The sequence below is a fragment of the Coccinella septempunctata genome, chromosome X (genome assembly GCF_907165205.1).
Source record: "Coccinella septempunctata chromosome X, icCocSept1.1, whole genome shotgun sequence".
In the NCBI taxonomy this organism is placed as follows: Eukaryota; Metazoa; Arthropoda; class Insecta; order Coleoptera; family Coccinellidae; genus Coccinella; species Coccinella septempunctata.
This window is the reverse complement of record NC_058198.1, coordinates 2,256,356-2,397,480: the sequence shown is the minus strand read 5'-3', so window position 1 is coordinate 2,397,480 and position 141,125 is coordinate 2,256,356. Positions and strand designations below refer to the sequence as shown.

General features: G+C 36.6%; 17 protein-coding genes and 1 long non-coding RNA gene across 28 annotated transcripts in view; 12 read left to right on the top strand and 6 right to left on the bottom strand.

The window, feature by feature from the left end:
- LOC123322189 overlaps nt 1–2,638 on the top strand; it is a 4,162-nt gene extending 1,524 nt beyond the window's left edge. Inside the window, exons 2-5 of one of the 2 annotated variants that reach the window (XM_044910058.1) lie at nt 1–239; nt 416–575; nt 632–994; nt 1,082–2,638. The exon at nt 1–239 is cut by the window's left edge and continues 25 nt beyond it. In XM_044910058.1, the coding sequence (XP_044765993.1) occupies nt 1–239; nt 416–575; nt 632–994; nt 1,082–2,332 (2,013 nt within the window). In that variant the 3' untranslated portion in view covers nt 2,333–2,638. The remainder of the gene's footprint in view (nt 240–415; nt 576–631; nt 995–1,081) is intronic. The other variant, XM_044910059.1, reaches the window with a different exon arrangement.
- A 493-nt stretch (nt 2,639–3,131) lies between these two features.
- LOC123322188 (membrane-associated guanylate kinase, WW and PDZ domain-containing protein 1) lies at nt 3,132–7,257 on the bottom strand. The gene is made up of 5 exons (XM_044910057.1): nt 6,677–7,257; nt 6,305–6,571; nt 4,893–6,252; nt 4,411–4,789; nt 3,132–4,332 (listed from the first exon to the last, which is right to left on the bottom strand). Exons 1-5 carry the CDS (start codon nt 6,877–6,879, stop codon nt 4,157–4,159), a joined length of 2,385 nt encoding a protein of 794 aa, XP_044765992.1. The 5' UTR covers nt 6,880–7,257; the 3' UTR covers nt 3,132–4,156.
- A 2,252-nt stretch (nt 7,258–9,509) lies between these two features.
- On the top strand, nt 9,510–13,831 carry LOC123322197 (proclotting enzyme-like). Its single transcript, XM_044910070.1, has 6 exons — nt 9,510–9,712; nt 11,656–12,148; nt 12,235–12,572; nt 12,651–12,843; nt 13,029–13,446; nt 13,521–13,831. The coding sequence occupies exons 1-6, from the start codon at nt 9,676–9,678 to the stop codon at nt 13,683–13,685; spliced, it is 1,644 nt and encodes a 547-aa protein (XP_044766005.1). The 5' UTR covers nt 9,510–9,675; the 3' UTR covers nt 13,686–13,831.
- A 1,364-nt stretch (nt 13,832–15,195) lies between these two features.
- On the top strand, nt 15,196–28,570 carry LOC123322193 (homeobox protein HMX3). The gene is made up of 3 exons (XM_044910065.1): nt 15,196–15,876; nt 17,639–17,886; nt 27,071–28,570. The coding sequence occupies exons 1-3, from the start codon at nt 15,468–15,470 to the stop codon at nt 27,422–27,424; spliced, it is 1,011 nt and encodes a 336-aa protein (XP_044766000.1). The 5' UTR covers nt 15,196–15,467; the 3' UTR covers nt 27,425–28,570.
- Nucleotides 28,571–28,716: 146 nt separating this feature from the next.
- Nucleotides 28,717–32,433, bottom strand: LOC123322191 (rab11 family-interacting protein 2). Of its 2 annotated transcripts, none has more exons than XM_044910062.1 (8): nt 32,229–32,433; nt 32,032–32,176; nt 31,431–31,594; nt 30,862–31,247; nt 30,629–30,803; nt 30,319–30,513; nt 29,951–30,039; nt 28,717–29,647 (listed from the first exon to the last, which is right to left on the bottom strand). In XM_044910062.1, exons 1-8 carry the CDS (start codon nt 32,257–32,259, stop codon nt 29,474–29,476), a joined length of 1,359 nt encoding a protein of 452 aa, XP_044765997.1. In that variant the 5' UTR covers nt 32,260–32,433; the 3' UTR covers nt 28,717–29,473. The 2 variants fall into 2 exon arrangements, with proteins under 2 accessions (XP_044765997.1, XP_044765996.1); XM_044910061.1 differs by having other exon boundaries at nt 29,951–30,102; nt 32,229–32,432.
- Nucleotides 32,434–33,858: 1,425 nt separating this feature from the next.
- Nucleotides 33,859–45,360, top strand: LOC123321635 (zinc finger protein 184). Its single transcript, XM_044909349.1, has 2 exons — nt 33,859–34,970; nt 39,891–45,360. The coding sequence occupies exon 2, from the start codon at nt 39,932–39,934 to the stop codon at nt 43,001–43,003; it is 3,072 nt and encodes a 1,023-aa protein (XP_044765284.1). The 5' UTR covers nt 33,859–34,970; nt 39,891–39,931; the 3' UTR covers nt 43,004–45,360.
- A 3,032-nt stretch (nt 45,361–48,392) lies between these two features.
- LOC123321468 (voltage-dependent calcium channel subunit alpha-2/delta-3) lies at nt 48,393–59,523 on the bottom strand. Its single transcript, XM_044909091.1, has 25 exons — nt 58,242–59,523; nt 56,948–57,029; nt 56,779–56,889; nt 56,412–56,634; nt 56,221–56,352; nt 55,788–56,080; nt 55,595–55,705; nt 55,349–55,541; nt 55,155–55,291; nt 55,019–55,099; nt 54,831–54,911; nt 54,702–54,776; nt 54,521–54,640; nt 54,306–54,377; nt 54,104–54,245; nt 53,921–53,966; nt 53,673–53,860; nt 53,510–53,606; nt 52,460–52,564; nt 52,152–52,404; nt 51,836–52,084; nt 51,679–51,787; nt 51,337–51,619; nt 51,078–51,276; nt 48,393–50,982 (listed from the first exon to the last, which is right to left on the bottom strand). Exons 1-25 carry the CDS (start codon nt 58,358–58,360, stop codon nt 50,884–50,886), a joined length of 3,600 nt encoding a protein of 1,199 aa, XP_044765026.1. The 5' UTR covers nt 58,361–59,523; the 3' UTR covers nt 48,393–50,883.
- A 631-nt stretch (nt 59,524–60,154) lies between these two features.
- LOC123321469 (GTP:AMP phosphotransferase AK3, mitochondrial) lies at nt 60,155–61,350 on the top strand. The gene is made up of 4 exons (XM_044909092.1): nt 60,155–60,427; nt 60,477–60,596; nt 60,663–60,835; nt 60,899–61,350. Exons 1-4 carry the CDS (start codon nt 60,292–60,294, stop codon nt 61,115–61,117), a joined length of 648 nt encoding a protein of 215 aa, XP_044765027.1. The 5' UTR covers nt 60,155–60,291; the 3' UTR covers nt 61,118–61,350.
- Nucleotides 61,351–61,438: 88 nt separating this feature from the next.
- On the bottom strand, nt 61,439–64,441 carry LOC123321467 (cysteine protease ATG4D). Of its 2 annotated transcripts, none has more exons than XM_044909090.1 (8): nt 64,294–64,441; nt 63,943–64,044; nt 63,642–63,787; nt 62,956–63,148; nt 62,568–62,849; nt 62,295–62,498; nt 62,045–62,241; nt 61,439–61,963 (listed from the first exon to the last, which is right to left on the bottom strand). In XM_044909090.1, exons 1-8 carry the CDS (start codon nt 64,304–64,306, stop codon nt 61,787–61,789), a joined length of 1,314 nt encoding a protein of 437 aa, XP_044765025.1. In that variant the 5' UTR covers nt 64,307–64,441; the 3' UTR covers nt 61,439–61,786. The 2 variants fall into 2 exon arrangements, with proteins under 2 accessions (XP_044765025.1, XP_044765024.1); XM_044909089.1 differs by lacking the exon at nt 64,294–64,441 and adding an exon at nt 64,243–64,285.
- Nucleotides 64,442–65,112: 671 nt separating this feature from the next.
- LOC123321501 (CTTNBP2 N-terminal-like protein) lies at nt 65,113–70,506 on the top strand. Of its 3 annotated transcripts, XM_044909146.1 has the most exons (10): nt 65,113–65,328; nt 65,413–65,634; nt 65,696–65,797; nt 65,878–66,126; nt 66,183–66,467; nt 66,519–66,679; nt 66,855–67,042; nt 67,319–67,398; nt 67,469–67,721; nt 67,848–70,506. In XM_044909146.1, exons 2-10 carry the CDS (start codon nt 65,452–65,454, stop codon nt 67,886–67,888), a joined length of 1,542 nt encoding a protein of 513 aa, XP_044765081.1. In that variant the 5' UTR covers nt 65,113–65,328; nt 65,413–65,451; the 3' UTR covers nt 67,889–70,506. The 3 variants fall into 3 exon arrangements, with proteins under 3 accessions (XP_044765081.1, XP_044765080.1, XP_044765082.1); XM_044909145.1 differs by having other exon boundaries at nt 65,113–65,634; XM_044909147.1 differs by having other exon boundaries at nt 65,114–65,634; nt 66,855–67,018.
- A 324-nt stretch (nt 70,507–70,830) lies between these two features.
- On the top strand, nt 70,831–73,330 carry LOC123321572 (glycine receptor subunit alpha-4). The gene is made up of 8 exons (XM_044909242.1): nt 70,831–71,019; nt 71,240–71,417; nt 71,512–71,738; nt 71,899–71,981; nt 72,037–72,171; nt 72,285–72,461; nt 72,772–72,977; nt 73,057–73,330. Exons 1-8 carry the CDS (start codon nt 70,961–70,963, stop codon nt 73,213–73,215), a joined length of 1,224 nt encoding a protein of 407 aa, XP_044765177.1. The 5' UTR covers nt 70,831–70,960; the 3' UTR covers nt 73,216–73,330.
- Nucleotides 73,331–74,210: 880 nt separating this feature from the next.
- LOC123321430 (nuclear factor 1 C-type) lies at nt 74,211–84,087 on the top strand. Of its 6 annotated transcripts, none has more exons than XM_044909018.1 (10): nt 74,211–74,479; nt 74,931–75,144; nt 78,039–78,194; nt 78,277–78,652; nt 79,117–79,182; nt 79,667–79,768; nt 79,824–79,973; nt 80,111–80,301; nt 80,367–80,705; nt 81,411–84,087. In XM_044909018.1, the coding sequence occupies exons 2-10, from the start codon at nt 75,064–75,066 to the stop codon at nt 81,774–81,776; spliced, it is 1,827 nt and encodes a 608-aa protein (XP_044764953.1). In that variant the 5' UTR covers nt 74,211–74,479; nt 74,931–75,063; the 3' UTR covers nt 81,777–84,087. The 6 variants fall into 6 exon arrangements, with proteins under 6 accessions (XP_044764953.1, XP_044764954.1, XP_044764952.1 ...); XM_044909019.1 differs by having other exon boundaries at nt 78,036–78,194; nt 79,673–79,768; XM_044909017.1 differs by having other exon boundaries at nt 78,036–78,194.
- Nucleotides 84,088–84,525: 438 nt separating this feature from the next.
- On the top strand, nt 84,526–85,564 carry LOC123321558 (COMM domain-containing protein 4). The gene is made up of 5 exons (XM_044909220.1): nt 84,526–84,659; nt 84,709–84,849; nt 84,903–84,942; nt 84,996–85,199; nt 85,258–85,564. Exons 1-5 carry the CDS (start codon nt 84,657–84,659, stop codon nt 85,452–85,454), a joined length of 585 nt encoding a protein of 194 aa, XP_044765155.1. The 5' UTR covers nt 84,526–84,656; the 3' UTR covers nt 85,455–85,564.
- Nucleotides 85,565–98,945: 13,381 nt separating this feature from the next.
- On the top strand, nt 98,946–125,768 carry LOC123322090 (homeobox protein Nkx-6.2). The gene is made up of 3 exons (XM_044909936.1): nt 98,946–99,852; nt 112,694–112,875; nt 124,728–125,768. Exons 1-3 carry the CDS (start codon nt 99,213–99,215, stop codon nt 124,890–124,892), a joined length of 987 nt encoding a protein of 328 aa, XP_044765871.1. The 5' UTR covers nt 98,946–99,212; the 3' UTR covers nt 124,893–125,768.
- On the bottom strand, nt 107,038–107,984 carry LOC123322110. Its single transcript, XR_006539047.1, has 3 exons — nt 107,794–107,984; nt 107,614–107,699; nt 107,038–107,503 (listed from the first exon to the last, which is right to left on the bottom strand). It is a non-coding gene; the product is annotated as an uncharacterized LOC123322110 (long non-coding RNA).
- Nucleotides 125,769–134,120: 8,352 nt separating the features above from the next.
- Nucleotides 134,121–136,500, top strand: LOC123322081 (protein phosphatase 1M). Its single transcript, XM_044909921.1, has 5 exons — nt 134,121–134,679; nt 134,811–134,930; nt 135,318–135,540; nt 135,594–135,751; nt 135,811–136,500. Exons 1-5 carry the CDS (start codon nt 134,263–134,265, stop codon nt 136,231–136,233), a joined length of 1,341 nt encoding a protein of 446 aa, XP_044765856.1. The 5' UTR covers nt 134,121–134,262; the 3' UTR covers nt 136,234–136,500.
- A 446-nt stretch (nt 136,501–136,946) lies between these two features.
- LOC123322092 (Golgi phosphoprotein 3 homolog sauron) lies at nt 136,947–140,229 on the bottom strand. Its single transcript, XM_044909938.1, has 4 exons — nt 139,746–140,229; nt 139,441–139,687; nt 139,211–139,386; nt 136,947–139,150 (listed from the first exon to the last, which is right to left on the bottom strand). The coding sequence occupies exons 1-4, from the start codon at nt 139,929–139,931 to the stop codon at nt 138,902–138,904; spliced, it is 858 nt and encodes a 285-aa protein (XP_044765873.1). The 5' UTR covers nt 139,932–140,229; the 3' UTR covers nt 136,947–138,901.
- A 268-nt stretch (nt 140,230–140,497) lies between these two features.
- Nucleotides 140,498–141,125, top strand: part of LOC123322079 (potential E3 ubiquitin-protein ligase ariadne-2) — a 2,359-nt gene continuing 1,731 nt past the window's right edge. The window contains exon 1 of the mRNA XM_044909919.1: nt 140,498–141,125. This exon is cut by the window's right edge and continues 54 nt beyond it. Coding sequence (XP_044765854.1) covers nt 140,682–141,125 — 444 coding nt within the window. The 5' untranslated portion in view covers nt 140,498–140,681.

The window sequence follows — 141,125 nt, the reverse complement described above, 5'->3', positions numbered from 1 at the left end:
GATGGATATGAAACAGGGGCCGATATGTTGTTATCCAACGGTGTTGGGAATCTTGTGAAATGCGAAAAACTAGAAGATCCATACAGCTTCATAGATGATGATCCCATACCGATGCTTCCATCTGTCCAACATCACGGTCCGCCCCCTTCCAGCATGATGGGACCTATGCCTGTTTTAAACAACCAACTAATTGCACAACCAAAGAAACGCGGTAGAAAGAAAAAGGTCAAATTAGAAGAGTGAGTACTTTACTGTTTGTTTTGAACTTTAACATTATTTTATTTCTGCCAGTTGACGGAAAAAACCTGACTTTGACGTCGGGTTTTTCTCACTAAACTGGCACCTTTGTTTTTCGCTATGTTCTTATTATTTTTTACATTGATTTTTGCAGAAACTGATTTTTTCTTTAATAAAGAATTTTCGGTAGGCCCGATTTTGGTCAAGAATTAAATGGAGGTTTACCGCGGCCTATTAAGGAACGTAAAAAACACGACAGGTTTAATGGAATGCCAGAAGAAGAGGTATCGAAGAGAACACTTCCAGATCACATAACTGACAATCTAGACATCATTATTGTGAGTGTTCTGTACTTGAAATTTTGGGCAGAATTTTATTGAGTGAAATTTTTCAGATTGGAATCAATCCTGGACTGTTTGCTGCTTACAAAGGACATCATTATGCTGGTCCAGGCAATCATTTTTGGAAATGCCTATATCTAGCAGGGCTCACTAGTCAACAGATGTCTGCTGATGAAGATTATAAGCTACTTCAAGTTGGTATTGGTTTTACTAACATGGTTCAGAGGGCTACTAAAGGAAGCGCCGATTTAACAAGAAAAGAAATCAAAGAAGGCTGTCAGATACTTCTTGAAAAATTGAGGAAATTTCGTCCTAAGATCGCTGTTTTCAATGGCAAATTGATATATGAGGTGTTTTCTGGAAAGAAGGATTTCAAATTCGGTCGACAACCAGAGCTTGTTGATGGAACCAATACTGTGAGTAACTAAATAAATTTAACCTTTCAATGATCAAGAATAGTTTTCAAAGATGAGAAGAACAACTGACAGAGTATTATTTTTCAGCATGTATGGGTGATGCCTTCTTCAAGCGCCAGATGCGCGCAGTTGCCAAGAGCAGCAGATAAGGTACCGTTTTATGCAGCATTGAAAAAGTTTCGAGATTACTTGAACGGTGTCATTACGGAAATCGACGAATCTGAAATGGTATTTTCTGAGCCGAGAGTCAAGTCTTTCTATGAAGCAGAACCGAAATTAGATATTTTCTCCCCAGAACTGACAGATATCAGTAACGAAATGATGAAGAATGGTGACGGAATTATAATGCCCTGTAAAAAGAAGCGGGGACGGCCTAAAAAAATTAAAGTGGAAGGAGAAGCTCCTCCAGTTAAACCAGCACGAAAACCACCTGTTCATAACAATAACTGTGATTTTCCAAAGAAGAAACGAGGAAGGCCTAAAAAAGTAAAAGTTGAAAGTATGGAAATGACTTCAATAGAAAACGTATCAAACAATATGTCTCAGTGTTACCCCAACTCGTCACCACTACAGTCGCCAACGAATTTTTATCCAGTTGGTCCAGCACCAACTCCACCTAGTAATATGAACTCATTATACACGCCTCAGTCCCAGATGCCCTATTCACAAAGTCCTCGTCCTCACTTTAGTCAATCCCCGAGACCTCGATCACAACCCTTTACCCACTCAGATTTGAGCTCAGAGATAAGCGCTGCCATAAGTTCAGAACATTTAGGTTCGCCAGGATCGCCAAGTTTAGGACCGCCAGACTTCGAACCACCAACAAATATGACTCAGGAAGAAGTAGAAGGTCGCTTGAGCAGTCCTGCGCCATCGACAAATAGTGAACAACAACCTCATTGTTCCTATAACACATTCAACGTTGAGCAGCAGTCAGATAACCACTACATTGCACCTCGTCAACAAGACATTGCATCCAAAAGTCTGTCTGGTTTAGAATCTTTAGTAGATCAAATTCCTAGCATAACTGAAGGAGAATCTCAAATAGGCCAAGAAGCTTCAGATCAATACTCTAACCAGTTTGATAATTACAGTGTTGCTTCTCGAGGAAGTCCTGCACCTTACGAATATCCATCTAGCAGTGGTTACCCAATATATCCTACTCCCACTTGGGGAAGTCATTATGATCCTGTTCCTCTACCATATCCTCATGTACCATACCCTCAAACATACACCCCAAGTTTTCACATGGCAAGTCCAAATTATCCATATTATGGTTACCCTCAACCCACCCCTGCACATCCTCCAGGCTACCCTCCCTATCTGGGAGGCTTCTGATCGGTTTCCTTCAATGTATTTTCATGTTGTGTACCTGTACCATATGTTCAGCTAGTACCTAGCAAGTCTGTCAGCTTGCGTACAGTTGGTCATTTGCAATTTGACAACAACAGAGACTTGCACAGGGTAAATGGTGATATTTTTTTGTCATAAGTATTTTCTCTAAAACTTTTTAATGTTAGGTAGGCCAAGGGTTTTGTGCATTATTCTACATTGAGATCTCAAGTATGAATGTATTTTGAATGTGTGATTTTATTGTTATAGTTGTAGCTCATGTCATTCATTCAAGTAAAACATTTGTTATAACTTGCATTATATCTTACTACCTTTACAACTCAAGTCATAACTAATGCTAACAGCATATGCTATATCTCAAGCTTTCTTCTCGCTGAAGATATTCACAGTGAAACAAAATATGAAAAGAAATTCCCAACTACAAAATGAGTAGAACAGTCGGTAATAATTATGAGTTTTAGTGGAATGAATAATGTGGTATTGTCAGAAACGCAAAGAAACAATCTACCAACAGAATAAGATATTCACCAATTCCCCATTTTTATTGGTTCATTATTTCCATTAATGAAATATAAAATCTAGCAGGAAAAAACTATAATTATAATTTTTTCATTACTGGATTTCAAAATATTGTGAATAATGAACCGTACTGAATTACTTTTACCCCTTATTTTGGGAATTGAAATGTAGAGACGAAAATACTTCTCATACACGCGCGTTCCTCGTAAATATTGGCGCAGATCACTTTAATCAACATTTGGAGGATGGGAAAGGAAAACGCAACTTTAAAATTCACAATTTAATACATAATGGAATTTAAATATCTAAAATCTGCTGTTTGTGAAATGCTGAAATTGAATCAGGGGCTCTTCGTTGCCTTGGAATAATAATTGAGTCGTCTGTCTTTTGGTAGTCGCTGCCTTATTCGAAATATAAATAAGAGTATATAACAATGTATCAGAATACCACATCTGATTATCAATGGACATAACCCAAGCAACCAATAAATAATGTTATATATTGATTCCTTAAAATAGATATAAAAATCGCGTAAAAAAAGAAGCAGTTTGTAATAAAAATATAAACAAATTTTCATGGTACTACGTTATTTTTTTATCATAATATAAAGATGTTAGTACTGAAAGAAACGTACGTTAAATTCGATTCTTCATTGGGTTAGTAAATTCGAGATCTACTACATGATTTCAGTCATACAATAAACAGTAAAAATATAATGTCCCAGCACTATTTGATCAATGCTCAAAAACTATTTCACACAGAAAATTGTTTAATTTGAATGTTATGATTCATTCATCTAGCAAACAAAAGTGTAAGATGAAGAGAAATATCAACAATAATGAATATTGAAAGTTGCCCTTCATAATTATTTTGAATCTCCTTGAATTAATTCAATATTATCTTGAGTCATCAAGTCTTCAGGCAATGGTGATGAAATTTAACCCAGTTACTTGCATTTTGAAGCCATAATAGTTTTATGATAACTGATATAAATTTTCTTTGGCTTCTTAGGTGTGGATTAGGAAAAAGGCTAATACTGATAAAATATATTAGGGTGTATGATAACATATTGTGGCTTCAAATACTGAAAGAAAAAATCAAGGTGTTTGTTTATCAATCAAACATTCTGGAACCATATCAACGACGATGGAACTAAAAAAAATTTATAAGGTCACTTTTTCAGAATAACCCATTAGTCAAAAATCAGTTTGATTCAACTAGGATGATTCTGTTCTACTTAACAATTGTTCATTAAACATGATTTGTTTGTTGCTCCAGACTATTTATAGATCACAATACATGATTTGCAGCTATTGTAAGAGTGACGGACAACCCTGATTCTTTGATGAGATTGACAATATCTCCATGACTCATGTGCATGATATCAATATGGTTTACAGCAAGAATATAGTCACCGACACGGAGCTTACCGCATCTTTCTGCTGGACTATCATCAATCAAACGACCTAAACAATTGAAATCAGATTTAAATATACCCATTTCTCCATTATAATGAATGAACTTAATGTAAATCTTATACTCACCGATAGTTGAACCAATTTTGTTGACAGAAGAGATAATAACAAAGCCAAAACCTTCATTTTCGTTTCGTCTGACAGTGACATTGTAAGTTTCTGTTAGCAGTGGAGCAACTGGAGGAAGCTGTGATATGGAAGGCATGGGTTGTTCATTAAGCCAAGGCATACCACCATAAGGTGTCATTAAAGGTGGACCCACATACATTCTTCTTCGTAATATGAGGGATACTTGACCTCTGGTTGCTGCTGCATTCACTAGCTGCACCACCTGACGGTGAGATGCTTTGAGAACAGAATAACCATCTACACGCACTATTTCATCTCCTGTTTGTATCCTTCCATCTAAATCTGCAGCACCACCAGGTACAATGTGACCTACAGCTACCTGAGAAATTCATGGTCAATTAGTAGACAGAAAAAAATATTATAGATATATGTCCAATAATTTCTTCAAGCCTAAGGTAATACAATATGATGTGAACATTCACCTGTGATTTGTCCTCAATACCTCCAACAATTCGGAACCCAAAACCAGTTTCTTGCCGATTCAAAGTGACAGCCATTGTATTATATTCCATGCTTGGGCTTCTAGGCATTGATTGCCACATATCAAAGTTTGAAGGTTTCTTCATTCCATTACCATCATACAGATCACATGTTTCTAAACTATTTTTTTGGCTATTACAACTATAACAACTGCAATCATATCGATGAGGAGTAGGCATATATAAACCAAATTTTGGATCAACTAATGTTGATGGATATTCCAAAGATTGTTTGCTCTGGGAACTATTTTCAGGAATATCTATATCTATATCCTCATCTGGATTATCTATAAGGGACAACCTCAGTTGTGATTGGTCTTGATTGAACCCGTCATTACCAAAGTTTTGTTTCAAGAAGTCTTGATTATTGTAGTTTAGATCCTTGACAGGAGTCTTAGAAAGACCCCTCGTATCTATCAATGGAGTTTTCGGCCTACTTGGAAGAACTTCTCGAGGTTGAGTATTGTATATATCAGCTGTCGGAGTTTTACTTCTGTACGTACTTACAATATCTTTGTTTCCAAAGCGATTTTCCAATTTTCTTGGCTTATTTCTCGAACCTAAGGGTTTATTCAAACAGTCTCTTTGCACAACAATTTGAGCTTCATTATTAAATGGACAATTTTTGAGTACTTGCACAACCTCATCATGAGACATATTCACCAAAGAAGTATTATTGATTTCAACAAGAATATCTCCTTCCAGTAAATTTTTACATCTTTGCCGATCTAAAATTTTTTTAACGCGTTGTCCGCAGGCACTATCTGCTATTGTGAATCCAAAACCCAAATTTCCCTTCACTATACCTACACGCACTTCAGTTTTGCCAATGCCACGATTATTTATACCCTTGAGCAAATTATCAATTTCATCAGTAGTACCCAAAGTACTCTCATCTTCTCTAGATAAATCATCATTCTCTAAGAAGTTAAAGTTTGTATCCAACATTCTCTTATCATTTTGTATTTGCTGCAGATGAGAATCAACAGCAATTGTTGTTACAACTTCTGTATTAGGATCATTTGGATCAAACGGAAGTGGATATCCCCTACAAACCTCAAGCTGTACGGTGGAGCCTACATTTATCGACTGAAAAAGCCTAACAATTTGATTATGGGTATAGCCAAGGACACAAGTGTCATTGACATATACAATGACATCCCCTGTCTGCAACTGCCCATCTAACCATGCTGGCCCATTGGGAACAACAGATTTTATCTGAAGAAATTCCTCAACTGTATCATCACCTCCTACAATAGTGAATCCTAAACCTCTTGAGGATTTTACTAATGACGTTTGAAATCTACAAGAAATCATAATTAAAGATAATATTTTTACTGAGATAACTTGAATACCTTTGACCACACAACTCAGCAGGGTCCTTGGTGAAAGAAGTCTGAGTAACAACAGCCGATGCCTGCGAAGCTGCACGTTTTGCCTGGATCACAGGATTTTCATACTGGGTACGCCTATTTACATGATCAATAAAATAAGTTCCATAATGTGGATCACTTATTTTTTCCCATCCATAAGGAAGTTCATCGTCAAGACAATCTTCAAGAGATTTCTTTTGAAATTTCGATAAACGAGGGTCGAGCCAATGTGAAGTACCAGTTGAATGACTGCAATTATAAATCAGACTAAAAAAACCATAAGACACTTAAGTCTCATCATGAAACTTAATGGAATTGTTGTGAATATAAAAGGATAACTCAATTTTCACTCACTCGATGAAATATACTTCACCACTTTCTGTATAAGCCTTTTCCCATTTAGGGGGGAGAGGACCTAAGGAATCAGCATCCTCATTCGTTTGACTAAAACTTCCCTTCTCTTCGAAATAGCTCGAATTATCACCATTTACATTATTATCAGTTTCAACTCTCAAAGGTTCTGAAAGAGGATTAATTGTGTCACTACTGTGACTCATTTTCTTTCCAAAATATCAGTCACTCAATCTCGATCTCGTCCATCATAGAACCCACGTTCACTAAATCACAGTAAGTTTTTCCACAAAAAGTGATCATACGTAAGTATCTTCACAACACAACAAACAAATCACAACGAAAGTAGTAAACAAAAATACAACAAACAAAACCTCAATTGCATATTCCACAATATTCGTTAATTGTTCTCATAAAGACCTGTTTAAGTTATGAGTTCACGATGACTAATCATTTGTCCAAAGATCTTGGTTACCAAGATCTTTAATTTATCTCTGAAATATTAATTTTCAATTGAAGAGATGCTGCTTATGTGTGTAACAATTTTTAGTTTTTTTTTCACCATTCTGAACACAGATTTCGAATATAGATCATGTGCATAATCTATGATCAGACATTGTGCACTGAGACCACAGACCATCGTACTTTTATCTCAACAATGTCCTTTACAATGCTCTGTTATTATTTTACTTTTTGCTGGACAGTCTTAAAAAGCGTCAGAACTGTGCTTGAATATAGAGACTAGAGCCAGAGCTGTGCTTGAATGTAGATGCAAGAGCCAGAACTGTTCTTGAACGTAAAGACTAGAGCCAGAAATCTGTGCTTGAATATGAAGACTAGAGCAAGAAATTCTTGCTTGAATATAGAGAATAGAGTGCTTGAATCTAGAGAGTGGAGCCTGAACTGCGATAGAATATAGAGAATAGAGTCAGAGCTGTGCTTGAATATAGAGAGTGGAGCCTGAACTGCGATAGAATATAGAGAATAGAGTCAGAGCTGTGCTTGAATTTAGAGACTAGAGCAAGAGCTGTGTTTGAACCTACACACTAGAGCCAGGAAGCTGTTCTTGAACGTAGAGACTTGAGTCTGAACTGTGCTTGAATATAGAGAATATAGTCAGAACTGTGCTTGAATGTAGACTAGAGCAAGAGCTGTGCTTGAACCTACATACTAGAGCCAGAAAGCTGTTTTTGAACGTAGAGACTAGAGCTTGAACTGTGCTTGAATATAGAGAATAGAGTCAGAGCTGTGCTTGAATGTAGAATGAAGCGAGAGCTCTGCTTGAACCTACATACTAGAGCCAGAAAGCTGTTCTTGAACGTAGAGACTGGAGCCTGAAATGTGCTTGAATATAGAGAAAAGCGTCAGAACTGTGCTTGAATGTAGAGACTAGAGCTTGAGATGTGCTTGAATATAGAGAATAGAGTCACAGCTGTGCTTGAATGTAGAGACTATAACAAGAGCTATGCTTGAATCTACAGACTAGAGCCAGAAAGCTGTTCTTGAACGAAGAGAGTGGAGTCAGCCGTAGATACAGAGTAAGAAATATGTAGAACGTAGTAAGAAAGCTTTGCTTGAACGTAGAGACTACAGCCAAGGCTATGATTGAACGTAGAGACTACAGCCAAGGCTATTCTTAAACGTAGAGACTACAGCCAAGGCTGTATATTCACATATGATAGTACAAGTTAAGCAGTATGTTTGCACATAATATAAACCTCAAAATTCCATAGCTACTTGACAAAGTTTTTCGGACGCTCGATATTATTTTCAATCTACCGGATGGGAAGGGGATTTGGGAAAACAAACTATCGAATAACAAATAATCAAAGATAAGAATTGATGAATTAAATAAACGAAAGTTTACAAGTTTCATATAAAATAGAGCAGCACCGAAGAGAATCAACAGTAGTAATAGCTGTTTGTGGCAGGGGCGTAGCTACCGCGGTATCAGCGGTATCAGTGATACGGGGCCCCCTGGCTTTAAGGGCCCCTGAATGTCTGTAAGCAAAAAATTCCTAAAAATGTTATCCAAAACCTCTTACAGGTTTTACAATAGCATTTTCGAGAATAACACCGAAGTGATCATTTAGATAGATACCAATACTTAAAATCTGATATTCAGAAAATTCTTGCCATCAAAGATCTTTGAGAATTACATAGTCCTGATGAAATTCAATATCCTTGCATCCAGTTTTCCGGACGTTATTACTGCATGCCTTTTATTTTTGACCCTTCCGGTTACAACTGCAACCGCTGAAAGGAGTTTTTCAAAATTAAAACTCATAAAAATTATTTGAGGACTTCTATGGGACAGGAACGGCTTTCAGACATGTCATTATTGTCAATAGAAGTGAAATCGTCATCAGATATGGCTGATTTGATAAATAGATTTGCTGAAATAAAGGCTAGAAAAAATCTTTAATTTTTTGTATTGTTTGTTTATTATTTGTTTGCATATTATTTTATATTGTTTGTATGTTATTTGTTTGTATATTATAATATTTCGCTCCCAGCACCAAGTATAAGTTAGAACTTTTAATTATAAGTAAATATAATCATTTCCATACTAATCGAACATTTTTTGCTACTTTTATTTTTACTTCACCCTTCCTTAGGGCCCCTCAACACATTTTGATACAGGGCCCCTCTAAGGCAAGCTACGCCACTGGTTTGTGGTATAACATTTTCTAGGAGAAAAAATGTACAGAGACAACGACTACTTCTCAAGTGAAAGAGCATGATTGTTTATCATTACGAAAATTTAGTGCAACATTATTATTCTAAGGGGTGTAGGTATGTGAAAAGGATTACGTATACGGATTCATGTAGCCATTCAACTGAACCGTCCTATCTCTCAATGAAAGTAAAAACCAACTTACTAGTGGGAGAAATTCAAGAAAGGTTATATGGCCATCACTTTCTTCAAGACTAGTGGATTCAGGTCATAGTTTGAATACAGTAAATGTTAACGAATGTTGTGCTGAGTGTGGTTGGCTATTATGCACTCGAGTAGATTAATTCGGATAACATTCAGCGGTAAGTTTAACATAAAGTTATTAATCATGCGTTAATTAATCCACAATGAAAATTGAATGGTACATAGGAACTTTACTTGTTTCTTATATACCACTAGAAACTCTGGTGTTTGGCCATAATTGGCGTATTAAAAAAATATATATGTTCAGCATTGAAATTATTTCGTTTTGTAGTTTACCGGCTAGTAAAATAAAAGCGATGTAAATATTGTTTGATACACATTTATCTACTGACTAAACCTCCACAATAATTCATTCCATATAATTCGGAAAGTTTCAAATCTCTTTCATCCAGAAAGAATTCAGAAGCAAATAAGAAGATTTTTTCATCTCGCCGTTTTTTCATACTGAATTCTTTCGAAACAATTAATATTGTTATAAGAATATAAATACTGAGGGTTGAAGATAAATATAAATTTGTGATGAAGACACTCATGTTGATAGTTTTTCCAATTTAATAAGGGGAATTGCACATAAAGAGTTTCCCCTCAATTAAGACATGGTAGAAAACAAATGCCTGATTTGGAAACTGACTCAGTGGGGCTATGAAAGCAGCCCAAAGGTAGAAGGAAAAAGAATTGGCCCTATGAGAAAATTTCCCTAACGGAAAAGTTGAAGAAGGCATCGACATTTCCTTTAAAATTTTTCTTCAACAGAAGTCTAGTAGGTATTTCATGCTCATTAAAAAAATGTCATCAGGTATTTTACAATAATTTTCACTAAACCAGGATTCGAATGAAAATGATTTCTCCGAAAACTATTGAATCGATTTCCTAGTATCGAGACGCAATTGACGCGTAGCCCGAGGAGATATTTATTGTTCGTTTTTAGTGTCCGTGGATGCATCATAACACATAACAATGTCAAAGTCGCGTTCACTTTCACCGTCCAACTCTCTTCGAACATATCCGTTTTGATGTAATCGGAGATCCCAGTTTTTCGTAAGACGTGATTCACCATCAACTCTGAGCAGGACATTGAATAACCGTGGCCAGCAGGACCAGAAAGGTGCATGCGAAGGTCAATCTAATAGATGAAGACTGATGATGATGATAGGAATACCATTATAATAAATTTCCGAAATCTTTGGAATTGCTTTCAATAATTTAAAATAAAACTGCAATGGATGCTTCTATTAGAAAAAAATAAATATTTTTACGCGAGCGCGGCGTCAGCTACAGCACGATTACCGTCAAGTCAAGGTGTTATAGTTATTTGGTTAGGTTTTGAAATATAGTTGTAATTTCTATTACAAAATAAGTTTAGCAGCTCTCTAAGATAAACAAGTATTATTATAACAATAGATATTTCAAGTTTCTTGAATATTAACATCAACAGTTTCGAAAATATCGAAATTCATTTTTAGTTAATTTTTTTCTGATGAAAGTCTTTTCGGAATCGAGCACTGAAAAAAAACTCTGAAAATTCCACACAAAGATTTATTATTCCTAGGATCCTCGAAATATTCCGACAGGGTTCTACAGGCATATCCAGGCCCTACCCGTGCATCAAAATTCTACCCGCGCACCTGGAATAATCCAGAAGAAACCCGCGCATCCAGATTCTACCCGCGCATCCAGATTCTACCTGTGCATCAGGATTCTACCCGCGTATCTAGATTTTACCCACGCATCCATATTCCGCCCACGCATTCATATTCCATCCACGCATCTATATTCTACCCACACGCATCCATATTCCACCCACGCATCCATAGTCCACCCTCGCATCCATAGTCGACCCACGCATCCATAGTCCACCCACGCATCCATAGTCCACCCACGCATCCATATTCCACCGACGCATGCAGCTTCAACCCGCGCATCAGGATTCTACCTGCGCATCTAGATTCTAACCACGCATCCATATTCCACCCACGCATCCATATTCCATCCATGGTGATATTATATGTATATTCACAATATAAGAAAATAATTTTTGCAGAGATAATATTCATTCTATGCTGGTTCTGTCATTCTACAACTGAAGGAACTTATCAAGATATCATAGAATACCATGAACCATGGCAGGAGAGTGGTCACATAAGACGTTGGGTTAAATTAGCCGAACCAAGACATGTGATAACACGTAGACACGAAACATCTCAAGATGTTGAAACAACTAGACATTTCGATCCTGACACCTTGCATAAAATTACCGAGACCTTAGGAGCTATCAATACTGTAGGTAGATACATAGTTAATATGACAATAGGTGATGATGATAGCACCAAAATATCGAACGAAGTACCAAGTGCCATATACACCATAAGTAAAAATGTTCTGGGAAGAAACGTAACAGACACCATTGCCCCCTATGTTAGAGAGGCATTACCTAGTGCTATTAACATTAAAGATGAGAAATTGATAGAAAGAGACGACTATGAGGATGGAGAAGACAAAAAAAGCAGCTGCACCACACCTGGAGGAACAATAGGGTAAATTCTTGTAATATAAACCATTTTCGCTTATGAATTCTGACATCAAGCGAAACGTAACGCTTTCTGTATGCATCAATTTTCAGATCTTGCAAAGATCTAAGTGACTGCCCCCAGCTCCTGTTGAACCTAGGAACCCTCAGACAATCCCTCTGTTTCAAGAGTCTCTTCGTTCCTGGAGTCTGCTGCCCCGTAATCCAAGGAACCAAATTACAACCTGTACAGTCCTCCTACACATCTACCACTCGAAAACCAATAACGACAACCACAACGACTACCAAGCCGATCAAACTGAGTACTAGGCCATCGTCTAGTAGCAATACGATAAGACCACCGATTAAAATAACAAGTTCTCCTAATAGGCCGAATCCATCGCATTTCCCAAATGTTCCGCAAGTTGAATCGAATTACGTGGACACTGGTGGTGAGTCAAACTAACATTCTGCAACTGCTAGTATGCTTCAAATTCTCCCTTGATATAATAGCTATTGTCAATTGGTAGAATGTGGTCAACCTGAATCAGCCAAGTTCCGAGTAGTGGGAGGCGAGGAAGCTCTGCCAGGGCGATGGCCATGGATGGCAGCCATATTTTTGCATGGTTCCAAGAGGACCGAATTCTGGTGTGGTGGATCTCTCATTACAGCAAGGCATATTTTAACTGCTGCTCATTGTACGAGAGACTCCAGACAACGACCGTAAGTAGAGTCAAAAAGTTAATATAGGGCGATTGACGTAGACCGTCCACTAGAAGATTAGGGAGAAATAGCTCCAATATTGAACTGCAAATTTGGATCGAGGGGTTTTGGACCCTGATCTATTCGTTCTACGTCAATCACCCAGTATCGTTCAACTGTTTGATACACCCTCGTTGCCTTTGCAGGTTCTCTGCGAAACAGTTCACCGTCAGGTTGGGCGATATAGATTTAAAAAGAAACGACGAACCTTCAGCCCCCGTAACATTCAAAGTAACAGATGTAAGAGTGCATCCGCAATTCAGCCGAGTCGGTTTCTACAACGACATAGCCATTCTTCTGCTGGATCGTCCGGCCAGAAAGTCCAAATATGTGATACCCATCTGTCTCCCGCCTCCCAATTTGTGGAGAGATTCCTTCGCTGGGAAAAGATCAACGGTCGTAGGCTGGGGAACGACCTACTATGGAGGCAAGGAGAGTACGGTACAGAGGCAGGCTGTGCTGCCCGTGTGGAGAAATGAAGATTGCAACGAGGCCTATTTTCAGCCTATCACTTCAGATTTTATTTGTGCTGGATATTCAGAAGGGGGCACAGATGCATGTCAGGTATAAGATTGAAAATTTCCTTTAATTGTTGACTAAGATAGGATTCAGCGATAAGCTTTCCATGATTTTTGCAGGGTGATTCGGGAGGACCCTTAATGGCATTTTGGGATACACGATGGATTCAAGTTGGAGTTGTTTCATTCGGGAATAAATGTGGAGAACCAGGGTATCCTGGTGTTTATACGAGAGTCACTAGTTATATCAATTGGATAAGGGAAAACACCCGCGAGAAACTGTGAATATTATGAAGAAACCAGTGATAATTATTTTTATACAAAACATTTTAACCTGTAATTTATTGTGCAATCTGTGAAGTGAGATTTATCAGAATAACTTTGGTTGGTTTGTGTCAGATCTGCAGATTCAATATATTTTCCAACCCCTACTGAAATTATATTATATCATGAGATTCCAATATTATAATAGGTTCTGGAGAAAACAAGAAGGTCTGTATTAATGAAAAGAGTAATTTCTGAATTTTAAATAATTCTAATCTTCTCCAATGTGCCGATAAAGTATGGATGTTGAATTAAATACATCTGGAAGCGAAGATTATACCGAACAAATTGATCTTCATCGAGCGGAGCCCTTTGAATGCTCAGAGAGATTAATAGGACTTGTATTGCTATGGGGAATATTTCGCAGGAATCAGTGTTAAAGCTCTGGCAATTACTGTAGGTAGCATATTAGGGAAGGTCCATTTGATAGCAGAGGAGGCATGAGTGCTTGCGCGCTGATCAATTGTGCGCTTAAACGATTCACTTACAACTCTCCTGGCCGACAGTGTAACGAGCCTCCTGCTGAAACGATAACGATGAAGGGATGAATCAATCTGTCAATTGTTCGATGAAATTTAGAGTCAATAAAGTATCATACAGAAATGTAATTTCACGCAGGGCCGGTGCGCCCTTTCCACGTTATTAAGATAACATCCCCCCCTGACTTTGCAGTTTGGTGATTCCCCAGGCGCCTCTTCAATAGAGATAATATTCTTAACTATTTCAAGGATTGAATTTTTCGATCTTTATTTAGCGTTAAATACAAGTAATTACACTTAGAGGTATATACCGCATATGAACCATTCAGCAAAACGGCTTCAGTGACTATTTCTTGTTCGTTTTTGGAAAGCACGTGGATAAATAACGCCAATTTAATGGTGAGACAGTAAGAAATTAATCTGTCATCAATATCTCCGATACGTAACGCATCATATTCCACCATGAGAAACTCTAAAGCAGATTGAGTTTGTTCAACTCAATTTGTACAGAGGATTTTCCTTTTCGGATTGGTTTTTTTTCAGTTTCTTCATCTCACAATGACGCATATGTTGTGTGGAGGAATTTGATTAATTTCTATCCCAATGGAATATGTTGGTCACTGAGAATGATGTTTCAGAGCAAAAAATTATTTGTTTCTAGTATTTCCGTTCTGATTTCTAAGGCCCAGTAGCAGGAACTGCAAATTTTTGAAGTGTTTAATGGAGGATTACATTTTTAATGGAGCATTAAATCTTAATGGACGTTCCTGCAGCTGGGCATTAGTTGTTACGGTGTAAGAATGATGCATTTGATTCAACCAAAGATTATATTGACTGATATTATCAGGAAATGGCTGTATATAAAGGACTATGTGTGTAGGTATATATTCGATTATGACGATTAAATGGGGAAATAGGGAGCCGCGTTACGCTCTGAGCAGGCTGCGTAAGTTTCAGTATAGTTTCAGTATTGTTCGCAGGATCGTTGAGCTTTCGTTTCGTGGACCATATTCGAGTGGAGCTTTCGCGTCCTGCGTTTAACATGGCGTTGAACGTCCATTTGTACGCGTGGTCCTGCGAGAGGAGCACGCGTTCGCTCCCGGTCGTCACCCTTCGGAATAGACACGAGCCAGACACGCGGTTTTTCTTCCTTATTAAACAACAACATTGTTAATTTGAATGTCGCTCCTTGCCGGCGTTTTACCACTGAAACAGTGGCCATTCTGAGACGCGGAAGTGATCTTTTTCTTTATGAAAATCTAAAATGATTTCAGAGGAACAAGAAAGTGACAATTTGACTGTCCAGAACCACTTTCCCCAGCCTTTCAACAATCCTCTCTCCCCCAAACAAAACAGTGAAAGTGTCAGTGTTGAAAATGAGCATTCCGAGGACCAAAAGGAAGATAACAATGCAATTATGACATTCTCTTGGCACGAACATGTTTATAGAAGACTGACATCAAAACCAACCCCCCATTATATTGAGAATATTTTGGGTTTACAATGTGACAAGCCCTTAAATTCTGTTGATTCAGAAATGGAAAATATGTGCCTGATATCGGGAGTTTCTAAAGACAATTTAGCGAAAGTACAATCAAATGTTACGGACATTAATGAACCTCTTAATTTATCCATTAGAAGTAGCATCAAAGTGAAGACGAAAGTTTCTAAAGGTAAGCCAGAATCAAACAACCATCAGTTGAAATCTGGATAAAAGGGAAATGAAATGTATAGAAAACGAGGAAAATTGCTCGTAATGGACAATTCCCGTAAACTTTGAACCTTTCACTCATGGTAATTTTGATAATACCTATATTTTTGAACAACATATCTAGCCCAAATTCAAATAAATTATACCTATTTCCAATTTCATCAATTCAGTTCTGTTTTAATTTACCCAAATATTTTCTTTCATTGTACCAGAAAAATTAAACTATATCAAAGTATTGAAGAACCCATCAAACCCTACAAATTTTTCCCATGAATTTTGGCCAACATGCTGAATTATTGAATCCCTAGTGATTTATGATGTAAAAATTTATAAATTGTGCCATTATACTTCAAAATTTCGCAACTATCGCGACGTATCACACTTCGACATTTTTTCACCAGAATTCGGACGACAAAATAATACGCTACTTGAGGAAAAATATGTTTTTGTAATTGACCATTTTGTGGAAAACATGAAAAGTATTTCCCCAGAACAGCACCGGCGGTTTTGAAACTCGGAAAAAGTACAAACATCCGAATAATAGAATCTAACAACGTTTAATACAAGAATGAGGGATAGAACAAATAATTAATGGACAAGTGTAGTGTAATAGAGGTCAATTTATGATGCGAAATACGAAAATGACTGCCAAAAATTATTGTTAACGTAATACTGAGATCGTATATGGCCTGTGCTAGCTCAGCCCTTTCTAGGATTGCTACAATGCTATTTTCCCTCCTGGGAACATGAATAAATCTGTATCTATATTTACAGAAATACATTAATTGAGCTTTCGACGCTCTACAATTTTCAAAAGAAGAATAAGATGACGAGCTCAGAAGGAAATAATTGACGAAACTTCCTTAATTGGTTGGACGAGTTTCATAAACCACCTAACCACCACAATATGTCACAGGTGGGTGAAAGTAAAACTGTGGTGAAGATGAGATGAGATGGTTAGATGTGACTGGGATGTCGAGAACTTGTAGTGGTTTATGAAATTCGCAGTGAACAATCTCATATGTCGTGATTTTAAGTTGACTTTACATTTATCTCGAATCAGCGAATTGAAATAATTGACAGCAGAGATCGGCGGAATTATAAGACTGGACTTTTTTGAATGATGAAATATGCCCTTATAATATTCATTTGGAATGCAGTGAAACGTATATTTGTTCTTCATTATAGAACATGGGGATCGTGTGAATCTCTCTTGTCGCATGGGCGTTTTGACTAGTACTTGGCTGCGTTCTCTACTGAATTTTCCCATGGGTAACGATGTTTCAAAACATAAAAACAGTCTATGAATTAAACTGGAATCATCATAATTATTCTTGATAAGAAAATTAATTATTTCAAAGCCAATAAAGCCATGAAATGACGATAAAGTAGCCACATAAAGTGTTTATATAATTGGGTATCATTTCTTGGAACGAAGAACAACACTTTGTGGGAAAAACAGGATATTATTGGTTTTGTGGTTTCATTATTTTTTGACAGAATTCTGATATGAGATAGGTATTCTCTCTCAAGTCGATAACTAGTCTGTGATAGCACAGAAAACGAAACTCTCACAGCAACTTATCCTACGTTTCGGTTTTTCTTTTCAATTCCATTGATATTTATCTGTTTCTGACTAAAAAAAAACTAAACTCTAATCTAGAAGGATCAGATAATGCATCCTGATTTGCCTTCTTGTCTGTTTTAATCCAAAATTGTTTCAGAACCCAATAAAAAGAGGAAAAAAGGCAGAGAAAAAGGACCACTAGACTTGAAGCTGTCCAACTTCACTGGAAACCATATAGATACAGCAGGAGAAGACTCAGATGCCAAGAACAAAAAGAAAAAGGCGAGAACTACTTTCACTGGTAGACAAATCTTTGAATTAGAGAAACAATTTGAACTCAAAAAATACCTGAGCAGTAGTGAGAGATCAGAGATGGCTAAATTACTGAACGTAACAGAAACACAGGTAAGTCTTAGCAGTAATTTAAATTTTAGGAACGCAGAAAATATATATTGACGATTCAAATTTTCATTTCAAATGTATACAAATCACTTTGTTGAGAATACCATGGAAATGAAACATTAAGGGTTGATACATAAACAATTTTCCAAAATGGAAGCATTGGTAGACTTGAGTATTGGGGCAGTTTTAACAGATTTCGATCTGACAATTCAAAATTTCGTATGAAAGAATACTCCTCTCTAGAGATTTTCATTTTATTGTATGAATTTTCTTGATAGGTGTTTCGTAATGTACCAGATTTCAACTTCATCATTCTATAACTGCTGCTTTTGTAGGCAGAGAAAAGCTCTGAGGAAATTTCGTCGACAGATATAGATTTACAATAATTATTGAACAAGCAATAACCGCTAATTGGTTTCTACAATTTACAGGATTGAAATTAAGTTAGTCAAGATCAAGAGATAACCAATAAATCAATTGAAAATGGTCATAAATTAATGTGACTTGCCAAATTAGTCTTTTCGATCCAGTAGGATATTTTAACATTTTACCAACAAAAAGCAATAAGCAATATAAATTTGTCTTGGATATTTCCCATAAATTTAACGAGCTACTAAGTGACGAAATGCTTTGAAATGATGCTTTAAATACTCCTAACAACTGTTTTGTAGGCGTGAGGCGACTGTTAAAGAGAAGTTAATGAGCTTCTATTTACATTTGCTTTTAGGTTCGGATGCACTACAGTTCATCTCTATTAGCTGGCAGATCTTTTACATTATCGTGGTTATAACTTCACCTCTATTGTATGAAGTCGATTTAAAGGATTGTCGGAGGGTTCAAACGGATCCTTGAGTGGGCAATACATGACATTTTGACAGTTCAACTATTATGCTAATTGAAATATCTCGTAGTTTTCCACGTAGTTAAACATGTTTTTCATGCTGTATCTTCATCTTAAACAAATAACTGAATGGAATTTCTAAATAATCAACAATCCGATTCATCTACCACTGCCGGTGCGAGGCATAACGTGCAGTCCGACCTTTAGGTTTTCCCGCGTATGAATTATTATGCTAGGAAGTTAAACCTCCAAAAGCAAATGGATTGGCGAAAGACTGCAACTGGCAATTACTGGGTAAATTGTTGCTGAAGGTGAAGATACAGTTGCAGCTCCATTACAGGAATGTCAAAATGTAAAAGATACTGATCCATCGCATTTCCGATAAAGAGGTTTATCTACCATGTTAATTGAAACGTCAAAAGCAAACGTTTATTTTTTATTTTATGTGACGTTGTCATACGCTCGCGAATGAAAAAAAGACACAAGGAAAAAGTGTAGGTACTGAAAAGCCACGATTGTTCTTCGATATTGAAACACGTGTTTCGAATACCAAATACGATCATGTTAGTTCGGTTTTTGATTCTAAATTTCAAAAAAAACTCTCGACATCGTGATAATTTACTTGGAGAATTATTATAAATTCTTCCCGGCACTATATTTTGGTTTGGTGGATTGAATGAGCTAGACAATCATTTGAATATCATTATTATTATATTAATAATAATGTATATCTACGACTCGACAAAATTAACAGGAGATAACAATAAATACATCAAGGAATTTTGAAATAGAAACACCCTGGATTCGGGACAACTCTGTTATGGTTGATCCAACTCAATAATAGATTGTTCTCTTTGCCAAGACAAGCAGCCATGAGAACAAAAACCCATTTTTTCGTTGAAAAATCACAATTGAAGGACCAAGTCAAGAACCTGGGAGGTAAACTTGACCACTACCAGAGTTCAAAACCAAAAAACATGCCTAGATGACTTCTGGCAGTGTCGAGCAGGCTTGGGATCCCCATGAGGCTTGAACTTTAAAGCGGTGGTTTGGCTGTATGAGGCTATCATTCTGCCCATGGTTACATAAAGATCCTCGAAAGATTGGCCTAGGACCCTACTAGAGTTCAAAAGTAGCGCATCCAGGCCTGCTGCCCGAAGGGTGACAAGCTGGCGAAAGAGGTGTCAATTCCACTCAAACCCTTTCCCGAACACCCCTACTCTTACATTCGGTCATTATCTAGTTAGACCAATGGATTGGGCTGGGTCCTCAAGTTTAATGCTTCGTATTCTGCAATGAACGGTACGCATATCAAAGAACATGCTGTTCCGAACAGTCTTGTGGGTGAGATGTAATACCTCAGAGCCAAAAGTTATGTGGTCCTGCGGCGATATCCTGTAGTATTTGCTCCTGTTGTTTGGTCTTCCCGGAACCATGTTGGATAATCACCCATTACACTATTCAGAGTTCTGTTCGTTCTAGTGGCAATTTCCCCTGAAGACAAACGGGCTACCGTGAAAGCCACTGTTCAACCTCTATGAAACTCGCCGAGTTAATGGTAATTTGTCCGTCCTCTCGCATAATGAACAGCTCAAACAGATTTTCTAACAAAGCACGCTGTGACAATAAATGGTCTCGCCGACAAAAATTCCCTTAACCTTCCATGGTTATTTTACAAAAGGAGTAACATATACCGATATAGCACAAAAATTAATCATTTAATCATCTTTCAGTATGCAAAATGCGTACTGAACTAATTGAAATTTATTACTGGGTGTGCATATTTCAAAGTCACTCAGTGTATTTGGGCATCAGTTCCTTTCCCTTGAACGTTCCGAGTATATTTTTATATCATCCATGCAATATTTCCCGAGCTGTAAACGAGCTGTTAGTTATATTAGAGTGTACGGCTTTTAAAGCTGCGGCAACAGACTATAAACATTGGGCACACGTCTTTAGTGTCAGTTGAGTGGCTCACGTCAAAAGTAATTAGTAGTTTCCGGTCGGCTCGTTCAGAACGTTTGAAATTCAAATATCCTGCCTTATTTTGGTTGGCCATCTACTAACATCCTTCATCCCAATGATTTGTCGCAGCTGTTTCATGGGGAAGGATCAAGTTGCCTGGTTTACGCCTGATCCGTTTGTTATTCATCGATTACCTCCGATTAATCTGATGATAAATTAACGTGCTTTTAACTCCCCCTTTCTCCTTTCAGCCTGCGCGTTCCATTTATGATTTCCATGAAGGAATCCTCCTTTATAACATCCGAAACTCCCTGTGTGATACTGAATTTTGTCCCTCTTAACCTGGCCATTCAATTCAATTATTCGAATACTACATTTTGGAAAATTCAGATTAATCGATTAAAAAATCGATGGGTATAGAATCTGGGATGATAATGTTTCTCCGAGAAATTGAACATTTTGGAAGCCTCGATGGGTACTTGTTATAGAAAATATAGTTTCGTATTTAAGGAATAAAGTAGGAGGTAAAATGAGCATCCGACGGTTAATTGGCGTAAAGCGATATAGAAAGTATAAAGGAATATGTTCGTGCTGTTTCAAAGATTAGTGGTCTTATCCCAGCTCGGGGAATGCGAAAATGTTCGACTTGAATCCGGATTTATCGCTCGACATTAAAACGCAGAGTTCATCATAAAATTAAGCTCAAGTGGTCGAATAAAGTGACAGGGTGAATTTGTGAAGGGTTCTCCGGAGAGCAGGAGCTTGTTTGACAATCCACAACAAATCACAAATGCCGGTCTTCCCCAGTCTAACGACCGATCAATACTCATTGTAATGCCAAACGCCCTGCTAATTGTGCAGCACACATATCTCTATCAATATTCATTATGAGGTACCTACCCTAAGCTGGCCAACAGTTATTGTTCGGTCAATTATTCGGGACCAGTCTGAATGCGGACCGACATGAAAATCATCTCCGATCATACGGAAACAATATCTCGAATACAATGACTAAATAAAACACAAAATAAACATCGAATTATTGACGAACCGGTTAGCTCATTCTGAATCGGGACTGGAGAATCTGATTTTTAATTTACATTGGGAAGATTATGAATAGGGACACCACTTCAGAATACGTCCTCATGAAATAATTCATTCCTTTAATTGCCAATTAAAGGCCAATAAAAAATTATGAAATCAGACAGAAGAATATTTGGTCAACTGAATAGGAAATCAATCCTAACTGAACCTTTTTTTGGCGACATTGCCCGACCCTCCAAAGGACACTTGAAGATATGGAGAAAAAAATTGGTCGGCGGTTTTTATACCCAAAAACCTCCCTTAAATGAACCGAAAATTTTCGAGTGTGATTCTCGTAATTGAATCAATTGCGAATTTGTGTTGTACATATTTTATAAGGTATGACAGCAAATTCGGTATACGTGATCATTTTATAGATAATAAAACCAGCAAATGCAATGATACAATGAACTTCGTTATCATAAATAAGTGTTAGTTTTCCACGGGAATAATTATGCATAGACGTGATGTAATAACAGATTGAATGAAAACAATTTAAATTCATAGAATTCAGGAAGCTTGAACGTGTAATATAATACAGCAAATTGCTTTGAAGCAAGTCTTACAAAAATACCAATAGATAGTTCTTCTGGAGGAAAGTGACACTAGAAGATATTGCAACCTTGTTCTATGAACAGAAAGGACGATCAGCAATATTTCTCTACGCCCTCATACGAAGGATGTTTACGTTTAGTTTCAACAATTTAAGTTATACTTCTTGAAAGAAAATTTTTCGGTTTTATTATGGAATTTTCAGTTTTGTTTCTCTATACTCTTATTAGACTTATTTGCTGTAGTACGAAAGCATTAGGACATGCAAAAATCGAAAATGGTTTCACTTCCCCTCAACTTTTGCTGAAACTGCGAATATTGTAGAGAAATGGAACGTAAAAATATGTGATCAACCTTCTTCGCGGACGACATTACATAGACACATAATATCTTCCGATATATTAGACACTCGCAAGCAGCAAAAAGAAAATAGCAGAGATAGGAATATAAAGTAAATTGGGCTTCACCAATCGTTCCAATCTGACTGAAGTTATTTCCGACAAAGTGTATTCGTTGAAGCGTGAGAGGGAGGAAAGCCGAATACTGAAGTATAAAACGAAAAGGCGAATTGAAGCGAAAAGAAAAACGATCACTGATGCTTTTTAGTGACAATTTCCAGATGAAACTCGAACGTTCATTAGTAATCTTCATCGTCTTCCACGGTCATATACATATGTACATTAAAAATCTCCGTAAACTCAAACAGAAATTATTATTTAAATAGGAGAAGTCAAGATTCACTTAAATAAATTGAAGTGAACGGCATTAAAACTATAACTCAAGTACGAAGAGATATTCCGTGCCATCAATATGAATCAGATGTTGAATTAAATATGAAACTCCTTGCGTTAATCAATGGATAATTCAATAACAGGATTGTGGATATCATCATATACAGCCTATTCGTCCATTGTAACATGAAATGACCCGATGTTAAGCTTTGATGTATTCTAGTATACTACAGTGCTACCCTGCTTCACTCCCCTATGAACTTGACTTTTGATTCAAGATGATCCTACAGGATATCCTACGGCCAAGTTGATTTTTCGATCCCTACACTTGACGAGTGTGGTGTGTGTGGGGTGTGTGTTTGTGTATGTGTGTGGTGTGTGTGTGCGTGTTTCGTGTGACGAGTGTCGTATGTCGTATGTCGAGTGTCGAGTGTCAAGTGTCAAGTGTCGAGTGTCGAGTGTCGAGTGTCAAGTGTCGAGTGTCGAGTGTCAAGTGTCGAGTGTCGAGTGTCAAGTGTCGAGTGTCAAGTGTCGAGTGTCGAGTGTCAAGTGTCGAGTGTCAAGTGTCGAGTGTCAAGTGTCAAGTGTCGAGTGTCAAGTGTCGAGTGTCGAGTGCGCACGTGTGCGTGCGTGTGTGTATGTGTGTGGTGTGTGTGGGGTGTGTGTGTGTGTGTGTGTGTGTGTGCGCGTGTGCGTGTGCGTGCGTGTGCGTGTGTATGAGTGTGGTGTGTGTGGGGTGTGTATGTGTGTGGTGTGTGTTGGGGGTGTGTGTGGGGTGTGTATGTGTGTGGTGTGTTGGGGGTGTGTGTGTGTGTGTGTGTGTGTGTGTGTGTGTGTGTGTGTGTATGTGTGTATGTGTGTGTGTGTATGTGTGTGCGTGTTTCGTGTGACGAGTGTCGAGTGTCAAGTGTCGAGTGTCAAGTGTCGAGTGTCAAGTGTCGAGTGTCGAGTGTCAAGTGTCGAGTGTCAAGTGTCAAGTGTCGAGTGTCAAGTGTCGAGTGTCAAGTGTCGAGTGTCAAGTGTCGAGTGTCGAGTGCGCGCGTGTGCGTGCGTGTGTGTATGTGTGTGGTGTGTGTGGGGTGTGTGTGTGTGTGTGTGTGTGTGTGTGTGTGTGTGCGTGCGCGCGTGTGTGTGTATGAGTGTGGTGTGTGTGGGGTGTGTATGTGTGTGGGGTGTGTGTGTGTGTATGTGTGTGCGTGTTTCGTGTGACGAGTGTCGTGTGTCGAGTGTCAAGTGTCAGGACATATACGTGCTATGGATGGTGTCTAAGTGCCGATGCACATTTGCTGTAAAAGTTATAGAAACGGTAAGTTATCCTCAATCCGATAAGAAGAAATACACACCAACTAATCAACTGATTCACACGGGACGAAGATCGGTACCTATCTGAAGCCGGCATTTCTCCTGATAGTTATAGTGTGCATTTAAAGCCCGATAAAACGCAGATTGAAACGACGTATCGTCCTGATAGATTCGGAATCGATGTGCACCGGCACTAAAGCAAATAAATTTCATATTGGGTAGTTAAAGAGCGTAATTCCCGATCGGATTATGAGAAAGATACAACCGATTCTAACGAGACGCCGATAACTGTTACGGCGCCTAATTTGACAATTTATAGTGGCCGAAAGCATTTTTTGTCTTTGAAGGGGTGCCAAATTGCAATAGTGTATTATCTCATTTACTTATTAAAAAAATCTGAGCTCATAATTTTGGAATCTTACGGATATAACTCAAGCAAGAAAAAATGGACAAAATTAGTTCATTCCACATGCAGATGTTACTCTACTAATTCGACCCCATCAGACGAGTGAAGAAATACCTCAATTAGAACCTACTTTCAGTAAAATATAGCTCCCTTCACCATGATGAGTTAATTGGGCGGTCTCCGAAAATATACTCAGTGACTTTAAGTACTACACCCTCTCATACCGAATTAATAATCAAATCAATGATAATTAAGTGGTACTTGCTTGCAATAATCTTTTCAACTACTTTAAATATTGAATTTATGTGGCCGATATACTTGATGAAAATTTATAAACTGATTCGCCCGATTTTCACTATGAGTTTTTTTAACCCCTACACCCCTATAACGACGGCGACAATTGGAAAATGAATTTATCCTATCAAAGAAATTATTCGCTGGTAATTATACAAACGTTATTAAGCGTCAACAATGAAAAGGGCATAACAAAACTATCAAGATCAGTCAAAGCGTCGGAAAATTATAAAAACTACCTAACTCGATAAATATCAGGCGGAATAAAAAGGAAAAGGACCATTAACGATGATCCTGAAAACGTGAGGTGGGCAAGGATCGCATCCTAGTAAATTATTGAGCGGTAAATCGTGCACTCTGACGGCTATAAGACTAACTAACCACTTCGACACGATTCTAACTTCTAGTGAACATTTTCATATTATGTATTGTGTGATGAAGATACGGAATGGATTACTAAGGATCAGAAAAATTAAACCATAATAGAGAAGTAAAGTAATATTTTCCAGATTTAAATATACTCCGAAATTTACGTAGGGGCGTAGGTGCCTCTATCGAATTTTGAAATTTCACCATTAAAATCGACCAGTTTACGTAGCAATTGTTGATTCAATGGTACGTAAGCAAGCATTGTCGAATCATGCAATTAGTTTATGTTTGAGTTACAAAGGATAAGTTCTGTTCAATTCACTAATTGCTATCAATGAAATATTTAATGGTAATTAGGAATGGGGCTGCATTCATCAATAACACAACAGAATAGTCCCTGTCCAGCTCCACCGCCCTTTTGGCTTTCAACAATTTGCCCGTTTAAATATATGACCCTACAGTAGACTATTTTTGTTAATCATTTTTCTTTTAATTTTGAATCATCATTCGTTCTAGGGGTAATTCACCTATCCTATATCAGATAGTAAACAAGTTAACGGATTGATTAATTCAATATTACCGCAGTTCATGCTATGTTTCGGTAAATACCAACACCCGTTATCATATTAGCTATCAGTCTATTCTCACAGCATGTGCATCGATCCCAGTTATAGTTATAATTTCAACATTATTCGGTAAATTCCATCAAGAAATATGGTGGAATACAGTTCATTGAATAATGATACATTAACAGTGTTGAAAAAACCATTTGATCTCACTCAGTAGCATACCAAACACGAAACCGTAGTAATGAGTTTAGAAGATAATAATTGAAGGGAATATGATTGTATCAAGGGGAGGGGGTTTGTAATTGATCAATAGCGCATCACATCAAGGGTTGGAACGCAGTACCGTATCGAGAATTATCTCATCTAGAAATACCTTCTGTTTCAGAACAGGAAATGTTGGGAAAGCTCATTTTGTCCTAACAAATCCTTCATAAATGATATATTACCTATACAGTAACAGTAAATTCAATAAATACATATTATTAAATAGTACGAACTGACAAAAATACATCTTTCGATTATATCACATATAGTTCTTTCGGGTTATTTCAAGAATTTTGAGCACAGACTACTAAATGTTATCGAGATGATCAATTTCAAGGATATAATCCTAATGAAATAATAACTGGATACGTAGAGGCGAAAAATAAAAACAGATGGTGAATAGAGGAGACAAATAGAATTCAAATTCTCGAATATGATGATGAAATAAAGGGAAAGTGGCATATCATTAAGTTTCAATCTTTTTTTTCTCGTCTTTCGATAGATAAAATATATTATCGAAAGCTCGAACTATAAAAAAAGGCTGAATCTAAATGAATAGCTGCTTTCCCATTATTTGATCACCATACACAGAAAATAAAAAATAAATAAATTTAATAATCTTTATTCAACTTAATGGTACATACAAACTTGAACCATTATGGCATAAACGAATTAATAGGAATCAATACGTTCAACTACAACAGAATACTGCCCATGTAGACTCGTCCCTTCCATTTATCTCGTGATATGCAATTCGTGCATAACCTGCGGCATTTGCCTATTGATTTTAATTTCCGTCAATTTGTTACAGGTGAAGATTTGGTTCCAAAACAGACGGACGAAATGGAAAAAGATCGACAATATTTCTAACGCAGAGGCTGCGGGGCACAAAAATCACGCTATATCAAAGGATGGTTCGAAAAATAGTGATGAAAAAGGATTGTTCTCGAAAACAATTAGTCAGAGTTCGAATTCGAGCTTGGAAAGTGATTCGAAAAGTTCAGCTACTTCTACTGTTACAGACTCATCTTTACCGCATAAAACATTCAAGGATATCTTAAAAACGAACGGTCTCTCAGTGAAAGATGCGATCTTCGAGAACAAGACGGAGTCTGCCAAAGATATACTATTGAATTTGACTTTTAAAGCAGACAAAAACTCATAAAACTTGCATTGGTGTTAAATATTTTTGTTTGTCCATGACCGATGTCGTTTAAGGTTGAAAAAAAATTGTAACTTTAGTTTCACCTACGTCGTCTGCATTTTTGAAAATGAAAACAAAATTTTTTCTGTTGTAGCCGAGGTAATCACTCCTATTCGGAAAATTCTCTCTTACAGGGTACAAAGAACGAATGATATATCAAATATTGATTGGTGAGGTCTAGAAGCCATCTGACGTTCTAAAATGAATTGCATCTGATATTGGCAACAGATGGCGACACATGATGATCCACAAGATGTATATTTTCTGTTTATAAACATACAAGGGAGATTATAAAAAGATTATAGCTCCATCAAATTATGTTAGCGTAGCCAATTTCGTACCGGGTTCTTCAATATACATCATCTGCCCCACCTAAAAATATGAATCAAATTATTTTTGCTGATAAACTAGAAATTGTACACCCACCGTTTTATCTATTGGCTATAAGTGACCTAGACTGAAATGCAAACATATTATTAAAAAAATCAAATTCAACAATTGAGGTAGTTCGACGATTCATTATTATTGAACAACAAAGGCAATTTTGATTTGTATACTATGTGTACGATTCAACTTCACATTTATTGTCGGTACACGTAGAATTAATTTTTCAACATGATCCAAATAAAGTAGTAACAGATTGCGTTGAATTTTAGGCCCATCACAACTGGCGATGTACCGGCAGTAAATTCAGGAGTTATATTCGTACTTAATCATATAACACAATAGATCTTATTGAGAATTCAAACAAGAAAATATAGATTTCGTTCCAATTAAATTTTTTACTTCGGACACTGGAAATTTACGCAGCATAGATGTAACAAACAATGTTTGAAGACTTTGAAATGTGATAAAATTTCTAAATAGTTATAGATGTTCCCCTGATGTAAATGAAATGTTCTTGAAAATTGCCAAATGAATGAAAACTGGTAAACTTCATGAGGCAACACAAATTTTGAAATCCCCCATGAAAATGAGTACAATTTCTTTATTTGCATATAAATTAGAAAGATATTTTTAATAACTATTTATTTTAGATGTGTATCATGATCAACCTGATTATATGAGTGCCATTTGGTTTATAACTTAATGTAATGATAAAAAGAAGGAATTGAGTTTGATTTAAAAAATTCCATCAAACTTCGAAATGATTCAAGACCAATTTCAGTTTTTCTTGAAATAACCAGATATCACAAGCTCCAACTCTCGAAAAGTCCTGCAACTGTAACAGTATGGAAATGAATTAGAGAATATTCAATTTTCAGTTTATTCAACAAACCCCCCTCACAAATTTTAGTAATATCAAATAAATATTATAGAATGAATAAAAAAATAAGAATATATCTGAATAAATAATATCGAAAGATTATAACAGTGATGTAAAAGTCAACACAATTCTTTTGTAACTCAATACAAAATAACCTGTCAATTCAACAAAGAATAATCAACATGAAAATTCCTCATAAAACACCAGCTTCGAATTGATGTCGAGTTGTTCAGGCAATACGTCACAACAGTAGTATAAATGGAATAAATACCTAGTAAACAGCATAAAAAAATATATTTGGTTTTTGCTTCAGAATAAATTGTTCAAACACGTTTTTTTTTTCAGAAGTAGTCTTCTGAATCTTTAGAACAATGCCAAATGCAAATTGGGCTAACTTATAAAATAAAACGATTTTCGTCAAATAGTATGTAAAATAACGATAAGAAATTCACAGGGAAATGAAATAATTCTGAAATGAAATTTTCCTTGGGAGTAGTTTTTCATTTTTGCTCAGATAGTCAGTGACCAAGTGCAATTGAAACAAATGTCATCACAACTAAGTAGTTAAACCAAAACATATTTATGTAAAATTTCATACGGGCACAACATCTTACTTCCCTTATTCTCTGGAAAAAGAATAATTTCAATAAGGAACAACAATCATCTTTTATCACCTCTTGATAATAATTAATAAATTAGGCACTGCTGAAGACACACATGGAAGGTAAAAAAATCACATTTCTTCAATATTTCTGTGAAAATTCTACTTTACAATCTACATAAGGATTTTGCAGAATTTTAGGGGTTGTTTCCATCACGCGAAGCAACAAATCATCAATATAATCCTCAAGATCTTTTAATTTTTTTTTCTGAGAATCTACCTCATTCTGGAGGTTCACAGTCATCAATATCAAATCCTGAAAAACAAATTAGAAATGATAGTTTATGAATTTCGTAGTCATAAATCAAACCAATAAATGAAAATAAGCCACACACATATACAGAAGAAAGGAATATGACATAACACAAGAACTTTTGTAACATATAAACTTATGGTCTTGGGAATCCTGGGTTCAAAGCTCAGGTTACCTTATGTATTCTTCAGATTTGAAGAAATGAATGGGAAAAAATCATTGCAGTACACTCTTAACACAAGGAAATAGAAAAGAAAACGGTTCAAGAAGAAGAGGAAAACAGACAGACGACCCAGGTATATTTACCTCTCTCGATTTGTCCTGGTACTTGAGCAGCAATTCACTGGACAATTTGGAGTTGCTAGTTAGAATCACTGGTGATGTATTCTCACCACCTATAATAATACGTTCATTGCAGTTACTAGGTGGCTTTTTAACTTCTGAAATGTCTAGTTTTTCTAAAACAGAAGAGATTGTCACGAATTATATCTTTTTGAAAGTAAGACTCGAGACTTTCAAGCTGTTGTGAATTATGAAGATTAAGCAGAAGAAATTCATCAAGAAAATAGTGATTTTTTATGAAAAACTGATCGGGTTCCAAGAAGATTTGATGCAAGTGAATTTCAGATTGAAGAAAGAAGGCCTAAAACTGCCCTCCATTAAATTATTGCTACCTTTTCTCAAGTGCATCAACTTAGAGAACATTCCAAGTTGATCTTCTTTGGATCTCTCTTCTTTTTCTGGTGTCCTTACGACTTCTTTCGAATTATAATTCAGTTCTAAAGGCTCCTCTTCAATTTGAGTATCCAACTTGGATGCTTCCCATGATCGCCTGTTCAAGGATTCTGTAGTGTTTGGCTTTAATACATCTAAAGAGAATTCATAGTGAAAATAACTCATGTAACCATAAAAACTGAAGCATATGTAGTTTCAGGTATTTAAATAATTGAAACATTATCATGATGGAAACGCTGAACAACTCACTTTTGTTCTTGCCAAGCAGTTTAGTCTCCCATTCGTCATGCTGTTTCTGTTCAACCCTGGCTGGTTTTACTGGAGGTGATGTGTCACTATGAATTGATGAGTCGTTAAGATTTGAAAGTGTATTTAGGTTTTGGCTCAAAGAACTGGCGGAACTTTTATGGGATAATTCATCAAACTTGAAAATATTATATCATCAAAATATAATTCACATACAATTAAACTCCTTCACTTACTGCAAACTCATCTTCATCTTCACTGACAACTCCAGGATCAGCATCTTCTCTAGTCTGTCTACTTTTGAAATTATTCAAACTTAAGTTGCGCCTTTGCAAACTACTAACGCTACCTACTGATGAACTCTCGTCCAGATCACTATCTTTTTTACTCCTCAAATGCATTTTCGACCCTATCGATTTAGCAAATTTTTTAATTCCCTTTCTTTTTTCTCCACTTCCCAGACTCAATAGACTGCCACCAACAGATTGGGCGACATGTGATAACTGACCCATGGATGACTTATGCTTTTCTTTTTTTGTTATATCTGATAGACTGCCAGATTTTACTGTGAATCCAATTTTCACTTCTAATTTTCCACGATCCTTAGCTTTGTTTTCATGGCCTGAAAAAGTAACCAATCCTCCTCAGAAGCAAATCTTGTCTTGACAAAAAAAAGTCATGAGAAACTAAGGATTCCTACTCCAAAAAGTCACGTTACACATCAAATCCCTATTACACATGTAGAGTCACAAACTCCACTGATATTGACAAAGGAAAATAAACAAATAGTTATCTCTAAGCTTACCTGCTTTGCTCTGAAGGGTGTACCACTTATTTTTTGGTCTTTCGTAAACATCCAATTCATTCAATGGTATAACAACTCTACCCAAAAATTCATCAACTCCCATGAAGTTACGATGCAATGTTGTAAGTATTATGTCGGCTTTATTTCCTTGGTCAGGAATTGGTCTATGAAGTAGTATTTCATTGAATTACATCAAACAAAAATACAAAGCTCACTAAGGATAACAGTGGAGATTATTTCTTTATCACCCAACAAAGAGAATAAGTCATGCAATGAAACATGATATTATTGAAATCGTACCGACAATAGTCGACTAATTATGTAGAGGTGTAGTAGGTGTAAGAAAAGGGTAGAGAAATTCTTTGGTCAATGAAAGTTTGATAATTGTTAAACATTTATTTAATATAACAGAGAAAAGCCACATCAACCCAAGTCTTCAAATGATGAAAAATCTGTGTGTTAGAGGTACAGAGTTTTCCAACATTATATACTCAAATGGAAAAGCTTTGACGATAGTCTTGATAAACACAAAAGTATAAATAAATAAGGAATATTTAAATGAGGTTTGGGTCACGTACATACTACAAACAAGCATACTTACAATTCGCATTCTTCATGCCACTCTACGTTTGTAGGTGATTTTTCCTTAACAGATGTCTGATATTTTGTTTTTCCTAAAGCTATAGTTACAAAGCAGTCGTTTGTGTGATTTTTACCTTTAGTCAACAGGCCTGTAGCTCTCTGAACTGAATAATAAAAAAATATCAGATGTGAAACGAAAACAGGTCACTTACCCACCTGTGACCTGGACATGAGTAGGCATCCACATTTTAGAAAAAAAGGTTTATCGAATTTCCAAAACTAACTAAAGCTTTAATAAAACTGAAAATGAATCATTCACCTTTCATTAAAGCTAATCACCAATCACAATCGTATGAGTCAACTAAAAATTTATAATATATTGACAGTTATCATATGCGCAAAATAACCTTTCTTCAAAGCAGAATCAACAGAACAGAAGCAGACAGATTAGAAGTTAGAACCATAGATAAATAGTAACTAGTAACTACACGCAGAAAAAACACTGAACAAAACCGCACATCGTCATCGACAAACTCCGTAGCCGTTCGGTATAAAAAATTTGGCGGAAAATTTGAATGAGAACTGAATTTTCAGAAAATATTGGGGTCTCAGGAAATATACGAACTCGCATTTTCCTCTCGTTATACGGAAATGAAACAACTGGTATCTCACCTACTTGCAAGTTAAATCAAGAGCCTTGGATTCGTAATCAGCACTAGACAAGCTTCAATACTATATCAAAAACTCGAATTTGAAACTCCCGAAATTTTGGGTCAAAATGAGCAAGGGTTTAGACCCCCCTAAAATCACATATTTGCTCTTCTACTGAGAACCAGGGTGTTTCATTACTGTAGTAGGATAAAAATTGCATAGAGGTCGTTTTGTAGATTCCAAAGACACAATTGGTGAATGATTCAATGGAAAATTGCACTCTAGACAGCCTTTCAAAGTGAACTTAAATATGAAAAATGGAAAAACAAAAATTCTTTTTTTTTCTCGAAAATAGTGTCAGAGATCCGAAAGTTTGGTATCAAAATATGGGTTTTCGAATACGCCGAATCGATTGAAAGTGAAAGCGAAGGCCTATCTCTTTTCGTTTAGATTTTCATCGTATATATGGCATTTTTCTAAAATTGCAAATTTCACTTGAGGATTCATCAGGACCGAACGGTGGTACCGAAATGGATTATGTTCTCAGATTTATTACTAGAAGAGTTACTCTTTCAGAATATGCATCACGTTAAGATCTACGATAATTTTCCTGGAAGAAAAACTACTCGCAAGTTGACCTTCGAAAAATTCCCAAAAAGATGGGGTCGGTTAAAAATTCTCCAAGACCGAACGATTGCGCCGAATTGGATGAAGTTCTCAGATTTTTTACCAGAAGAGTTGCTCTTTCAGAATATGTATCACATTTCCATCCACGGTTAGTTTTATCGAGAGACAATCCACTCGAAAGGTGACTATCGAAAAATTTCCAAAAAGATGAAATCAATTAAATAATCGTCAGGACCGAACGGCTGCATCGAACTCGAGAAAATTTTCAGATTTTCAACTAGAAGTGTTGCTCTTTCAGAATATGTATGATATCTCTATCTACGGTTATGTTTATTAACGATTTTCATCGTTTATATGGCATTTTTCTAAAATTGCAAATTTCAATCTGCGATATCTCCTGTTATATTATTTATTCGATCCAATTGTGAGCTCCGAACTCATGATGAACATTGCCTAGACCTCTATATTTAATTGTTTTCAATAAAATAATCAGGATGTTTTTTTAAATTTATTCAGAATTATTTAACTAATCCCAGATAGGGAATTCCATTATGCCTTCATGAAATATCCCTCAAGGATGTCCCCATACTTCCTATTGTAGAAATATAAAAGAGTCCCAACATAACTGCGCTAGGTACACGTTCCACAACATCACACCCGTGGCCTGAGGCACGTGCACCAAAATCAAAATAGGGGATAGGTAGTCACCGTTTCCAATCAGAAATTAATCACTTCAAGTATGAAAAAAAACGCAGTTTCTGGCGATTCAAAGGACTCGAATATATTCGGGACTTAAATGACAGCTGAACGAGTTTCCACAAAAATAAAATTTCGGTTAATCCTACCAAAAGGGTGAAATGTTCGAATATCAACAATAATGACACGGGGCCTATGATCACAAGATAAATCTGTCAATGGCGTTATCAAATAAAATATTTTCTCAAATCCCTTTATAGAATCTGTGCAGCTGCCTCGAAATGGCATCAGAATACCTAATTATTATAAATTGAGGGTTGGATTTTACGTAAAAGGGGAAATTTCAACGAAAGGGTGGACCATTCATTGGGAACATCAATCACAATGATTCAATCTCGTCTTTTATTCAACTTTGAGCAAACCATGGTCGTATGTTCGTTACGCTTAATCCAGATTTTCGATACATACGGCAAATGTTGACAATGTCGAACTGAATTTTATAAGAGGAAACTGACGTCCATACGTTGTTGTTGGAAATATTGAAAATGAGTTTCACTCACGAAAAATCTCGTTTGAAATGAGCATTGTGAAGAGGGTGAATCGCTTCATTCACTTGACTGTTTGAACAAGAAAATGACAAATTTTGGTCTTTTAATTTTGAAAGAGGAAACTTTGCCTTTTCAAAATGTGTCCAGAATATAATGAACGCCCTCGTTTTCTGTTTCCCATGATATGAACAGACCTGATACAATTAATGGCCGAACAATATCGAGTGATGTTAAAAATTTATACAATCTACGATAACTGCGAATCATAAAAATTGACGCATTCCTTTAATAAATGGCGGCTTTTGTCATTTTAATTTCACCGAGTTGCGCACGGCGTCGTTTTCCGACGCTTGCGATAGATTAACAGTGGGTAGAAAGCGCTAGTATAGTCTAGGTGTCCGCAATGACTATTTTGTAAAAATCGGCAGTGGTCCCTGTGAGTATTGCATTTTGTGTGCTTTTTCGCTTAAATGCACGATGAAAACGTACATTTTCTCGTATTTATCATTGTTTCCTCATCAACGTCCTTTATTCGATTCCTATAATTGAATTCTTCAGGTCTGTTTTCTGAAATTTTCATTTATAATTATTTTGACATATACGTTCGTCTATTGTGGCTCTTTCGTACAAGCTGCCCGAATCTATATTACGCTTCTTTTGCTAGATACATAATCATTTTTTCTCTAATCAGTGATCCTGATGCTAGGGATATTCTTTTCAAAACATAAATAATGGAATGAAGAAATAAGCGCTCATAACGCAAACAATCATTGTGCACCAGTGGAAATGCCCCTGCCTGGAAAATTAGTGGGAGCCTCATATACCATTATATATATTTGAAAAAAAATTATATCTTTTTCAAAGGTGCAGAGGTTAAAATGCACGTGCTGGGGATAAATATTCCTTCCTTTTCTACGCCACATTTGCGTAGTAAGTGGTTTGAGCACCGTTTATTTTTCAAACCTAATCATTGAAAATGTTCTCAGTGTCAGGTGAAAAACCGCATCATTTGTTATTGATATGTCAAGAATTTGCAGTTATCAATTATTGAATATTTCATTTGGTAATATTCGAATGTACGATCGAAGACAAATGAAGAAAATTGTTGTCAACAAATACGTCTAGAAATGATATATTTATATTTTATATTAAATATTTTAGAAATGATGAATTATACTAGGCGTGTCACTTGGTATCTTGAAATGAAATAAAACTTGCGCGTCCGGCCGACTTATTTGACCACTGGTCTAGTTGTGTGGGAGATATATTGATCGGCAAGGCACACGCATCTGAACGCACAATATACTCACCCTACTTATACTCCGGTGAGCAGCTATATTTTCATTCGTCATTATACCTCCCTTCATCGGTGTTATTGTTTTTCATCCGATGGATATTTTTGAATCAAAACAGAAATTGTACATCGAGTAGCCTCACTTTTGGATTGCATGAAACATGCACCGTCAATTCCTCATATTTTCATTTATTTTCAAATTCGAGCGCCATTTTATTTCGAGCTTTATGACTGAACGATTGGAAAATCTATGTACGAGTGAAAATTACCTCACAATATAAAGATACGCGTGTATGGCAGGGTATTCATTCGATAACTAAAAAAACAAACTATGAGTATTGCTGCGAAAAGAAAGAATGTTTATATTCTCAAGAAATTCTGATTTCAGTTGGAATTTTATTATATCGTTTTTCAATAAACCATTGTTCGATTTCAATCACAAAAATGCTGATTATTGTCAGATTGTTCCTTTGAAGAATGATATCATTTTGGGGCGATTGTGTTCGAATAACACAAAAGAAAAAATATTTTGTGAAAAGGGTAACGAGCAACGTTATAAAATCAATATATTTTCCAGGTTTGCCATTATTTTTATCTCTATTTACGAACATTTTTACTTTACAGTTGAATATGGAATCAGTCGTAGATTATGCTAGATAAAATTAATAGCAAATCAATAAACGCGATAATGGTATATCAGTTTTATTTTTTCAAATTTAAACCTTATGGTCCTGATATAACTGTTATGAAATAATCCACCATATGGAATTGTGATAACAATAGAGGAACCCCTTTCATAATGAATTATAATAAAAAGTAATAAAATTTTAATGAGATTTCGTGGATACCGGTATAATCTATGATTTAGGTACTCAATGTGGTTCAATAAGTTCCTATATCGGATAATTATGATAGATAATTGTATTTATGTAGCTCAATTGGATCCGGCCCAACATTATTGGGATGAAAACGTTACGAATCTCAAGGATTTTCCAAAAAAAAAATATTTATGGGTGTATATATATTTCAAGATGTCATATCAGATCTCTCCGAAGAGATTCGAAGCGCCTTCGTTTTGATTGCGATGACTCAGTTCCACCCTTTATTATAAATCTATTGATATATTGATTATTTGAGGTTCAACCGACTAGACTTCCATGTCTTCGAAATCAGAAGCGCACAAATTCCTCAAAACCTTTCAAATCGAAAAGTGTCCATGTAACCTTCAGAATAAAATCCTAAACCCCTCAATTTCTTTGTGTTTATCATTGCGAATCGGTCGTGAATGAATATAATTCGAATAAAACGCATTTCAACTCCCGATTTAGCAGTATCGATCGATATCCTCAATTTTCCGAGAAGAGAATGTTTTTTTTTAATCCTCCTTTGTCCTTACGCGTCAAAACAACGTGAGAAAGTCAAAACTGAATACGTAAAAGCACTGTCATCGGAAACCTGCTTTTATTTTTCCACTCTGGATCTAATTGTCATTATGCTGGCGCTTCGTTAAAAATTAATTTCCATTGAGATAGTCCGAAGATTATGGTAGTTGTAACGATATGAATTCGACATTTTCGCATTAAATATACAAATTATTATTATCGTTTCATGGATTATTAGCGAAGGGAAATAGAGTATTCTGTTGTGTCTACTTGATAACATCAATAAACTTTTACGTTTTAATGGGGAAAATGATTGGTCGCCCCTTTAAGTATAGACGAAAGCCCTACAATTTAATAAAAATCGTCGTTCCTTTGTTTAACTTCCATACGACACGAAATTGTATGGAGAAATAAATGAATATTTTTTGAGGTTGCTTCAACGATGTCAAATTGATGTTTTTTCTACTAACATCTACGCGTTTACAGTGTGTCCTGATTCGAATAGAATTCCTATTAAATTATCCTGGATGTATATCTTCATCTGAGTCATTTTAGTCAATATTCTGTACGTTTTGATGGCTGTTACAAATTTATGTATATGGTAGTTCAGAACCGATTTCGAACGGAAAAAGCAAGTGGAAATCAATTTTGAGAAATCCAATAATATTGATCGATGAAGCCATTTCTTTATTATTACAATACTTTTTTAGATTACTTTCCACCTGAGAGTTGGTATGGTCTCGATAGGGTCAAACCAAATGTCTTAATTTTTTTCATTTTCAATTCTGTGCCCTATTCGCCCAAACATAAGTTATTCAAAAAATCCACCAATACAAACGCGTTATCGAATTTTGAAACTCCCAAATTGATGAACCAATTGAGATGCAATCCGAAGAGGGGATAAATTTTGGTGGGGATTCTATTATTGATAACTCTGGACACGCTCCTATTCTACCCTATTCCACGTTATTTTGCGTTCTCGCACTTGGTTTTGTGCACTACTGTTGGCGGTGTGTTATGGACATGTATTATCGATACTACGAAATGTGATGTTTGCCATTCAGTGAATTAGACAGGTTGTGCCTTGAATTCAAGAATATCTTCTTTCGTGTTTTATTGTTTTTTTCATTTTAATGAAATTACGGAGTTATTCCCATGTGATAAGGTAAAATTTACTCATTCTTTTCTTGTCAAACTTATAGCTGAGGTGTTTTTGAAATTTTGTTGTGTTACTACTACTTCATTGTGTTTATTATGTACAAAAGTCCCCTGTGTGAAAAAGAAATTATTAAAATAAATATGACTGCTGTCACACCCCAAATCAAAACCCAAATTTTCGAAACAGGTGGTGATTTTTCTCTGTCTATACAAATAATGAAAAATTATTTTGTCATTCTATCAGTCTTGACAATAATCTTTATGATTTTTTCTGCATGGCTGAGAAAATTGAAAATCGCGTTCGAAAATATTCGGTCTCATTTAGGCTGTGTGGAATTCTAATGAGTTATATTCTGTACTTGAAGGTTGCTTTTAATATGAAAATTTCAGTTACCTTCCACATATGATGAAAATCAAGTTAGCCTCTCGGATTTTCCGAGAATGAGCTAAGAGTTTTTCCTCTTTCACATATAGAGGTTAATGTTATTGAGATGTTCAGTCTGAAAATAATAGAGTGGTGCTAAACACGACACAAAACGTTATTTTAAAAATTCCATAAAGGCCTACTGGATGTCAAATATCTTTGAACGCTCGTTATCTGAACTTTTCCTAATACCATTCCCTTATTTGTGGGTACATTTTCCGTCATTAATACTTTCGTTTCCCTCATACCGAATGAAGTGTTCCTATTTCTGTACGAATCTAGGAAAATATTAAAGGGGAGTATATCAATTGAGGGCACTGGATGATTCATCCCTATTTACTTAAATACAATTCTCTCGTCAACACTTTGTGGCAGAAACTTCGCTTGGTGTCAGGGATAGAGGATATTTGAAATGGCCTTCTATCAGATTTTTTGACATTGATCTTCGAGTATCCATATGAATAAATAATCGGTAATAAAATATAATAATAGTAGTAAATTTCCAGATTCGACTGGTTTTCGAAGTTAAATGGTATAGACACAGATCCCGAAAGGTCAGAAATTGTGTCTACCACCATTTAACATCGAAAACCAGTCGGAGAATTTCTTTTTACTAGAAAAAAAGTTTTTTCTTAAGAACTTTCCATGCCCATGTTCGATAGTTTTGTTCATAGAATATTCGGATATCGCGATATACTGTAATACTGATGGTACACTACCTTTTTCGCAAAATCCACACACACACACCTTTAATTTTCAAATTTTTTATGAAGTAATAATTCAATAATCTACCGCATGAATTTCTTCATTGTTATGTTTAGCAGGGATAGGGTGTGATGGAATTATCACTCACATTTCCGAGCAAATATCTAGATTTTCATTTCTTCTCCGCAAAAAACCCAATTCACTTCAATTCCCGACAATAGGTTCGACAAAACAGATCGTTCTATCTCTTTCTTTCAGTATGAGCAGAGAAATTGCACCATACATGTATATAGGACAAGAGATGTGTTTAACTGCTTGTAGTTAAGAATATCAATATCAACATCAACACGACAAAGCAGGATTTGAACCGATTCCTTGTTTTTTCCTTTCCAGGGGCCTTCAGAACTGTTGCATGTCGTCTTCAAGGCGAAGTCATGACATCCGTCACGTTACCTTCAACTTCTGGTCCTATACATCAGGTCTATTCGTCGGTGTCAGAAGAAATCACAAACAGCGAATCCGACTTCGAGAGCAATCACCCGATCAAGCGATGCCTGAGCACACCGATACCGCCGTATTCCTGCAAGAAGCGTCGTAAACAGTCGACCCCCATCCGGATATCGGCCGCCGACTGGGACGGAGAATCACCGTCAGAAGGTAAGCAATCCGAGACCTCGCCCGAACCAGAACCACTGCAATGTTCCGTGTGCCAACAAAGTTTCGACTACCTAGACCATCTTCAGAGTCATATCGCCTCAGCTCATTCGTCGGCCGAAGTGAAGAAGGAGCCACAGTACCAAAACTTCGATCCGTACGGGACCATGCGCGACCTGAAATATCCGAGAAACGAGTTGCAAATGATGAACGAACTCCAGACCAAAGACTGGATGGCTCGGTCCCTCAACAGCGCCAATTCGATCTTCATGCATTTGCCGCAGTTCCCGCAGTCGGAGGGGATGCAGAGGCAGCCCGTCAAAATATTCAATCCAGATGCCTTCTGCGATCTGTGCAACAAAGAATTCTGCAACAAATATTTCCTGAAGACACACAAAGCGAACAAACACGGCATTTATACCGAGGCCTCGTCGGAATCATCCTTTCCTAATACGATTTCATCTTACGTTCGTTTACCCACAACAGTGCCAAGTGATATGCAACTATCTCAACTCAAAAACGAATCCCAAATCACCTCGAATATGATGAATAATACCATCAGTGATATGTTTCCTAATCCATTTTCCAATAAATTATCTAGGATAAGTCAATTAAACAAAACCAATCCGGACGAGAAGGATAACAATGATAATCTGCAGAATTCAAACGGATCCTCGAACAGCGGAAGCGACAAGGTACCTGCTGAGGCACTAACAAATGGCGAGGCTGCCAGTCCTAAAATTATCGAAAACGAATCTACCTCATACAAAAGTGATCACGAGGGCTCATACTATGTTCCTACTAGCAAAATGTCCCCAGGTCAAATCAGTTTCAACAAAGACACCGACGTATCCAGTCGGTTGAGAAAAATCGGAGTGATGAATCCTAAGGCTTTTTGCGAAATATGTTGTAAAGAATATTGTAATAAATATTTTCTCAGAACTCACAAAATGAAACGACACGGAATCATGATGCCGGACGAGAGGGATAACAAATCCGATATACAAAGTTCATTCCAGTGGAACCAATCGAATATACAAACCAGCCCATTGAATCTCATCAAAACAGAGCAAATTAATACAGAGAGAAAAACCACCTCACCATCAGATATAAGTTGTGATATTTGTGAAATTAAATTTCAAAACGCCAGTTTAGCCCAGCTGCACAATATTAGTGTACATTCGAAACTATATTCCAAAGAAGTAACAGAAACAAACGAATCAACCGGGGAAGAAAACAACAAAATTCAAGAAAAATCACCGGAGAAATCCTCGAATAGCGAAAACATAAGTGAAGATCTGAAGAAACTCCAGACCATGATACTGCAGTTGAACGAACTGAAAGTGGAAAAAATGTCTGTTAGTTGCAACGTATGCAACAAAGAATTCGAAGGTAGATATTTCCTTCAAGCTCACATGATAACCGAACACGGTATAGTGTTGGATGAAGTTGCGGACCTCGAAAGACCGGTGGTAGACCCTGATAACAGTTCAAATAATAATAATATGTGCGATTTGTGTGGTAAGGACGTAGAAAACATTGTACAACTGAAGAAACACTTGGTAGAGTGTCATTCGGGCTTAGAAGCGAATAATATCAAAGAGGAATTCAATGCAGACAAGGCCAACAGGATGTCATCGTCTAATATGCAATTTTCCGAGAGACGTATGTCAGTGAGTCTAACACCAACAAGCAGCTATTGCGAGATATGCAACAAAGAACTTTGCAACAAGTACTTCATGAAAACGCACATGCAAAGGATGCATGGTATAGAAATCGAAAACGGAGCCCAAATTGGCGGTGTCGTTTGCGATATTTGCAACAAGGAACTCTGCAGCAAATATTTCTTGAGAGTGCACAAGCATAATACGCACGGTATCGTCGAATATGGCGCTAGTCTTCTACAACCTAAGAAGACAGAAGGTGAAAACACAACATCCTCAACTTCCGAGTCGGATTCAGCAATTAGACCCAACGATTTGGCCGATCTAAGCCATCGATATTTCACCCACTTCACCGAAGTCTGCAAAATATGTAGTAGGAGATTTCGAAGCACAAAATGGTTGAAAGCTCATCTTTTGAACGATCACGGACAAGCTGGTGCTGAAAAATGGTCTGATATGGAGCAACAGCTCTCCCAGAACCTTGGCCAACATTCGAGAACTCAAATCAAAACCGAGAGCCCCACGCTGAAAATTCCAAACAGTGGGCAGGATTCAGTAACGTCCAATTTAGGTCTGCATAATATTTTGTCACTTTTCGGCGTGGACGAGAACGGATCGAAAATTTATCAGTGTAGCATGTGCACTTTTACGACAACACTCTTACCGCTATTATTTGTTCACGAACGTTCACACTCACAACTTATCGAGACGGGGAAGATGGAGTTCAAATGTCCCGTTTGCGGTCAAATTTTTTACCAGAACGAACTTCTTCAACATCACATATTCAAACAGCATCCCCTGTTTCCCCTGCAAGGTGTATCGAATGGAAGCGAGGCTTCTAGGGAGGCTTCTCAGACGCCGGACGAAGAAGTTAGGGGTGAAGAACTGACACCTTCGGACGTTACAAACTGCCCGAAACAGAAAAAAAAGAAGAAATGGCGTAGGCTGGATTTGACTGCTGACGTGGAACAGTCGCTGAGTGACGTTTCGAAAATAGCACAAATGCCAGTTACATATGCCCTGCCAAAATGTTCGAACGATGAGGACGATTCGAAGTTCGTCATGCAAGCTTTCTTGATGGAGGAGGAGGCAGTCGACCGCCATGTCATTCCTGCAGTTGTTTTTTTGCCGGTATTACAGAAACAACCCGCCCCACTATCGGTAACGTTCACCCTTACCCCGGCCTAATCTCTAATCAGTTCAACACATAGTTTGCATAGATGTGAAGTATTTTTTTAAGCGAACAATCGATGGCGATTTGACGACACCTGTGATTTTTAATATTTTTTTTTTCAATTGATTTATATACTTAATCATAAGTAATAAATAAGCGTATTCCTATATTTGCAAGGGACCTCGTATATTACGAGGAACATATGAGTACATATTTTTATGCAAATACCGGAAAGACTGAGTGAAATACTATATAGTCTGTTGATTTTCATTTAAAAATATCGAGATACTGATGTTTTGTATGATAGAAAGCTTTAGGTGATGTTTAAAGAAGTTCCTATTTTATCTCTCGATATAATATCTAATATTGGTTCACTAGTGTGTATGTCTTTGAGTTGTTTGATGTAGCTTGCTCAACAGTCAGTTAAAACCGCATACCCAGTCCATGCAACTCAGGGTTAGCTGAAACGAGTACAATCATAGTTTATGGCTTGGGCCATAATTTTTCTTCAGTTCCTGAATAGCAGATAAGAGAAAAATATCAGTCTACCTAGTTAAGTGGCCGCTATGATTAACTGCTGCCATTGCATTTAAACTGTTATTCCAAAATGCATTTATTGATCCATATCCGTATTATATCAAGAACCTCCCTTGCTACTAAGCCAGGCATCTACCATTATGATTCTTGATAGAACTAGACGACAATTCTTTACTTTGGACTACAACTGATCAAACTTTTCCATATTTACGTTTCTCTTTTTTCATTCCTAGTCGTAAAATCGATAAAATAATGCAAATAAACAAACTGAACCCGAGTAGAATATCGATATTTTTCCGACAGAGCCGAATTCAGTGAAAAAATCCTCATCAATTCTTCAGTGCTTTAATAAAATCGAATTATATGCAAAAGCGGTAGTCCAACGTAATGATCCATATGAAAGAAATGATTCCGTTTCGCGGATTATACACTAATGATCATCAAAAACTGATTCCATATACATAATTGTGCAAAAATTTATTACTTATACAAAGAATTATACCAACTGTTAGATAAGTTCTATTTTTGAGGCCCTCAATCCCTCATCATGAAACTTTCGTATTTTCAGAGTTGTTTATATAAGTTTAAAAGTTGAAACAATCGTGTTTCAATAAGAACCATAAAAAAACTACATATTATTTAATGTTATCGAAATAGTACAAACTGAAATAAACTTTTGCTAATTACTAATTAAAATACTATAAGCTGTGTGCCTTCAGTAATTGCAAATGACCTGCTATTTCATATTGTAACAACCTGGGTGCTATGAAATAAGTATATTGTTTATGATAAACCTCCACAAGCTATGGGATTACTTGGGCATAAAAACTTTACTCCAATCTAAGTAGGAACTAAAGGGAAAGATATCAAATTATTTCTAGAATATTATTTATCGGTCGAACTCGAAATAATTCAGAAAAACCGTGTAGCTGCCGGATGAAAATGGCACAAATTGCATTCAACGCTCCTGATTAACATGAAACTGTTCTGCATATACAATTTATAAGTCAGTAGAGCTTTTATGTCCAGGTCGGTTCCGTTCCATAGGGGATTTTTTTACACACATTGCTCCTGCTCATATTTAAATTCGACCAATACAAAAGACGACACTCGTTCATGGATCCGAATGGCTTTCACATAAATTTATGGCCTAATGCAAATAATTTCTTATTTCTTTAGAATTTTTGTCCCATTGTGCGTTCCCCATTTCCCGAATTCTGTAAACAGCTGCCCCGCTCGTGCCGTGCACACTCTCTCCCCTCGATTTCTTTCCCGTGTGGGAAATAAAACCCCGAAATTGTATTTTTTCAAATTTATGCATCTGCCGGATCGATATTCTCAATACGGATCTCAACACTTGTTCCAGTGATTTCTATACAATCAATATTTCACTAATTATCATTCAAACAAATATAATTATTGTTTGACCACTAGTTTTGACAATTTGCTTGGATTAGAAGCTTTCGGTTAATCAGTAAACAATAGTTGAATAGAAAGAAATTGAATACCGAATTTAGAACTACTCAAATTTGAGAATATCGAGAAAAATTCAAATTCATTTAAAAATTCACCTCCATCGCATTAGAAATTTCTTTAATTCAGGTCGTCCTACGATAAAGAATCAAGTTCCTATTCCGAATTTAAATGTGAATAAGAGTATACCTCAGAAAAATGTATAATCTGTTTAATTTTGAGAAAAGTTTTATTGAAATGAAAGGAACATAGTCATAGTCGTCTACAAAATTTCTCATGCAGATCTCATTTCCAAGTAGCCTCCACTAAAAATACAACCAACATCCACCCTTACTCGAGACGAGAGAATAGAAAAGTCATTTTATTTAAAATTTCAATATTATTCCAAATAACCAACCATCCTACCAATCCTAAGTGTTGGTCAGGATTTACCCTCAAAAACAATTTGAATTTTCTGATATTTGATCATTCTGATTCGTTCTGGGAAATTTCTAGCAGAGGATTATCCTATTCAGCCAATAATAATTCTTCGATTAATATCTGTTCTCATTATTCACCCCGAATTCGAATAATTCTATATTTTCAGCATCGATTTTTTTTAATGCTTTTAGGTCATGTAGTGAGTCACGAATCACATTAATCTATTCGCTCAATTTCTCTCGAACGTGTATATTATGAACTTTGGTTCTTGGAAATGTGGAGAAGCATGAATTATCCCGTCATATGAAAGAATTGCGATGTATTGAATAGACATTTGCACTTTGTCCGCCATGTACGAAACAGTAGAAAGGGCAACACTAGGTTAAGACTAGTATAAATGAGCAAAAAATCAAAATCGTGGCTCGTATCTTGCAGATATTCCATGTTAATTATAAGTTGTTCGTAGAGAAATGTTCCAGAATTCTCAAGGTACGAAACTCGACAAAACTTCGTTGAATGTTTATAATACGGGTTCTATATTTCGTTAGCTAATCTTCTGTGTTATTATATTTGAAAGACCTACTGATTCCGTTAGAGGAATGTGCTTTTTTTAAGTTATATATAAAAAAAGATGTATGTTATCTGGGTTGAGAAGATGTCTCAAAAGAATTGGTGTTTTGTATTATATATCCAACATTAACCTAAAGCACTTTCAGTTGAAGATATTCGAGGAATACTTTTAAGTATTCATCTCTCAATAATTGTAGGAATTATGTTTTTGAAAAAAAGCTTCATCATTCCTTTTTACTATTTCCCAAATTTATTGGCAATACATTCCATTCCCCCAAATCAGAAGTTTCGGTTAGTTTCTGCTGAAAGTGCCATAGGAGAGCAGGGTAATGTTGAAAATTTCAAGCCATATATAAACAATTCCCAAATACATATTTTTCGTTGAAATCTAAACTTATTATTATACCATGAGCGCATAATGTAACATATACATATATATTTATATAAACATTTCTATATTTTAATATTCATTGATGTAGTGAATTTATTGTAGTCCTTGTACTAGTCACTTTTCGTACTTTTTTCCGTGGAGAGGGTGAATCAAAATACTTGAATTTGTTTTCGTCCCGGATATATTCTCAGTCATACAGTACATTCCGTTATATTTTTCATATTACATCTTTATTTATTTATTAATGAATATGTATAATAAAAAGTTATATAAGAGCATTATTGTTGTATAGTATAGGTATCTCTATCAGTTGATTGGTCACATTTTTCTATAATTTGCCGAATTTTAATCCCAACAGAATTAATGTATCTAATAATGACGCATTGTGATCTCTGGTGATACACATTTAAATTTTTTTCTATTCCTTTTTTCAATTTTTTAAGTTAACATGATGATGACGTTTTTTATAGAGCGGTGTATTGATTCACTCCAATACAGAAAAAAATCTAGTCAGAATATTTTACTTATCAATATCAGTAAATTTGTATTTTATAATTTAGTGAATATATTTCTTCATTTGAGTAAAATAAATTATTCAATTCCCTGTGTTTTTTCTATTTGAACCGATTTCAGGATACAGTTTGAGTGCTTCTTCGATTGAGGGGATAAAAACTCTTTTATTCTTTCGTCCAGTAAGATATCAGAGTTGACGATCAGTAAAGAAAATACCATATATAATTCGGCGTATATATGCACACTGTTCGCGAAAAATGGTTGAATTTGAGCATTTAAATAGGAAATACACACTTTTTTAAAGTATTCACCCGATCAATAAATGTCAGAACATAACTAATCACAAATTCGACGAAAAATAAAACGAGAAATTATAAATAATGAAGATAATGCATTCATAATAACATACACAACACCAAAACTGATTGTAAGCGACGTTAATGATGAAACACTATATCTATAGGTATAGTATTTCATCACAGTATACTGTGAGTTGGAGGAAAACTAACTGATTAGTTGTATAAACATATATTTCGGTTCTACGAGGAAAAAAATGTAGAATATTGAATTTTTGTTTGGAGAAATCGCATTCACAAATTGTCTTTGAAAGGCTCACTTCTCTGACGACAGTCTACTTGATTCTTTTCAGTGGTATTGATCTCCATCAAATTTTTACTGTTGTTACTGAAATAAAATTTCATATTATCGATTAATACATTAAACTGAATTGGGTACTTACGCATAGTCAATAATTATAACCTCAAATCCAGAACGATCGTTTCTACTTATCGATTTTACTGGAGTCTTGGGCTCTAAAAATTTTCTTCCACTTCTTACAGCTGAATTTCAAAAGGAAATTAATAGGGAGAACAGAAAAATTAACAAACTTTTTTGGATGATTTTGTGTGCGGTTTCCATGATGGACATCCAAACAACCAACATAAAGAAGACCATTGTATAATATCTTCAGCGAACTACTTACTTTCTAGCCAAATTAGTTGATACTGCTCTCAGCATGTTGGTTAAAACTAAAAACTTGTAGTATACCATGGCCGATTTTGCACCTTCTATATCATGACCTCATAGACCTATAAAAGTAAAGAAATAAAATGAAAATAAAGTAAAAATGTTGATGAGCGTACTTAAAAGTTGGATGCACAGTTAGTCAAAAGACATACCCCTCACCTCACCATTATGTTTCGACCAAAGATTATAATCTTTGGTTTCGAAGAGTAGTTGTCGATATCAGATGCTCCTCAAATCGTAGTACCAGTCGTTTGAAAAAAAAATAAAAAAATTAGTGAAAAAAAATCAAATAAGGGTTTGAAGAAAATTGGGTTTCGATAAACTAGGCTACATCTCCTATAATTGCAACGCATTCGATAAACCTGTAGCTTTTTATCGTACCAAATTTTTTTGTATCAATAGGATTATCCGAAACTTGGTTGACATTAATGCACTATTTTCACTGAAGACTTCAAAACACATCAAAATGATAACCCCGTGAAAATCGTTGAGACTAATGAGTCAGGGAGAAAGAACAATCGAGTTAACACAAGAAGTTAATTTCTTAGAGATATTGGTATTATTAAAACTATGCAATTTTTATTTAAGATGGGGAAAATTCAGAGTACATTTAAATATAAGACAATCAACATCCGACAAATAATACATAACTGAGTGTTACTATATATTATTGAATATTATTATACCTACACTTTATCTTATTTACATAGATATTGGATATATAATTCCTAATAAGAAAAAGAAAATTGAGAATCTCATCTACGAGTTTTTCCACATATATCTTTGTTCATTCCCAAAACACTAAGTAAAAATTTCAAATTCTTTCATAACCCTCATCCAGAAAAGTTTCTCATCTTTTTAATTGCCTCTATTAGAGATTCCCAATTTCCTTCACGAATTCGCGGAGGTTATAATCATCTTAAAGTTAATTATTTGTTCTAAATGGAAGACTTTGTTAACTTACATGTACCCAATTATTTAAATTTAATAAAAAGTTCCTTGCAACAAAGTTAACAAGAATTAGTTTTCACTTCAATCAGAGAAACAAATAACAAATACACTCTGATTTGAATGATTCAAGATAATCTCTTGAATTATTTTCATTCGATTCTATCATTTCCGTTTAAATCAAGCGAAAAATTCACTTCTTTAAATATATGATGCAAAAAAATTCAAAAGAGTTAAATGAGAAAAGCTTCGCAAGTACTTCAACGTTCATTCCACTTTAAAATAATCACGGAAATCCATGCTCCTCATCTCAAGTTCTTTGCCACTTCCTAAATGCATTACATGATGAATCTGTACACTCAGTATGAGATATGATGTGAAAGTTCTCGAGATAACAACAGGAGTTTCAGCCTTTAAATATATATATAGATACATATATATGTAACAAGCACACCCTTCTTCAGATTAAAACAGTTGAAAAAGATGTATATTGCTCAAGTGTTGTAAATCCTCATCATTTTTTGATCTTTAATTTCGCATATTATGGTTGATAATCATTAACGAAAAAAGAGATGAAAAAGCGCCTATGCTACATAATACTTTCTGTTATTTCCAAAATGTGTCATTTGGTATTATGTCCTAGATAACATCGAAAGTACTATTCAATTTTACTATTCACGTTTCGTATTATCTAGTTTTGTTCGCTTATACATTCAATTAGTGCAATTTTTTCTATTACCGATTCAACAGCTATAGAATTTATATGGCTGTGTGTACAATTGGGGAAATTATGCTGAAAAAAAAGTTTCAAACGTTTATGGCTCAAATATAATCATAAAAATGAAAATAACATCAACAATTTAAGGAATGTGCTCATCGTATGAAATTGATTTCATTCCATTCTATATCTCGGTATTCATGGAAAAAGATGATCTCTCGATTGATTCCATCACAAAAATATCTTAATTATTTCATAGTATTATTATTTAATTCAAAATTTTCAGAAGCCAATTGAAACAAGATCTTTCCCAAAATTTCGGTTTGGCATACCTCCCCCTGGTAGTTTTGAGAAAACAGAAGATGATACTTCATTAATACTTTCAATTATATTTATCTCGAAAAATTAAAATCCATTTGATGGATTTGAGCATTGCGTTATAAATAACTACAATTCTACTAAGTTTTGTATGCTATGATATAAAAAATCATGTATAACCTTCATGGTTATGACAATTAAACACGTGGAGATTTCCGTATGTTGTCCTGGAAATATCTGATTTCATAAAAAAAATTATATTATAATTACATATTTCCTAGATACAAAAATATGTATACATGCCGAGTATTCCGCTCAAAAAATGGAGAATAGAATGACTTTGAGTTCATCTAATAACATGCATATCGATATAACTACGCATGAGAAAATTTGCTATAAGGAAAAATTCGAATTCATATAATACACTTCAAGTTCCAATCTGAAATAACTAGAACTCGCATGGGATACCTACTAACAACTTTTTGATTGGATTTACTTCAAACTGAATTCGATGTATTTCCTGGAAATTATAAAAAAATCTTTGTGATATGGCGGTTAGGATATGTTTGAATATTACCAATATGTACTTGACTATCTAACTTATTTTAAAATCTCTTTCATTCTTCCTTTCATGTATATACAGTAAAACATCAAAATTTCAGCACGCAAAAAGAATGAAGGTTATATATTTCCACAATTTGGAGGAATCAGATAACTATTATTGTCATATTTTTTTACAATTCGCAATTCCAAATGAAAGTCAATCTACGACAATTGAGATATTTACAACTACACAAATAACTTCTAGAACCTAAAACCTTCGAAGCGGAGTTTGATTAGCTTTTATATATTTGAGCTTTTTTATCTTTAAAAAAAATGAGCAATTGTTATAGAATTTCCTGAATATGCTTTTGTTTTACTCTTACGTTACTTAGAACTCATTAAAAAATTTATATACACCATATCCTCCCTGTGACTAATCACGATGAAAATAATCTCAGCAAAACGATAAGGTTTACAACGAAAAAATATGATGCGTGTGTTGATACCGATGATCCGCAGATATGAATTTCTATTTCCTGGAAAATAAGTTTGTTTCATTAAATGTGCACCTCGGTGCATCGATCATCATAATGAGTTTTGCAAATTGCAAACTACAAGTAGTTTACTTTACCTCGGGATGATAGTTGATGCATTTTGTAGGCCTCTTTCTGGGCAAACTATCCTTCTGCTTATGAACGCATCCCCCATTGCCCGAATCATATAAAACTTCTTGTGGTAGTATACTAAGTTGCTTACTGCCACATGGACATGTCGTATCAACCACCAATAAAATCAAATTACTATGTGGAATTTTTTGCACGCTGAAAGGCCTGAAAAATAATTTCCTTGTACATATCTCCCTGATTTTTTATATCCACTTCGATATGTACCTTTCACAACCGGTCACGTGACAATTGGTCAATTTTCCCTTGAGAGGACTACTCTGTCCGCTAAAAGTTAATCTTTCTGGTTGAAGTATATAGAGATCAACTTTCTTGTCGCACGGTCTTATACCAAACTGTGCCATTTCGACTCCATCTAAAGGATCTGACTCGAAGGGAGGTGTAAAAGATGTTGGATTAGACGCGGCTGGAGGGACTGCTATAGGCACGTGGTCCTCCATTCCTTCTTCCCCAGTTGGATAATCATATTCCGAATAAATATTCATCAAATCTGAGGAGAAAAGTGAATCACCACTTAAAGAACCGTTAGACAGAATTTATAAATATTACCATCTCCTGAATAAGATATGGCAGCTCCGTAAGCTTTTCCCAAATTGAGGAAACAAAGCAAGACCATCCTGAGAATCAGGTTGTACACGATGCTGAACGATTTGAAAGGCTGAAAATTTGATTAGTCAGGTGAACGATTATTAACTTTCAACTATACCTTCAAAGTCGAGGAATCTGCACTGAAATAGCCTCTACTGTTAGAACAAACTCCCTGGTAGTCGTAGACGGGAATTTTTTTATAAATCCTGTCTTGCACCAGCGAATCCATTATTGTGCCGTCAATTTGGCCGAAGAATCTTCCCGTATGCTCTGCGTTCTCAGATATAATTATGAAGCCGTTATTGTCCAGAATGTAACAGTCCAATTTGTCGCTTGTACATGTTTTATTGCAAGAATTTCCAGAACACTGTAATCAATGTGTTTCAAAGATCGTTAGCAAACTTGTCCAAAAGTAACAGATCATAATATCTTACCGTTGATGTTATATTGATGAAGTGTCTGGCAAGTGTTGAATGAAGATATTGGACACCAACAACTGCAGCTGGTGCTTTATGCCCTTTATGTTCGACGAACACAGCATGCGTTGCTGTTATCATTGGCGTTCCCGAAGCCCCAACGTCAAATGGTACGGAATATACGAAACTTTCAGGTTCTATCGAATGTTGGTCCACTGCTCTCTTATACCAAGTCTCGTCCATAGCACGAACGTTATTTTCACTAAAATGCCTGAAACGTGCAAAACTAGTTGCAGCTTCATATCTTTCCCTTGCCACCAACTTACGGCTGAGTGGTGAACTCCGGTTTTCCATCATGATCAGTCCATCTCAGGAGTCCACTTCGTGTTGCGACAAAAGATAACGTCAATCCGAAAATCTTGTATCCACCACTGAAAAACGAGAAATGAATTATTGTCGATTCGAAACAGACTCGAATCTCTGGGAGGATTTCCTGGCAAAGCATTGAAGGATTAATCACATAATAAGTTTATAACTATATCCACCCTCAAGTCCCCATCCGACATCCACTGGCATGAGAGATTTCATGAAACCTTTTTGTAGCAGACATTACAGGGTGATCATGGAATGACGATGTTTGCTATGAATTATGGGAGAAAATGGAAAAAATCCTAGGAAAAAACACATAAAATGTAGTACATAAAATGAGATTCGCTTATTCCAAATGACACATAACATATACTTACTAGTCCTCTCGATGCATTTGAATACATTCTTGAGAAATAATAATTTACATAATTTGAAATATATTCAAAAAATCTCTATAAAATATGAATGAAAGATAAAATTATCAAATTTATCCAATCAACAAATTGAGTGCTCAGAGACATAAGAAAGATTATACTTGGAAGGAATAATTTATTCACCTTGATTCTTTGAAGTGGATGTATGCTTGTCCACCGCGTTCACCGGATTCAAATTCCATCGAACATAAGTTGGATATGATCCCATTTTGTGTACATTATAATTTTTTTCAACGTTCGCCTCTATCATATAACAAAAAAATCGCGTGGAAGAAATTATTCCTTCTAAGTTTAGTATAACTTCCTGATATCAATGAGTATAAGCATATAATATATCAGATCGAATATTCCATAATTTGTGTAACTCGACATCAGACTTGCTATCGACCTATGAATACTTCTTGAACAAATATATCGATAAGAATAATGGGCTAAGCTACTTGTTACTTTACCTTTCTAAGTAACTTTGGAAAAGGTTGCCAATAGGACTAATGTGCAAAAAATAAGTGAAGATTAAATAATTATTAGTGCATCACTAAGACGAATATCGTATTTGAAATCGATCGAACTTACTGGTTATCAGTTTCTCTTGAATGTGAATTTCTTTTTTGCATGATTTCCTCCGTTACTTTTGCGTCCAAAACGAGTGATTGCAATAGAGTTTTATCACCTACAACAGAACGATTTCAATGAGCATCCCTTTTTCAATTATCTCTTATTTTTGCGAGATACATACAAAAATAAGCATCTCTGTCGTGCTTCGTCAAAGTATAATGATGCTCTCTCTGTAAAGGCGATCTAGGTCTCACGGACATCCATTTCCACCCAGGACGTCTACTTCGTGACAAAAAATGAAGCACTCTCTCTTCAGCGGTTCTGAACCACTGCTCTCCAGATTCACCATTTGTATATTCACAGTATACCCTGAAATTTTTTTTATTTAAGCATAATTCTAACTTCCGAATTCTGGTGTAATGTTCTTACCAGTCTGGATGCACTCTCCAGTTATTTCCTTTGAAGTAATCAGTGACTGAAAATATGAATAATTGAAAATATGCCTGAAATTCACTATTCCAAACGTATTTCGATATGCCAATAATATTTGTGTATGCGAGGAGAAACCAACAATGATGCGAGTGTGCTTAATAGGTATGAAATGTGTCCTACCATTCTTCTGACTATGTTTGATTTCCTGTTCTGCTAGTAACTCCAGCATACCATAACCTTCTGGTATCGCCAGACCAAGGGAATACGGTGTTCCCTCTATTGGCTTATAAAAATACTTATATCTTCGAGTTGCCACCCGTCTCTATTGGCCAAAACAAGAAAAGTCAAATTTACAATTTTTTTTTGTGGAATATATACTCACCATATTGTCGTAATGGACTTTAACGCCAATTTCAGTTTCTCCCTCTTTCTGTTCGATCATATCATGCCTTAACTGAAATTAAAAAGTTATTAGATCAATCGATATCAATATATATGTATTCTGATTATTTGCAAGTAATTTAAATCAATATCACGGATTGCTCTGAATTGATGGCCCATTTTCACAGTATCTTTACAAAAATAATACATACTTACATCTAGCAAAACAGAGTGATTTTCACGGGGTCCGTTTTCGTTTTCTACCAACTCAACTTCTGTCAAATCAACAGAAACATATTGCGGTCTTAGCGTGTCCTGATACAAATCATTATTGATCTATAAAATAAATTCGTATTTTCATACACTTATTGAAAACCTATTTTTTTTATATTCTCACCAATGGTCTCAAATCTGGGTGATATAAGACGTGACCGTTATTATTAACCATAAAGGAATAACCGTTCACCCCAAGCTGAAAATAATCAATTAATTCTTGTTTATCTGAATAAAAGGCTGAACTGCTCACTTTATAAGCTGGTATCAGTTTCTTGATTTGCTCTATTGAAACATCTGTACCAACAACTCCAAGAACATTAGCTACCCGGACCTGGAATACGAATTAAGACAAGGATAAGATTAGAATCTGGATGCGCGTGTAGAATCTGGATTTGGGAATATACTAAATAATCGAGTAATTAATATAAAGACTCTTACAGTGTGGTTTCTGCGATCGAAAACTGGTGTTGTTACAGTTGTCATAAGTTGTCCTTGCTTTGTACGATCAAAACTATCGGCCTATAACAGGATCAGTTTTAAATTAATGAAGAAGTGTTATCTGGCATCAACTCACCTTGCCACCAACATAGGCAGACGTCCACTGTATGGGATGATCATTTTGATACATGACCATTGGACGAGCCATAACTTCGGTATAATGTAGGACTTTATTTTTAATTTCGTTGATATGTTTTATTCTGGTGAAGAATCCTGGAAATAAAAAAAAATAACCCACAAACATCTTTTCGAATATATCTCAATATATACCTTTATTGGAACAAGCCATCCAATGCATCTCATCGGAATTACTCGCGTCTTTCCCTATAAGATATGTGAAGATTCTCACTGGTCTATGAGGAAAATTGTACTGTTTGAAGATTTCCTTGTAACTAGAAGGTGGTCCATCGGTGATCAACATTATCGCCTGATTGCATTGCGAACCCTGACCAGTTCTGTTGTACTGAAAATAAAATTATGAATACACCAAAGAAACATTTTTTTTCGCCTACTTACCTTGTGAAGTATCTCGAACCCAGTGATGAGGGCGGATGTGAAATTTGCTATATTCTCATATTCGAAGGAAGAAAGAGAATCTTTCAACATTTGAACATTCTCATAATTAGCCTGGAAATAATTAATAAGGTCAGTTTGAAATACTGAACTAAATAAATCAATTGGGATACGAGAGATTTTTAACACTCCTAACCTGAACGAGTAGGTCTTTGGTACAAGGTACACTCTCCTCAGTCGTTGCCGAGAATTTATATAGATTGACAAAATCGTTGTCGGAAAGTGTATCCAAGATGCTCTCCACAGTGGATCTGGCCAGATTGGCCTTTTCCTTATTCATGGAGGCTGAGCTGTCCACTAATATAACAATGTCCTTAGGCGAAGTGGCTGCGTTTATGTACCAAGCAGAAGAACGAAAATCGTATATATTTCTTTCGTTTCTTGGGCGATCCCAGATGGTGGATATGTCTTCTGGTGGCCAGGCTATACCTAATGGAAAACAATCTAGTTTTATCTCTTATTATCGCTGGTCATACTTCGAAAATTATTATATAATTCAGAAAGTTATGATGTAAGTGTGTCCATATTGAAAATACGAAGAAAATAGTGAGCAAATATTGACAAAGTACCTGGATAACGACGTAAGAATCCAGTTGCGCTCCCGAAAAATTGCCAGGAGAGCGATGGATCCCCTTCGTAATTGTTAACAAATAGCGGATCTAAATGCTCGGACCACTGTATAGCATTAAGCACTTCGGAGTCTGAAAAATTTACAAATCGGTGAATCTTCATTTTACTTTCACAATTTTTCCTGAATTACCTTCTTCTTCGACCCCTGGAGGTAGAAGTATTGTGCTCAGACTTGTGTTTACCGGTAAATGGTCGAAATGTGGATTTGGTGTCAAAATCATCTCTCTAGTACCTTCAGCTGGCCTTCCATCTGGAGCGAAAACGTTCAACCTTTGAGCATTATAGTATTTGAAGGCCTGTCCATTGTCGGCTTGAGGTGTTAGAGCCGCTTGTTCAGCCGAGTCCATGATTCGCTGAAAATTGTTTGTGAATTACAAAAAATCGAATAAAAATCCCAAATGTGGGATTTTAGAGTGGCTGTGTTTAGGGGTAGAGTGTGGTACCCCATTTGGAAGGGTTTCTCATCCTCAACCAATGAAATATATTTATTTACTCACCATCACCGCACTCATTTTGAAATCCATCATATTTTTAACTTCTGCTGCCATTTCCCTAATAAGAAGTAATCCATCTTTCCTAGCTACATCTTTATCGACGTCATGATATTTCTATGGAATAAAACTTATCGTTTTGATACAACCAGGCAAAAAAACGACATGGTCTTACCCTTTGTAACTCGTTCATTCTGGTACATGATTTTCCAATATGCCATAAATCTACACCGAATTTTAACGCCCAATTTTTTACACTGAAAAAACTCCATATGTATTTCTCTTCTTCATTTATCACAACCTTAATCTATCCCAAGCAAGGGACCCGCCAAAATTGTTTGAGGGGTATTTGAATTGGAATAAAAATAATTCGATAGGTACTATCAAGGTAGAGTGGTTCATGATGAAAAGAACTGCATTGCATATTCCATATTATCAGTGTTTTATTTCCTTGAATTTTGATACAAATTTTATTTCGAACTTTTAAGTCATCTACTATGCACCAGTTCCTCATGATCAAATAATATTCAATTCGTTCGTTACATTGAAAGATTCATTAAGTCTCTCTAGAATGAAATTCAGAGGCCATATTCTCATAAACCTTCGTTGTCGATGATAATTTATGGTCCAGTTGCTCCTCAAGAGTTGAATAATGAACGATTAGTGTACCTAGTCGTAAAATTCCCACCGCTACCTCAACTAGTCATAATAAACTGACCCAGCCATCATTGAGATTAAGAAGTTGAGAGTTAAGAAATTGTTTTATTGTTGTTTCGAATGGGCTATTCCCTATTTCAATAATTTTGAATTATTCGATTCAAATTTCAGTAAGCATTAGCCAGCCGCCTTTAGGAAATAGGTAGGTCCATCTCAATCGAAGAATTAAGAATTTTAAGTTTAATTTCATTTGGGATGTGATCCGGTTTGACAAAATTCCCTAAAAACGGCTTTCCAAAACCTTGGTCCTATCAAACCAAAATGATGAAAGATCCCAATAAATTTACCGTATTTCAGCTAGTTCGGATACATTAGCATTGAGAGGATACATGGAATAAGTATTATCCGAAATAAATCACGCACCTACATGTTGATTCCAACATGTTGAATCTTTTTGAAGTAATCCATTAATTTTTACATAAATGCTATATTCGATCAGGAAATAAAGATCAGAATGTTTAACCAGAAAGGGATCATAACACCAAACGTACCTAACACAGTTTTGTGATGCACTTTCATAAACATCAGAATTGAAAATTATTCTCTCAAAATTTTCTCTAATTTCGAAAAAAAATCGAAATATTCTACATACAAAAGGACGAAAAATAACCGGTCCCCTCAAAACATATTTGGAGGGCCCCTTTGATATCGAATAAGGTTGCGTTTTCGGCTTCTACTCCAAGCCGGAGGTTCTATTTGTCAGATGGTTAGCTTAGATTTTCCAACTAAAACTTTCATTAGGGCATACTTACTCATTGTGGGGTATATCCTCATCCTGAGCTAATGAAAACGGCAATACGTGGAGGTATAATATGATAGCCACGTAGATTCTGGCCAAAATCCTTTTGGGAACACGATTATCACTCACCATGTCCCTAATGCTCAAATTTTGATAAATCAATTGAAATGTGTAGGTACCATAAGCAGTCCAATGCACTGTTTCACCTATCACGCACCGTTAGGCTTTTTATCATTTTTGTGGATTTAGGTGCCTCAAGCCGGTTTCGTGTACCTTTTCTAATATAATTAAAAGGAAAGCGTGGCAGTTTAGAATCGGAAAATGTATGCTGTAGTACACACCCCGAGTTGGTCTAATGTGTGCGATAGGGGGGTTGCAAGGATTACGCCGACGCGACGTCCAACCCTTGCCAGACGCCGACGCTCTAAAACCACTGTTGCGTAATTATACCACGATTGCCGATATAGAGGTCATTTCACTAGGAGAGTAGAAGAATTTATCGCCTTTAGACAATATAAATTATTCAAGATTAATAAAATGTTTTCCATTTCACTCAAATGGCGAGTAGGTATATAGTAGTGGGGTTGGCAATAGAGTAAAAAAATGCACCGATTGGTTCCGACCCTAAATACTGTCTGATTCTGCGTTTCATACTATCGCAAAATTAGGTTACTAAATTTTTGGGTCACCACATGTAAATAGGCTCTTATACTGTTTCAGACAAAGTTTTATGAATTTTTCCCCATCATTTCCACTGAATCTTTTCCCAGGCAGGTGTAGATAGCAATCATATTACCAGTAGACGTTTTTCGAATTGTTAGATCGTGATTTTATTTCATACAAAGCCTAGCCGAGCGTATCACCTTGTAAAACGCTCTTTTCTTAGAACCTGCCCTCAGAAATATTTAAATGAAATAAACTGCTCCTTGAAAGTAAAGGATACTGGTGTTATAACTTATAACGATAACAGAAACGTCTTTTCATTCTAATTTTTTGTACATGTGTGTTAGAAATACACATTTTAATGATTTTTCCGTTCATTCTTTCGTTTTCAACAAGATTAACCGGTTCTACGCAATTAAAATTCGAATATTTTTCATGCCAAGAAAAGTTTCATCCGATCACGACGCCACTGCATGGATGCATCGGGCTGGTCGAACACAAGTGCAAGTGGCCAATTCATTCAATGTTAGCCAAAGTGCGACGTCACTGCAACTGTTCGTCGACGACCTAGAAGTGCTACAACACTTCTACATAGTAGAAAACCATTTTTCAATCTTTCGATGAGAATACATCTATCTCTCGGCACTTGCAGAATGGCAAAGTATACGAGATGCCACAGGTACTTAAATTGCCCTAAGCACAGTCCACATCTCCATTATCTCTAACATCGAGACGCTTGGTAAGAAGAGTTCTACTCACTCGCGAACACAAGCGTCAAGGATTAGAGTGAGCAATGGAGCGGGTACACTGGCGAGATGGTCGAGTGTGGATATGTACACTCGTACAAAGAAACTCAGGTTGTCAATGAACTCACTATTCCACACAGCTATTGGCGACAACTTCCTACTCTGGATGTTAATGCACTGCTACATAGATCCCACCAAGTGATAAGTGCTAGAGAAAACCAGGGTATTCCACATCTAGCATTACCTCCAAGATCCCCTGACCCAGAGACAAGGGACAAAAGACAAGAGGTTGTCTCTGCCCTGACCTGAATCCAATCAATCAAGCTTTGGACCAATAACAAAGAGCCCTTGATGCCCAATCTCACAGGAGGTGAAACTGGTAAGGGTTTTGGAACGACCTTTCACTCGAAAACCAAATTCGTCCAAATATAATGTCTAAAGTCCAAAATACCAGAAGAAGAGTGCCCCCAGCGAACACATGGATTCGAATAGATGCTCGAAAATCTCCCGAACTGGAGAGATCAAAGGTTATTATCTCTCAACACGTCACAAATAAGGTTAAAGCTAATCAGAAACATACCGATATCAAGCAAGAAACCTCGTAATTAACGACTAGGCGGAAATTCAGTTCGGACTTGTAGTTTTACCAAAACAATGGCATTCAGATCAGTCATACTTGGTGCTCCAGCATCTGGAAAGGGCACCATTTCTTCGCGAATAGTGAAAACTTTCGGTTTAGAACACGTGGCTAGTGGTGATAGATTGAGAATAAATATTACAAAAAATACACGTAAGTCCAAAATGAAAAGATGAACGTTTCATACTAATTCGATTCCCAGCGATAGGAAAAACTGCCAAAAAATATATTGAAGAAGGTTTATTAGTGCCTGATGATTTAATGGTGAATTTTATCTCAGAAGAAATCAGGCAAATCAAGAAAAATATTTGGCTCTTAGATGGTGAGTAAATTTTAAAATTCAAATAATTAATCGATTGTGAAAACCCATACACTAGTGGTTTTTCAGGTTTTCCGCGTACAGTTAGTCAAGCTGAATCTTTATGGAGGGTACAAAAGCTAGATGTTGTTCTAAATCTTGTTGTTCCTTACAATATCATAGTTGATAGGGTCAAAGGCCGTTGGATACATTTACCAAGTGGTCGTGTTTATAATACAGACTTCAATGCACCTAAAGTGCCTGTGAGTTAATTTACAAGTTTTCATTTTAATTTCATACTTTCTATGACATTCCAATTATTCAAGGGAAAAGATGATATAACTGGTGAAGATCTGGTTCAGAGGAAAGATGATAGCCCGGAAATTGTATTGAAAAGGCTGGAACAATACGAGAAAATGACAAGACCTGTAATCAACTTCTATAAGGAGAAGGGGATATTAGAAGAATTTGCAGGAAACACTTCGGATGAGATATGGCCAAAAGTAAAATCAGTATTATTAAATTATTTATCAGAAGTCAAATAACATAAATATAAAATGAATTGTTATCGGCACAATATACCAACATTCTGCAATGTTTCCTTTTGAAATATTGTAGGTAATTATATAGAAATTAAATGAAACAAATTATATATCAGAATATTTTGTAATATATTTTTCAGTGTTGATAATTTAAATATATACAATTAACCCTATGGGTTGTAAGAAATGAAATTATAAAAATGGGTGTATGAATAAAAAATTGAAACATAAGGGTCCCCAAGTGTTTTAATGAACGATTCAAACAACTTGACTTGGCTCAAAGCCACTGTATTCGCTGGAGGAGGATAGGGTAATCATTCACTATTTCTTTTGTGTAATATTTATATTCAACATAAAAATCACAAAAATTCCAGTTCCATAATTATTTCGAAGAATCAAAATTAGAGAAATTTTATTCATTGAACTTGCAATTAATAAATATTATCAGTTGGTAAATGTATGTTTCATTGAGAATGTAAAAAAATCATTCTACAGAATAACCCCAAACAAGGATTATAAATCACAATTTAAAACAAAAGCTTCAAATTCTTTACTTTTGAATGCTGCTGAGCAGATCAAATGATCTGATGAATCATCTGCATTTGTCCTGCAAACAGTGGATTTCTCTTTCTGCCCAATGCAGAAAAATCCAAATTTTTTATATATTTCCGATTAAATCAAATTGAAATGTTCTTCAATATCTATATCACTGCTGCTAATCGAATATTCGAAGTCTTTGGGAGGTAACCTTTGTGGAGAAAAAGATGAATCTCGACTAAATCCTCTATCGAATATGAAAAGTGGATATTCATTTCCTAGAGTATTTGATTTCCCTGAAGGAACAATAAGCTGCAAAAAATTTTTCATCGTAAGTGATGACTAAATTCACTGATGTATCTGCCGATACTTGTGCTTGTTAGTATTACTTACTGATTGAACAGTATCAATGAGATTGAAAAAGTCCTCTTTACTAGAACAATAGAAACCTATACAACACGATGGGTCCATCTTGCTGATATGCAATTTTCTAGGAGATCTACAATGGAAACTGCCAAGTGGAAAGTCGGGAGCCCAGACATCTACCATTTCTTGGCAATAGTGAGGGTCCAAATGAATCAATTTATCATCTAAAATAAATGTTTCGATAAAATAATGCTATGTTGCTTTGACTTATCGCCACCTTGAAATCCGATGAAGTACATAGAGTGCTTTGGTCTTCCACCTATAATACCTATTCCTTGCTTCAAACTGAATAATGCTGTCAAAGAAGGTGCATAAACTGAGTTGAATTTCTCCAATCCTAAACGAACAGGAACCAAAAGTATCAGAGGTTTCCACTTTCCTTCAGCATCTTCGCTATCTTGAAGGACATCTCCAATATAGACTAAAATTGGAAAGAGACAAACAAAAAACTTCTATGCAGTTTAGTATGACGTTGAAGAGCTTGAGGTACCTGTACAATTTTCTGCAACAAAAACATTGAGGCAATCAAACTCATAATTTTCTTCTGAAGCTAATTTCACGGCCTTTTTCAACAAATGAGCAACGAATCCAGGTCCATACCAATCACCCGCTTTTTTTCCAGATTCTTCACCCAAAGTGACTAGAGTATGGATAGATAATGGACTGTTTTTTGATGGTTTATCCCCAAACCATTTGATTATTTTTCGGTGATTCACAGATTCAATAAATTCTTCACGATTGCCTGGAGTGCCATCAGGATCCCACCTCCAAGCTAGAAATTATATCCTCATCAAGCCGAGATAGCAAATCCCAAAAAAAAGACATGAAGAGAAAACACTACTCAATATTAACTTTAAAAATAATTTTGACCTACATACTTCTTCCTAAAAAATGACAAACTAAAGCTTGAGCCATAAGCATTTGACCACTTCTCAGCATGCAACCCCAGCCACAGTCGCTACTTAAATTGGAACCATTCAGAATGGGAAATTCTCTACGATATGTGAGCCATAATCTACTAAAAAAGTCTTTCTTGAAAGCTTCAAAATTTTCATCATCACCAGTAACAAGCTGAAAATGATCAGATAAAAATCAATAATTGCAATGGATTATACAACATGTATTTAATAGCTTTTGCGTTTATTCGATCGATTTCTAGGTGGCATAGGAAACCACTGTATAATTAGCATTCCTCACAATGAAATATAGATTTTGGAATACACTTGGAATTCTGTTAAGACTTGCGATTCTAATCCCTGTTGTAGAATGAAATAAATTAGTTCATGTGACACCAGATGGAATATCAATGCTTGAAAACCTATCATGCTAAATTTGAATGTTGCAATCTGATCAATTTCACGATTTTTCCATATGTATCGTAAAATGAATGGATTCATAGTTATCTAGGAAAAATTAGAAATTAATTTTCCGAACCCTGCACAGGTCACTACGAGTCCTCACTAATTCAGGAGCAGAAAAACTTGACTGTTAAATTAGCTGACAAAAGTGGTTGACAAATCTTCATTTAAATGCCAAAAGATCCAACTTCAACAGGTAAACTCACATCTCCTTGACTATGAAAGGCAGCCACGTCTGTTCCTAATTCTGTGATATCCGACGAAGGGCTTTCAACCCTTCTATAACACTTTCCTAGTAACCAAACTGGAGATTCTTTGGAGAAATTGCTACGTAGTTTCATACCTGAAAAGTCTAGGGGAATGTTGTTAGATTTATGATCTAGCAGATGCCAGAAAGGAAAGAGAAGACGACAAATTAATGTGAATGTACATGAATCAGAAACAACTAATAAATTTTTTTCTGTTCAAAAAACAATCAGATGTAGGGTTCTAAATTAATAAAGTTACCATATTTAACGTTATTCCACATAGACAGTAATTTATTTTTAACTTTTCCCTCTGCCTCAATATAATTTCCATCTTCTTTGGAATCATTCTCAGGATTGGAACCTACGAATAAAACAAAAGATCCTTAGGACAGACCAGGGTATTAAAATCCGAGGACTAATTAATATATCATGAGAGAATCCTGAGCCTTCATAAAAATATTGGAACCATTTTTCTGAATATTGAAAAATGTTTCAAGGAATTCCTGAAAAACCTCCACTGTGCTGGTTTTTAGATTCACTTATTTCACACCATCCTCACCCAGGATAATAGGTTTTTTTGGATACATCTTAATATATAAAATGTACTAACCCATTCCATTCATTCAAAATTACTTGACATGAATTTTGTATTTATATACATATATATACACACTTATTTATATATATATATATAAAAAGGTAGATAAGCCAAAAAGGCAAGGAACAACGAATCACAGATTACAAAAGATACCCCTAAAGAGATCACAGAACCATTAAAAAGAACTCAGACAGTGGCGTAGCACAAGATTTGGGCCCCTCCCCATGCCACCAATCTGGGGCCCCTTCATAGATCTAGGTAATTGTACTTTACGTCATATTCTGAAAGAAATTTGAGGCTAAGAGAAGAATTCATTCAAATCCTCAACCAGAAATTTGGAATTCAAATGAATTCAAAGGAGTCAAATTAGTATTCAGATATAAATATCAACAAATGCTCCGATTTGAATCGAACTAGCCACACACCATAATACAGGGCGCCAACGGAAAGACCGTCCCATTGAAGACGAGTAGATGCTGACATAGTTTTGGCTATCAGCCCCCATACAAGCAACATAATTCGGATGAAAACAGATAGAAACCATATTAAATTAACACTTGTCAACATTGACTATACTAGAATATAGTCAGGCTCAGGCAATTTCGTATCTGCTCTAATTACTGAAGTCTAGAGTTGTGTCAGTTGCTGTGATGATGTCTTCATAAACAAAAAAATTAACACATAGGAAAGTATGACAGAATAAGAATATCTGAGGCCCTTTTTTACTCGAAGGCCCCTATAGCGCAGGTTCCTTTTTTCATCAGGGGCCCCTATAGTGCAAGGGCCTACCGCACCGCGAGGGGCCTCTCCTACGCCACTGAACGCAGAGCATGAAGAGTAAATTAGCAGCATACACTGATTTATTTTACTCTTTGGCATAAGTAACATTGTAGAGAGAAGCTTTGCTACCTATGTCCACCGTCATACGATTTCCCATTTGTTCGACTTGTCATTTGAATGTTTACTTCAAGTAGAAATCAAACTCCCCAACTTGGATAATCCCTAAAATGAGAATGCCGATTTCCTAAATGAATCGATTTTTAGCAGGTAACCTAGAAATGTTATAAAGTATCAGTCAAATGTTATTTCATCCACATTATTGAATGGAGAATGCATAACACCATTCTACAGTTATGTTTCAAAACGCGTTCGTTTTGAAGTGACTTGTTGATGAACAAAGGGCTCCATAAAAATTTACTCAATATGGCCACTAACAACAATCAGAATGGATGGATAAGCGGGCTTAATTATTGTGCCCCCTTATCTACTGTTCAGGAACAGCAAACAGGAACATCAGAGATTAATCAGTATGAACAACTAGACAGACCAAATACTGGATGCAACACATTGAAGGTGAATATTTGCAAGTCACTAGCATAGCATCTTGTTTTGATTAATATGTACATAATTGCAGAGAAATCCCAAGATGGAACTTTCGAAGACAGATTTATTGAAACTTGTCACATATTTCGAGGGTGAAATTCAAGCTCGTGATATTGTAATTGCTGCTTTGAAAGTAAGTTAGACAGTGCACGCTCACAAACATTTCAATTTGAAAAAAAAAGGTGGGTTTCTTATTGAACTAATTGTTTTCAGTCTGAAAAATTGAAGCAGATTGTGAACTTGGGACGTTATAAACCTGCTGTTATGAATGATCCTTATACAGCATTATTGAGGGACAGTATTGCCGATGGACCCAATGCTAAAGCACCAGTAAGTGAAAGGGATATGACTGCTGCGGCAGAGCAACAACTGCAAGCCCTTGAGCAGCTGGCTCTTCAACAAAGAAGAGCCCACCAGCACATGATTAATATTCTGAAAGAAGCTGAAGCTAAGCATAAAAAAGTGAGATAAAATTAAGATGATACGGTTCAGTTTTCACCGATCATTCTCTTTGTTAGGTTATTCAAGAACTAGAGGAAGAGAAATGTAAGCATGAACATGATACTGCACAAGGCGACGATATAACTTATGGTTTAGAAATGGAAAGAACAAGGCTGAGACAGGAACTAGAACTGGAGAGAAATGGACGAAAAAAATTAGAGAAAGAGCTTAAAAGGCAGCTTGAAATGGCAGATGAAGAGAGGGCTAGGCAGAAACAAATAGTTTTGCTTTTATTGGCAGAAAGAAAAAAAATTATAGTAAAATATATTGAAGAAAGAAAACGAAGTGAAGATTTGGCACAAGTGAGTGATTAATACTGAGTTTTTAACATTAGATTATGCATTCTTTTTTAGATATTATCAGAAGAAAAGTCAAGAAATGATACCATGGCTGAAGGTTTAGAAGAAGAAAGTAAGAAATCTCTTCAAATGGAAGCCGAACTAGAAAAGCAAGGACATGTCTTCGAAGCAGATAGAAGGTCCTTAAAATCTCAGTTAGCTTTGAAAGAAGCTAGGTATGTCTCCGAGAACAATTTACTATCCAATTTGATATTTGAAAAAGATTGGAAGGTGGTCATGAATGCAGCGTATATTGGCATTTTCTCCATTATCCGTTCATATTTGATCAATATTAATAATTATTTAGGTCAATTGAGTTCACGTTATTTTCTATTGTTAATAAATTTTCAGGTGCTTAGAATTAGAGGCGGAAATTAAAAAACTCAAATCTGATTGTGAAGCAATTCGTACTAGAACAAACATCTCCTGTGATACAGCTTCTGCAATGATAAGTAGTATAGCCAAGGTTGTTCAACCCACTGCCACTGTATCCAGTGTTCCAGTGTCGGGACCAAGTAAGTCAGAAGAAGTGTTTGTGTGTAAGTGTCTTTGATTTTTGTATGCTGTGTTTTTCTTTTTGGTTTATGCACTCAAAAAGTTTTAGATATATTGTATGAACTATCACTTTGCAGTTGACCCATTCAATAAATTACATTTTCTTATGACATTTGAATGTCCTAGGGGAAGTTGAATATTGGTATGCTCCGTGTAAAATATATTTCTAAAATAAGTTTTCGAGTGCATGACCTAATTTTTTTTGAGAAATACTGCTAATGAATATTCATCACAATTTAAGGTGTTTTATTTTGTTACAGCAACAGGAATTGCACAATCTGTTATACCAGGCCAAGTACTTCGGCAGACAGCTGTAGCACCTGTAATACCTGCTACCAAGGCTAGTGTTTTGACATTATTGAAATTAAGCAAAACGAAAGTCGCAATTCTCATTAAATTTTAATTTTCAGTTGGCAACACAAAGTTCAATAAGCGCTGCTACCTCACAGGGCACAGTCAGCCGGACTCAAGGAAAATTAAGTTTTCAATATCAATCAAATGTACCTCAAACTCCACCCAAAAAGGGTAGTTTAGCGGCTAGAGGCGTGCCACCTCCAATACCTCCCAACAAACCAGTGATACCAATAAAACAGGCCACTCCTAGAAGACCAGAAACGGCAGCTGATGTTGAGAAAAAAAAGGTCGCAGGCCAGGTTAAGGAAGGTACGAACTCAACTGGTACAATACGAAGTACACAGGGAATTGAAATATTAGGTCAAGAGTTAGCAGATTTTCAACAAATGCTTGTTACGATAGTTACTAACAATAATACTTAAAAATTCATTTCAGATCATAACGATAGGTCTTCTGAGAAAAGTCAGATGGGTTGAGTAGAGACGTGGAATATGATGGCGGATAATCTCGAATGAATTTCACGAAGTCAGTGACTTATCTTGAAAAATCAGCAAGTTAAGTTTGTTGTAGACTATTGCATTCTTTTATGTCTTTAATTTTTTCAATCAAGAACTCTCATGATCAATGATGTTATAAAACTTCTCAATTTCCATCTGTCTGTGATATTTATTTCTCATTTTTTCGCTGACCAAATAATGAAATGTTTGAATTTTTTTTTTTTTTCATAAATGAACTGTTATCATGCAATGATAATTCGAATGTAGGTAATATTGAAAATAGCTTCTTATTCTGGGTTGCTAGTTATCAAAAATAAAATCACTGTAAATATACAATCAAGCTTTCTTAGCAGAAGTCCTGGTGTTCAATTAGTGATGCAGCAGAAATGCCATGATTAAATTTTTGTTTTGAATGCTTTCTAGTTTCCAGCAGATCTCCATAAGATTCCCATTATTGAATCAATATCGAGATCTTTCATTTAAAATTTTCAATTTTGGCATTCATTTACAATTTTTTCGAATCTGAAATGGCACAAATGCAACGGAAGATAGAACAAAATTGTCTACTGATCCTGGAAAAAATGAGTTCAGGTAGCTGAAGGCATTTCGATCTAAAAATTATTAGACGCTAGCAGAGAACTGCCAAACGATAACGATTCTATAATTGATATTTCATTAGTATCATTTTCAATCAGCTGCCAAGTTCCTTGATAATAATTTTGAAATTTTTAAGTGGGAAACTTGTCAATGATGACGGTCTTGAGAGTAGAAAATATATTTACTAATAGCAGTTTTGTAGATATAAGTTTAGAATCAGCTTTCAATGCTCTAAATATCAATTCGAGATTACCTTAGCTCTAGAGGTCATTTTAGCTTACCATCACCAGATATAATAAGGTGTGGATGTAGTTAATGACACAAATTAATCTGAAGAAAATAAATGTTGATTTTTCAAAAAAAAAAACCTAGATGAAGCCATTAGGGAAAATATTAATCTAGGAATGGGTAAAATATTTTGAGCAGCACTATTGGATAAGTTAAAAAGTCTTTAGTTCATGTCAATCTGTCTTATTTCCATATCGTTAGTTCAGTTTTGAAAAGTCTCACCACAAATTATTAAGTATGTTCCAATAATATAGACAAAACAAGATAATTCATAAGGTATCTTAAAATCCGTCTAGTCAACTTAATAAGCAACAAATATAGCCTAAACAAAAGGTAAAAGCAATTATTTGAATACTCCAGTTATGTAATGTAACTTTCTTGGGGTTGTGCTTTACTCATTCATGAAAATATATAGTTTTCTATTCACTATAACAAGTTAAGCAATAAAATGAAAAACCAATATAGGACAACAATCCTTTGGTATCATGTGGAACCATGAATTTTTTGAATTTTTAGGTTATAAGTAGGATTCTATTTCTTGATTTGTCCAGTTTTTGTTGTATGTACCTGGCTTTAGTATCTTACATGAGTCTCAATGAAAATGTGCCTTATACTTGGAATATCTCAGTACATTATTAGACATATTTTTGTTAATCCAATTACTAACATTGAATAATCATGTTGATGCATTGTTGAGAAGTAAATTTTGAGATATTGCAGGAAAAAAACTTTTTGCACACCAGTATTAACTCCTGGAAATGTTTGGGACATCAAGTTTCTAAAATGGTCTGGTGGTAGATGACAATTATCGAAATGGAATCAATTCCTGATAAATCAATAAAACCAACATGGAATATAGCCAAATGGGAGCTTGGTTTTTATTTACAAAGACGAAAATAACTATTTCGAATGAATTTTGATTTGGTTAATTCAAGGGGACTTTATATTCAAACTTCATTGACGAATCAGTTTTCTCTTCCCTTCTAATGTGAATTATTCCTTCCATGAATCCCTCATTTGGCGTTTTGAGATTTTCTATTAGGTACTGAATCTTAATCTTTCTGGACGACGTTGAAAGAAAGCGTTCATAATTTGACTATTGTTGTGATCAGATGTATATAAACTTCGGTTTTTCTTCATTATCAAATGAAAATAATTTTGAAGTACTTAATGCAATTGACGAAGTATGCAGAAAATGGAAATCATGAGCTTCCCTTTTCTAAGTAGTAAAATTTCCGATTGATGTGTCGCCTATAAACTTTATGTCCTGTGTATTAGATTGCATACCCTTATCAGTCTGTTAGTACACTTGCCGTACCTAAACATGGGCTATGTGTAGATAGTTACACACTGAGTTATTTTCGCATAATTTTATGAATTTTTGCGAGACATCTGGATCTCAAGCAGATATTTTAATCAATGAACTCAAAAAAATGGAACATGACACATTGAAAAAAGAATCTATTATTGTCAACAAAATTGTGATATTTATTTGATGTATTGAATTATTTCTACTTCTTGTTCGAATATAGGAATAAAAATTGTACTGCTATTTATTTTCGTGGATTGTTCTGTAATGAGAATATACCTATGTAGTCTTTAATTATATAAACATTTTGTGTTCAATATTGAAGCGTCGGATGATTTTACATTTAATTTGATAGAGTGTATTTATTACTGTCAGAATTGAAATGAATACAAATATTGTAGAACCAGTGTATTTTTGTAAACCTTCACAAGTTTTTCCATTATTTGTTTGCAGATTTCCGATGCCGAAAACAAAATTGTATTTACTGCAAACGATATTGTTCATAAATTGATTTAGCCACAGAATCTTTGTTTTGATTGAATTTTTCACTTATTTGACTATCCCCTGATTTTTTTTCAGAAAAATATCGTACATACTCTTCAATTATTTTATGAAGAAATCAATTCCACGAGAAACTCTTTTGAAAAAATCTCGAAATGAAAACAGAGCGTCATTATTCTTTCAATGATTGTCTTCTGTAATACAAAGAGCACCCTTTAAGAGATTCGTGCGTTGCAATCAATGAATATATACGCAGACACATGACTAAATTGATTATAAAATAACACCTAATTAAATTAGTGTGCACGATCCGCGAAGTAGATGATGTAAAACGAAAACCACGTTTTTTTATTAAAATGAAATTTATCATATTGATAATTTTGATTTATTGGTGTTCATGCGTTATAGCAAATTTGTAAGTTTTTCCTCTTTATTATAAACCAAAATAGGCAAATTAAAAACATTGGTTCCTCAAAATGTATAAACGTTTTATAAGTATAAACTCTTACTTTTCAACATTGAAATAACTGTTAGAAATGCATCTCTAAGCCTAACAGTAAAAAATTGTACTACAGAATGATGTTTAATGTAATGAGTGATAATTATTTGTTCAATAATAACAAATTTTTCGAAAGCAATAGCCACAGAGGGTCAGAATACGTCGAAGAAAATAGTTTATCTCTAAGAGATATATTGCCAGTTAAAGTGAAACATTATGACAAAAATCGAGCACCAAAATTCCAAGGGCAACCAACAGTGGTTTATTTCCATGTTACTGTTCTTTCATTAGATTCAATCAACGAGGAATCTATGGTAAGTTATGAATGGATTGATATTTTTTTATATTATATTCATGTGGTGAATCGTACAAGTATGCATAATTTGTCGAATAATAAATGTATTTCAGACTTATGTTACTGACATATTTCTCGCACAAAGCTGGAGAGATCCACGCCTGAGATTGCCTGAAAATATGAGCGAAGAATACAGAATTTTGGATGTAGAATGGCTTCACAGTATTTGGAGGCCAGATTGCTTCTTCAAAAATGCTAAGAGTGTGACTTTCCACGAGATGACCATTCCGAACCACTATCTTTGGCTATATCACGATAAAACGTTATTGTACATGTCCAAGTAGGTGGAATAATTTTTTCTATACACCATAGTCTATATGCAGTTCAATGAAAATGGCAATTAGATTAGATTAAAGGTGCCTATATGATGCCCTTCTGATCACATCATTGTTAGATTGAGTCGAATTGTACAAATTTGTAATAGTTACCCATCATTTCAGGCTGACTTTAGTTCTTTCATGTGCAATGAAATTCGAATCTTATCCTCACGACACACAGATTTGCTCTATGAGTATAGAAAGTTGTAAGTGTAGTTTTTGGATCACATAATTTTTTTTTCTAATGCAATCCTAATTTAGTATCCCATACTGATCACGACCTGGTTTTCATATGGAATATGACAGATCCATTGGTTGTTAACCCAGAGATTGAATTACCACAGTTAGACATAGCAGAAAATTACACAACCGACTGCACCATTGAATACTCTACAGGTGAAGAATATAATACATGGAAGGCAAATTTGCGAAGGAGTGCAACTCATTGATTTAAAAATTTCGTTGAAGTTTTTCAGCAGGATTAAATCAGTTTTGTTTCAATATTTCAGGAAATTTCACGTGTCTGGCAGTTGTCTTTCAACTACGCAGAAGACTTGGATACCATCTTTTCCACACATATATACCTTCTGCATTAATTGTTGTAATGTCGTGGATATCTTTCTGGATCAAACCTGAAGCAATTCCAGCTAGAGTAACTTTAGGAGTTACTTCATTGCTCACATTGGGTAAATATAAATGTAGAAATGGGATGATTAAAAAAACATTCGCAAATATTCCTAATATATAGTTAGAGTAAGACTTGAATACTGAACTTATATTTGAAATAACTTCTGTGAGGATTTGTTGTATACAGGGTCCAAAAAGAGTACTGCTTAACTTCAGAAGGGAGTTACTTCCCAGCTTGACCGGAGGTAAAGCATCGGGGTTTATTCAACAAACTGAAGCAATTTTTGACGCAGTCGAAAATTTGAAGTGTGGTTGTTCAATTTCTGGACTCCCTGTATGTGTCTCACAAAGATTCCTTATTTTTTCCAGCCACTCAGAACACACAGTCGCAGCAGTCCCTTCCACCTGTGTCTTACGTGAAGGCAATTGACGTTTGGATGTCGAGTTGTTCGGTTTTTGTATTTTTATCCCTGATGGAGTTCGCAGTGGTTAATAACTACATGGGCCCTGTGGCCACAAAGGCGATGAAAGGTTACTCAGACGAAGATATCCCCTCGGAAGTTATGGAGTATAGGGTTAGTTAGTTTCAGAAATATGACAAATAATCAAGGGGGAGGTTTCGATATTCAACTAATATAATCAAACGTTTTTTAGGGTATGGAGAGAATACGATACAGTACCGTCAGCCAGCCTCAATACGAAACTTTTTGTAACGGCAGAAGTATAGCTCTCTGTATCGATAAATTCTCCCGATTCTTTTTTCCATTCTCATTTTTGATACTTAATATTGTATATTGGTGCACCTTTCTGTGAACGGGAAATCAATGAGTTTTTCAAATTTCTGCACAAACAACACACAGAACTTATTCAATATTCTACTTCAGCCTGTAGCTCCTCTCGTTAGAACTCAATAAAATTATTAAAGTTTTGTCGTCCTTCAATCCATTCTCCTTTGTTTTTTCTACCAGTAATCATATGGGGAGCAATTTGGGGAATAGTCCATTCATCATCAACCATGCCTGAGAGTTCATGCATGGTTGTTGGAAGAACTGGGTCAGTTCTGCCATCGAAACAGTGCTTCCACAAAAAGAGTTCTTGAACAGAGAAGTGGTTTCTTCGTTAGAGTGGACGCGTCCACACTTGGTACTCTTCGAATTTAAGAAAAACTGTCGTATCTGGACCCGTCAGGGAAGAGTAAGTATATCGCCATTCATCCTGCCAGTGCCATTGCGCACTCTGATCTTTGACGCTTGTGTTTACTCTTCTTAACAAGCGTCCTGATGTCAGATTGACTTCATGGAGATGTCTCCTGACTGGAGCTCTGGGAAATTGAAGTAGCTGATGAGGAATCTTGAAGACGTTGACTTGCTGTTATCTCTGTAGGTGCTTGTCACCTAAATAGTTGAAAAACGGTCTCTTAGCAGCGTGTAGATGATGTGGAAACATCAATATCCTCCTGACGAGCAATTTGTAGCAAAAATGCGTCAGTTTTCTCCACTATCTCAGAAGATTAGACACAGATAACCTTGTTCAGAGAAGTTAGGATATAGTTACCTTATTTCTTTGTTAAAAATAATGAGAGACTATTAACAGATCGAAAATTTGACGAAATACTCTTTCAATTACATAGAAAAAGTGAGAAAAGTTCCCATTATAGGTCGGTTTCGGTAAATTGCGCAATTTTAGTGGGACTTGCGAGGAATCACCCGGTATATTAGATCCTTCGGGAGGCCTAGGCGTCGAATAAGTAGACGCCGAAAGGGATCGCGTCGGCGCTTTGTGGGGCGTCGAAGTGAGCCGGCATTCAGTTGTCGCTATAAGCACTTGACATGGTTTGGCGAGGAGCATCGCGACGCTCGTCTGGACCACGATCGGTGTATAAATAATATCGTCGATTTCGAATAGACAACGTAACAGGATCGATAGTGTGCGCTGGGTGCAAATTCGGCCGAATAGTGGTGCAAGTGGTGCAGTGGCCAGGACCGATGTGCAAGTCCTCCTGGGTGGTATGCTCGAAAACAAGAAGTTGATGCCCCCAGAGAACACATTCTACGTACGAGGTAGCGCCGATCAATTGGTACGTTCCTATCGCGATCTCTTAAAATGTCATCGTAACGTCTGTTCGATAATCATTATTTGCCGAAAACAATTCCGAGTAAACTGTGCGTTTTTCAAGACGTTATTAATCGACGCAATTCGTTAATCGAGTCACAATTTGTCTACTGTGTTATTGTTTATTTTTAGAATCCCGTCTCAAAATTCTAGATTTAAAGATCCAACCTTATTTACAAAAACACGCTGTAGGTTCAAAATATTATTTCTTTGTCCGGGGAAACATTCTGTATCTCCGATTCTATATCTAAACGGAATTATTCGCGTGGTAAGATTTTCTATTGCCTTTAGTGGAGCAAGGTTTAGACGTAGATAGTTTCGGTGATCGGAAATTTAGGACATACCAATTTGAACTTTTTCACACTGAAATGCAAAGTCTACAATAACACTTGACAAGAAAATTTTCGTTTCTGTAGGGGCATCTTAGGTGAAGTTTTGGTCCTAAGATTCGTGTCGCAATATCCCTCCAGATCTTTTTCAAGAATGCCAACACTGGTCAGGTGATGGACGGGATCCAGCCCAGTTCGACCCGGTGACGGGCAGCCAGGAATGTTCATCCCCGATACCCTGCGCAGCTGCATGGTGGAACCCGATGTTTCGTCGTATCTGCAGACGCCGTCCTCGGGACAGGTGCCTAATGCTGCTACAACCCCTCTCTCCCACACCCCCGCGCAACGTCATTCGTGATATGTAATTAACATGATTAACATGAGTGTTATCTGTTCTGTAACTGTACTGTACCATATTCTTGTATAATGCTGGGTGTCGTTTTGGAGACCATACTATCCCATCTATCATCTGCTCGCTCCAACTCTTTCACATCTTTTGGAAATCGATCGACTGAGAATGTACAACACTTTTTCCGTTCAAATTCCTTGTGTATATAGTTTTTAATAAAGATAACCCATAAAAATTCGACACTTTAAATTTGACACGAAAATATTTTCGATTCAGTACCAGTACGATCATTTCTGTACTTCCATAAGAGATTAGGGGCTTCAGTTTTCCTTACAAACTCCGAACAAACTTGTCCAAGCGTCTAATCAACGGATTGCTTTCAACTATAGCTAAGTCAAAAACCAAACAATACATTTCGCCATCTCAGTCGATCGACTTTGCTATTTAATGCTCTCTTTTGCTCGTTTTCGATGTCTATATCTGTTGTTGACTTTGCACAGACACCGTTAGGTAATACTTTTTTGAGTATCTCATTGCATTCTTTCACATTTTTGAGTAACCTCACGTCATGTGGCCAGGACAGTTCACAACAGATCTGCATTGGAACATGTATCCGATTTTGTGAAACTCGAAAAGAGAAAGACAGTCTTCACATTACCCACACGGGACATGAATGCAAATCTGTTTATAACTTCAGCGTCAAGTATCCCGATCAATCCCATATTTTTTTTTCCTATAGCTACATGTTTCATTTTACATAACGACAGAACATGAGGTCATCCAGAAATTTGTCAAAACTAATCAAGCCTAACATCTAAAATCCGATTCGGTACATGTTTGACTTTTCTGTTACGTTATTGCTTGAGTTTTCTTTTACTCATTCAAAGCAGGGACTAAAAAGATGCTGTGCAATTATTGATGGTGAACAATGTAACGGTTTGACGATAATTTAAATCAATTGCATGATTGTCAGAATGAGGATATGTCAACTTTATATGTAAGTTTTGCTTTTCTTTAATTTGATATGCTTAAATGACGACGCAGACCTGGTAACTTCTTCGAGTAAGTTTATCGAAATGCGATGAGGTTTCGAAAATCTTGATCCTCCAGTCCAGGCAACTGGACTACTTGCAAATCGACCGATACTAGATCGTTTAATGGACGGATCGTATGAAAAACGTATCGAGCCCGAGGTCCAATGGCCTTTTGCGGAATAAAGATGGAACATAATCGAGTTGTGCATTGCAGGAACTCGTTTTTCAGTGAGTCGATATGGTTTGCGTGGTCGAACTCCGGATAGGAATGCGTTCAGGAGCTGGTGCTGCGGATTTTCTCATTTCCTAAAGCTCGCTGTAGCTAACTATAAATATCTAAGATATAAATAGATGACATCGGATTTATCCGTCCGCACGCGCCCGCTGTGACATCCGAAGACCATCTGGATGTCCGGGCTTCAATTTAAATTTTCCTCTAGGTACAACAGACTATAATGGGTAGATGTCTCGGAAACTATGTCGGCGATATTTCATTACAAAATTAACTCTCTTCGTTAATGATGACTGAAAGTCTTATGTAAATTTCATTTTCGACGACACAGATCGGCGACTTCAATGTCATGAAAAACTTTCATCGTAGATTTATATATAGGTACTCACTACAAAAACAATTGTTTTTCTCATGGTCCTATAAACCCAAGACTCAAATTCATGAAGTAATCAACACGTATTTCTTTATAAAAGCTGTAACTCCCAGCTATCAAGCTTCTTTAACTCCATCAAAAAGAAAATGATATACATTTGATTTTTATGAAATTGACGAGTAATTAATTTGATGTTCAACCATTTTTATCTGCACATCTTTCGAATAACCACATCAAGCCGATAATTACATAAGGAATCAGTGAAGGAATCAATTGAAGAATTGAAATCCCAAAATCTAGAATTGACACCTCAGAAAAATTTCAAAAATAGCTACCAAAAACGACCATCACAAGAGACGGAATTGAGAATCACCTTAAAACAATCAGAAAAACGAGGCAAACACTCACAAATAAACGAAATATGGATTAACACTGGAGCAATAACTTGAAATAAGGATGTAACGAGGTATCGGTTGATTTTGTGCGAAAAGAACCCATAGGTACATGAACTCCAATTGAAAAAGTAAAGATGAGTAGATTTGATGTAGATCTTGCTACAAATCACTTTCTAATGCGTTTTATGCTGAAAGGCTTTTGAGGATGGCTTTGAAGGAAATGCCATGGATGCAGATACCCATATCGAATAACATATATTCTCCTCAACAAAAAGTTGACGTTATGAGAATGGTTAGACTGAATTGCACGTATTCAAAATCCTCCATTTCGATTTTCCACTGACAATAGCATGCTTTGATGTTTGTCGAAACATCGAAAACAAACAGAAATTATGGATAGGTACGTTTTGCTATTTCCGAAAATCTATTCCATATTTAAGTAAGCATTCCGAACAAAATTGAATATAACGCCTCTGAAAAGATTTGTCGATTCATTTTTTTGAAACACTCCAAAAAAGTACTAAGAAAAACAGCTGATAGAAATTTTCACCTTCGAAATCGCACTTTAGAAGTTTTTGAGGATTAATGTGTTTCTATGTAGCTAGTGAATCCTGTTCTTGTTCAAAGTGAAGGGGGAATGTCATTTTTCGAATTTTCATTCCATTTTTTCACGAAGAAAACCGAATTGTTTAAAGTTATAGAGCTGTGTGGTTCAGTTGATGAAATTTGACGTTCCTCCACTTTTGGTGTTTTCGATATCGAAACGTTTTCTCAAAATATAACGTCATGATATTGAAATTCCTATTCAGCAGGACGAGTTCCATCCTTTCATCGAGGCTTTGCTACCTTTTGTCAAATCATTTTCCTACACGTGGTTCAACCTCCAGGCAGCTAAAAGAAAATATTATAAAAAACATGAGAAACGAATGTCGATGGAAGAAGAACGTCAGTGTAAGGAGGCACTCCAGGTAAGCATCGCACCCCCATACTTAACAATTCGAAGGAGATGTTAGACCAAATAAAACACCAATCATTTTTTCGATTTCGCAGAATGAGAAGGCGGAAGTTAAACAGAAATGGGCATCGAGGCTCCTGGGAAAACTTCGAAAGGATATTACACAGGAGTGCAGGGAGGATTTCGTCCTCAGCATCACGGGAAAGCGACCAGCCACCTGCGTTCTGAGCAATCCGGATCAGAAGGGAAAGATGCGTCGAATCGACTGTCTGAGACAGGCCGATAAAGTGTGGCGTTTAGATTTGGTGATGGTGATTCTATTCAAGGCGATACCGCTTGAAAGTACTGACGGCGAAAGGCTTGAGAAGAGTCCCGATTGTTCGCAACCAGGATTATGTGTGAATCCATATCATATAAATGTCTCAGTACGGGAACTGGACCTTTATCTAGCGAATTTCATCAATTGTCATGGTAATATTTATTTAATTACGCGAAATATCATAGTTTTGTCCAGATTTTCTGATATTTATTAGTTATTTTTCACTTGTAATTTAACACTTAGCACAAGTGAATTGAGAACCTTGAGAAAATTATTAGGCTTCTTGATACCTCTTCATATTTATATTTTATCCAAAAAATTAATATTTATCTTAAATTTAAATGACCACTTTCTTCAAGTCGTATAACGACACGATGATAGGAAATACGTCGCGGCGCAATGTATTGATTGGCGGAATGAAAGAAGGGAATAAAGTGCTCTAGATGATGCAAAAATGCGTTCGTCTTAAAACTGTTCCTAGCTATCAGATTCTCCTAAAAACAACTCTACTATCACTTCTATCAGTTCAATTTGTATGAGCTTCATCAGTTTGGAATAAAAACTAAAAGACATAAGACATCAATAAATAAACGAATAATGTTCTCACTTTTTTCAGAATTATTGATAAGGGATGGACTATTTTTCACTAACAATAAGAAGGATGACGAGCGCAAAAACAAAGGTTAGTTCATTTTTTCACTTGAGTGTAACGAAGATATGGTACTTCAAACTTATTTCGTCCAAAAGTTGAGTTAAAAAGTGGAATAAATTTATAATTGACCAAAAAAATCACAAGGCAAAAGAGTGTAGAAAACAGAAAGTTTGGTGTATGAAAATGTGGGTTTTCGAGCATGCAGAAACTAAAGTCTCTTCGTACAGAGTTTCGCTGTTGAAATATGCAAATTCTAATATGTGATATCTCCTTTTAATTCTTTGTCCGATCCAATTGGGATCTTTTTTCAATCAGTAATCAACATGACTTATTAGCCTCAACTTTTGGTCTAGCAGCTCTGCCTGAAGAAATTTGATGCTGTAATCATCGAACAAACAAATCAGTTTTCTTCGGACCTCCGTAACTAAGAAACGAACAAACAGATGGAAATAATTTCTTCTTTTCCCAAAGACCAAGTTACTTCGGTCGAATAATTCAGTGAAATTCTTTCCAGTTGCAGGATACACCCACAATCCTTACAACGGTGTTATAGTTAATGAAATAATAATAGCAACTGGAGTGTTTTCGTCAGAGGAACTGTGGAAATTATCAAAATGTAAATAAATTTAATTAATTTTCTCGTTTGAAATTTTCATTGTTGTTAATTTTAGCTTCGATTCTTCACGAATTATCGGACCCCCAACCCAACGTCAACAGCGTTAAATTAGAACATCCCTCTTATTACTCCAACAACTATTCGGAAGGCCCAGTAGTGGACAGGCCGACATCAGTCGATGCGATGGTCGTATCTGCAGCTTATTGTGAGTAATCAGTCAAACTGCCCTAAGTTTTCACTTCATCATCACTCTTTCAATCTGCAATCAATTTAACCCCTTTCGTTACGAAAATTCTCGAGATCCACAATGAACCAAACAATAATTCTTCATCCAACTTCCAGCCATGTCCCAAAACACGACGCTAGTGTCTTCCAGTTCTCAAGCGAGCCCCAGCCATTTATTCTACCAGCACAGTCCAGAGTCCCACCAGCACCACCAAAATCAAGTCAAGTATCAAGAAAACGGCCACGACACCCTAACAGATTTCGTGACCTACGTCTGCCAAGAAACGGAAAACGATCAAACCAACCAGGTGGGTGAAAAGTTCAGTACGCTCGGAAAACATAAATTTACCCAATTTTTTCTGCCGTTTTGCAGATGCAGACGAACCTATCGAGAAGTCCGAAGCCCCAATACTTCCCCTCGACGATGCTGCCTCCACCCCCGTTACCGCCGATGGCCAGGCCGGTGGCTCTCATAAGATCGACGGTTGACGCGTCCATGAGCGGTACGAATTCGCCGCCCGCGAGCATAACGCCCCCCTGCAGTGAGACCTCCACCGCCGAGGACGTCCCCGATATAAGTTCCTCACCACCGCTAAGTCCAGGGAGGCACGACAGGAGGAAGTCGCCAACGCAGAGGAATTCCGTGCCCCCAACGAGCCCCTACTCCCCGAACAGAGATTACTTCAACCACTTTCACGGTCAACCGGGACATGTTGGTAGTATGCAGGGATAAAAGATTGGCAGGATGTTTTCTCTAGTTTTAGTAGTTCATGTACTCTACGGTTGAAAAAACTCTATCTATATTCTAAATGAACTATAATCTACCCGAAAATAAAACCTTCCAAGGTTTGAGGTGCTGAGGTCCAACCTTCATGGGCCACAAAATGACTTGGATGGACGTAAGTGATGATTGTAAGACCAAAAATCACTTATGAGGCAATAATCTGGCATGCCAAGCGATGTCAGAGCAGCTAGCCTTTGTTTGCATCCTAAGAGCACGTGCCAAATAGGACTAGAGATCATTGCAGATCTCACGCCTCTTAATCTGGTAATATGGAGCTTATCCAGGGTAGGTACAGGTGTTGGGAGAATTAGGAATCAGCCTAGGCCTCTCTGGCAGGGCTGACACCAGATGCTCACTACCACTAGGCCCTCGTCCAAGCGTCTCCATTCTAAGATGATATTGAACGAATTAGGCAGCAGTATGAGCTTGGGGATCCGAGAAAATGAGGACTCCAATTCACCTTTAAGGGTTTATCACTGAATTTATGAATATAGTAGTATATGAGCTCGCTTAGATTGTGATAAAAAGAATTTCTCTCCGAATAAACTCCTACCATTCTTTTTTCCCTGGTATATGTAGAAAACAGTAATACCAACAGCTGATGGAATAATACTAACCGATTGACAATTGCAGATTTTCAGTTACCCCAACATGGGAGGAATGACTGGTGTTATCAGTCCTACGAATCTCAGTATGTACAATCCGACGGTACCCTGTTCGAGAGGTACTCCTCGTTCTAGCATACCCCGCTGGAATACCCCCCTCTTCACCCTCGACCAAGAGGACTTCAACATGATCGCGCACCAAGCCAACTCCGAGCCCAACGCCATTATACTGATGGAAGACGGTACCACAGCGACCAGCACGTCAGAACATGCGAGTCAGTGTTGCACAAGTGCTAATCTGCTGAGTGATGCGGACAGGTTTTTCCAAGGCAACGATCTAGAGACGTCCACAGCTAGGGAAAACGATCAGTTATCCGCACCCACCACACCCTAAAACGTATTAACGACGATCAATAACTGCCTTATGCGGCTTCATTGCCAATTCGAGAGTGATGATTGAGTTGAATTTTTGTATTATTTAGCGCGTTTTCGTGCGTATGGAGGCTGCTCAAATAGTTTAGTTGGGGAAAGATGTATTGAAAATCTGTATATCCCCGTACAAATCGTTTCGATGATGATTCGAAAGCACAGAATATTTAAAGGGTTTCTTTAGATCGGCACAAATAATGAAATAACATTTCTGAACCAACTCCCAACTCGCTATACGCACAGTATACTGTGAAATCGGCATTCTTTCAATGCGAAATAGTGACTTGAATAAAATTCAAGATGGAAACCTTCAAAAACCTATCATTTGAAATTCTGAAGCAGATAAACCTAAGCGATTCTTTCCTGTCATCATCAAATTGATTTTATATAACAAAAATCATGTTTTTATGTCTCGTGTTCATTCAGGACTTTCCGGTTAAAAATCCAGAAATGCTAAAAAACATTCAGGGACCAAATTGTAAATGACCGAAATTTGTTGGAAACAATATCAAACAGCTTTCAACTACGGTTGAAGTGGGAAACTAGCGATCTCGAATTAAAAAATGTTTCGAATGTGCATAAAACGCATTGTTTCAGGTTGATCTGATGGAAATTCCTAAATGACCTATACGAAACATATTAAAATAACCAAATATGTACTTAGACAGAATAGGTGAAAAACGGATCCGGATGAGGCAGTGTCTGAGTATATCCTTTTGAGGAATTCAATTGAAAGAGACACACTTGCAATTGAGTTCATCAATCAATAAACCTCCACACTGCCTCATATTCGGTTAACTTAAAAATTCTGATTCCGTTCCTATGTTGGGTAGTATATCCAGCGGTGCTTGTCTTCCATAACTATGGCTTGTTTTTCAAGAACAAGCAGTGAGCTGGGTTTGTGCCTTAGTATTACAATAATAAAAATATTGACCTTGTTAACAAATATAACATTCAATATGTTATAATCAAGCTTATTCAATATGTAAGGGAGGCTCAATCGATTGATCGTTCACATCTTGTAATGATTGTTGGAGTTCCGACTATCAAAAATTATCATTACCAATATTGGATTCGTATACCTATTCGGAAAACTATAATTACTTTATCAGAATGCTAACAGTTCGTCAGTAATTCATTTCATGATTATTTTTCTCTATGATAGTATCAGTTCCAGGTATGAAACTGTTAGAACTCCATTGATATCCTTCAAGAAATCATCAGCATAATCCATAAAAGGATGTTCAATCCAAAAACTGATTGATTAACTTTCGTTCAAGAGGAATACCTAACATACCTACAAATTTACAAGCGTTAGTCAGTCAGTCAGTCGGAACCTGTTCATTATATGAAGAAGTGGTTTATAAAAAAATCGATACAGCTTTATCCAAGCCGAATGTTCGGATCATGTAGAATTCACGTTATTCAGCTATGAATTTGGGAATTCTCAATGAATTAAATACAAATATATTTATGTACTTATGATAGTCTTGATCAAAAAGGTTTACACTTCATATTTCCAACCATTTCGTGAGTAGACTCCTAAAATCAACAAGGTAATGCTTGGAAATGTGAAATGGGAGGGTAATCAATATTGAGTGGCTTCTTTCCCTATGAAGCCCTTCAATTTGAAAAATTCCCTACAATTATCATATAAATGAACGAATTCTTCTGTGATTTTTAGGTCAAAAACCAACTTTATAGTTCAGGTCATGTTGTTTGTCAGGTCATGCTTCTCGATTATTTTGAAATTTCACACATACCTAATATGGGTTCTCCGAGCTTTTTATATTTGAACCCATCCGCAAATTTTTCCAAAGACACATAAAATTTCCACATGTTCTCACGAAATATTATGACATCTTGAATTGTTATTCATCTTAAATTGTTTTTTTTTTCGAATATTGACGATGGTTATTTATTCAGGTCGAAAGAGAGTCGTTATTATTTGAATTAAGTGTATTCTCAATCATTGTAATGATGGTTATAATATTTTAATGAGAAAATGTGGATTTGGAATCGGATTATTTGCGGGGGAAAATTTAGTATCATATACCTATCCTACATATTATTATTATTATGAATAAAATGTAAATAAAACGACACCTTTGTTACTTATGCGTATACTTTTAGAATCGGGTGATATTTAACCAGTGCCATTGATATTGTTGATTACCTACATTGTTAGACGTATATACGTCAGTAGAGGTTAATAATAGTGAGCTTAACCTAAAATGTATGATTTTATGATTAAATCAGAGGGTTTATTTAATAAATTGTTTTTTATTCAACAAAAAAACTTGGTTGATCTGCACGGTCGAACTGGGTAGTTGTTATAATATGAGAATAAATAATTTTTAAAAACATATTTTAAAATGACAAAAACTCAAAACAAGTTTTATAATAAAAACCAATATCTACATCGGAAAAAATTTTCATGACAAAACAAAATTTTGATAAAACGATCTTCTCTTTACTGGGCGGGGGATTATACAAGGAATAAGTACTCTGGTCTCTGAAGGAGAATCCATGCAATCGTAGAGTTTTATTTTACTCATAACTTCTTGTCTCTTCAAATACACAGGCAAAGATTATAGAGTTCTCTATAATCTTTGTACACAGGATTATGATCCTTCTATGGAGAGTTTACCCTCCTTAGTTCGACGCTACTGGTCACCAAACTACCTCGTGTATCTTCGGCTGCCTAGGGCCTAGGGTAGGAGGTAGGAGTTAACCTAACCTCATTCCGCATGTAATCATTTAATATAACCTCAAAATTTTTCAATAAAAAATAACAGAAGCAAAATGAATTAGGCAATGAATTACTTTCTCATAAATTTACATAATGGTAAACAACCCCACTTCATAAGATGCCTCTCTTAAAATTCTATTTTTAGAAATTCCGATTCTGTGGAAACTCAGATTGTCCTGATTGGGTATTGGCTATTATTATAAATAATCTGGCAAAATTGTCTTCTGCTAAGTTGAAACTTCTATCTCAAATCGTAGCGGATGGAATTATTAAGCCCCCCCTTGAAGTAAGTTAGGTAGTACTATAGCACAATCTTTGAGTAATACTCCTTCATTTTAGATTGAAGAAGCTGAAAAATTATTTTCAGAGTCGAAATTAGGTATGCTGTTAAAATTTCTTCTCATTTGCATCTTCTCATGTCACAAATTTCAGACTCTGATTTAGAATTGAAGGCTTGTATAGCTTGTCTGAGGTTCATTATATTCTCAACGTGCAAATTTCAATGTGAAACAAGTGCACTATTCAGTGAATTACAACAACTAGGTTTGCCTCGAGAGCATAGCTCTTCATTGAAGAAGGTGGTTGACGAGAAGCAAGATGCCATATTGAAGATTTTGAAAGCGTCTGGTTTGAAGGGTATGTTGAATATTCAGTTCTCCAGTATTTGGAGTCGAACACGAACATTCTGTTCCAGTGAATCCTTTGGAATCAGTAAGTGTTGAAGTAGCCAAAGAGAGCAGTGCAATTATAATGAATGTACAAGTCAATGGCCAAACAGAACAATGCACAATCGCAAAGGAAACAGTTAGTGTTTTATTGAAGAATCTGAAGGAATCTAAGATGAGGATGGAAGAATTGAAAGGATACAATCAGAAAATACTGCAGTTATAAATGCAATTCTGAAATTTATTCGTTGTACAGAATTATTGACCATTCTCAATGTACTCGCTGTTTTTATACAACTTATACAAGTACAATCAATAAACCTCTTTTATAATAAATCCAGTATCATTTAAGTAGGCTCCTCCCCAATGAGTTCAACACAACTTGTTTAATGGAGTGCTTAGATGTTAGATGGCGCTTCCAGTGTTAGTATAAGGATATGAAATAAATGTGGCACATTTTACACCAACTATTCAGCAGGTTGCTGTTTCGCATGGAGCTCAAAATTAATTTTTTTACTTTCAAATACTTGACTATTAGGAGCCCTGGACATGGTCCAATACTTGAGATAGGATGCTCACATGTATCCAGCGCTCTGAACTGTTAGCATTGGCGTGGCAAAAAATTTTATGCTTGTTCTCTTGAAAATTATGTAGATTTTATTAACTGTGGTGGAGGAGCACCGAGCATCCTGGGATGGAGTGGAGATCCTACGAAATATGAAAACACTTAAAAATTCGAAACCAAACAAAAAATGCTATATGAAGATCCAAACTCGAACCAGGGAATCAATCAAATCAAAAGAACTAAAAGAAGCGTTTTCTGACCACTACTAGGTCCAATACCAAAGCATATTCCAACTGAGTAAGCACCATTGAAGAAGTGGTGAAGACCACAGCCAGCAGTGAGAGTTATCACAAGGATGAACAATAAAAAAATATACTATCATTGATACCCATGTCGTACTTAACCCATCGAACAGACTGCTTAACCTACTTAAGTATGGACATTTGAACATTCAACACTCCCAATTGTAGATAGCAGAACAAGATGCTCTTTGAGGCAGCTATGCAGGTATATACCTACATTTTTGCGCGGGTGAAGATTCATTCAAGTATTTCATATTTCCCAATAATCATAATAATCTCACCATAGGATCATTCGATGATATTTCATCATCAGCAGTCTCAGATATCCCGGGAGATTGGAAAATCTGAGTAATAACGATAAGGGATTCAATGTTGCCACGTGCCATGCTGGTGTGGGATAACCCAAATAGCCAGTAATGGCAAGTTAATGAGAATTACATGAATAGCACATGTGTTGACACGTTGTATTCCGATTGAATGGATCTGCACGTGTTCTGTATTAGATCCAGATATATATGCAGTTCGTAGGACTCAATAAATTCCGAGAAGTAAGAGATTCTCAAATTCCTTTCGGAGGCACTGCTGTATTGGTCCGAAAATGTCGAATGCCATAACCGTTAATATATTAATCGGTATATACTAATTTCGCAAGCTACGAGTGGAATAGGTAAGAGGGGATGATCAACTGATTTAGAGGTTTGGGAAACTGTGAAATCAGTGAACCAACCGCTGCATCTGGAGGGCAGCGAAAAATGCCAAACGAAAGACCAACATCCGAAGCGTGTCCAGCAAATACTCTGTGCCTGAAAGCCAGATCGGAAATAAGAAAATAAAGCTTGAGAAATTCGAGATTCAAAACACATTTTTTTTTAGTCAGGGTGTGCCTAAATATTATTTTTTCGGTGATACCGAATTAATTGATCGAATTTCTTACGAAAGTTATGAGATTCATTGAAGTGAATAAGAATTATTGGACGATGGTAGGGTCTCTTTGGAGCCATCAATTCTATTTGTCAGAAATGATGTTAATTGGAAGAGAGCCGACAGCGCCCTATGAATAAATCTGAATTATCTGTAATTCATAAGTGAGATATATAGTTTCGGGAGATTTTGGAACGTGATTTTCCCAGAAAAAGGTTGAGTACGAAGGAGTATAAATTCGGGTGTTGTGGTCACGAAACTAAGTGGCCATTTATTTCGGTAGCTTTTCCTCTATGCTTTTAACATGTCGTCTCCACTTTCTACCTTCCCATAATAAACTGCACTTCTTACTATATTTTTCCACAGAATAATGTCACTATGATAAGATATATAGTACATTAGTCGAGGGCGATTTTGCTTTTGATAACTATTTTTCGATTAAAACGAAAATCCTGTCCTCTTATCCAGGATTTGGCTTGTTTGTAAACAACTAACCTCTTTCCCTTAATTGATTCAAGTCTCGATATTTATCAGCCATCTTAATTCGATGCGAAATTTTACCAATACGAGCTCGAAAAAAAAATGATAATATGCCTTGAAGGTGAGAAAATAATAACTTCTCGGTTAACGCATGATTCGTTTGGAACAATGGAAATAAATTTCAAATGAAAAATAGGTTCAACTCAGAATCGAACGTTAGTTTTGTTGGTATCAACGAAAGTTTATTAATACTATATTCTTCATGTGGTCCATTACAAGCCAAATCCATGAATAGATTCGATAATGACTCCAAACTAACTTTATCATCATCTGAAGCAACTCCAGTAGCGGTATTCGATCATTAAAGGAAATAAATGTGATTAATTATGAGGGGATAGTAATTTTTTATAAATGTCGGCTCTAGTAAAAGATCATTTTACTCTTGTATGATTCGAATGACTTCATTCAATATCAGAGTTCTTAATGATAGTCCATTGATGTTCTCGGAGATTCGAAAACATACTAAGTGACATTAAAGAACACCCATTTATATTAATAAAAAATTTTGATCTGGTGTAGGTTCGTTTTCTTCACATACATTCCTATCCAAATCGCAGAAAAAAATCGTAAAAATAAGTATATAGCCTCTCTATATCCACTAGTAAGATATTGAATAATTTAATCAGATGAATGTAAAGAAGATATCAGTTACATATGTATAGTCCTATATGGAGGCTTCTACCGAAAAAGAAATAGGGAAAAATTTACGACTACTGCAGCCGCCAGCCCTTAAGTTTCTACCTGATAGTTCAGTCCCGAAGTCGAATGTCTCTATATTGGTTCACTTTGGCCAATTTATAGTAGGAAATCATGAAAACATTTTATTTGTCCTAAAGTTTTACAACAGACTAAATTTTCATTTCGTTCTTTTATTATTTCATTTACGTTTACAGCCTGTACGACATATGCTGTAATCTTTTTTGTGATGGCACGAATGATATATGGGCTGCTTCTGTTTTACATACACCTTTCTGGATAATACGGTTACATGCAAGAGGTTCATCTCTGAACCTTTCAGTTTCAGATCATGTTATCCTTCTACGTTCGTTTTTCAGAAGATATCTGCAGAAAAATTTGCTTTTGTAACTCAACTAACGGTTCTTGATTCTGTACAGGCCGGTTAAACTTGTACAATACTGAAATTGACACCAATTCAAATATCTTCGATGCTAGTTAAGTATAATGTCCAAGTTCTTAACTTATACTTCCATTTCCCGGAAAACTGTATCAGCATCAGCAGTAGGTACAGATGTTTTAGCCATGGCACTCAAAAATTTAAGGTGAGGTAGAATTTTCCAGAAACTAATAAGAATTCGAGCCTTATTTCACTCTCTAGGCCTCTGCCCCATCTTCTTGTGATAGGCGTTCATGAGGAAGGTGAAAATCATCTAGATTCAGGTCGAGCTGATTATCCAGGACCAAGACTAGAGACCTAGTGAGCCCCTGTCTTCTTCCAGTAAATTCCCGAGCCCGAGAGTCAGAAATCACCTGTCCCTCAACTAGTTGAGAGTAGGACAGTGAATACTTAATGATTAGCTCCAGAATCCAGTCTTGTTTTGGAGCCAGCAGGTCCTTTCGACTGAACCAATCCTGTCTGGAAAGTAAAAGGACGCTGAGGTTCTGTACGAGCTCTCCTATGTTAGCTTTTTTTTTTATCGAGTGGTTTGCTTATTGGTTGGGTTTCCAATGGAATCACTTAAATAATCGTCAAGACCGAACGGCTTTATCGAGGTCGATAAAATTTTCAGATTTTTAACTAGAAGAGTTGCTCTTTCAGAGTATGTATCACATTTTCATCTATGGTTATGTTTATTGAGAGAAAAAGTACTCTAACGGTGACTATCGAAAAATTTCCCAATTATTGGGGTATGCAGCAGGAAAACTACACCCACGATCCCTCAAGCGAATAAAAAAGTTATTTAACATGTGTTGACGAGCCGAACCGTCTTGGAATATGTCGAAGATTGATTTTAAAGTGTTATAAAGCAGCTGAAAGTTGGCACGCAAGACCAGTATATATCTGGTAGGAACCGCCAGATAAAATGAAAAAGTAATTTCCTAGGAAAAGAATCTCGGCTCGTGGCGATCTTTTCGCCATTAACAAACTGTTCGCGCACTCTCCTAAAAGACCTCTCCATGCTGAATGCGGCGCTCATCAAAAATTGACAGGGCTTAAATCGTAAATCAAATGAAATTAAATATTAAAAACGGTCCAAGTTTCCATGCACACCCTGAATTCTAAATGAATGTAGAGTAGATAATTTGAATCGGGGAAATTTCAACCATTCTTTTTCTTCAGGGAAAGAAGTTTAATTTAATAATGTCGACATGTGTGCTTGTCATTTCGCGATTTTTACCAAATCGATTTCCATAATTCCGCATCGTCTCCCGCCTCTCCTTTTCAATATTACTTGAAGAATGTCGAACAGAATGAATAATATGGAATTATCCCATTGAATAAAAATCTTTTATTGCATTGCTCAGCTGCGATCTGCATTTTTCCTTCGCATTCCATGTAAGTATTCCTTCAAGCTGAATTGTCACCCCTCTATTTCAATCCTTTTCATCGAATTCATTCGTTTGTATTTACAAACAAAACTGACCGACAAAAGTTCAGGATATTGGATTCTTTGTGCTGCTTCCTTCAGAAAAAACAAATCTTCGAAGAAATGATGCATTAATTTCATGATAATCATCATTTTTGAATATTAACTGTCCCAGTCCCTCAACTCAACTTTTCAGTAAACCGAAAACGACATAGGAATTCAAATCTCCAACGTCAAGATCTTCGCTGCGAGAAAGTTTGCGATGGAACAACAAAATATCTTCGGGAAAGTTGAAATCTCCCATAGTACTCGAAAATTCGTTCGTGTATATTGGGAATGTGGATATTTTCTTTTGTGGGAAAGAGGCGCAGGTGTAGCAATCGGTTCTGATTTCAGAATATCCAAGATGGCACGTCATTTCCATACACCCCTGTGGCTAGTGCGGCGGTATACGTCTCCAGAGATGCAGGATTGAATCCCAAATGGCACTGACCAATAGCGAGTGCAGATTACTTGAGCGAAAATTGAATTCAAAAACTCGGATGGAATCTATAATGCGACCCTCCACAAATATATCTTGTTTGTTTTTCCTTGTCAGATCTGGAATTGTCTGCGGATGGCTTTCCATATTTATCCGCTCCTTATGGGATATGTTGTCGGAATGCCGATAAAACTCTTCGTTTTCAATCATTTTTATGGTTACTGCACATTTGTGTTCGGTGAAAAATCACAAATAACCTGGGAGAATGACGGGAATTCTTCATGGTGATTGGGGTTGTTTCTGAGCTTCTTCCCTGTTAATACATAGATACTTGCACTGATGTATGAAACCTGGATAATGGCCTAAATCTAAAATATCTGATATGCTTAATAGCCTCGTCATCTGTTCAAAACCTAATAGAAAGGGTCGCAGCAAGAAGGGCGGTCTGTTGACTCTGATTCCGTACGATATATTATTACTTTATAATATAGTTGAAGAGAGGAGATCGCGTTTATTAATTTTACGATGTTTAATATCATTCCAACCCTATGCGAATTGACGATAAACTATTTATCTCGACTGAATTAATGAAATGATACCCAACTGGAATCAATTCTCGAACGAACAAGGGAAAATTAATCAAATTATTTCGATACATTGATAGATGGCACTCTTCGGCAACCCCTAATTAATGCCTCCCTATGAGATGAACACTCCATACTGTGTGACCGTATAAGTGAATCGTTCAAGTAATGAGTAGGTATCGTTCAAAGACCGCCTTAGTAAAATCTAGACTAGACATGTGTTAAAAAAACTAAAACCGATATTAAACCCCTGGAAATTAGACCCATTTGAGGAAAATTTCCATTTTCTTCCATGAAAATAATAATTCATCTAGTACAACAAAACGAACATTTGAAACGTCCTAACAGTTTCAACATATTAATTCATTCTTCATTCGAAGATATTTTGGGAAAGCAATACACTTCAAATTCCATCTGCGTAGTCCTGGTAATATTGAGCAGGTGATCCAAAGATCTCCCAGCTCATCTGAATTATATAATCCTGCCATTCCCCGAATCTCATTCTGTAGAATTAACTGTGATCAGGGTTCTCGGTAAACAATTGGATGTTTCCAATTCAAAACTCAGTTAAAATTATCTTCTTGAAAGGAATATGCACGCTGGAATTTCCGTTCCAGATATCTACAGAGGGGCAAGATGATAGAATTAAAAATTCGAACTAGGAACCGAATTAAATGATTTTCACTAGGATACGTTTTTCCACTACCACACCAGAATATCAGCTGACTGAAGTCATCCTTTATATATAATATAACTATGACTATGAATACCTTAAGAGAGTCATAGTTAGACTACCCTAGAGAGTCATAGTTATATAAGTATGCTCTTTCAGAATATGTATCACATTTCCATCTACGGGTATTTTCATCGGGAGAAAAACGACTCTAAAGCTGACTATCGAAAAATTTCCAAAAAGATGGAATCAATTAAATGATCTTCAAGACCGAACGGCTGCATCGAGCTCCATAAAATTTTCAGATTTTTAACTAGAAGAGTTGCCCTTTCGGAATATGTATCATATTTTCATCTACGGTTAGTTTTATTGAGAGAAAAATCACTCTAACGGTGACTATCGAAAAATTTCCAAAAAGATGGAATTACTTAAATAATCGTCAAGACTGAATGGCTGCATGGAGCTCGATAAAACTGTCAGATTTTCAACTAAAAGAGTTGCTCTTTCAGAATATGTATCACATTTCCATATGCGGTTAGTTGTATTGAGAGAAAAATCACTCTAACGGTGACTATCGAAAAATTTCCAAAAAGATGGAATTACTTAAATAATCGTCAAGACTGAATGGCTGCATGGAGCTCGATAAAACTGTCAGATTTTCAACTAAAAGAGTTGCTCTTTCAGAATATGTATCACATTTCCATATGCGGTTAGTTTTATTGAGAGAAAAATCACTCTTAGGGTGACTATCGAAAAATTTCCAAAAAGATGGAATCACTTATATAATCGTCAAGACCGAACAGCTGCATTGAGCTCCATAAAACTTTCTGATTTTCAACTAGAAGAGTTGCTCTTTCAGAATACGTATCATATTTCCATCTACGATTATTTTATTGAGAGAAAAATCACTCTAACGGTGACTATCGAAAAATTTCCAAAAAGATGGAATCACCTAAATGATCATCAAGACCGAACGGCTGCATCCAGCTCCATAAAATTTTCAGATTTCTCACTCACTTTTCACCCTTCGAAGATACAAAATCATTAGGCGAAATTGTTCTGATTAAAATCGGGCATGCGTGGGGTGAATGGGTCATCGGTTTTCCAAATTCAAGTCCGTCACTGTTCAACATAGTAGAGATGTTATCAAGCACCCCAGTGCTAAAAGCCTTTTGGAGATTACATGTTAAAATAAGGGTAAGTAATTCGATTTATTCCCCGTCTTTGAATAGCATCGTACTTCCCTATACACGAACGCCGAAGCGAGGGTGGTATCTGTCGTATAATGAAATGTTTAATTAACTTGAAAACAGAGGATTAAACGATGGTCGTCTACAAGGGATGCTGAATATGAATGTGTCGTTGGTTTGTCTCAACTAATTGTATCACACCTCGTTAGATGCATAATGATAAGAAATTATTTTGGCTAAAATAAAATTGCCTCGTGAAGTTTGATTCTTTCAAAGGTAAATTACACAGAAATGGACGGAAATATTTTTCTACTCTTGTCGAAAGTTTACCTTCGAAAAATACCCAAAAAGATGGGGTCTTTAAAAAAATGTAATTAGTTGAGCATCGACAATACATCAATTAACGTGCAGACTAAGGTTTGAAATTCAGGGATTAGGGAAGTAGAAAAACATTTGTCGGGAGTTTCAATAAACGAGTAGATGGCGAGCAAGTTTCTGGCAAAAGTTAATGCAATACCGTTTGCTACGTCGACACGTCAAAGATATTAATGTCATCCATTGGAAAACTTATAAAGTACGTAATGGGACGTAAACGATTCTGATGCAAAACTACAGGTTAGGGTGAAAATCAAATTACATAAATGAAACACATTGTGAAGTTATAATTCACTGGGATTCTAAGTGGACCAAATGCGTTAGCAAGCATTTTTATTTCCCTCCTATTATTTCCAATCCAACTGAGCGACTGCCTCGAAATAAAACTGAAATTTATTGTCATTTATACATGGAAGCTGTAAGAGTTTTCCAGTCACCGGTAAAAATTAATGTTCTTCAGTTCAACACAAATTGAAAACTTTGAATAATAAGAATTTGCGCGAATAACTTTGGAAACGATGAAGTGCCTTAATAAAAGTTTCCCGTTCCCAATGAAATTAATCTGACTGAAGGGCCTTTCGCGTAATTTTCAGATATTGACACTCCCTAATTGCATTATGTTTTACGAGTAAATCTGAACTTGTACAATAATCCTGTTTCTCTTTCTCCGGCACTGAGGGAACATACTAATTATTATTGCCGACGTGACCCATTATGAGTTTTTTTCAATTTGGCCTCTCATAATTGTCCAAATCTTTTCAAACAAATATACAGGACCTCAGGAATTGGCCTCAAATTATAGATAAAATGAATCGTTTCCAAATATCAACCCCATTTTTCTTCACGCTTCAAAAGGACTAAGACAGGCCTAGAGACCTAATATTTAGAAGGGATGTAGGGTTGTTTTTAGCATAACTACTCATCCTTTATTTGTTATAACATTGCCAACAATTATTATTTAAAATTGTGTAAAGATTTTCGATAAAAATTCAGATGGAAATTGAGATGTCTAACGTGAATCCGACTCTGTCGAATATCGGCAGGATATACAGGGTATACTCATTGGAAATTAGGAACTGACGACATCCGGAATTCCGAAAAGTATATTTCACGAAGCCGATCTTCAGCTTGAACGAGCGAATAAATGAAAAAATTCCGGATGCATTAAGCGGCTCCTGTACGAAATGAAAAACGCTCCCCTAAGGAGTCTTCATTAGCAAATGTTCCCCAAATATCAATTGATTAATGGTCATAATAATTGAATCAAAAAGCTCGAATATAAAAAAGCGTGATCCCATGCATTTTTCCTTGGAGGTTCGGGAAAGTTTTCAGTGACAGTTTGCAAAGAAGGGTGGTTTATTTGAATGAATGTGTTGAAGGGGACGAGGCGCACACTCGACCACATTTTGGAAGTGATTTAATACAGCAAAAGGGACCTAATTTAATATCTAGCCCCTCTGTTGTAAGTTACATTACAAAAGGCTATCATAGTAATGAAGAAATGGCTCTAACTCAATTGGCGACTTTAGCGTTGAATGATACGAGCACTTGATTTTCCATTTCATCGGGTTTATGTCACAATTGACTCCTCTTCTGGAGGTATTTGAGCGTAATCGAAAATGATTTGACGATATTTCTATCAACTCTAAGCAGTATTTTCATCAGTGAGGTTTTAGTTCAAACCTAAAAACTGAATTATTTGATTTTCACTACCCTCAGCTGGGTGAAGGTTAAAACAGCCTGAAGATACCTTCGTTTAAGCGAAACATGTCTAGTGGTTAAATGAATTATCCTGGAGAAAATCAGGTAATTGAGTTTTTAGTTCAATTATGCGTTTTCCACATCAATTCAATAGTTTCAGTCGATTGTTATATCTCAAATAATGCGAAATTTTCGCAACTTACTGCCTTGGCTATGAAACAGGGCGTTCAAAATGAATAACAGGCACGAATGAAGCGGGAATTATAACGGGATGCCGAAAGAAAGCGCATCCCATGTCAGAAATCAATACATTCAATCGGCTATACGTTAAAAGCTTTGCAAAACAAAATATCAGTCCGCTGAGAGCCGATACATGGAAATATGAAAACAAAACAAATTGACGTGGGGAGGAGGGGAAACGCACTTAACTTGCTGGCGCTTTTCGCATCTCCCATTGATAAAGCCCTTTTTTTATTATTTTAGTTGTTGATTTTGTACACTTCGCCTAAGGAGAAATAATATAATGGTATCACGAGAAAGTTACAAGTCTCAGAACAAGCTAATGTTCTAGGTTCTACTACAAAACAAAATAAAATGGAGTGGAAGTGGAGTAGAGTAGAGTAGAGTGGAGTGGAGTTTAGTGTAGTGGAGTGGAGTATAGTGTAGTGGAGTGTAGTGGAGTGAAATGGTGTGTAGTGTAGTGTAGTGGAATGGAGAGAAGTGGAGTTGGGATGGAAGTGGGATAGAGTGGAGTGAACTGGAATGAAGAGGAGTGTAGTGTAGTGTAGTGGAGTGGAGTGTAGTGTAGTGGAGTGGAATGGAGAGAAGTGGAGTTGGGATGGAAGTGGGATAGAGTGGAGTGAAATGGAATGAAGAGGAGTGTAGTGTAGTGGAGTGTAGTGGAGTGGAGTGTAGTGGAGTGGAATGGAGAGAAGTGGAGTTGGGATGGAAGTGGGATAGAGTGGAGTGAAATGGAATGAAGAGGAGTGTAGTGGAGTAGAGTGGAGTGGTGTGGAGTGGAATGGAATGAAGAGGAGTGTAGTGGAGTAGAGTGGAGTGGTGTGGAGTGGAATGGAGATAAGTGGAGTTGGGATGGAAGTGGGATAGAGTGGAGTGGAGTGTAGTGTAGTGTAGTGTAGTGGAGTGGAGTGTAGTGGAGAGGAGTGTAGTGGAGTGGAGTGTAGTGGAGAGGAGTGTAGTGGAATGGAGTGTAGTAGAGTGGAATGGAGAGAAGTGGAGTTGGGATGGAAGTGGGATAGAGTGGAGTGAAATGGAATGAAGAGGAGTGTAGTGGAGTAGAGTGGAGTGGTGTGGAGTGGAATGGAATGAACAGGAGTGTAGTGGAGTAGAGTGGAGTGGTATGAAGTGGAATGGAGAGAAGTGGAGTTGGGATGGAAGTGGGGTGAAATGGAATGAAGAGAAGTGTAGTGGAGTAGAGTGGAGTGGAGTGTAGTGTAGTGGAGTAGAGAGGAGTGGAATGGAATGAAGGGAAGTGGTGAAAAGATCGGCGAATTTAGGTTCTCTATTATTATAAGGATAAATCAAACCAGAACTATCGCATAAAATCCATTGGTACGTGATTTTTCATCGTTAAAAACAATACTTGTACATTCTTACGAAAAATCACGAGTTGAGGTATTTCTGTGAGCTAGTCTGACAGTGAAACAGGAGAAATTCATTTTCTGTGCGAATAATCTGTTCATCATATATGTTTACAAGTTCCCCACACAATGTTTTTCGATAATACTTCCAGTGCAGCATAAATCATTTCGAAGGCTGTCCTGACGATCAAAGTTAAACCGTATAACCGATGTAGGAATCGAATGTTTGGAACTGAAAATTACTTTCCGCTGGTGCAATCGGGTTAGAAGCTGTAGATGACGTTAATGGGGAGAGCGGAAACAGAACGGACCTGAGCCGAAGATAGGAGTGCTCTGCATATCATTAATCTTAATTAAAGTTGAATTTAGTTATCTCCCATGTATACCGATGTCTATTAGTAACGCATTTCACGAGAAAATGGGTCCGAAGATCCGTTAATTACGACTCTCGTTTCTCCTGGTATGAATCAAGTCTCGAATTGTCCATGGTCGAAAGACTCAAACATGCCCCGCCATTATGCATTCCGGATCTATTCCATCCTCGTCTCTATTTTCCGTCCAACTATTTTATTCTCAATTATTTCCTTACAGATTCAAGGGAAAACTTAAAAGTCATCTTATTTTCATGGATAAATTATGAATCAATTGAATGTTATTTGTCAAATGATTGAATTATCAGACGAACACGTAATTTCCAACATCAAAAAGTGTGAATTGTTATTTATCAGGCATGGGCGTAGATGGGTAGGGGCCAGGATGTGAACCCCCCAAAATTATTGGTGCCCCCCCAAGCCTGGTACAGAAATCAATTAAATTTTTGAGCCAGAAAGCATAAAACTATATATTGAGCTTCCCAGGCCAAGGAAATTTGAAAGATTTGGTTGAATGGAAGTCTGTTTGAAAGATTTACATATTTTAATTACATTACAGATGTTCAGTGACATAGATTCACCTCGTCATTTGTGGGGAATTTTCTTTCCATCAAGAATAGCTGTGTTTGTTAATTTAGCAACTACATTCTTATGTTCGGAGAAAATATTATTAATTTACAAATGGGTTATGTTTGGATGTGGTAACTTTTGTACGAAATGAATTAAACAACGCTAATGAATGATTACATATTGGAGAAAGATTACAGAGTTAATAAGGGTGGTTGCAAGCTGAATTCGTTATTGTTATCGCCAACGGAATTGCGGTAACTCATTTAGAGGAGTTTATACAACGGGGGAAAGACTACCAGAATGTGGTAGTCAAACAATAGTTCCCACTTTCGTCGAAAAGATGGCAGCACTTAACGAACGTCTTTCTTCAATTTCACCAGGATACGAATTGTAGCCAATGCCGAGGCTTTTCGAGGAATTTCTTCATGTGGAAATTCAAAGAAGAGATAATTGCACCTCGGAAAGTTGATATGATGAATGAATATTTGTTCTTCAATGAAAAAAATATTGTATTTTATTTTCTGTTTGAGGAATAAGAAAAATTCTGACTTTCCGAGGTGACGAACTTATTGAATTGAATTATAATGAAAACCCTATATAAATTAGTGGTTTTTGACGTAGGATATTCATTTTCTCTTTTTGAACTGACCACTATGAATGTCAAATATATGGATATAATCGAAAATTTCGAGGTTGAAGTAATCATCGGTTTTCTATTTATTGATAAATATAAAAATAACGCGAACGAATGGCTGGGATGGGTAGGTGTTGTTCGAGTTCCATAAATATTTATTCAACATAGTGGAATTAATGATAAATATTCAATTAATGAGGCACATCGAGAGAGGGGCCGTTACATCGTTCGAGTGGCGTAAAAGGGTGGAGAATCAACGTGAGAGGGGTGTATGTACGTTCGGATCAGGTTTACCGGTAAAAGATCGGGATTACGGATGAGACGTGAGGCACTCAAACCCAGCTTCCACCGCTAACATGTTTTGTGCCGGTAAAATATCTTCAGATTGAGTCTCATGTATACTACGATAATATGCGGCCGGAGGGGGAAAGGCGGGCTACGTAACAATGGCGGGCGTTTCCGGTGACTGCCGCTTCCACCAATCACGACGATCGGCCCTCCTTTCAACCAATGAAAAAAGCATTAATCTCTTTTAAAAATAAAGCAGAATACTTGCACGCAGGGATGAAGGGCGGCCAACCCTGCGGTGCAGGCCAGAATAATGAACTTTAACAGTAGCACATATTTAACATGCACTACAGTTCATACAGCTCCCCTCTCTGTTAAGCCTCGCCCACCGTCTCACCTAGCATTATTCCGACGTGTCCGTCACCAGCAACGGCTCTGACAGCTCTACTACGGCGGGTGCTGGCCGGTGTCACAATTTCGAGACATTCCAATCCGGGACAGTCATCATTCGTGACCTCTCAAGTGCGGTGCTTGTGATGTGCAGTTTCGAGCACGTGGTCGTGTGATCCGGCTAGAAGGACCAAAAGGCATAGACGCGTCGAACGCGTCCCTAACACCTTAGCCACGGCGTCTCCATCGGCAATGACACAACACAGTGACGCTTCTAGTGATCGATCAGAGGTATCGGTGACACCGCCGCCGCCGGTATCGAAAATGTTAGAATTCGCCAGTCACCAGAACCTGAGCTTCCTCAACTTGGAGCATCGCAACATGCTCGCCGCCCCCTTGGCCGCCCTGCACTCGATGACGGAGATGAAGACGCATCAGCAGCACCTGTCTCCTGACCATTTGCACCATCGTCAAGATAAGAACGATACGGATGTCATGCTGGAGCGTACAAATTTACACGTAGAACGCTCCGGCTTGGCCTCCCGCAGCCCGCTCGGCGGCAATAGTAATAGTTCGCAGGGGGCAAATCCTCACGGCATTGACCACATCCTGTCGAGACCGACCCAGGTCACGGCAGGTCCGCTACATTTTCCCCACAGCCTCGGCTTCTCCCAAAATTCTCTAGGGATGGCCTCCAACAGCCAGGCGGCCACCAACGCCGCCGGCCTGAGAGGCTTCAACATTGCCGCGGCCGCATTCTTCCACCACCATGCGGCCAATTCCGTCAACAAGCCGCCGGTCGAACTGTCGCGAAGTACCAGCGGCCTGTACTGGCCAGGCTTCCAAGGACTGGTCGCCAACCCCATCGCCTGGAGGGACCGCCTCAGCAGCAGTAAGTCTTCAATTTTCAATATCCAAACCCCCAAAACCCTTTCCCGATCAAAACGTTGAATAGTTCAATAATGAGATAACCCTAAACTTGCTTCGAATGTTATTTTCTATGAATTCTTCGTGGTAATCAATTTGATTATGATCTAATTAGTTTGTGTATGTAACCAAAGGTTCCAGTACCAAAGATATCCATTTTCATACTTGTTAAATAAGACTTCACGCCGAGAAGGTTGTCTTCATCATTCAACAATAATAGCGGTTGCAATAGTTAAGCAAACGTCTTTCCTTTCATATTCAGAATGGCCCCCATTAAGGTTTCCTTGATTTGACCTTATCGGTCATGGAGTTGTTTGAACGTCGGAGGATTAGATTACCTTCTCTAGACCAGAAAGTGCCTATTTGTTTCATAAACCGAGCAAATAGCTCACGATGGGTTTGGCGACGGATGTACGGTATTTGTTGAGGGAATTAGGGACACAAGGTAAACGATGTGAAAACGTGAAATCATCACACTCGACCGTAATGTCACCGGCAAAATGAGTCGTTATAGATTATGGGAAATCAATAACGCCATCTTTAGTTTCTTCATAACCATAGGTATTACACCGTGCCTCTTTATGGTTGAAAAGTGCCTTGTTCTCATATTTCACCATCTGCCTCAAACGCCAAGAATCATGCAATTCTATAGATGAATCCTGACGCTAATGGAACAATGCAGAAAAAACAAAATATACTTGACATTTAATTCCAGGAGTGTTTTGAACAGCCCCTGTATTTTTCGCATAAATATTCCAATGTGTATCGTCAAATGGCTCCAAGCTCAGAAATTGATTTCTTTTGTAAGTACTCATATGAGCAGTCGTATGAGAAGGGTAGGCATTGCTCCTTGCTCTACCTACAAAAGTCCATAAGGCTATTTTGGTTGTTGAAAACACAACTTTTACTTCACTTGGTGGCAATATGTGGCCAAATTTTGCAGAGTCCGCTGATGGAAACTTGGCCATCATGAGTTCTAGGTTATATTTCTCGCCTAACCAGATTCTTCCAATTTTCAAGACCCACATCAGGCCAGGCCTAGAATACTGCTTTCTTGTTCCAAGTGCACTTGGATTTCATCCAGAGTAGACCAGTACTTGAACAGTCTGCAGATGAAAGGTTTTTCTCCATCAGATGAAAGTTTTAGACTTGTGTCAGTCCTGTAGATATCATCACGGCTCTGCTAAGCAAGTTATGCCAGCTGCTGCCAGATTCCCTGGCAACACTAGGACTTCACATCCTGACTCTTCGATTATACACTGTAAGAACTTCTGATTACCAGAAATCCTTAATATAACACGCTCCAGCTGTTATGTTCCCGTCGGAATCTGATCTCCAGAAATTGTAAAAATCTCCCAGAACAGACAAACATGAAAAACACGTATATCCATGTATGGTATAGGTAAACAATTAATTTCGAGGTACTGATCCAGAAACCAATCGACCCCCCTCACCTGTCTACGCCCATGATTTCCTTATATCGCGAGAGTAATCAAATATTTTCTGTGTTCGTGGAGGGAGCCACCATCATCGGACAGACACTCGAACAATTAAGAGCAACAATATTCGAATATTATCATTCGAAACCGTACGAGACACACTGACGTGCTAACTGGTCAAAGTTAATCAGTAAAATTCCCTGGGTAGTTTGGTTATAGGTGGATTTGCTCCCCCTTCCGTAACGAACGTAATGGGGTGCTTTTATAGTTCCAATTAAAAGATACGCAAATTGGTGCGGCAAAACATGATCGCGATAGACATAAACTGTTCTATAGGGTGAGATGAATGCCATAAATTCCGATATTAACTCATTGTGATATAAATTTACGACTTGTGCAAGAACAATGATATCTACCCTGAAATGTTAATGAAATTAAACGAATATAAAGCTCCGATGCTACCCGTTACAAATTGAAAAATCGCTCCCTTATATACACAGTTTTTCCAATATCTCTGAAAATGATGGATTCAGCTCAGTTTCAATTGGTGCTTCTCTTCGAGCCACAGGATTTCTATCATACTTTCCAGATGATGAGGAATTACTGACTAATGCGCCGTTTTCGAGTAATTTGATGTTCAAAAATTAAAAAGTACATAACTGTGAAATTTAAAAAATTGGGTACTTCGGCTGAATACAACACTGTTCAGAAGATCTACAAATGTGTGGTGTCGCAGGTTCAGCTAGTTGTTCGGAAGGTAATTTTGTTTTTCCAGGGTTGGCACAGCTCATTATGAAATCTAAAAATGGCTATTTATTTTTATCAGGGCCGAATCAGAAATAAGGGTAAGGGAAAAAGGGTTCTTTTTACCCAGAATCTACTGTTAATATTTGAACGACTCAAAGACATATTATTCAAGTGACTTTTGTACAAGTTTTTCGATATTATAAGAGCATCTTGAGGAATGGTCCATTGTGTATTTCATCAATTTTATCAAAACAATCTGTTGGAATTTCTGCCGCATCGATTCAGTGTTTGCAGGGGTGAAAGGGGGCGTATTCCGAAACATAGTTGTTCGGGACAAGAGGAAACAACATATAGATAAATTAAATTGAGAGCACTTTGTCTTATGTCGGTGATAAACAGTTATCTGAGTGTTTGTCGTATAACATCCAGCATGGTCGATATGGCGGCTTCACCCGAGGTAAGGCATTATAACTGGCAACTCCGCTAATTGAAGACCCCTGCAGTGAATTACTTGTTCATCGCTGCTTCATTTAACGGTCTGTCATGTTACTGTTCCGCCGTTCTATCTTCTTTTACGGCTTCTATACTAATAAATTGCCCTACCCTCCGTATACAATTTGATCATATTTTGACACAATTGGAGACGATGGCTTAATTCCAGGAAGTGGAAAACTTAGGAACATCATCCCGCCATTCATAAAACGGAAACGATCTTTTCAGACCGTTTCGAAGGCTTGTGGCAATCAACCAGGGACGCCTCTTCGACGTGCCTCTCTATCCTCAATGACGAATGAAAATTTGCAGACGCCATCCGATACTCAAGGTACATCCGGAAAGGCTGTGCCTACCTTTATTCCTCTCTCCGTGGATGGTGCCCAATGAGGCACACCACAAGAGGGACGTAGGTTGTAGATTTCAAGGTGTTGCCTTGCGCTGCCACCTTAAGACCTTGTGTGCCACCCATCAAAGCTGTTATCACCTCCTGATGAGATGTCTTCGAGGAGATCATCTCCTGATGCAAGGTTGCGTTGGCTAGCAATGGCACAAGATCACCTGGCGACCAGGTTTCATCTAGACCCATTGTCATCACGTGCTTCCTGAGAAGACAATCCCCTGTGAGGAATCCAGTAAGGAGGTAGCATATTCTTGCAAGATCTGGATACTTCAGTATCTAGAGTATTCCAGTCTCAGAAGATTCTTCTAGAGTGTTATACTCTCTACTGAACTGCCATAGGAACTGGCGCTATTTTCCCAAGCTGAGACCAATCATATTCTGAACATAATTCGCCACCAGCTAGTCTCGACATTCCCAAGTAATCAGTTTTTTAATCAGATTTCCGATAGGGTACATTCCACTCCGGAATATACGAAAATAATTAAAAGGAAAACATTTCTATAACATATGTGCTTCTTCATTAGTCCAGTTGATCCGTTCATATCAATACTAATTTCGTTATCGCTTCGAGAGGCACATATGTTAAGGGCATTATTACATCGTATATCAGACGTACAAGTTATAGGTGATTGTGGTCGGTAGACTAGTCGAGATCGAGTTCCAATACCCCTCCGCTCCCTTCCCCAACAACCCTCCGGATACGTTTCCGTTATGACCGCTGACGTATGTGTTATTTGTTTTGCGCCATCTGGCGATAGTGTTATTAACTTGGCCAATCAAACATACCGAACATTAATTGGTATGATCTTATAGCTTTCGGCTCGTCTGAACTTTGAAATCGCGAAAAGAGAAATGTTCAAAGTGCCGCAGATATACCACCCTGCAATTTTGGACTTTCATCGAACCATAGTGAAAATTTTGTTGCACTCCAATTGCTTAAGTAATCACTAGCTCAACGTCAAGCCAGTAGGTATACTAGGGTAATAAACTGACCTCAAACTATCATTTCTCTTATCTCTTATGATCATCCCCATAATTTCGACCCTCAAAAATGGTCTATTGGACAGGCTGACTAACTTTTTTCAACGTATCTCCAGGTTCAATCGAAGAAAAATTCGAATTTTGCTCTTGCAAAACGAAATCTGTGCAAATGACATTCCCAATGATAAAACATTCCTTGAAGCCCAAATCAGGGAAGATTCCTGAGAGCAGCAAATGAATTGATCACTAGATACCGATTTCATAGTTCCGAAACCACTCAACAATGAAAATTTTCTGTCGCAATCGTTGAAACGTATCGCTCTCGAACAAGGGTCGCATTCAGTCAAAAGTTCCACGAACCGTGCAAAGATAAGAGAGAGTGAATCGCTGCCTCCTAGCCCCCGGTCAACCTTGGACAAATATTTACAGGGATAATTGTCTCCAGAATCGTTCCACCTTTGATTTTGGAACCCCCGGGAAAATAACAACGATTCCGATAAAAACGACGTCATTCCTAAAACGTTATTTATACAACAGATATTCCTTTCGAGTACGGATCGTGAAAATAAACAAACATATTTTTTGAGAAAACAAGGGATGGCTCTACGTTCATTTCAATCAGTCGACGGTCCTACTGTCAACAGATTAGGGGTGAATTCTTGTGTAGAATTTCGTTTGTAATGGATGTGAAGAAGCTGCTTCAAATGCTTCCTCTTATTTCAAATTTTTCCTTGAGAATGGATGGAAGTCGATTTAACTCATGGGAGAAAACCTGATTACCACCTTAATGAAGAGATTTGTGATAATGATATGAAAAAAAATCATATCGAATCATGCAGGGAAACGAGAAGGAACAATCTGAGAATAAGAGGTAGTATGATTCAGAAGGAGATGCTCACTATTCTCGACATGCTGGAATATGGTAATATCATCCGAAATATCCGCACTCAACGGATATAATATAGATTGTCGTAAGATGGGAGAAAGAGCCGTGTAGATGCATTATTGAATTTGTTCGGGGCTCATGTGTCCCAGGAGTCCTATCCGAAGCTATGCTCTGCGTTGTCAGCATATATAGATTATTATATAGACATCTGGTCTGTTCACTCTGGAATGTCTTCGATATAAAAATATCAACTTCTATGCAATGGACTTCTTTTGCATCACAGGCGATATTTTCGGAGTAATATTGGCAATATAGACAGGAATAATCCAATAAATAATGTCGGTATTTCAACAATATCTCCCTTAATAGCCGCAGCGAATGTTCTTAAGCGATATAATGCGACCTTTGGGGCCTTTTCTATCACTACTAAAACTTGATGAAAATCTGATACGTTTTCACGAAATGCCCGATCACTTCGAGTTTGTTTCTTGGAACGTGGCGTTAATAAAGAATTTTCTCTATTCCCCAGAGTCAGAACGAATTCATCGTTGAAGATGCTAGCAAAAAAAAAATAATTGTGGAATCAGACCAGTTTTTCGCTCTACATACTCATATCATTTGAATTTGATCAAATTTCAAATTTATTTTTACTGAAAGCTATCTAACATGTACAGAGTGACTCAAGGACAATTTGACATGACCCTGTAGACATTCGAACCAAAATTTCGATTGGGCTAGTTTCGAATTGAAGGGGGACAAGTTCCTCTCCTATTAACATATTTAACTGTGATGTCGATCTCCAAGTAGTCGAAGAACAACCCTTTCATTTTGAGCAGGCAAAAAGGGCGGTGTCTTACGTCATTAGAAAACACTAGTCAATCTCTAAGCAGGAGATTTTATCGGGATGTTACAACCTTTTTCCTATTCAGGAGTGGTTCACCCATGGGCGTAGACAGGTAGGAGCCTCGGTGTCCCTCCACCCCAGATAGAATTTTCCAACCCTGGCTACGCCAATGGGTTCTCTTGGCACCGACATGACAGTTGAGAGCTGAGCAGCTGAGTGATTAGAACTTGCTACCCTTCAATCAACAATAGCTGTGCCTTTTTCAATATTGGAATATATTTTCAGAATCAAGATAAGAGTATCTGTATCTGGTAGGACTCGACATTATTTTATCATCGTCACATGTCTCTATATATAAATGTTCAGGTTAGAGCCATCGTGACTATCTAGAATATGCTTTTCGAGAAATCCAACGAGGTAAAGAATTTGATCGTCAATTTATTCCTCAGGTGTATCTTGCGTTTGATTTCATTAGGGGGTGTTATAATTCAGACAAGTAGGAGAAGATCCATTTCGCATAACGTGAGCTCGTAAGAGAGTGCAAGCAAGAATATAAAGAGATAGCGAGATACCAAAGTAGATAATCCCATGATCCCGTTATCTACAGATATAATAATTATTCTAACAGGGTGTCTTGCTTAAAACAGCTTGCTCGATCTCGCCATTCCACCATTTCCAACCCCTCTTTCGTTGCTAGGTTACTGGCTGTGACCGCAGAAACACTGCCACACTGGTGATGCTTGTTTTACACGACATGCATAACGTTGGCGATAAGAAAGATGGATTGTGGAAGCTGGAATCTTTACTTTCAACGTGTTAACGATTCGCTAATCTGAAATTCAACGCTTTTACGGCATTTAATGAAACGTGCGTTATACGATAGGCTCATAAATCGATTATATCTCATTTTCGTCTTTGAATATCTCAGAATTGGCGTTATTTTCACGACTGGTTCTCAAATCTTAACTCGAATTGCCAAGAAATCGGATCGTTATCTAACGTACCTAGTGAAATACGAACGAAACTGAATAATTCACAAAAATTTTATACTAAATCGGTTTACCAACTTGTAAGTGTCAAGTGACTTCAATAACCGGCGAAATTTTCAGAAATGAAAAATGCAATAGATGAAGGAAGGAGAATTTGAAATTTCTAATATCTAATCGGAACTCCGTTGAATATCTAATCTACCACTCAATTGTTGCTATTCCAAATTCAGTCGGCGTCAAAACAGAGCGAATTACAAGCCGGTAGGTATAGCACAATCGCTTCCGTTATCTTAACAGATGTCAAATGACATCAGTTGTTTCACAAGCAATAATATCCGCTTTACAGCCGTTCACTGATTACCTTCGATAACATTTACACCTTGTCATCCGCATACGCACAGTTTGGATTTATAGCATAAACTGCTACCACCCACGCATTGTTAATTTACGATATCCACACTCCAATTATCAACAACGATGAAGGAATTGTTACTTACATAGTACAGACTGAGTGACATACTATGATAGAGGTTTCAAATTATATAGAAAGTGTTAAGTGAAATTGACATAGAAGCACTTTCCTAACGTTTATGGTTTAGCGGTTATTTCCTAGGTTATTTCAGGGGTAAATAGAAGAAGACTCACATTGACGTTTTTAACTTGCTTTATCGCTCTTGGTCCATCGATGGCTAAAGTTGGGAATGACGTCCGGGAGATCCCTTAGCAGCCCAGACCCAAAAAGGTCAAGACTGTGCTCTAAGACCCTTCGATCAGTCCTTTTCTTCTTTCTTGTAATCCTAGCTGGCACTTAACACAATCACTAATATCAGTTTTCCTGAAAAATTAAGGAGAAATCGATTCAGATTAAAACTGATAAATCCATAGTCATAACAATGGAATAAAAAATGAAATATAACTTTGAATGCCGAGGAAGACAATACTCACTAATTAAAGAAAATCCATAGCGAAGTAGACTTAGAACCAATCCGGTGCTTTCTTGTAGATTCATCAGATCCAAGGAAATAGGACAGCTGGAAAAAGATTAAAAATTTATAATTGCTGACTCCAAGCTCATAAAATCTTTAAAAAAAATTATATCAACGGAGTTAGGATTAAAAAATATACCTTTTTAGAGAGTCCCTCTGACAAACTGTCTAGAAATTGGGTGATAGGTAATATTGTTCTTCTGCCTTCGTGACAATCTGTCAGATATCTGGAAAGAAATGCCATCACGGACTTTAATTATAACCTCACAGTCAATATGTATAAACTCACCCACAATTTTTACAGAAAGATGAAGTAACCATCCGATAGTAATCTCAGGGCTGTACTTTGGGAACGATTGAAAAAATCATAAAATCAATTGTCGCGCGAAAAATTCCTTATCTTAGATTCGTAGGAAAGTGCTTCTTCTAAACCAACACCCCATGAAACTAGAAAAAGACTCACATTGACGTTTATAACTTGCTTTATCGCTCTTGGTCCATCGATGGCTAAAGTTGGGAATGACGTCCGGGAGATCCCTTAGCAGCCCAGACCTAAGAAGGTCAAGACTGTGCTCTAAGACCCTTCGATCATTCCTTTTCTTCTATCTTGACATAATAGCTGGCACTTAACACAATTCTGATCAATAAGATCATTTTCCTGAAAAATTAAAAGGGATGGAGAATGATAAATATGACCTAAGCACTCAGAGTCACAAATAATAATAGCGAGGAAGTTAATACTCACTAATTCAAAGTAAAACTAGCTTGAAACCAGGACCAATCCAATTCCTTGCTTCAGATAGAAGAAAATCGAATATGTATCTGAAAAAAATATTTGAAAATTTATAGATGATTGCTATGAGTTGAAAATACCAAATCGTCAAACAAAATTACATACATATATCAAAAAACTTAGGAATAATACCTTTCGAGCAGAGTCCCTTTCAGAGTTCAACTATCTGGAAATCTGGAAAAACCATTGTCCTTTTGCCTTCTTGATGATGCGTGGGATATCTGGTCATCTGGAAAGAAATGCCATTATAACTTCTTATTACAACCTCTGAGTAAGTAAGTATAAACTCACCAATAATTCTTCCAGACGGAGGAAGGAGTCATTCTATCGTAACCTCGGGGTTCTACTTTGGACAACTGAACTGAGAAAAAAATATTAGACCACTGTTCTATGAATAATACGTTACTGCGTAAAAATTACGTATTGATCTCTCAATACTACCCTCTTTGTCAGTAACGTATAGCTCAAAATCCTCAGAAATTATATTATGAATATTTCAATTATTTTCATATTTTTAATTACCTGCATAGTCGATTCTTCACCTACATTTCGCACTCGAGATAAATTCGCGGGCCAAAAATACAGAATTTTAGATACGAAGACGAATTCCCCAAAAAAAAAACATTTACATTCGCGGCAAAGGGAAAACCACTCACATTGACGTTTTTAACTTGCTTTATCGCCCTTGGTCCATCGATGGCTAAAGTTGGAAATGACGTCCGAGAGATCCCTTAGCAGCCCAAACCTAAAAAGATCAAGACTGTGCTCCAAGACCCTTCGATCATTCCTTTTCTTGTATCTTGTCATCCTGGCTGGCACTTAACACAATTCTGATTACTCAGATCAGTTTTTCTGAAAAAATAAAACGAAATTGATTAAGATTAAAAACGATAAATATGAATCAAGCTTATATAGACATGACAATGAAATGAAATTTTGAATATAGAGGAAGATAATACTCACCAATTAAAGAAAATTCATTTCTAATTAGAGCCAGAGCCAATCCAATGGTTTTTTGTAGATTCGTCAGATCCAAGGAAATAGGACAGCTGGAAAAACATTCAAAAATTTATAATTGCTGAATGCAAGGTCATAAAATCTTCAGAAAAATTATATCAACGGAGTTAGGATTAGAAAACATACCTCTTTAGAGAGTCCCTCTATCAAACTATCTAGAAATCAGGTAATAGGTACTATTGTTCTTCTGCCTTCCTGACGATTTGTAAGATATCTGGAAAGAAATGCCATCACGGACTTTAATTTAATAACCTCAGAGTAAATATGTATAGACTTACCCACAATTTTTACAGAAAGATGAAGTAACCGTCCGATAGTAATCTCAGGGCTGTACTTTCGGAAAAGTACAAAAAATCATAAAATCAATTGTCGCGCGAAAAATACCTTATTTTAGATTCGTAGATAAGTGCTAAAATTTACATCAACGCTTCATGAAACTAGAAAAAGGCTCACATTGACGTTTATAACTTGCTTTATCGCTCTTGGTCCATCGATGGCTAAAGTTGGGAATGACTTCCAGGAGATCCCTTAGCAGCCAAGACCTAAAAAGGTCAAGACTGAGCTCTAAGACCCTTCGATCAGTCCTTTTCTTCTTTCTTGTAATCCTGGCTGGCACTTAACACAATTCTGATCACTAAGATCATTTTTCCTGAAAAATGAACAGGGAACTGATTCAGACTGATCATTTCAAGGAAGATTATACTCACTATTTGAAGAAAATCTATTTCAAAGTAGAACCATCTTGAAATCAGGACCAATCCAATTCCTTATTGTAGATTGTTCAGATTGGAGAACCATATCTATAAAAAACAATCAAAATTTGATTATTGATGAATTGATTGTTCACAATGTCAAAAGAGTAATTTAACAAAATGACATCGATTAAGTGACGAAACCACCAGGCCTTAAAATCCAACAATGACAGTGTTATATAAGAACCTACTCAAAAAATATTTCAACGAGACCAATGTGATATCAGAGAAGGCAGAATTCTGGATCCAAACCCAAGGAAAAAATTCACATCCAGCAAATGAATTGGAACAGAGGTTGGAAAAGCGATAGGTCATTTGAATAAATCCGTAGGAGATTTAATTTTATGTCCAGCAAATGGGCAATATAAAAGAGTATGTTAATTAGGGTGTGACAGTGCACATAGGACAGTTTGACACATGCTGAACGGCCTGTCTTGAAGCGTAGCCGAGTGTTTGAGCCTGGTAACATGTGTTGAGAGACGAGGATGAAACGATTTCAGAGGGGTCCTGACAGTTTTCGAGATCAGCAATTTCGTATTCAACGTGCATTTTCTTTCCCTTATATTTTCCTATTGGTTAACTATTGAATCATTTTTAGTGCCTGCAAAACACTTTTCTCCGATGAAAATCAAGTATAGAATTTTATGACTTCATCCTAGAATCAGACGAATACATTCTTCTATCTATTCCATCTAATGTGGAAGAAAATATCATCCGAAATTATTTATGTGTTTGTGAATGAGGTCGAGATGATCTACTCAAGAAACATCCATTAAATTATTGATATTAATTTTTTATGTCGCTTTCTAGAATCTTGAGTATGGAACATAAGATTAAAAGTGTTGAGGTCTATAAGGCATCTGCTTCGAATTTTCTCTGGATTATTTATTGAAAGGGGGAAAATTAACCCACCCAGAAAATGCATACCATTCATCGAGGATTTAGCAAAATCCAGAACCAATAAAAAAGCAATCGCCTCTACATATGGATGTTGAATTCATTTCCCAATCGTGTTATTAAACCTAAGTTTATGACCATTTTGCAACTCGAATGAATACAATTAGATTTTTAATGGCCTATTCATTTAGTATTCATAGTTGTTGACATAAAAATCTTTCACGGTCTTCCATCAATTTGATTTTACAACGCCAATAAGACTATGATTTTGCTGCCTTACCATTTTTATTGGGGGACCCTCTTTTTATTGTCGATTTTTTAATTTGAATGGCATGGATCGTCATAAAATCAAATAGGTGCCTATCATTGTTATTGTTATTCTTGGTAGTTCACGGTTTATTCTCAAGCAACGGATGGTACCTAGATTTAAAATCAGGCTGTCAAGGAATTAAATTCAATGTTTAATTATCAATCAAAACGGAACGTATAAAATACGAATCTAATAAAAGTTATATTTCTTATTTTAAGTAGGCAAATTATTGAATTTTGAAAAAGCACCTGCATAAATAGAAAGTCTTCTTTTCTATATTTACCGACAGATCCTCAGATTTGTACCTGCCTTATAATTGCTTTGAATGTCATTACACCCTCTATGCTACATTTTTCAAGTTACCTTAAACATTTTTATGAATACGATTGGAGATTTTATTTGTGAAACGTGAAAGGCTCCACGAGTTTTTTCTGTTGATCGAGGGTATTTATTTTTTCATCCTGAAAATTTATCAGCATATCAGAAAGATCTAAAGTGAAATAAACAACGTACTGTAATATCGTTGGAGCATATTAGATAACAGCCTCCCTTCGCTGTTCATAACATTATAAGTGGGGAAATGGCGAAAAAATTAATTACAGCGGCGTTCTTCTTCAGTAAGGGGGATTATGAAGTATGGCAAATGAAGCCATTGTAATTCCTATATTGTTGATCATTAAAAAGCCGCAGCTTGCAGGAGGAGCTCTGCTAGGTGTAATTACACAGTTGTTCTTCTGTTACTTCATGATTAAATCTGCAGCGTGTAAATACAGGATGTCCCAATTTTTAATTATCGAAAATTCTCCTTCCTGAGTCAAATTTTCGTCGGGCCATCCTGTATATAAAGTCAACCTTAGGGTGGTTTCCATCGTACAACGTTTTATGAATGAATCTGGTTGTCCCAGTCAAACAAATGCCAGGAAGTAGTTCCTACCTGACTTGACAATACAAAAATACGTATAGTAAACACAAATGGTAAGATTGATTGGTCGACTTATTTGTCAATGGGTCGGTATCCAAAGGTACTACGGCGGTATTATCTGAAAGGGAGCCGAACAGAGGCTACCACAAATTTGAAGGAATTTACGACCGTTTACATAATAAGGGTGTGATCGAAGTGAATGGATAGGTTAATCCTTATCCCTTCTTTATCCACTTGGAAAATATCAACCACCGTTGATTACCATTGAAATTTTGCAATTTAACGTTTCACGATACTAATGCCCTTGGTAATAAGTAATAATTGAATTTTGTTTATGTTCTGTTTCAGTGAATCACAGTAATATGGGTGGACTGAGTGACAAAGACGCAAAAAAGAAACACACACGTCCTACATTTTCGGGACAGCAGATTTTTGCGTTAGAGAAGACCTTCGAACAAACCAAATACCTTGCAGGGCCAGAAAGGGCCAAATTAGCGTATGCCTTAGGAATGACAGAGAGCCAAGTGAAGGTGAGAAAATACTGATTTTACATCAATTTTACTGTTCACATTTGATACATGGACTCGTTGCTCTTCCAGCAGGGTGGAAAAACACTGCAAACCCTCTCGATTCTGGCTCCGGAAAATATTCAAATATTGCTGCATCTCCTTCGAATTTTAGGATCATGTAATATTAGGCGAATTATTTTCCGTCGACAATCCCGGCTCTTATTCAAATCTGCGTGGCTTGAGATTCAATAAAAATGCAAATTGCGAAAAGGGCATTTACACTTGACTAAATCGCCGGAAATTGTTGGTTTGGCATCTCCGTGTTTTCATTAATTCCGTACAACATATCGCCAGCACGCGTCACCACTGTATTACTCATGGGGGATTTAGATTCGGCCTATTTTAACCCCACAATATACTTAAAGTTAATCGGATTCATTCTGAAACGAGCCGATATATTAGGGCCTTCCAGCCGCGGCTGACGCTGACACAATATGCTCGACTTGTTCCCCAAGCCCCAGATATTTGTCGCCGTATTAAATTTTAAATTGGAAGAATTAACCGGCTTCAGATTCAATTTACTGATTAAATATCCGGCATATATTACCGGATCATAATCTGTCAGTTTTGTCAGCGACCAAATCCATCAGTAGCTTCCGTTGATAGCGAAGAAATTCATTAAAAAAAAAGGTTGAATTGATTGCCGGATTACAAGCATCAAAGAACATATAAAAACATATCTATTTTAGAAACTAATTAAATGAAAATCTCAAGTAGATTTCTGGAGGTCCTTGACGAGAACAAACGACATTTAATGTAACTTTATGGGTCAAAGGGAATTTTTCTCCGCATGCGGTTGTTACAAAATTCATTAAGTCAACGGCACCCCTGGGAGTGGCAAAAAATAAAGCAGTGCAACAACACTGGCCGCCCGGATCTTCCACCTCAAGAAAAATAATAATCATAAAGCCAGACTTGGGCGTCGCTTTTTTTTTTCGAAAATTAAAAATTAATTCTATGTTGTTACAACTTTAATTAAATTAGAGTATAAATTAGTCTAACAGCGGGTGCCGAATTTGGCGTAACTTCTTTACTCTTTCGTTTTATTCCCGGAAAGAAAGCAGTATTTAGCCAACTTGAACATTATATTATCTCCTTCACTGTTGTAATTGTGTTCGATAATATACCATTGTCTGGAGACTCACTAAAAGACGTAATTTTCCACGAGTTGAATGAATAGGTCTTCCTTTCACAATATGCTCGAGATTTTCCAAAAAATTCATATAATGAGTTAGACTCTAAGATTTGTGAGAAGAGGACTTCGTTTCTGGGGATGAACCCTTCGAATAAGAACATAAATAAATATAATTTTTTTCCGCAATATTCCATCATGGCATCAGCCCCGAATGGAGATAAAACTGCATCATCTACATATAAATGTAAGGATTGGAAATAAAATTTTGCCAGCGAATCGACCCCTATCAGATAGGAGAAGCCCCGGGGCTATGACGACGTTTGACACAAACAAGTGGCGCTCCACAAATACGACGCCCCCTAATTCAATTTGCTAGGAGATTATACGGTGTTACCACACACCCTCATCCAGGCAATACATCATACAAGTATAGTCTTTCCTATAGACAATGGAAATGGAAGGAATCATTAGAACGAACCGACACCATAAGGGGGTGCACATTAGGAGGGTCCGCTTGACTTAAAGATAAAAAAGGGGATTTTTTGGGGGTATAAACAGTCTTTATTTGAATAGTGATGAAGGATATGGATCCGCACCTGATATCGACAGAGATTTAAGAACCAATTCATCACTAGTAAGCCTACTTGGATGTTCTGGATGCTTCATTTGGTTTCACAAACAAGAACCCTCGCTCTCGATAAGGTTTCTAGGTCCAACGATGTCGAAAGCAAGAGGAATTTGATCATCATCAATTATTTCTTTCTGATAGAAACTCTTCGATTTTTTGGGTCGAAAATGAGCAAGGGGTTAGACCTCCCTAAAATGACCTATTTGCTCCTCTGTCTCGAAATGAGGGTGTATTACTGGGTATGAAGTGCATAGAAGTTGTTTTGTAGATTCCAGAAAACTAAATAGTTCATGATTCCATAGAGAATTGCACTCCAGGGAGCCCTTCAAAGTGAAGTCGAAAATGAAAAGTGGAAAAACAAAAAATTCGATTGTCTCGTGAACAGTGTGAGATATCCGAAAATTTGGTATGAAAATGAAGGTTTTCGAATATGCTGAATCTATTCCGAGCAATTTCGTGAGCCTATCTCCCTTCGTTTAGATTTTCATCTCTGAAATGGCATTTTTTCAAAAACTGCAATTTTTAATCTGCGATATCTCCTGTTATATTTGTCTGATCCAAGTGGGATTTCCGGTTCTATAATCAGCATTGCCAAGGCTTCCATCCTAGCACAAAAACTCGATTTCGAAAATCTCGAATTTTTGGGTCAAAAATGAGCAAGGGGTTAGACCCCCCTAAAATGACCTATTTGCACTTCTGTCTGGAAATGAGGGTGTCCTACTACTGTCCTAGGATATGGAGTACATAGAATTTGTTCCGAAGATTCTAGAAAACCAAACAGTTGATGCTCCAACAGAGAATTGCACTCCAGAGAGCTCTTCGAAGTCAACTCGAAAATGAAAAGTGGAAAAACAAAAAATTCGATTTTTTCGTAAACAGTGTCAGATATCCGAAAATTTGGTATGAAAATATAGGTTTTCGAATACGCTGAATCTATTCCGAGCAATTTCGTGAGCCTATATCCCTTCGTTTAGATTTTCATCTCTGAAATGGCATTTTTTCAAAAATTGCAATTTTTAATCTGCGATATCTCCTGTTATATTTGTCTGATCCAAGTGGGATTTCCGGTTCTATAATCAGCATCGCCAAGGCTTCCATCCTAGCACAAAAACTCGATTTCGAAAATTTCGAATTTTTGGGTCAAAAATGAGCAAGGGGTTAGACCCCCCTAAAATGACCTATTCGCACCTCTGTCTGGAAATGAGGCTGTCCTACTACTGTCCTAGGATATGGAGTGCATAGAATTTGTTTTGAAGATTCTAGAAAACCAAACAGTTGATGCTACAATAGAGAATTGCACTCCAGAGAGCTCTTCGAAGTCAACTCGAAAATGAAAAGTGGAAAAACAAAAAATTCGATTTTCTCGTAAACAGTGTCGGATATTTGAAAATTTGGTATGAAAATATAGGTTTTCGAATACGCTGAATCTATTCCTAGCAATTTCGTGAGCCTATCTCCCTTCGTTTAGATTTTCATCTCTGAAATGGCATTTTTTCAAAAACTGCAATTTTTAATCTGCGATATCTCCTGTTATATTTGTCTGATCCAAGTGGGATTTCCGGTTCTATAATCAGCATCGCCAAGGCTTCCATCCTAGCACAAAAACTCGATTTCGAAAATTTCGAATTTTTGGGTCAAAAATGAGCAAGGGGTTAGACCCCCCTAAAATGACATATTCGCACCTCTGTCTGGAAATGAGGCTGTCCTACTACTGTCCTAGGATATGGAGTGCATAGAATTTGTTTTGAAGATTCCAGAAAACTAAACAGTTCATGATTCAATAGAGAATTGCACTCCAGGGAGCCCTTCAAAGTGAACTCGAAAATGAAAAGTGGAAAAACAAAAAATTCGATTTTCTCGTAAACAGTGTCGGATATCCGAAAATTTGGTATGGAAATATAGGTTTTCGAATACGCTGAATCTATTTCGAGCAATTTCGTGAGCCTATATCCCTTCGTTCAGATTTTCATCTCTGAAATGGCATTTTTTCAAAAACTGCCAATTTCAATCTGCGATATCTCCTGTTATACTCGTCTGATCCAATTGGGATTTCCGGTTCTATAATCAGCATTGATAAGGCTTCCATCCTAGCATAAAAACTCGATTTCGAAAATCTCGATTTTTTGGGTCAAAAATGAGCAAGGGGTTAGACCCCCCTAAAATGACCTATTCGCACCTCTGTCTGGAAATGAGGCTGTCCTACTACTGTCCTAGGATATGGAGTACATAGAATTTGTTCCGAAGATTCTAGAAAACCAAACAGTTGATGCTCCAACAGAGAATTGCACTCCAGAGAGCTCTTCGAAGTCAACTCGAAAATGAAAAGTGGAAAAACAAAAAATTCGATTTTTTCGTAAACAGTGTCAGATATCCGAAAATTTGGTATGAAAATATAGGTTTTCGAATACGCTGAATCTATTCCGAGCAATTTCGTGAGCCTATATCCCTTCGTTTAGATTTTCATCTCTGAAATGGCATTTTTTCAAAAACTGCCAATTTCAATCTGCGATATCTCCTGTTATATTCGTCTGATTCAATTGGGATTTCCGGTTCTATAATCAGCATTGCCAAGGCTTCCATCCTAGCACAAAAACTCGATTTCGAAAATCTCGATTTTTTGGGTCAAAAATGAGCAAGGGGTTAGACCCCCCTAAAATGACCTATTTGCACCTCTGTCTGGAAATGAGGGTATCCTACTACTGTCCTAGGATATGGAGTACATAGAATTTGTTCCGAAGATTCTAGAAAATCAAACAGTTGATGCTCCAACAGAGAATTGCACTCCAGAGAGCTCTTCGAAGTCAACTCGAAAATTAAAAGTGGAAAAACAAAATATTCGATTTTCTTGTAAACAGTGTCAGATATCCGAAAATTTGGTATGAAAATATAGGTTTTCGAATACGCTGAATCTATTCCGAGCAATTTCGTGAGCCTATCTCCCTTCGTTTAGATTTTCATCTCTGAAATGGCATTTTTTCAAAAACTGCAATTTTTAATCTGCGATATCTCCTGTTATATTTGTCTGATCCAAGTGGGATTTCCGGTTCTATAATCAGCATTGCCAAGGCTTCCATCCTAGCACAAAAACTCGATTTCGAAAATTTCGAATTTTTGGGTCAAAAATGATCAAGGGGTTAGACCCCCCTAAAATGACCTATTTGCACTTCTGTCTGGAAATGAGGGTGTCCTACTACTGTCCTAGGATATGGAGTACATAGAATTTGTTCCGAAGATTCTAGAAAACCAAACAGTTGATGCTCCAACAGAGAATTGCACTCCAGAGAGCTCTTCGAAGTCAACTCGAAAATGAAAAGTGGAAAAACAAAAAATTCGATTTTTTCGTAAACAGTGTCTGATATCCGAAAATTTGGTATGAAAATATAGGTTTTCGAATACGCTGAATCTATTACGAGCAATTTCGTGAGCCTATATCCCTTCGTTCAGATTTTCATCTCTGAAATGGCATTTTTTCAAAAACTGCCAATTTCAATCTGCGATATCTCCTGTTATATTCGTCTGATTCAATTGGGATTTCCGGTTCTCTAATCAGCATTGCCAAGGCTTCCATCCTAGCACAAAAACTCGATTTCGAAAATTTCGAATTTTTGGGTCAAAAATGAGCAAGGGGTTAGACCCCCCTAAAATGACCTATTTGCACATCTGTCTGGAAATGAGGGTGTCCTACTACTGTCCTAGGATATGGAGTGCATAGAATTTGTTCCGAAGATTCTAGAAAACCAAACAGTTGATGCTCCAACAGAGAATTGCACTCCAGAGAGCTCTTCGAAGTCAACTCGAAAATGAAAAGTGGAAAAACAAAAAATTCGATTTTCTCGTAAACAGTGTCAGATATCCGAAAATTTGGTATGAAAATATAGGTTTTCGAATACGCTGAATCTATTCCGAGCAATTTCGTGAGCCTATATCCCTTCGTTTAGATTTTCATCTCAGAAATGGCATTTTTTCAAAAACTGCAATTTTTAATCTGCGATATCTCCTGTTATATTCGTCTGATTCAATTGGGATTTCCGGTTCTCTAATCAGCATTGCCAAGGCTTCCATCCTAGCACAAAAACTCGATTTCGAAAATTTCGAATTTTTGGGTCAAAAATGAGCAAGGGGTTAGACCCCCCTAAAATGACCTATTTGCACATCTGTCTGGAAATGAGGGTGTCCTACTACTGTCCTAGGATATGGAGTGCATAGAATTTGTTCCGAAGATTCTAGAAAACCAAACAGTTGATGCTCCAACAGAGAATTGCACTCCAGAGAGCTCTTCGAAGTCAACTCGAAAATGAAAAGTGGAAAAACAAAAAATTCGATTTTCTCGTAAACAGTGTCAGATATCCGAAAATTTGGTATGAAAATATAGGTTTTCGAATACGCTGAAACTATTCCAAGCAATTTCGTGAGCCTATCTCCCTTCGTTTAGATTTTCATCTCTGAAATGGCATTTTTTCAAAAACTGCCAATTTCAATCTGCGATATCTCCTGTTATATTCTTCTGATTCAATTGGCATTTCCGGTTCTATAATCAGCATTTCCAAGGCTTCCATCCCAGTACAAAAACTCGATTTCGAAAATCTCGATTTTTTGGGTCAAAAATGAGCAAGGGGTTAGACCCCCCTAAAAAGACCTATTTGCACCTCTGTCTGGAAATGAGGGTGTCCTACTACTGTCCTAAGATATGGAGTGCATAGAATTTGTTCCGAAGATTCTAGAAAACCAAACAGTTGATGCTCCAACAGAGAATTGCACTCCAGAGAGCTCTTCGAAGTCAACTCGAAAATGAAAAGTGAAAAAAACAATTTATTCGATTTTCTTGTAAACAGTGTCAGATATCCGAAAATTTGGTATGAAAATATAGGTTTTCGAATACGCTGAATCTATTTCGAGCAATTTCGTGAGCCTATATCCCTTCGTTTAGATTTTCATCTCTGAAATGGCATTTTTTCAAAAACTGCCAATTTCAATCTGCGATATCTCCTATTATACTCGTCTGATCCAATTGGGATTTCCGGTTCTATAATCAGCGTTGCCTAGGCTTCCACCCAAGCACAAAAACTCGATTTCGAAAATCTCGAATTTCTGGGTCAAAAATGAGCAAGGGGTTAGACCCCCCTAAAATGACCTATTTGCACCTCTGTCTGGAAATGAGGGTGTCCTACTACTGTCCTAAGATATGGAGTGCATAGAATTTGTTCCGAAGATTCTAGAAAACCAAACAGTTGATGCTCCAACAGAGAATTGCATTCCAGAGAGCTCTTCGAAGTCAACTCGAAAATGAAAAGTGGAAAAACAAAAAATTCGATTTTCTCGTAAACAGTGTCAGATATCCGAAAATTTGGTATGAAAATATAGGTTTTCGAATACACTGAATCTATTCCAAGCAATTCCGTGAGCCTATCTCCCTTCGTTTAGATTTTCATCATTTTTGTCAGTGTAATTGAAAAAAAAATCCCCCCGCTTCATTCAATTAGTAGGGGATACAACAAGATATTCGATGAAAACATCGACTTTTGAACGTCGACCAATCAACATAATACAGTTATTTGGGAATAAAGCGGGAATAAACAAAAAGGGAAGTAAATAGACCGAGCATAATTCAGAGAATTTAATGGGAAAGAGCGACCGTGGAGGAACGAGGAACGTTGTTTCGGAGCTTACCAAAACTGCTAGTCGAGATTCTGCTAACTTATTAATTCCCGAGAGAGCTTTTCATTCAGCATTTTTATTTAATCCGAGAACATTTTTATTATCAAAAAACATTCCGCATTTTTGTGAATTAAAGCTTTACTTCTCGAATAATTTTGCCGAGGTTCTTTCATAGCCCCATTATTCAAATGAACTTCCTGGGATGCGTCTGCGCTTTATTTTTTTTTACCTCGCAGCATCGTCAATATAAACTGAGAATACTGATACTGGAGCTATACAGCGAGTTTCGAAAAAATTCCACCAAAAAAACCATCCATTGAATCAAATTCCGCATTATCAAAATATGTACTAATATAGGGAGACCCAAAAAGATAGGGTCAGATAAAAATTCGTCAAGACCGAACGGTTGCACCGAGATGGATGAAATTTCGAGATATGTCACTAGAAGAGTTGCTCTTTTAAAATGTGTATCACATTCATATCTACGATGATTTTTCTGGGAGAATTTGACCTTCGAAAATTCGAAAAAGGATGGGGTCAGTTAGATTAATTAATTTCTGTATCTGAATTTATTCCCATTAGTCCTGGGACACCCTGTATTGAAGGCGTAAGGTAGTGAGGAGCTCGTGATGGGCGATGGTGGTCAGGGAGGGTGGTTTAGGTAAGTGACGACGGCAATTCGATCGGAACAGGAGACAAATATTAAAACAGGAACGAAATTGGTGCGGGCTTCAATCAAAGCGTAATATCTACCGAATTCAATTAACTGATATATCGGATATAAATTTCCCCTTAGAACGGTGACATTCGGCGGCGCTGAGGGACCGCCCCATCGGACCGGTTTCGGTCGCCATTGCTGTCTGTCGTGCCCCAATCCATCATTCCCATGACACATATATGGAATTTTATTTTGCGGTATCGATGCATCGTCCGGCGATAGCTCTTTGCGAAATGATGCCGTGATTTATTGCTGACGTCGCTAATCTAAATGACGTATACGTGTTTTTATTGTTTGCGAGGACCTCTTTTATAATTTCAGATAAAATCTACACGAGGGCGGTCCCGGCCAGCTTTCGCCTAACTAACCCTCAACCGCTATGTAAATGGCGAGTCATTAGTGTGTCGTTAACCGTAAGCTTAAGGCGACCGAATCGATTAACGCTAAGTGACTGCGTAATTAGCTGTACACGTTGCCTTTCACCCAAACCCTTTTCCCCCACCCCCACCCCCCTCCCTCTTCCCATACCTCGACGAGCACCAAATTAAGGATCACTTCGTACGTTCGGACACCCCAGCTACAAAACGCCCCTAATCACCTACTGCTAATCTCGCACCCCGAAAATGGACACATATCATTACTTTGCTAATCCCCCCAATTACTACCCTTCCGCTTTTTCATGGCCATCTTCGGCGCCGCTCCTGGAACTATCCGAAACAGTCCATTTCTAAAACAAGATGGCCCGTTTATTAAGCGACAATATCCATGCGCATTCGCCATTTTGCTACACCTACTACCCACTGCTCAAGAGAAAACTCAAAATTTTCAGTTCCAAAAACTAATTTCTCCTAAGTTGGGCTATTCCAACTCATCTGGTGTCGTGTAGTGTCAACTGTGGATCAATCCTCACTAGTTCAACATGTTTTTAGAAGCCTGCCAACTCGAACAGCTAGTGTGTTGAAAGAACCTAGGTTCAACTCAACGAGAAGTCACCTAGAGTCTCCGGATTCCGCAAACTGCAGTTAGTAGGGCTTGGAATCGCTATCGTACCATTGCCAGTGCTCGTTTATACACGGGGATGGAAGAGCAAGAGCTACAACCGTCGCCCCAGATCGCCTTGCACTGTTAATCACACGACCAAATCCCTTCTCCACCACATCCCCAACAAATAGGTCATTCCTGTGATATTTCCTGGTGAAACAATCCGGAATAGGTTGCATAGCCTCGATTTGAAGGCAAGAGGATCCGCCCGGCGATTGGGAAGGGAGCAACGGCGTGTATGATATGGTTGGGCTCTCGAACATGTGGACTGGAACACATGTTGATGTGGCTAGAACGGGGTCAACGGTATAATGAACATTTCATGACGTTTTTCAACACCTTCGGTCAGAATACAGCCTCTCGTGGGCATGGGAACGGTTCCCATTTTTGACACCCAATAGAAGGGGTGTTCATTTTACATTTTTTGGACTCCTACATTTTTGCATTTACAATATCCATGCGCATTCGCCATTTTGCTAAACCTACTACCTACTGCTCAAAAGAAAACTTGAATTTTTCAGTTCCAAAAAACCAATTTCTCATAAGTTGGGCTATTCCAACTCATCTGCTGTCGTGTAGTGTCAACTGTGGATCAATTCTCACTAGTTAAACATGCTTTTAAAAGCCTGCCAACTCGAACAGTTACTGTGTTGGGAGAACCTAGGTTCAACTCAACAAGAAGTCACTTAGAGGCTCCAGATCCAGCAAACTGCAGTTAGTAGGGCTTGGAATCGCTATCGTACCATTGCCAGTGCTCCTTTAAACACGGGGATGGAAGAGCAAGAGCTACAACCGTCGCCATAGATCGCCTTATACTGTTAATTACACGACCAAATCCCTTCTCCACCACATCCCCAACAAATAGCTCATTCCTGTGATATTTCCTGGTGAAACAATCCGGAATAGGTTGCATAGCCTCGATTTTAAGGCAAGAGGATCCGCCAGGCGATTGGGAAGTGAGCAACGGCGTGTATGATATGGTTGGGCCCTCGAACATGTGGACTGCAACACATGTTGGTGTGGCTAGAACGGGGTCAACGGTATAATGAACATTTCATGACGTTTTTCAACACCTTCGGTCAGAATACAGCCTCTCGTGGGCATGGGAGCGGTTCCCATTTTTGACACCCAATAGAAGGGGTGTTTATTTCACATTTTTCGGACTCCTACATTTTGCATTTACAATATCCATGCGCATTCGCCATTTTGCTAAACCTACTAGTTACTGCTCAAGAGAAAACTTAAGATTTTCAGTTCCGAAAAACTAATTTCTCGTAAATTGGGCTATTCCAACTCATCTGGTATCGTGTAGTGTCAACTATGGATCAATTCTCACTAGTTTAACATGCTTTTAGAAGCCTGCCAACTCGAACAGTTAGTGTGTTGGGAGAACCTAGGTTCAACTCAACAAGAAGTTACTCCGGATTCCACAAACTGTAGTTAGTAGGGCTTGGAATCGCTATCGTACCATTGCCAGTGCTCCTTTAAACACGGGGATGGAAGAGCAAGAGCTACAACCGTCGCCCAAGATCGCCTTACACTGTTAATTACACGACCAAATCCCTCCTCCACCATATCCCCAACAAATAGCTCATTCCTGTGATATTTCCTGATGAAACAATACGGGATAGGTTACATAACCTCGATTTTAAGGCAAGAGGATCCGCCAGGCGATTGGGAAGGGAGCAACGGCGTGTGTGATATGGTTGGGCTCTCGAACATGTGGACTGGAACACATGTTGGTGTGGCTAGAATGGGGTCAAGGGTATAAGGAACATTTCTTGGCGTTTTTCAACACTTTCTGTCAGGAGACAGCCTCTCGTTAACATGGGAGAGGTGCTCATTTCACATTTTTTCGGACTCCTATTACATTTTTGCGACGTCCAACGAATGAAACTTTCCCTTTCCAGTATGCCGGAGGTGAAAGTAGCAATTGGCGAGCGTGCAGAAGTTCGCGAAATAATACTTCACCTCCGCCTGAGCCTAAGATAAAATAATTGATGGAAATTCAACGTTGGAACGGCACCTTCTGCGCGCAGGCTGCATTAACTGCGAAGCCCCATTTCCCCTGGATTTATGGCTCCACTGCATTGCTTTAAATACCATGTTATTCGCGAATTTGATATCTAATGGTTTCGTAATACAGAATTCGCCGGAGAACGTGTAGAACGGATGTTTAGCAGTTTTGCGACGAGATTTCAAGATCGCTCCCGCTCCCTCACGGGGGTAGCTCCGCCTCTCACTCCACCCTTACCAAAAGTATATGACTTGAGCATTCGATCTTCACGTCAAACTATATCGTTCACTTTCCACAATCGATTATTATCGTTTCGACCGTTTTTAACAAAAAAGGATCTTGAACTCTTGTAAGCAACTGATACGATACGATATACAGGGTGAATCTTTGACTTGTAAATATATTTCAACATTCTTAGGACAAAAGAAACATTTTTTCCTTCACCGTTTTTCGGATTCTTTCTAAAAATGAGATAATATAACAGAAAAACAAACATTCCGTTTCGTCAATTGTAGTTATATCTGATACAATAAATGAGTACCGCAATTTCGTTGGCGATAAATACTGAATATTCCTCTCTAGATTTGAAATACCTAAAACTAAAGCATTATTTTTGCAGGTGTGGTTCCAGAATAGGCGCACAAAATGGAGGAAAAAACACGCGGCTGAAATGGCGACCGCAAAGCGGAAGCAAGAGGTCCTAGACAACCAGACAGATGAAAATAGCGACGTTATCTCCGACACCGAGGAGGAGAATGGCAGCAAGAGGCAGAATCTGCAATGAAACGCCGAATTTGTAAATTACTTACGCCCGAGGACTTAAATTGTAAATATAGTTTATAGTGATCCGTGTTCGTTCTTATATGACAATGTGATGCGTGATAACGTGAGGACTAAATGGACGCGCTTTGTAAAAAATATATATAAATATTATCGAGAATTAATATGTATACTTATATTATCGCTATTTAATATAATACTTATGTTTTGATAAAATTGAAGGTGCGTAACCCGCTTAGTGATATACTTATAAAATATTACCTACATACAAATCAAATTTGTTCACGAATTTTATGTTTATGTAAAGAACGATCGAATTTAATTCTACGTACTTATGGAGATTGATTTGTAATTTTTAGTCCCTGAACTTCAAGTTCCATGTAAGTAGTATTAAAAAAAAAGAAATTAACTAATTATTGGTAGAAACTTGAATAATTTCCACTCACTAATACCAGTGTATATTATAAGACTACCTACTTAGTTGAATTCGTGTAATTTTTCATTTATCAACGAACAACCCACTGTAGCTCACTATTTGATCAATTCATTGCTTGTTATGCACTTTTAATTAAAGTTGTTGATATTTTGTATAATCTATTTCGACATATTTCTTAGGTATCCAAAATATGATCAACCTACCTACCCTCAAAGATCTTGATTTTTTCATATCACGATTATGTAGTATATTCGACAATTAACTTATTTATGTACAAATTACTTATTTGGAGCGAATATGTAAATTATTGAAGTGAAAATTGGAAGTGCCGAAATTTTTGCAATTCAGTAATGTGAAGAAGTTGTGCAATTTTCTCATTATTCGTATAGCATTTGGCAGCCTGTATGTAATATATTGAATTGTATTTGTAAAATTATAATAAAATGTTTCAGTGATTAAATTCGGAATTTCGTTATTTCCAAACCTAGAAAACCCCCCAATCCAATACAACAATCGAAAATATAAGTTCGAATGGGTGCAAGAAAGAAACAAACGATCCATCCCCAAATGGACAAGAAAGGTATCTAAACACCTTAAATGGCTACACCATAAGTTCCATAAAATATTCATTATCGAATACAAACATTTCCCTTCAGTTTTAGCCACAGCTCAAGCTTTTCTTCTACCTTGGGACGATAAAAAAATTGAGGCAGTGAAATTTCGAATCTTCGAGACCACTCACAAGCTCAGTGCCTGAACGAAAGCATCGATTCAGAGGATCTCATCAAGATATATGATGCAATGATTTTTTTTTGTTTTCCATTCGATGTATACATCTTCGGGCAGGAAAATCCCTTTTACGTTTGTAGAGCTGAGTGTTCCAGTAAGATAATGAGCCTTGATTTATCTAAGCGTAGAACGGTGGAAAGAGACAGAAAGACAGATAACAGGCGCCAGAGCGTTGCCTTGGATACGCGGCCATATCTCCTGTTCATGTGGCTTAATTCCAATGACGCGAACACTGTCCTTCATATTGGTTGTCTCGTCTTCATTCTTTTCCATTGGCTTCACCTTTTCGATTCGTCTAAAGTCAATTACAGAGCAACATCCAGCCACCCATCTATTGGCGAATGTAAGGGTTTTCCCGGCAGGAAAACTCATCCAACTGCCGATTTTTAATTATTATTGGGTACTTCAGAAACAAGTACTTTCAACAAAACCCTCTAAGTAAAATCCTTCACTACGAAACCACCCTCCTACCCACTGGCCACTACAGATGGGAAATATAACAATGATCAGAAAGAAATTCCAACGTGCCTACATGAATACTTAAAATCATTGATAAGTAATCAGGAACATGAGGCAAGCACAACCTAATTTCAAAAACAATTTCCAATTGCTACACTACATCTAAAGAACATCCTCAATGGGTAAATATAGATGTGTAAGAGATATTATACTTATATCGTAACTGCAATGAACATTTGGCATCAGCATCGCCAGATATTATAAATTATATTTGACTATGGGCAAGTAACAATAGAACGAACCTTTTCAGGAGTTCCCCATTCAGCTGAAAATGACATCTATCAAGAATGACTTCGGTTCATGCGTTTAGTACGTCCCCATCTCTTATTTCCTCTACTTATAATGTCAGAGATTGCCCCTCTTTTGCCAGCCAATTAAATCGAAGCACTTATGCAACCGATCCCCTTTGAAAGGCAAAACGGTAGGGCAGGAACACATTTTGCGAAAATTATACTCGGCCAATCGGTTCTTCTTTATTTGCATTTAATTAAGTGAAGCGACATAATCGTCATTTCAGAAATTTATATCATCATTAGTTACCTACTGTTTTTTTAGTGAACCTTCTAGGAATGATGGCTTATACCCCAATGTACGAATACTGAGCCGAAAGTGGTCTAAAATTGGGTTTGACGTTGGTCCCATTGACAAACAATGCCGATTGGCATTGAAGAAAAACCTTCGAAATGAAAGAGCGACTTGAAAATATCAGAAAAGTTTGCTAGTCAGAAGCCCGATGGTTTAAAAGTTATAGCATCTCGAAATAAAAATAAAAATTAGGATTCGACAGAATTGAAACAAAATAAATAGTTGTGAAGTACCGATGCAAAAACACTAAAAGATAAAAACAAAAAGAATATAAAAATTAGAAAATAAAAAAGAAATAAATGTAAAAAACTGAACCTTGGAATATTTTTTGTTCAGGGAGACATATTGGGCTTTAGTTGAGTATCTGAATGAATATTGTCTATTGAATTCTACAAAACCAATTTCGTCTGGCATTAAAGAAAAATCCTCCGAAAGAAAAGAGGTACTTGAAAATGAAAGGGTTGCCAGTCAGAATACGCCGACCAAGTTCTATGATTGGCAGAATTCGCCTGATGGTTTGAGAGTTATAGCATCTCGAAATGAAAAAAATAAATTAGGATTCGACAGAATTGACACAAGATGAATAGTTGTGAAGTACCGATACAAAAACTGGTGGTGATCGTATCACCAAAAAATGAAAATAAAAAAATATATAAATTAGAGAATAAAAAAAAAAAATAAAAAACTGAAGCTTGGGATATGTTTTCTTCAGGGAGTCAAATTGGGGTCTAGCTGAGTATCTGAATGAAGATTGTCTATTGAATTCCTACAAAACAACCTACTTTAGAACGATCAAGATTAGGTACTGTAGTGAAAATTATTGACAACGGATCCGTTTGAGGAGAAGAGCGCATTAATTGGTGAGACAAAATTGTTCCAGCATAAATAAAAGGACAGAATTCAAATGAGCATCCCTTATGAAACCCTTGGGTGCCGCATTTATTTGCACCCATAAATAGGTACGCATGAATGATTGAAAGAAGCGGCGTCATTTGTCATCTCCCAAAGACCTTATTACTACACAATAAATTTCAACTAATAGAGCGGGATCAACCTTTTAATATACACACACATTTCGAAGGGCCTTATGAATGAATGAAAGGACTCGACGTGAGCGAGAGAGAAGGTCCGTCTAATATGGCCATGTTAAAGTATCGATGCAGAAAATAAGTCAGGGTCCTAATCGAAAGGTGTATATGGTGGCCATATAGCAGCCGGTCTCACACCTGGGCGCTCATAAGTCCCATCTCACTACCCTGGAGGCAGGGACGGCTCCCAGCTAATTTACAACCACCCCATCCAACGAGGAGAGAAAAAGAAACCAAACCATCGATATGAACCCGACTGGCCCATGAAAATTATTGCAATCCTTTCTGCTAATCTCATCAGTTCACTTCGAAAATGTATTAAAGTTTATGATGGATGGATAACTTACCAGTAGCCTTTCGACTGAAAACTGAGGGTTCCCTTTATTCCAGAAGAATGTTGCAGCAACCCAGATCGAGCCATCTGTAACAAAAAACAATTATGTGAAAAAAATCGATAATTTGGGTGATTAGAGAGAATTGAAATTCAATTTATCGGTGGTAATAAAAAGCAAACATATTCTTGGTAATATAAAACACGATTATCACACTTGTCTGGCAGTGGGGAGTCATAGTTATATTTTATTTTACGTTTTGGCTACCTAGGTGCATAAAAATTACCCTGACGTGACGTGGGACGTGCATTTCCAACAACAATTCGAACGCTCCTGCGCAAAATCGTAAGATAGATTTTTAATCATGCGCATTATGACGTGGGCCACGTCACGTCAGAGTAATCTGTATGTAACTTCTCTTAAGGTAGCCAAACGCCCAATAAATAAGTATAGAGAGACATAGTGATGAAATATGACTATAAACAGCTATTTCTAGCATTGCAAGTTCATTTAGAAAATCTCAACTATACCCCCCAGCCCTTGTAGAGGACGCACGGCAAATTCCTCAGTTATATATGAAAAAATGTGTACATGATTTCAAATAAGAATTGACCTGGTCGAGTATTTTCATACAAGACTATGTATACGAAGTTAGCTAGTTCCTCAAGATGAGAACTTCGAAGAGCGAAATTTTTCATACTGCTATTCTAGAACCGGACCTGCGTAAATCCCGGTTGAATGGAGTTACCCAGTCTATTCGACAGAGGAATTTATTGTATAGATTCTAAACGACTAAAGTCAGTCTTGAATGGATTTTTACACGAACTTCCTGTTTTCGGTGCAATTTGTCGTATTCAATGAGTGCCCAACAATGACCATTGAACGCTTGACTTTAAAAGCTCCTATTAGACTTAATATGGGACTTTTTTTGTGTCACTTCTGGAACATTATTTGTAAGGCCTTTCGGAAATCGGATTATTTTAATAGATATACACCATATTATTCGGGGGATCCTTTGAAATCGTCTTCCATATTATTGACGCAGATGGGTGTAAGGGATTTCGTGAAAGGAGGGTTGGTTATCGATTTACGTATCGACTTATTCAGGCTATATCATGCGTGTTTACGAGATTCGATAGATTTCCCGAAATTTCCGTTTTTTTTTCAGATCAAAACAACAAAGCGGATCAACTTTCACTATCCAAAGATTCTGTCCCTTACAGGGGGATTTCGGTGGACCATCCTCATCAGAATCGTATTAATGAACAGCAAATGTTAGATTAGCAGCGAAGTTCCTAAACCCATACGGTATACTATGAGTCGAGGAGCCTTCTCGACCGTTTTGCTCTGGCTACTTGCGATTTAATTATATTTGTGATTTATAAGGGGAGCAAATGTAGATAACTTATCATAATTAAATATCATTATAACCGGACTTCCCTCCGAATAAACCTTTTAGTTGATTCAGCTAGCAGACTATTTATTCTGATGAAATTTTAATGTCGTTGTTCTCTATTATGTATATATATATGACAGTCGAATGACCAAGTGAACTGAGTTGCTAAAAGCAAAAAAGAGCCAACGTATTTTCCAAAAACTTTTTTTTTGTCCATTTGATAGAAAAACGATAATAAAATGAATTTCACAGAAACCGAGGCCAAAAAACACACCACCAATAGGCCGAATTTATTCTAGCTCGAATTGAAATAGCGAAAAAAATTATTTTCGAGAGAGGAAGCGAATAGATACTGAAATAATGCGAAATGAGTTGTCGCCATCTGGAAAAGTGTAACGTATCAATATTCATGGAATGTCCCCCGAGTTAATGTTCCGTTTAATCGGTACTGAATTTCCAATTATTTCACTACAACAAATCACGAAGCACGAAACTGCGGTTAATAAATGCGAGTCGAATGATAATTATGCCCACGAACAAAATTAATGTCGTGCATAAAAAAGATGATTTAATTGTTCGATAAAATATGCCGTCGTATAGCATTCCCAAATTTATGCGTTATTCATTTCCAAAAATGAGGATTGCTACTCTGCACAGATCTAAAATTATCTTATTTCATCCTTCAAATAAAAATAATTTGCAAATTAGTTTTTTCCCAAACATATAGCTTATATGATATACCTATTTTATATCAACAAATACCTTTCAGAATTTTAAATACAAAATTATTGAAAACTTCAATTAAATACCTAAGGTGACAGAACATCAAAAATTTATATTCCTGATATTATTATTGACACTAATTTCTGAGAAACAGTGAACAATTCTCCAAATTTCAATCAACCAACTCTACGTATTAAGTTATGCTTTTGTTACGAATAATCAACAATAAAACAGAAATAATTCTGGAACGTTAAAAAAAGAAATGAACATTCTTCACGTAATTTCCCCTCAACTAACAGGAGAATGACAAATGAGATACAATAAATGTGTTCATCAGGTATAAAATCTCTTTTTATTACGCGATGTGGCTGTACTAAAACGATTGAGAGATTTATTTTAAGTCTGAAGCTTTAATACGTTTTCGAAAATTAAATTGTTAGTTAGTACTATTTCTCTCAGGCATAATTTATGGTGCTGTTAAAGGAATGTTCGAGAATTCATCATTGATATCCTGTGAGATTTCGAACAGGTGTATTTTCCATCCAATCCCCTTCAATAAAACTTGATCCAGGTACACAGTTATAGTTATATCTATTCTAAATAAACAAGAGATGTTCCTGGGAACTGAATATAACCACAGGTAAGTGGGAAAATATACTGATTTTCAAAAAAAAAAAACCCAAATAACTCATCGGTTTCAATGAAACTCATGAGAGAAATCCTCTAATTACTTAATACATATTAACTTCAATAAGTATCTAAAGCATAAAATAATAACAGAGGTTCATCGCCGATTTGGTTTTCCACGAAACGAGCTATCCGAATCGAGGAAAAGTTCTTGAAATAACATAATCCAAAGGTGGAATATTGAGGAATCTATCCTCGAAATTCATTTGCGTTGGGGATTGAGAATTAGACAGTATTTCAATGGGTGGGATTTGTATAAATGTAATTTATACATGAGACTACGAGATTCGATTAAACTATGAAATTAGACTTGCATCTTCAGAGTAGTATTCAGATTCAAACTCTTGATGAGCTGTCATTTTGTCGGAATCTGGAATAATCATATAACAAGACGACAGGAAAATGAATGAGGCGACTTTCAACCAATTTACATGATAAATGGAATCGATATTTCGTTTTATAAAAATATTTATTCAAGCCTAGGATGCTTTGGGTGAGCGAGAAGCAGTCAAATCTTATCCTATGCCATCAGACTTAATCTACTTATTATTTTTCATTCCTCTTGTTTCTTCAATTTGGAGTTGAATGACGTAGTTAATTTCTCTCGAAAAATATAGATCGCATGTATCACTTTCAGTATTAATTATGAAATGAAACAATCACGGAAAAATTTCACAAAAAAAAAATTAAAAATCTCTAGCTTCTAAGTGAAGTGAAGTAGAGTGAAGTGATATACTGGCCAGGTTTTCAGTTTTTCAATACAAGCTATAAGGGTTTTTCAGTTTCTTCACTGGGGTTTCGAAACACGAAAGCTTTAATAAACCTTTGTATGATATTAGCAACCACTTCATTTCATAACTAATAATGAAAATAGAACTAAATAATCTATGTATATTTAAATTTTAAATGGGAATGAAAAAAATAAGAAGATCCGATTTGATTCTTGGTAATGGTGTAAGACTTAGCAAACTCAAGTGGAGGAAGTGTAAGTGGCATACATGCACTTCTTGGGCCACAGACTGAAAAGTTTGGGGAGCCCTTATCTCGTCAAGGGTAATCTAAATAAATACCGTACAAATGAACGGAACTATCCTCCCCCGATCAACCTAATGAGGACTTTATTATGCATTATTTCGTTTTTCAGTTGGAAGATAAGCACGCTGCCACGTGAATAGACAAGGGTAGTTTGCATTTCATCCTCTCGTCTACACGATAATCATTGGCTATAAAACAGATTTATCGCATGCATAGATTGTGTTTCTCATTCGTTTTAGATTCACTAATTTCCGATTGATTTTCTTGATTTTTCATCATTGTTAAAAAAATTTCACCCTTACGAATCACAAAACTATGACTGTTCATATAAATAAAATAGTTTCAGACCTAACCAAGATCAAATATCCATTGAAAAACGAAGTTTCCTTTTAGTATATAGATAAAATCAAATCAAGGTTCGTGAAATTCAATTCGATACAGAAAGTTTAGTGAAGAATGAGGGGTCAAGAAGTCCACTCGATGATAAGACAATCGGAGGCCGTTTGGTCAGCTATAGCGGGGACATCTCTCCAACGCTGCAATATGTCTTACTCCCCCTCGAAATCCGTTGAGTACAAACTTGAGTAAATTGAATTAAAAGATCTCTTACTGCAATAGCCCGAATTGATGTCTGACAGAGATATCTGGGGTTGAGTATCGAATTTCTTCACGATTCTTCATCAATACATTCGAATAAGAAGCCAGAAATAATAATAATAAATAAAAGAAGTTACTAAGGACGTCTAGTAGGGCTCTAACAAAGCATATCAATACGTGCCACCTATACACCTTCAACAAAACCTCAACTCTTTCCAAAATTAGTCATAAAACACGAACATCTAAAGTCTGTTTAATTTTGCCTCCTCTAGCTCAACTGCTGACGACGCCCTTGTATCAATATAAACTTCTCCTGGGGGGTCAAATAATTTATACCCGCGATTAAAATTGTTTTTGGATAAAACTTCTGAAGAATCGCAAATATTCCACCAAGTACGTGATAAAAACCAACAATATATTCTGGACAATGTATACAATCTGTAGTGACCCCCGAAACTATGAGTCAACAAGTTGAGATTCAATAGAAACTGAAGAAGGAATATCCAACGTTATCCCATTCATTCCTGAATACATTCTCTTTTGGAAAAAGAAAAAGTCATCGTCCTATAGATTGAGGAAAATCTTTTGATGTCGAGTTTTCCTTTAAAATTTTCCGGCTATATATAGCAATATTTCAAATACAGCTTTTCCAATAGGTGCAATGAATACAACATCAGTCTATTGAAATACGAGTTGTGGGAAGTTTTTAAGAATTGAGGAAAGAGAATCATTCCAAGAGATACCTCCTGAAGAACATTTTCAAATGAAAATATTATACATAGTAAATGCCCTCTATCTTTTCCCAAATGAACATTTCATTTATCTTATATGAAGAAACCATCTAACTGCAACGAATTACAGATTACTTCCCCTCCACCTCCGCCCAACACTAATATTTCAACTAAGTAAACTGAATTTCCCTTTATCCTGGAAAACTCCTTCACAAATTGAAAAGATTCAAATATATCATTTGATTTTGACAAGAAATTTTCAAGACACCACCATGGGGTTTTCTTCCACCATGGACCCTTCAACATTTGTCTATTTCAAGTCATATGTCAAGAGATGTGTTGTCAACATTTCAAATGTACACATTAATGTTATGATGTGGAAGCCTTTGGATTTGGGTAGTAAAACATATTTCAGAGAATGAACTTGATTTAGTGTACATTTTGGGTTTTTTTGATATGGATTCTATGTATAATCGTTTCAAAAGCGTTGTTGGGGCTGTAGTAGGTGGGAGTGAAGGTGGTGCCAGTAACGATAGTCTCTTGTCAAGACAACAAAAGTTAGAACCTAAATTTCCATACAACAGGCCCCACTTCTTGCAGTTAGATGATGAAGAGATACACATATCTGCAGATCATCGCTTAAGACCAATCATACATCCTAGCAAACCACTCCCATATTATGCCGGTTATGCAGAATGCATAAATGCAGGGAAGTCCCGATGGAATGAGGATCAAGCAGTCTTCAGACAAGGGGTTTTGACTAAGCCTGATGTTCAATTTTCAATACCATATTCCTACTATGGGATATTTGATGGACATGCAGGTGTTGGGGCTGCATTATGTGCAGCAAATCAACTACATCATATTATTCATGTATGTTCCGACAAATCCTGAATACTCAAGTGGTGCTCCAGCACCGCTTGTTCAAAAATTGCATTGAAAGAATCCCTAACTTTTCTAAAAAGATCACACGTACAAAATGATACAATATATTTTTGTTCTAGGAGAAATTGGTGGATGCACAAGACGACATTTGGGCAGATTTCATTGGTAAAAATTTGGTAACGTGCAAGCAGACCGACTTGCTAATAATTGGAGCTTTGGAAGCTGCTTTCAAAGAAATGGTTAGTTTTAAGTAGAGAACCATGTATTTCCCTTTTGTTTACACAACCATCATAGAAATTAGTTTTAAAGGAAAAAAGGGCACATACCCAAGTATTAAAGAATGAATGGGATCTTGGTGTGGTGGACAACACCCTTCATTAGGCTAGCCATCAAGTGATTACAGTTTAGTAATAAGAAAAAGGGGTAGAGGGCCAAGTTACATAATCCTTTCCTACTCGACAAGCTGGACCAAAAAGATTTTCTCATGCAAGGGGTTGCATAGTAGATTTTTAGGTCGAGGTGTCTGCATGGCCCTATCATGCCTCCGATAATCTAATCTAAGACACAGACCCTAAATCTGAGGCCCAGGTAAATTTAGGGCTAATTTTCATAATGGATTTTTGTAGGATCAACTGATTGCCGAAGACAGAATGAAATACTTAGCAGCGGGTGGATGTACTGCTTGCATTGCCTTATTCATTTTAGGGAAATTGTATGTAGCAAATGCTGGTGACTCAAGAGCCATTTTATGCAATAATAATAATTTTCAACCACTTTCAATGGACTTCACTCCGGAAAGTGAAAGGGACAGAATAAGGAGGCTTGTTGAAGAACAGCCTAGTCTCGTAGGTACACTATGCAATCATTAAAAAAAAATCAAATTGCCAGCTAAAGTTTTTCAGGAAACGAGTTCACCTCGAAAGAATTTCTACAACCCTTACAAACAACGGATCTAGGTAAAACGGTTATGTACCGTGATGCTCATATGAAAGGCTGGGCTTATAAAACTGTTGAACAAGATGATTTGAAAAATCCAGTTATAGTGGGCCATGGAAAAAGAGTGAGTTAAGGGTTTTGATAAGATTTTCAATTCAGGTAACTTAAATGCTGAAATTTCAGAGTCGTTTGATGGGCACAATAGGAGTTACCAGGGGATTTGGAGATCATGATTTAAATGCTATTTACACCAAAGTTCAAATAAAACCATTATTATCACACCAACCAGAAGTTCAAGTGTACAAAATAACAAGTACAGACGAAAAAGAAGTATTAGTGATGGGTACTGATGGTCTATGGGACGTAGTTTGTTGCTCTAAAGCTGCTGAAATAGTTAAAAAATCTATAGAGAACTTTAGCGAGAAAGAACGATACGTTTGTGCTGCAACCTGTTTAGTAGGCTTTGCTAGAGGTTCCCTAATAAATGACCATAACTGGCAGTTGAAGAATGGAAAGCAGGCATCCTGTGATGATATTTCAGTACTTGTTATTCCTACATTCCCTTATAAATTAGAGTATCAAGATTTATGTGAGAAATACTTATAATAATAAAGTATTTTATACCGTAAGTGCACATGGCTATACTGAATCAATTTTCATATTTCCATGAAAATATGAATATATCAATTTGTAAAAAAAAAAGTTCAAGCGAAATTTAAAACATAAGCTTTTTGTTCCCACTACACTGTATATGTATTATTTATTCATAGAAATTTGTCAACATCAATATATTTTACTATCGTATGTTGATGACAGGTTTTGAGGAATTATTGTTTATCATTTTAAAATAAAAACAATATAAGCTTTTGACAATTTTATTGTATTATAAATTCTTGATTTCTGAAAAACCTGGAAAAAACTCCTCTATTGATTACTTTCAGAATACTTCACCAGTTCTCTTTATACTCTTTCAAAGCTTTCTTCCACCTAGAAACCTGAAAAAAAAATTATTTAAATTTTTAATTGTGAAAATTAAACAGATTTACTTACTGACCAGCAGCATATTCATCTCTACAGGCATTGTTATCGATATTTGTAGAATCCAACAGTAGTGAATTGAAATGAAAGCTGGTTATTTTCTGATCCCCTCCATCCAAATTAGTCCTGAAGAAAAATATTAATAATAATATTAAATAGTTTCAACTTTAAGTGATTATAGTCACCAATTAAATGAAGGCATCATATCTGGAACAACATTTAAAACCAAAAAAATACACTGAAACAGTTCCGGTGGGCACAGTAAGTGAAACAAGTATAAATAAATGATTAGAAAACTTTATTTGGATAAAAATAATAGTCAATATATATGTACATCTTATAACAGTTATAATATAATAAACAAAAATATAATATTCCTAAAACCTTGAATTTAAGAATATCAATAGACACCTCTATATCTCTAGTGATGACATGGTACATGAAAAGTCGACTCGTGTGATTAAAAAAGAAATGTTCTCATTTTGCTAATTATAGTCACTACTAGAATAAAAAATTGAAAATCGCCGTAAAATTTCAAAAATACCATCTTTAACATTTTTCCTTCAAACATTCACAACAAATCTGTTTCTTTTACACAAGGTAGATGGCAATTCCCAAAATTAAATTTTGTTAATAGAACATAAAAATAATCGATTTCAATCTGTAAATCGGGAATTAGATCTCGTAGTTCTAATAACTGGAAGAAAAAAGTTATTAACCATGTTGTCATAGGCTCAGGGCTTTCATTATTGTTGAAGGGTAACCTCTCAGAAGGAGAAGTTCGCAACAGAAAGTTATCTCTTCTACTGTTGGGAGTTGATAACAAAGATCAAAATCTCTTTCGAAAGTCAACAGCCCCCAAGTAACCACAACAACTTCAGATAAGTCATTTTCAGGTTTTTTTACGGCTACAGTTGGCCCTGGAATATTTCAGCCTATTCCTTCAATATTTTAGGCTGTAATGAAAGTGTAAGAAGTACAGTAATTTAGGAGATATCTAAAGAATTCAATCAAAATACTTGAAAGAACACATCCTATGATTATTTCCACTTGATAGTCTGGGTAGCTGTCTGGACTACCTAGGTGCATCAATGTCAAACATCCAGATGGGTTCTTTACGGCTCTGGAGTGAGGCATATATTATGGTGGGTTTATGCAGTGTTCCTAAGAACTAAAACAGGAAACAATCTAATTGGCAAATGGCGATGACAGCCAATAATATAAGTTCTTTCCTTAGGAATTCTGTATAAGCCCACTATCAATTTTTGTCCACTGATATCAATAAGAAAAAATAAATGAAAGTAGTTACAAGTACATTCTGCATATCACTTCGATTCAGAATCGAATCCAATGAATGTTTGTCATGTAACTGGTTAGGTATGAATGACAAGATATCAAAATCCTAATTTATTTCACTATATGATAATATTAACTATAAATTCAACTCTATAGCGTACAATTAGGGAAGAAAAGTGCGAACGAAAATAGTGCTAATATGGGAGAAACTGATCCAATTGTTCAATGCATTATTTCACCTCATAGTCACATAAGACATCAACTAGAAGGATTATTATAGAATTAAGAACTCTCAAAAGACTCGAATCCCTGCATATTTTTTACGTAATCAGTTCTACCTCATATGCTAGGTCCATGTGAAACTGACAAATAAGACAAGAGAAACTGCAGTGAACCACTTGGAGATCCAACACAGCACAAAACCAATATATCCAAGTTTCCAAACAGTTCTCACCTATCCTAATACTTTTGCTTACAAAATGTATGATTGTATTTTATGTCGTAAGTTGGCCTTAGTATTGATCTGAATTGATGAAATTAATTTTTTTCCCCATTGTACCATTTTTAGTGTGAAACATTTGAATCAGCTAATATTTTGACAAATAAAAATCGATATTTTATTTACATGCATGTTGTAATTCATCATATGTACAGAGATTATACAAAAAAATGAAATCAGTGAAGATGCTTACGTTCAATCGCCAAAATCCCTGAATTTCAAATCAAAGTCATTAATGGGATTTTATTTATTCAATGAATATAAATGGAACACTGATAACACTGGTATTGCTTTTAAACCTAATCAATATTATTTATCGAACTGAGTGTGAGTAAAAACAATATTTTCATAACATTAAACAGCCTATCCAGGAAATAGAAATATTGTATGATACAAGAAACCCCGAATTCAACTTGGCTTCATCAAAAAATTAAATTGAATTTATTTTGTGAAGGCTGCAAATACTGCCCAAAGGACTTCAGATGTGTTAGGTTTAACAGATTCTTGTTCAAAATCTAAATCAAGCAACTCACGAACTCTCTTCATAGCTAATTCATAATCATCATCGTTAAGGGAAGCAGTTGCATTCTCTAGAACATCACTAGCGTTGGCAAGGAATATTAAAGCTAACATTCTTTTATCCATTCTCTGAGGATCATTTACCCACTTGGCCAGAACAGCGTCTTGGATCTACCAAATAAATATGGAGAGTTAAAATTGGTAAAGATAATAGAACAGTCTTGTTCTCACCTTTTTAATGAGACGACTCTTTGTTATATCATCTGTAAGAGGATGGGTAGTCATATCGAATAGGAGAAAATTCTGTTTTTCAGTTGTGAGAACTCCCTTCTCTACCAAATTTTTGGCAAGTCGTTCTCTTACATTTTTTAGCTGGTATCTGAGTTTCAAGGGGTTCCAAGATTCCCCTAGAGGATACGAAAAATGTATAAAATTAAACTTATTAGACGTTTAACCCTTACCACTCAAGTATTCGATCCAACATTGAACGGTTTCAGGGGGTTCAGTCTCTTTTATATGTTTTAAAGCTTCATCTAAAAGAACATCACCAGTGGGTGTATCATTCTTTAGAATTAATTTTCTAGAAAGCAATCCTTTTCTCCTCATGCCAGCTCGTTCTAATTCTACCCTACCTCGAAGACCCAACTCAATTAAAATACATCCCCTTAAACCACTTGATATACAATCATTCCAAAATGATGTATACCCCTGAAAACATATACATGACAAAACTACAACGAAAGCACAGTAACCTAAATAAATATACTTCTTTATCTTTTAATCCAAGCAGTAAGACTTCTTCCATCAATGTTAACCTGGTTTCTTTAGAATCACCATCCTCAACATCCTCCTCACGATCTTTTTTTTCACTACTGGTAGGATCATTCAAAACACTTTCGTTATTTTCACGTATGATATTGCGTCTCTGTACTAGTCCATCCGATCGATTCATTTTAAATATTAGTCTTGCAGTAAAAGATTCAACTTACACTAATAATTATACTATTTACTTTTCAGAATTGTTGACGTTTACCAACTAGAGAATTTAGAAACTAAAGATGGCGTGACATTTTTCACTAATCGTAGAACAATGACTGCTCCGAGAAGTGACAAATTGAATCAATTAAATTCTGATGAGGAAAGGTTGAAGAAAGTGAAAATATGGAGTGTATACATAATAAACACTAGATAATAATAAAAACAACAAGAAATTACAGAAATTCACGCTGTGGCAAAATTTATGCCACAAAACATAGAATATAATGGTTTTAGTGTTCTGTGGCTTGAGCTTACAAAACCAAAGATATCACACACTCAAACCAGAGAAAAAACAATCGACCACACAGATAATTTTTGATTTTTTCAAGTAAATAGAAAGAAAATCTGTGTCATAACCATAGACATAAAATAATCACGTCTATAGTCTTAACCATAGACAAATCATAAACAATGACAAATCTATGATCATAACCATCGACAAAAAAATAATACGTCTATGGCCATAACAGATGAGTTATATTCTGTGATTGTTATTATGTCCGTAAGTCCGTAGACGTTATGTCTGTTGATTGAGTTTATGAAATATTTTTTAACACTCTTTATAAATGCATGTTATACGGGAGTGATTAGTATTTTTCGTAGGCTTTCCTTATCTCAATAAAAAGAAATGCTAAAGACAACTTATGATTGAAAGAACACGAGGATGGAAAGTCCTATAAAGCAAACTTCCCAAGAGGAGGAATCTGATATGGAATGCTCAGATACCGAATGTTACGATGATTATGACTATTATAACAACGACGATAACGACATAGAGGACATTGATCCACGTCAAACAGATGTAGAATATTTCAATTGCGAGACATTAAATGATGAACAAGTAGAAAGGTTATTGAACGAAGTAGTGGAACTATTGAGCAATAATCTTCAAATAACACCGTTTTTGGCTAAAGTTCTGTTACATAGTAACCAATGGGATGTACCTGAAATTGTTAGGAACTATAAAGATAACGCATCTAATTTACTTGTTAGAACAAACATAAAGCCTGCCATTGTACCTCAACCTCCAACATATTCACGATATATCACTTGTTCAGTTTGTGTTACTATCCAGAACATGGATAAATTTTATAGCTTATCATGTTCA

Coding starts and splice junctions, on each gene's coding strand:
- LOC123322188 (XM_044910057.1), bottom strand. CDS start 6,879: ATGAGTCACAGTAGTGACACAATTAATCCTCTTTCAGAACCTTTGAGA. Junction 6,572..6,676: donor GGTGAAGTATATTTCATCGA/GTGAGTGAAAAT, acceptor TTATAATTGCAG/TCATTCAACTGGTACTTCAC. Junction 4,333..4,410: donor CAAAATTGGTTCAACTATCG/GTGAGTATAAGA, acceptor TCAATTGTTTAG/GTCGTTTGATTGATGATAGT.
- LOC123322197 (XM_044910070.1), top strand. CDS start 9,676: ATGCACTCGAGTAGATTAATTCGGATAACATTCAGCG. Junction 12,149..12,234: donor ACACCTGGAGGAACAATAGG/GTAAATTCTTGT, acceptor ATCAATTTTCAG/ATCTTGCAAAGATCTAAGTG. Junction 12,844..13,028: donor AGAGACTCCAGACAACGACC/GTAAGTAGAGTC, acceptor TTGCCTTTGCAG/GTTCTCTGCGAAACAGTTCA.
- LOC123322193 (XM_044910065.1), top strand. CDS start 15,468: ATGATTTCAGAGGAACAAGAAAGTGACAATTTGACTGTCCAGAACCAC. Junction 15,877..17,638: donor GAAGACGAAAGTTTCTAAAG/GTAAGCCAGAAT, acceptor AAATTGTTTCAG/AACCCAATAAAAAGAGGAAA. Junction 17,887..27,070: donor TGAACGTAACAGAAACACAG/GTAAGTCTTAGC, acceptor AATTTGTTACAG/GTGAAGATTTGGTTCCAAAA.
- LOC123322191 (XM_044910061.1), bottom strand. CDS start 32,259: ATGTGGATGCCTACTCATGTCCAGGTCACAG. Junction 30,804..30,861: donor AAGATGAAGATGAGTTTGCA/GTAAGTGAAGGA, acceptor AATATTTTCAAG/TTTGATGAATTATCCCATAA. Junction 30,514..30,628: donor ACTGCTTGGCAAGAACAAAA/GTGAGTTGTTCA, acceptor AATTCTCTTTAG/ATGTATTAAAGCCAAACACT.
- LOC123321635 (XM_044909349.1), top strand. CDS start 39,932: ATGACATCCGTCACGTTACCTTCAACTTCTGGTCCTATACATCAGGTC.
- LOC123321468 (XM_044909091.1), bottom strand. CDS start 58,360: ATGGTGAGTGATAATCGTGTTCCCAAAAGGATTTTGGCCAGAATCTAC. Junction 53,861..53,920: donor TGGAGAGTGCATCCAGACTG/GTAAGAACATTA, acceptor AAAAAATTTCAG/GGTATACTGTGAATATACAA. Junction 53,607..53,672: donor CGACAGAGATGCTTATTTTT/GTATGTATCTCG, acceptor GTTCTGTTGTAG/GTGATAAAACTCTATTGCAA.
- LOC123321469 (XM_044909092.1), top strand. CDS start 60,292: ATGGCATTCAGATCAGTCATACTTGGTGCTCCAGCATCTGGAAAGGGC. Junction 60,428..60,476: donor AAATATTACAAAAAATACAC/GTAAGTCCAAAA, acceptor TTCGATTCCCAG/CGATAGGAAAAACTGCCAAA. Junction 60,836..60,898: donor TCAATGCACCTAAAGTGCCT/GTGAGTTAATTT, acceptor CAATTATTCAAG/GGAAAAGATGATATAACTGG.
- LOC123321467 (XM_044909089.1), bottom strand. CDS start 64,270: ATGTATCCAAAAAAACCTATTATCCTGG. Junction 63,788..63,942: donor GTGGAATAACGTTAAATATG/GTAACTTTATTA, acceptor ACATTCCCCTAG/ACTTTTCAGGTATGAAACTA. Junction 61,964..62,044: donor TCATTGATACTGTTCAATCA/GTAAGTAATACT, acceptor AATTTTTTGCAG/CTTATTGTTCCTTCAGGGAA.
- LOC123321501 (XM_044909146.1), top strand. CDS start 65,452: ATGAACAAAGGGCTCCATAAAAATTTACTCAATATGGCCACTAACAAC. Junction 65,798..65,877: donor TTGTAATTGCTGCTTTGAAA/GTAAGTTAGACA, acceptor AATTGTTTTCAG/TCTGAAAAATTGAAGCAGAT. Junction 67,043..67,318: donor GTCAGAAGAAGTGTTTGTGT/GTAAGTGTCTTT, acceptor ATTTTGTTACAG/CAACAGGAATTGCACAATCT.
- LOC123321572 (XM_044909242.1), top strand. CDS start 70,961: ATGAAATTTATCATATTGATAATTTTGATTTATTGGTGTTCATGCGTT. Junction 72,462..72,771: donor TACTTCATTGCTCACATTGG/GTAAATATAAAT, acceptor TATTTTTTCCAG/CCACTCAGAACACACAGTCG. Junction 72,978..73,056: donor CGGAAGTTATGGAGTATAGG/GTTAGTTAGTTT, acceptor AACGTTTTTTAG/GGTATGGAGAGAATACGATA.
- LOC123321430 (XM_044909017.1), top strand. CDS start 75,064: ATGTTCATCCCCGATACCCTGCGCAGCTGCATGGTGGAACCCGATGTT. Junction 79,974..80,110: donor GGTCGTATCTGCAGCTTATT/GTGAGTAATCAG, acceptor TCCAACTTCCAG/CCATGTCCCAAAACACGACG. Junction 80,302..80,366: donor AAAACGATCAAACCAACCAG/GTGGGTGAAAAG, acceptor GCCGTTTTGCAG/ATGCAGACGAACCTATCGAG.
- LOC123321558 (XM_044909220.1), top strand. Junction 84,850..84,902: donor TTATTAAGCCCCCCCTTGAA/GTAAGTTAGGTA, acceptor CCTTCATTTTAG/ATTGAAGAAGCTGAAAAATT. Junction 84,943..84,995: donor ATTTTCAGAGTCGAAATTAG/GTATGCTGTTAA, acceptor CACAAATTTCAG/ACTCTGATTTAGAATTGAAG.
- LOC123322090 (XM_044909936.1), top strand. CDS start 99,213: ATGACACAACACAGTGACGCTTCTAGTGATCGATCAGAGGTATCGGTG. Junction 99,853..112,693: donor GAGGGACCGCCTCAGCAGCA/GTAAGTCTTCAA, acceptor GTTCTGTTTCAG/TGAATCACAGTAATATGGGT. Junction 112,876..124,727: donor TGACAGAGAGCCAAGTGAAG/GTGAGAAAATAC, acceptor TTATTTTTGCAG/GTGTGGTTCCAGAATAGGCG.
- LOC123322081 (XM_044909921.1), top strand. CDS start 134,263: ATGGATTCTATGTATAATCGTTTCAAAAGCGTTGTTGGGGCTGTAGTA. Junction 134,680..134,810: donor AACTACATCATATTATTCAT/GTATGTTCCGAC, acceptor TTTTTGTTCTAG/GAGAAATTGGTGGATGCACA. Junction 135,752..135,810: donor TAGTGGGCCATGGAAAAAGA/GTGAGTTAAGGG, acceptor CTGAAATTTCAG/AGTCGTTTGATGGGCACAAT.
- LOC123322092 (XM_044909938.1), bottom strand. CDS start 139,931: ATGAATCGATCGGATGGACTAGTACAGAGACGCAATATCATACGTGAA. Junction 139,688..139,745: donor TTGGATTAAAAGATAAAGAA/GTATATTTATTT, acceptor ATATGTTTTCAG/GGGTATACATCATTTTGGAA. Junction 139,387..139,440: donor TTGGATCGAATACTTGAGTG/GTAAGGGTTAAA, acceptor CGTATCCTCTAG/GGGAATCTTGGAACCCCTTG.